Source organism: Pyrus communis, chromosome 1 (assembly GCF_041283825.1).
Source record: "Pyrus communis isolate YQ-2024b chromosome 1, ASM4128382v1, whole genome shotgun sequence".
NCBI lineage: Eukaryota > Viridiplantae > Streptophyta > Magnoliopsida > Rosales > Rosaceae > Pyrus > Pyrus communis.
Genome location: NC_142565.1, coordinates 10,108,766 through 10,251,262, shown reverse-complemented (window position 1 = coordinate 10,251,262; position 142,497 = coordinate 10,108,766). Strand labels below are relative to the sequence as shown.

Sequence of the window (142,497 nt, the reverse complement as noted above, 5' to 3'; positions counted from 1 at the left end):
AATTCCAAAAAAGTTATCATGCACTCTTCAATTTGCAATTCCTCCTTTATATTTTTGCAAAGGTGGACCACATGATAACGCTTTTAGAGCACTAATAACAACTTCTAAAATCTACAATGGTCCCTAACAATACACATTCAGAACTTTACAAGATTATCCTATCCTTGTTTCAGGTTTGTGGAGGATTCAGGGAGAGACATTGGCTGGGGTTCCACAAAGCTGAAGAAAATTGGATTTGAGTACAAATTTGATGCCAAGGTGATATTAGATGACACTTTAAAGTGGGCCCAAAAGATGGGTGAGTTTGCTTCCAGCCAAAATACTGTTGTACCCAAGTAATGACCAATGACAATTAAATAACTTGCCTCTGATCAGTGATCAGTCAATTGCAGCAGTTAAGAAGTTCAAATTGTGATAATATTTACAGATTTTGCTACGATACTTAAATGTATTTAATATAATCTTTATCTCGAATGCAATTTTATTTTTTTAAATCAGCACTATTCCTCTTGGACCAAAGAATTTACAAATCAACGAGACTATAAGTGGAAAGAAGAAAAAGAAAGACAAAGAGACACAGAAATGCTACCTCACGCGTTACTTCTACCTAGGCAGAGGAAAGCTATTTTAATAAACCTCATCTTCTCCTCTGCAAGTTTTTTTGGGGTTTTTTTCCTTCTCATGTGGAAAGGGAAAAAGTAAACATTTTAAGCCAAATATTCTGGGGGAAATTCCAAATCATCAATTGAGAAATCAAAATCCCCAATTGGTGAATTGGTAACTGAAGTTGGAGCTGAGATTATCTCCGTGAGACCAGATTCTGAAGTCTGCACATCATGCGCTAGTCCGAAACTGCTCATATGGCACGGTGACACCGCCAAGTAGTCCGACTCAAACGTTGCAGATGGAGATCCAAATATTGGAGCATACCCATCGACCAAATTGTTCTCCATCATTGTTGAGCAGAAAATATGGTCCCCAACATTTTCGGATTCAATCGGAGTGGAAGGGAAGGAGAAGGGTGAAAATATATCATCCTCTCTAGCGTCCAAATGTTCAGTTTTAACTCTAAGCCCTGCTCTTCCAAAACTGAACGACATCTCTGGTGAAAATTGTTTCGCTTTTTTTACTTCTAGGGTTTTATTTTGGTTGCCTTTTAACCCTTGCTTAACCCTAGCCAACGGAGAGGCTTTGTTACAAGTATGGACTCCCCTGTAGGTTAGCACGAAGGTTGTTGGATCTGCATCTGATTTCTGAACTTGCTTGGTAGCTACGCAACCCTGTGTTCCACGATGTGTGCATCTGTAGTAGCCTCTGCAATGCAAGAAAACAAAAACCCTCTTTATAAATTAATTTATTCTCTCAGTAAATGTTACATGTACCGCAAATTTTCATTGAAAGTGATATTTTAGATGGTATTTTCTTGATTAAATATCAAGAATCCAAATTTGGGCCAAAGTACAAACAGCTGTTTTGTGGTCCGTACATGATTTTGGTAATATATACGTCGTTGCAGGTAAGTTTTAGGCCGTCAATAGATCGGGTTTTGGACTTGGATCAGTGACCAGGCCAAGACACATTTAAGCTAAAAGGAGCTGTACTGCTAGACGCTTTAGAATTTTATAGGCAAAAAACAGAACCAGTACTTGTATACAGACCAACTGGCAAAAAAATTTGAAGGACGCTTTTAGCAGCCACATATATTCACATTTGGATAAGTTCTAACTTCAATGTACTTTTACTTCCTTTATATATGCAATTGTAGAAATAAAAATGCCAAAAGAAAAGAAAAAATTATCATCTTCTATAATTAGTGGATATAATTCTTAAGCAAAAAAGAAGAAAAAGAAAAAGGTGTTTGATGTCAAGGAATTTTCACGTCCTGCATATGTTTCAGGACACACATGAGCAGCCTGATGATTGACTGATGACATAAAGCAAAAGGGTTATCCCTCTATGAGCAAATAGATACTTGACTGATGGACATCCAGCCACATCATGCTTTTATTTTTTTATATTCTTGTTATCTTCTTCAATTAGAGCAGTATAACCGTGCTTTTACACTTAATTTTAAATTTAAGTCCTCATAGATTAGATCAAATTAGAACATCGGTCAAATAAAGAAATAGTAATTCGCACTTCAAAAAGTAAAAGTTCTCACCTTGGATGATTAGCTCCGAGGATATTCTTTTGGCCATATTTTCTCCAACTATAGCCATCATCAAGACTCCCATCTAACCCTGTTCCAGAGGAAACCTTCACTTCCTCAGTCCAGCTGGGCATTGTTTTCCTGCAGCACAAAAAAATCCCAACAATTTGATCAATATCCAATTTCAACAATCGAATTGAACTGATAAAAAAACTACCCCTTCAACGAAATTAAACCAGATAAAAAAATTACGTCTTCTTGAAGACATTTTTGTGCTTGCAATCCTGGTTAGAGATCTCACTCAGTGGGCTACTATTGCCAAATGAAGTTGGTGATTCCAACATAGTTTTACGAGCTGTGATGTGTTTGGATTCTCCATCAGATCCATCCCCACTACCTGTGAGCAGTGAGAGTGCCTTCTCATATGAAAACAGTATCTTTGAAATCAGAAAATCTCTTGTTTCTTCTGAGGAGGAATGGTGGAGGTGGCTCATGAGCTGCTCAGCCAGCTCCTTCCCTTGCGTTAGCTCACTGGTTAGACTCTCCTGCTCCCGCTCCATGCTCTTTCTCTTCTCCATTTGCAAAAATGTGAACCCAAAAAAACAAAAGTAATAATGCTTGAAGCACTAGAAACACCAAAGCTACCAAATGAGATTGATGGGTAGTTTGCTTAAGTAGATAGAGAGAGAAAGAGAGAGAGAGAGAGAGAGAGAGAGAGAGGGAGAGAGGGAGAGAGGGAGAGAGGAAGAGAGAGAGCTGTGATGTGATATTATGGAGAGAAGGGAAATGTTGTGTGTGAATTTCTTAGTGAAAGTGTGAGGAAGAAGGGGTGGATATAAGGGGATGGAAAAGAGAAGGAAAAGAGACAGATTTGACCGAAGAAAACCAAATTAATTTGATTCTCTTTTGCCTTAAGCAAATAAGACTAGTTTTCTGGTTATGATCAATTTGTTGGGGTAGTGATGGCGAAATAGTAATTTTGAAAAGAAATGTGTATGAAAAGTCTTCCTGACCAATTCAACCCCAATGAAATTCCATTAGACTCACATACTCTCTCTCTCTCTCAAAACTATAGTCGTAACCAGTGAGAAGCAACGCGGAAGAAGGTTTGAAGATTCTTGGTCCTATCCTCTAGGGTTTAATTCAACACGCCCCCCTTTGCGCCTAACGTGGGCAATTTTTATTGGGTGATATTAGAGCGTTTTAGCAAAAATCCAACAAAATATTGCTCCAAGAGACTCCATAAATGGCTCTTTAAACTAACATTGTGAATAATCGCTCTCTAAACTTATAGAGAAGAAGATAGATTTTCGCATTTGCGAACTATTACAGAATTATTAAAAATTTAAAACTCTCCAACTATTCAATTATTTCTCTCCTCTTAAAACTCTCTTAAGGAGCTAATAAAATATTAAAGATTTATTAAAATACAGAATATTGTTCGAGATGTTAATTTAAAAGGGTCTTTTGATATGAGTCCAAAGTAATTAAAAATTGGACCTATTTCAAAAGTAAAAAGTCACTAAAAATTAGACCTATTTCAAAAGGTGGCCTATAAAATTGGATCTATTTCAAATTTTCTCTAATTTTTTTTAAATTAACTAGCTAAAATAGATTTTTGATCATGTTCACTAGCTAATTTAGAGAAACGCTTGGAGATGCTAATGGGTCATATGGATATTCTGTTTATGTTAGAATGTGAGCATTTAAGTCAAGACTAATTGTCACTATAAGTAGAAATGTCCATTGTCTTTCAAGAAATTACGGTTCAACTTTTTGAATATTGTTATTGACGTTCCAAAACATCCTACACTGCTTTATTATAAAGCACAAACAAACAAATTCACTCAAAGAATGCATAACAATTTTTTGAGAGTGCTAATAACAACTAATGTGATTGGAAGCCGCTTTGGATAGAAACATATATTCCATTTTGGTTCTTCGTTTTTTTATTATAAAAGGCTCCAATTATAATGCCTTGGTTTTTGTTCATTGATTGGCATAATTACTCATGGCGTTTTCATCAAATATATGTATACATATTTTTCGAAATGGTGTACTAAGATGCTAATAAGCTAGCTTGGTCAGATGAATTTTATTTGCGCTTAAACAACTTTTGTCATTCAATGCTCTCAACATATATATTTATTATTTGGAGTTACGCTCTCAACATAGTTAATACTTGAATTGCCAATAATTTTCGTTCATTTTAGGGGAAAGAAAAAAAAAACTAAAAATGACGTATAGTAGTACGTAGTGTGAAAAGCTTTTGCTTACGTTGATGTGTTGATAAATATAAAACCCATGTGTGCTTGAAGCTTTATTTTTCTAACACTCCTACATATTAATTGAATATTACACATATAATATCTTATCATCTTCAACCCTTCAACTAGCTAGTTCCAAGATGTATATTGTAATATACATTATAAATATCATATTATCATCTATCAGTTCTTGTTTCTAGAGTTATCTATCTGTTTTCACACCTAATTACTGGTGTTCTTTTTCTAATGATGATGTGAAATTCTTGTTTGCAACCATATTTTCAAACATTAATTTTATTATGACCTAGCACACAAGGACGTGCGTATATTACATGTACAGAGCCTTTGTTCAAAAGGGATCTCCATTTTTTGGGTAAACTGGGGACTAGTCGTGAATATGTGATGCCAATTATATGTCGAACTTCAACGATCTAAACCGTCTTTTTTTTTTAAATCTTCATTTATAAATTATACTTGCAAAAAATCAATTCAAGCCAAAGTCGTTTACTTGTTTGGCTGTCACAATAAAATTTCAATATTTCTTACAACATAGCATTCGTTAATTTCTTTGAACTCAATTAGATGTCTTAAACATTTTTTATTTAGAAATATTTTGCAATGATGATTTCTGAAGCCCAACTTGAAAAATAAACAGTTTGAATCTTTGAAGTTCTTTGAGGAGTAGGTCCCATAACTAGTTTCTATTTTTACAAAAAAGTTTCTTTTAATTCAACCCTTTCATCTAGAAGATTAAATGCACATCACATCGCAACTTATCTATTCTATTAAGAAAACCCTCGTTGTCAACTTTTTTTCCTTTTTTTTTTTTTTCTTATTTTGCCCCTACTTTTGATACACACTATTGACAAAATAACAATTATATCTTTATTTTTCCTATTTTACCCTCTTTTTTTTTTTTTAGAAAATGACAATCATATACTTATTTTTTTCAATTTTACTCTCACTTTTGATACACGATATTTATATAAGGAGGACAAAATAATAATTATGTAATATTAAGAAAAAATAATGCCCTTATTAAGATATTTCATAATCATTGTCTCGTACTCTTTTTAAAAATTTAAAAAACTAATCACACTTCTTAATCAAAAACAAAAAAGAAAATGAAATTGTTCACATACAAAATATGTGCTCATCTTCTAGTATTATATAAGGCAAAGATTCATCGAAAAGATTGATTAACTAAAGTGAATCGGCAACATATACCATATTTTTTTATGGATCAAATCGTCAAGTTCAAGAATGTCATTTTGTAACCCAAAATATAAACTTCTGGATATTATGAGCTTCGATTTTTTTAACTATTTTCTCTCTGCTACCGTGCTACGTACCATTCTTTCTTTAAATCATTACATGCTAAAACCTCTTAATCTTATATCAAGGGATAAAATGTTTTTAGCTTTGCCTCCTACTTTCGTAACATTGCTAACAATAGATATGACCTTTTGTTTAACAGAAGGGTGTGAAACTTATCTCTTACGCCACATTTTATCTCACACACTAAAAAAAAAAAAAAAAAAAAAAAAAAAAAAAAAAAAACTATTAAACAACTGAAAATATTTGAGAGACCAAATTGAGTGAAAATCACAACCTTTCAATCAATTTAGATTTGAATGATAGTTGGTTTTCTTGAAGTTTTGTACTTTTGTTTGAGAGCGTAACGTGCACACTCCCTTTTTATAAAAGTATCAGTTAAGAACATATTGACATGTTTAATCATCATATTTTGAGCCATTTACCCTTTTTATAATTTTTTTTTTTTATAATTCTAAGAATATAATTTGCCTTGCTAGTTGTCAGAGTAATTTGTCCTTTTGCTGATTTTTCTTTGTGTTTTTTGTTCTTTTCCACGTACTTGCAAAACACGAAGAAAGTCAAATGTTTTTAAGTTTAAGATAAAGCTGCGGGATTTAAATTTAAACTCAAGACATAGGATAATTAATGGATACGATGTTATATTTCTAAGTTTAGTTTTCACCCATCAGTTTCGAATTAAAACTTTCCTTACCCCTTTATAATAAATTAGAAGAAAAAATTTACATGACATATTCAATTAAGTCGCTAATTCATTAAAGAGACAATATAGATAGGTAAAGAGTAATGCTAGATAAAATTTTAAAAACTAAAGGATATAGAAGTTGATCATTAATTTATTACTTAAACATTGATAAACATGCTTATTTTTATTGACGACATATCATTTAATTTGTAAATTTAATTTTTCTAGCATTACCCATAATTAAAACAAGAAAGAATATATATAGGTTTTTTGGGGAAAATTTTTTAAACTAATATGTGGGTGGAAGAGCATTTGTCCGAAACTAAAATTTTCTTTTATTCTTTTGATGATAAGCATGTGCTGATTGCTTCTATTAATTGTTCATTTAGCTTGCAATTTGCGAATCGCAAAGCTTAAGATACTAACATTAATGCAACTGTTTTTATTCTTTAACACCTGTAGTTGCAATAGTTCAATGCAGTATTCCTGTCAGTAACTTCTTGTTGCTCGCAACCTTCTTTACTAAACAAAATTAGGAAAGGGTTAAAATGAACACAAGATATCGGTGCGTGAATAAATGATTTTAATTACGTGAGTTACACGCTTTTGATTTGGTTTATTCCATCAAAATATATATCAACATCACAACTCAAGTATAATTATCATGACGAAGTCTTCAAGAACTTTATTAAGATTGTGAGAATCTTTGAATCTACTATCAAAAAACATGTTAGAACAAACACTGGCTACCAAACCAAAACGAACTCATTTCAATTTACATTTGCTTTCTCGGTATTTAATTGATCACATGCATACAAATTTAAGCATCCTTTTTCTTAGCTTTCCGTCCCTGTCAGTATTAAAGAGACCACAAAACTTATAAATTTCCAAGAACCTGCCAAGTCTTTGTGCAGAAACGGAAGAATAGTGAAATAAAACATGAATTTATTGGGGCCCTTCTAATGTTCTATTTTTCTTGTTCCGAAATGGCCCCAGTTCTTTTCGCGTTGGTTGTTTCATTGTGAGCTCAAGTTTTTTTTATTTTTATTTTTCCCTTTTTTTAAAGAAATTAATAGACATGATGGAATCACATTGATTATAATATATGTGCTTCTCTCTATGAATCATGCACTTCAAATTAGGTTAAAATAAAATATCGTTTGTATATTAAAAATAAAATCTTTTATAGGTTTTTTTGGGTCGAGGATAGTTTGTGGGATTGAATTATTGAACCAAGTCAAAAGCGGTGAGAACCCGACATATTCCCAGTGGACATGCCATCCTTCCCACTCGGTTTCAAAGGACTGAGTCAGAGTGTTCAAGGGGTTCGTCCTACCTCTTTCATTTATAGGAGATTCAAAGTAATCAAATCCATTGATTCGATCTTCAATTATCTTTCCTTGCTTGATGGAACAATGCCTTTCAATTATCAAATGAAATGGGATCAACCAACTAGATTCATTATTTCTCCATACTGTCAATTGTCTTTGGGAGCAAATGGGATGAGTGGTTATTAGATCGGGCAATGGGTTATTAAAGGACTATCCACCTTACGAGTGCAACTTCTTAGTCACCCAAAGTTTGATTAGCAGAATAAAAACCTTGCAACAGTAGTCCAATGTCATCTAGCAACTTATACACTTTCACTTGCCCAAATCTAGTAGGAAAATGCACTTATTTTTTTATGGGTTGACTAACATGCTCTTTTTAAGTGTTTAGTTGTCGTGAATAAACTTGATATATGTTTAATTTTGTGAGTCATTATTTAGTTGGTCTACTCATTAATTATTCACATCAGTTTATTTTTATTTTATTTTATTAAATTGTGACAAATATCCCTTTATTTATATGATTATCTTTTACTTAATTTTAGGATTAAATATACAAATTGAATATTGTTTCTCCTTATCTCAATTTTTTCTTCTACCACATCACATGTGTGACATCCCACATCGCTCAGGGGAGTGATCCTTAAATGTATATTCTCATCCCTACCTAGCATGAGGCCTTTTGGGAGCTCACTGGCTTCGGGTTCCGTAGGAACTCCGAAGTTAAGCGAGAAGGGGGCTAGAGCAATCCCATGATGGGTGACCCACTGAGAAGTTGCTTGTGAGTTCCCAAAAACAAAACCGTGAGGGCGTGGTCGTCGGGGCCCAAAGCGGACAATATCATGCTACGGTGGTGGAGCGGACCCGAAAAGTGATCCGTCCCGGGTCGGGATGTGACAATTTGGTATCAGAGCCTAACCCTGGCCGTGGTGTGCCGACGAGGACGTCGGGCCCCTAAAGGGGGTGGATTGTGACATCCCACATCGCCCAGGGGAGTGATCCTTAAATGTATATTCTCATCCCTACCTAGCACGAGGCCTTTTGGGAGCTCACTGGCTTCGGGTTCCGTAGGAACTCTGAAGTTAAGCGAGAAGGGGGCTAGAGCAATCCCATGATGGGTGACCCAATGGGAAGTTGCTCGTGAGTTCCCAAAAACAAAACCGTGAGGGCATGGTCGGGGCCCAAAGCGGACAATATCGTGCTACGGTGGTGGAGCGGGCCCGGGAAGTGATCCGCCCCAGGTTGGGATGTGACAAAATGTCTGTGTAATCTATGTTGTAGGTATGGACTTATAAATGTATGGAAGATGAAATCTCTTTGAAATATTTTTATGGATGATAGATACATTAAGTTTTATTTATTTTCATATATACCCATATTACATGTTAAATGTATTTATCAACATATGGCATAGGTATCATATATGATGACATAAATTTTCTTTTAACTATTTTTCATTGAAAGAGATTATATTTTCATATTCTTAGGTTCTATTATCGCCACATGCGAATTTGAATTATATTATTGTTAACTCATTGTGAGGCTAAGCTCACCCGCTTCTCTTGGTATAGATAATATTATTTGTTCAAAAACAAATTCAAATTAAAAATTCAAGTAAAGTTGCATAAAATTAAGAAATTTAATTAAAACTTAAAAATAGAAAAACTACACTAAATCCAATAACAGCTCAAAATTTTGAACCTAAATCAAAGTATCCCTAACTTCGTTGTACCATCCTTCTAAAGTAAATACGGCGGGCATTCCTTGCTACATATAAAATAGATTGACAAAGTCATGTTGTGCTTTAACAAAAAAAACTCCTCTAATCTAATCAAAGAGCAACACACTAATTGCCGCTTAGTACTATGGTCTAGTGGTATTCCTCTTCACTTGTAAGTGAGAGGTCTTATGTTTGATTCTCGTCAAAGAAAAATTTGAACCATATTATTACTAACCAATTGTGAGTCCAAGTCCATCCCCTTTCCTTAGTATAAATAATATCGTTTGTTAAAAAAAAAAAAAAATACAACACACTAATTGAATAAAAATTTCTGCAAAGGAATAGTTTCGGAAGAATAATGCTATTTCGTAATTACTCCTTAATTTTAAAATTTATTAATTATTAACTTAATAATTGTCTTATCTCTGTCTCAATTATATATGCTATTGAAAGTGTTCATTTTGCATGGATCATGCATGAGCATGGATGTTAGCATGGATGCATTGATTCCAGTTAGCAACAAAGGAGGAAATTAGCGTGCAAATCTTCTCCACCCTAGCTATTCCCTAGTTGCTCCCTTGTTGTCAAAAGAGCAATTATGGGTATATGTTACTTTATCCTCCTTTCTTGACTTTAAGGACCAAGGGTGGCGTGTGTAATGTGCTTTGAACTTCTTAACATAATACAGAAAATACAAAAAGAAACTCTTCAATTTACAACATGGTATCAGAGCAGTGTCTTTGTTTAGTATGTCTCTACATATCCTTGTATGTTTTTTTAGCCAACACAAATGGCGGAAGAAGGTTTGGTAAACCAAGGGGCATAAAGCTCACTTGCTTCTCCTCCTTCAATCTCGAGGGTGATGTCAACCCTAATCAAAGGTTGTGTTCAGTTGTACTAAATGAGCTCAACTATCTCCCTTGATCAAGAGCAGTCACTTTGGCTCTTAGTGGAAGGACCAAACTCGGCTTCATCAATGGGGTTGTTCAAGCTTCAGAAGCCACCTCTTCAAACTACGACACATGACTGTGCAAAGACCAATTGGTCATGTCATGGCTACTCAACTCAATGGAGAGAAAAATTGCAGAAATCTTCAGTTATTCAGATCATCTCAACCCCTATGGGAGAAAGTGACGGACGTGTATGGAAATCAGCACAACACAGCTAAAATATTCCAGCTCAAAAGAGATGTTGCAACTCTTCAACAAGAATCCAAGTCCTTCGTGCAACACCTTAGTGATCTCATTGGTATGTGGAACGAGCTAGATGTCTATCGTCCTCAGACTACAAATGTTGATGTGTTATTAAAAAAGGCCGAGGAAGATAAAATCTTCCAACTTCTTGCTAGCTAGAATGAAAAAATATGAAGACCTCATAAGCCATGTTTTGATGAGTTCTGAGCTTCCCTCATTCTCCAACGTATGTGTTACCATCCAGCGTGAAGAATTCATAAGGGGTGTCATGAACCATCCAATGTGATAGAAAGGCAACCATGCAAGAGTCTCGAGCCTACTCGTCACGCCACAAGTTTGGTGAGACAAGGGTTTCTAAAGAAAACAGCTAGGTTTGAAATGTGAGCATTGCATTGGGACTGGTCACATTGGATTGGCCACACCAAGGATAGATGTTGGATACTCCATCAGAATTGAAACCAAAGTTCAACAAGGATAGCAAGGGAAATCCCAAGTTTTTTCAAGGCTTTTCATATAGAACAAACCATGCAGCAAGTGCAGCATCTTCATCAAATAACAACCAATTGGATTTCGTTTCTAATCCAGTTACGTTGTTGAATAATTTTGCTGCTAACCTTTCAAGAAAGAGAGGGAATCTTGAATATGAGGAAGCAACAGAAGTGGGAGCTGAGAACACATTGCCTTACTTAGCAAATTTGCTGGATTTCTGGCTAAGGAAGTAAACCATGGAGACACTGCAGATATACTTAATGCCTTCTCAAATGCTCTAAGTACAAGTTTTATACATGATTGCTGGATTATTGGTTATGGTGCCACTACTCACATGACAAATAAAATTCAAAGCCTGAGTGATTTTAAAAATATGTCATCTAAAGTTTCTGTTGCCAATGGGAAAAGAGTCTCTGTCATGGGAAGTGGGAAGATCAATTTAGTCTCAAAACAAGAATGCACAACTCTTTATTTTCCTTCATTTCCATTTCAACTCATGTCCATAGAAAAAATGACTCAAACTTTAAATTGTCTTGCAATTTTCTCACCTTATAACTTGATATTTCAGGACATAGCCACCAAGAAGAAGATTGGTGAAGGTATCTTTACTACTTGTCAAAGGATTTCCAACCATCAAGAAGACTACATGCTAGTTCAAATAAACCTCAAGATCCACACTTATGACATCAACGTCTAGCCCACCCATCTGATCCCATTTTGCTGAAGTTGTTTCCTAGTTTGTGTCAATCCCATATCAAGTGTGACATATGTCATTTCTTCAAATTTGCTAGGTTACCTTTTAGTTCCTTTTTGTCTATAGATAGTAAGCCTTTTGAATTTGTGCATTAAGATGCTTGGGGTCGCATTTTGAGTCCTTTGTTGGCTATAAGTACTTTGTAACGTTTGTTGATGATCTTACAAGAATGACTTGGTTGTATCTTTCGAAGTCTAAAAGTGAAGTTGTCAATATGTTTAAAGACTTTTACAATCTTGTCATCACCCAATTTGGTTCCAAAATTTAAACTCTAAGATCGGATAATGGCATCGAATACAAGTCTAACACCATGTCACAATACTTGAGCACAAATGACATTCTTCATCAAACTAATTGTGTTGGCACACCACAACAAAATGGGTGGCCAAGAGGAAAAATAAAGAGTTACTCGAGAAAACTCATGCACTTATGATTCAAATGAACATTCCAAAGCGTTTTTGGTCTCAAGGTATGCTAACTACGGTATACCTATCAATCGACTCTCTAGTCGAGTGTTAGAATTCATATCCCTTTATGAAGTACTCAAAAATTGTCTCATTGACTTGTCTCATTTAAGGGTATTTGGGTGTGTGTTTTCCCATGTACGAAGCCTACGCCATGATAAATTGAATCTTAGGGTAGTTAAGTGCATTTTCATGGGATATTTCTCCACTCAACGATGATACAAGTGTTTTAATCCTATTACTAACAAAATGTTTGTGTCAATAAATGTAAAGTTCGAGGAGGATAGTCCTTACTTCACGCAGGATAATAATTCATCTCAAGATGAGCTATTAGGTGATCTCTTTTCGCTGCCAAACCCTAGCCATGATAAGCATGTATGTCACCATGAAGCACAGTCACTTACTCACTCAGTCCTATCTATCTAGAGATTAAACCAATTAAACAGGAGGCCACATCATAATCGTATGATCACCATATTCGTTCTCTTGCGACATCACCAGACATTGTTACTACGTCTAAACCACATTCTCACATGAGACGTAATTTTTCTAAAATTAAAGACTTACTGCCAAACTAAATAACTACGTTACGTTTGCAGCTTGTCATCTTCTCTCAAATATTTTAGCTTATCATAAATGTTCACCCTCATATGCAGCATTTCTTGGTGAGATCTCTGAGTATCGAGAGCCAAATACTTTTCAAAAGGCCATTCTTCATTCAGAATGGCAAACAGTTATGGCAGAAGAGCTGCGTGTAGTAAACGACAACAACACTTGGAGTATTGTCACTCTTCCATAAGGCAAGAAGACTGTATGCAGCTGTTGGATTTACAAAATAAATTCAACTCTGATGGCTCTATCGAGATACACAAGACCAGATTGGTGGTTAGGGATTTCATTCAAACCTTTGGGGTGGACTATAAAGAAACTATCGCTCCAATGGCAAAGATGAATACAGTCAAAGTTCTTCTTTCTGTCGTCGTGAATTAAGGTTGGTCATTATTCCAAAGGGTAAACTACGGTTTAACCTCCTGAACTCTTTTTTTTGGTAAATTAACCCCCTAAACTATTTAAAATCAATCAATTAACCCCTTGCATTAAATTTCGTCCACCATTCCATCAAATGCAAGGGAAAATTAGTCATTTCATTATCAGTTCTTACTTGTCAATGGTAACCACTATTAAAATTATGACACATGGACACAAAATAATGTGTAAAACATATAGCATAATAAGAAAACATAAAAAATAAAAAAAACCAAACGTTTATATAACGAACCATTTCACATTGTCATTACACATTATTTTGTGTCCATGTGTCATTATTTTATTCGTGGTTATAGTTGACAAGTAAAAATTGATGATGGAAAACTAGTTTGCTCTTGAATTTGACAAAATAGTGGATGAAATTCTATCGACAAAGGGTTAATTGGCTAGTTTCAAATAGTTTAGGGGGTCAATTTCAACTGGGCTAATCGTTTAAGGGGTCAAATGGCAGTTTATTACCCTATTCTAAATGGATGTAAAAAAATGTGTTCCTTCATGGAGAACTTGAAGAGGAGGTGTATATACAATTACCTCCAGGTCACTCTCAATCATCCATTGAAGGCTTGGTTTGTAAGTTGCACAAGGCGATTTATGGCTTGAAACAATCTACTTGTGCTTGGTACTCAAAATTAAGTTCAGTCTTGGAAATGGTGGGTTTTACAAGAAGCAATGCCGACTCCTAACTGTTTGTTTGTATTGGCTCAGTGGGTAAACTTGTGGTTTTGATTTATGTTGACGATCGTATTATCACTAGTGATAATATGGATGAGATTACTTCACTTAAAAGGGATCTTCATAGGCAGTTTGCTATCAATGATCTGGGCAAGTTAAAATATTTTCTTGACATTGAGATGGCAACCTCTTCTAAGGGTTTGTTTCTAAATCAACGCAAATATGTGTTAGATCTCCTAAACGAGTCAGAAATGCTTGACAGTAACCAGCTTCTACTCTTTTGGATTGCAAGTTCAAGGTTGATATGGAAGGTGACTTGCTTTCCAATGTTAGCTATTATCAAAAGTTAGTAGGCAAATTGATTTACCTTACTATTACTAGACCTAATATCACACATTGTGAGTTTAGTGAGTCAGTGAGTCAATTCATGCATTCACCCACTGTCAAACATATGCATGCTGTCAAACGAAAACTGCGATACATCAACGGCTCTGTAGGACATGGAATTCTCATGCAAAATCATGTTTCCACAACCATTCAAGGTTACACTGATGCTGATTGGGCAGGCAACGCCCTTGATCGAAAGTCAACCACATGTTACTGCACATTTGTGAGAGGGAATCTAGTCACTTGAAGAATAAAAAATAGAATGTTATTGCTTGATCAAATGCTAAGGCTAAGGGCTGGTTTGGTATTGCTGTACTTTGAAAAAAAGCTGCTTCTGCTGTGCTGTGAGAATAAGCAGCTGTGAAATAAAGCAGCAGAGTGTTTGGTAAACTTTTTTGTAAAAGTGCTTTTGAAAAAAAAAAGCAGTATTAAAGTGTTTGGTAAACTTTTATGTAAAACAGATGTGAAAAAAAGCCGGTTTTTCAAAGCTAGGTTTTGCAGCTTCTTGTTTTTGGCTTTTTTTCATCCAAAACTGTGAAAAAAAACTGAAGCTGAGTGTTTACCAAACACAAAAACAGCTCCCAGCTTTTTTTGATAGCAGCTTTTTTCAGAATCACCTCAGTACCAAACCAGGTCTAAATACAGAGCTATGCCATAAACGGCTTGTGAACTCATATGGCTTAAAAGTCTTCTTTGTGATTTGGAAATATCCGATTGTACACCCATGTCTCTTATGTGCAACAACCAAGTTGCGATGCACATCATCTCCAATCCTGTCTTCCATGAACGCACTAAACATATTGAAGTTGATTGTCATTATGTTTGAGCCCAAGTCCAATCTAAGGTTATTCAAACAATGTTTACTCACAGTTATGGTCAACTGACGGACTTGTTTACCAAGGCATTGGCCTGTGCTCAATTTTATCGGTTTGCATTGATGCATGCATGGATGTTTGCATGGATGCATCGATTCCAGTTAGCAGCAAAGGAGGAAATAAATGTGCAAATCTTCTCTACCCTAGATGTCCCCTAGTTGCACCCTTCTTGTCAAATAAGCAATTACGGTGTATCTTACTTTATCCTCTTTTCTTGACTTTAAGGACCAAGGGTGATGTGTGCGTGTGCTGCATGCTCCCTTATGTTGCTGTATGTAATGGTGATATGCACTTCTTAACATAACACAGAAAATACAAAAAGAAACCCTTCAATTTACAACATGTACCTATATTATCTTCATTTGCATTTCATGTGTCAGAGACTATAAATCAAGGAAGTACTTTCCAACTAGATATTATTGTTTCTATTTTTACAAAATTAGATTACATATGCTTAACTAATAATGTAAATCTGATCATTTCATATTTTATTTTTCTCTTGTAGGCATTTTAGTTTTCATTAAATAGTGAATAATTGAAGTCAATTGATGCTAATTAGGTTTAATACATTTAAAAACCCAAAACATTTCATTAGCATTTAAGTCAGTTGATGGAATTTCAGACAGGTGAACACCTTGGGGCCTGTGAGTTGTGTCACGTATTGGTGATCTTGGATTAATTAGTTAATATCCACTTTTGCTTCAATTTTTATTGTTTGAATCAAATGAAAATTCTTGAAAAAAAAAAAAAATCAAATGAAAATTCTTGAAAAAAAAAAAAATCAAATGAAAATTCTTGAAAAAAAAAATCAAATGAAAATGTAATTCAAAGTTCTAGAGGGTCGGTAAATCAATAGTATATATAAATGCAAGATTTTCCTCTAGTCACCAATTATAAAAGACCAGTACAGATTTGTTGCTAAAAAGTCAACAAACTTGGTTACATCAAGCACCATCGTCAATACACTAAACAAAAGTTCAAACTACAATCTCTTTGACTACAAATTTGCACGACAGACTAACCTTAGGTCTACACAATCCCTTTAACTACAAAGTTGGGTGCGTTACTGATTTCTTGATCTCACGACTACGGTCGAGGAAGGAACACATCTCGGTCTTCGGGTTCTAGATATTGAAGACAAGGCTACAAGTTTTACGAAGTTCAATATCAAATTCGACTTTCAATATGCTGTTTATCCAAATTGAAGATGTGTTGATGGAAAAACAAAATAAAAATCTCAAGATTGTTGAGAAGTTTCACGTAAAGCGAGAGTTTGCACATGACTTCACTCGTTGCCATTGCCTTTGTATTTATTAGGGGTGGAAAAAATTCCCGAAAATCCTGAACCGAACCGAAAAAAATCCCGATCCCAAACCAAAAATTTCCCAAACCAAAATTCCCGAAATTTTCGGGATGCTATCCCGAACCGATCCCAAAATTTTGGTATGGGATTCGGGATTGACTTCTCGATATTTCGGGAATCCCATACCGAACCGAAAATATATAATATTAATTATTATACATATATATATATATTATTCTTTTATAATTGATGCTAGAAGTTTCTAATTCATACTCTGCAACCTGGAATGCCCTACACCTTGCATATTTTTCATGTTCTGTTTGATATACATGTGAATTTTAATATTGCTACTGCCATGACTGATGATTTCAGAAGGCTTGATTGTTTTGTCTCTCAACAGATTGCAAAAAGGGGTTAATTAATTTGAATTTTGACTATGATAAAAACAGTCAGGCATTGTGACATCCCACATCGCCCAGGAGAGTGATCCTTAAATGTATATTCCTATCCTTACTTAGCACGAGGCCTTTTGGGAACTCATTGGCTTCGGGTTCCGTAGGAACTCCGAAGTTAAACGAGAAGGGGGCTAGAGCAATCCTATGATGGGTGACCCACTGGGAGGTTGCTCGTGAGTTCCCAAAAATAAAACCGTGAGGGAATGGTAAGCCCAAAGCGGACAATATCGTGCTATGGTGGTGGAGCGGGCCAGGGAAGTGATCCGCCCCGGGCCGGGATGTAACAGGCATGCCAGTGTTCAATTAAATGGTAGTGTGAATGAAATGAAATTCCTAGTTCATGAATGTGTTCTTGAATTATATATTTGAAGAACAATTCATAATTTCATATTACAATTTGGGATTCCCGATTTGTCCCAAAATCCCGAAAATATTTTGGGATTCCCGAAAATTTGGTTTGGAATTGGTCTTCAAATTCCCGTCCCAAAAAATTTCGATTTGAGATTCAGAATACTAGTTTCGGTATGGTATTCCATACCGAACCACCTCTAATATTTATAAAGACGAGTACGCGACTGATAAGCTCTGAAATTCCACCACGCTACTAAAACTCTTCCACCGTTCAAGCTTCGGTCAAATCCTGATCTCTTTAGTGCAATCTGTATGCATGAACTAACAAACAATGCTCATCCAATCCAATCACCAATCCACGTGCATCCCTATACCTAATCAGAACATAGACATTTGACCAAACTGTCTTTCATCCCAATCGCTTCACTTCCACGCATGCATGGAATTCCACCCTTATCTCACTTGCTGAATACTTCTTCATCTGATACCTCATGCATATCTCAATATTCCCTCGTTATTCAAATCAATTAGGATTTAGATAAATATTAGGTTTAAATAATTTAATATATTACTAAAAAAAAAAATATCATGATTAAAATCACAATATAATGTTTCAATAATAATTAATAATCATCTCAACCACTTTGTCATTCAACGCTCTAAAATTCTGTTTATTCAACGACCTCGATTACTCAAACCGATAATGTAAAATCGGATCTAAACAATAACATATTACAGACAAACAAACTCTCAATTGAGTTTTCCTTTACAAGTAAAAAAGTGGTAGTTTCATCTTCAGAGGAATAATATTTCCAAATAAGTTATTGGGGTTAGCTTAAGTGACAGGGAGGTATGAGCATGTGGAAAGTTGTTTATATGAGAAAGTTAAGGATGTTTATAGAAATTTAAATGGAGTTGGGCTATTTTTTTCATTGTCAATTGAATTAATTTTGGAGTGGCACCTCAACTTTTTTTATGATATCAAAACAAATTAATTTAGAAGTTCTTCAAATCACCCGATATGTTTTTGATTGAAGTGCTAGGATGCGTGAGAGATGTGTAGAAGCATCCCACATTCAAAAGTTACAAAACGAAAAGTTACGAAACCTTGCATAACTTTATAAAGAGTTGAGCTACTTTCCAATTATTAATAGATTCCTAATTGGAATCTAATGTGTATTTAAACTAACTTAAGTAATAGATTAAATTAAACCAAATTATACTTGAAAGTGCATGTAACCAATAAATCATGCTAGACCTAATTAAACAACTAAAGGATAGATTGAATTGAACGGATTAAAGACTAAAATTAACAAGAAAAGAAAAAGACCAATAAATAAAATAAACACATGACACACATGTTTGAGAAACAATGAAGCCCAATGTTGTGAATCCACCTATGACAATCATACTTTCTTTTTCTAAAGGCAACTACTATCCAATTGGCATGCTAATGTTAAGGGTTGTTCTATCTAATGTATGAATTAATCCATGACAATGTTCACAAAACTAGTATTGAGACTAGCCTAGGCAGTTTTGGGTGGGGCCATCAACAAAACACATATGCCTAACAAGAGTTGGCTATATGCTCATCCAGGCGTTTGAGAGACATGCCTGAGGCATTGTCGAACCACTAATTGGATGTTTGAATTAAAAATAAAAAAATCCTAGACCAAAAACGACGTCGTTTTGGGCAGTGGCTAAGCCACATGAGGGCGAGGAGTGGCGACCGCCACTTCCTTCGCCGGAAAAACAAGGCTGGAGCGCTGGCCAGCCCCTCCCCTCCTGCTGTTGCTCTTTGTCTCCTTCGGTGTTGTCTGGTTCTGCTTTGCGCGCAGCAGAGCCGCGTTTAATTTTTTTTCAAAACACCCAGGCCAAAAACTTCAATGACTCCACCGTCTACAACTCAGGTCCAACGCCTGCATTGTATGAAACTCCACTGCTTGCATCATCTGCAACTCAGGTCCAAGGGCGGCACAACAATCGATCCAGCCAAATCATGAAAACCTCGCTGTCGATCTGCGCATTCTGCATTTTCCTTCATGAATCGATCGACAAGTCTTTCAGGTTCTGGTTGGGGTTCAACCAGGTTGTGCCTAGTTCCTGAATTCGAAGGAAGAAAAGAAAAAAAAAAAAAGTAAAGAGGAGAAAACTAAAACCCTCTGGAAATAAAAAGCAAGAGAAAAAAAAAAAAGGAAAAGAAAAGGTTGAGAGAGAATTTAAAAAATGATAAAATAATATTTAGATTTTAAAAATAATTTAGTTCGTGACTTAGTCCATCACTGCATCAAAGGTTCCATTATTCTTATACCAATTAGTCCATGCTAAGCCGGTCCAATCCAAGATAGTCTGGTGTAACAAACGCACCCTAAATTTATAATCCTAACCCTAATAAATTATTTAATACAAATTTTGAGGCCATTGAGTTGGATGAAATATTGGCTAATCTTCCTGCAGACCCTGGACATAGACGTCGAATGCTTGATTATCCACCTAATTATCATGAAGCAATTCATAGACACTATCTCCAAAATGATCTTTGCCAACCTAGAGACCACATCATGCCAAGAAAAGTTAGTGACAAAAGATGTTTTATCATCAGTTGGTTTGATAAGTTTAAGTGGTTGGAGTATAGTATATCAAAAAATGTTGCATTTTGCTGTTATTGCTATCTTTTCAAATGTGATTTCGATCAAATGGGTAGCACTGGAAGTGATGTCTTCACTGAGAAAGGGTTTACAAATTGGAAGAAAGGACCCCAAAATCTTTGAGTCTACGAGGGAGGTGTTGGAAGTCTTCATAATAAAGTTGTACCACAAGCTATATGGTAGTGTATAAGCTTCTTACATTGGCTTTGGTGTTACCAGTTGCAATCGCTTCGGTGGCGAGAGCTTTTTCTACTATGAAGATTATGAAAACACCATTGCGTATAAAAATGGGAGATCAATAGTTGAGTGATAGCATGCTTGTTTACATTGAGAGAGATATATTTGCTTTTATTGATAATGAGCCTATTATGCGACATTTTCATGATATGAAACATCGCCGACAACAATTGTAATTTGTTTGTATTGATAAATTATGGAAGACATTACTATATAAAAGGATTTGGTTGTTGCTATTCTTTTGAACCTTGCAATCTTTTAACTTCGCCCCTCCCCCCATCTATTCCTAGCTTCGCCATTGGATTTAGGCAGGCTTTTTATAAAGCTCAAACTCGTCTTTCTCACAATATCACTTCGCGAAGGCATGAATGATCTTTAAGATCATTATGGTGGTTGCTTGAGGTTTAAACCTTGGATTATAATTTAATTAGGGTTGGTTTTTACTATTATTTGAAATAAAGTGAACTACCAGTTTAGTCATTACATTATTACCTAAGTGAAAATTAGGTTCTTAAACAATTTTTTTTTTCTTCTAAAAAATCAGCTCTTAAACTAATAAGAAATTGCTAATTACCTCTCTAATATTAGATTCAAAGCCATTATATCAATTTTTTGTCAAATTTAAGGAGAAATTAGGTTCTCATCCCTCTTTGTTCTATTGCATTGATTAAAAACTTATTTCTTTTTAATTTTTTATAAAGGTCCCTAGCTTTTAATGAATGTCATTATTTTAGTTATACATTATTTACATATTAACTGACACACCCCGACCTAAATCGAGGCATACTGACCGTCACGTGAGGGTGATATAGCCATGTATGCAGTGCGGAAGTGATAATGATACGAATATGAGGGTAATTAAAAACCAAACTAGCTAATTTACACTAGGTAAGTAAATAAGTGTGAGTGAAGATGTTTAAAGCACGGATACACATCATCAGTGCATAGATAACCTAAGTGCAGTCCAGCAAGCAAAGTTTTAATTATACAAGATGTAAAGGAACCCTACATTGTTTGGAGTCTATCAAAACCACCGTAGAGTCCTCGTGAGCCATCAACATGAACGTCTAACTAAAACCTGGAGAGGTGCAAAACAGAAAACATGAGTGGGCAAAAACAAAGCTTTTAAAAACCATTTCTCTTTTCAAAAGTAATAACCTCTCACCGTAAAACCCGTATAATTTCCCAGAAAATAGTAATACATATGTATTTATGGAAATCAAGCTTGAAAGTAACGAAAACCCGGTATATGCCATGTCATTATCTCAGTAGTAAATATGTAAGCCAGGTGATATAAATCAATGTAAAAGTGATATGGCAACCGGAGTCACCTAATGTGACATGTACGACACTAAACCTGCACACGAGTCAAAACCACCTAATGTGGTATGTACGACAGGCTGGGTGTAAATAAGTACACTCAAGTGAAGGCTGTGCGACGAATCCCAAGTCACTTACGAGTCAGAACCACCTAATGTGGTCTGTACAACAAGCTGGCACCTGACTTGGATCCAAGCTGAGCGTACGGTGCAAGAGGTGAACGATCACGTGAAGGCTAGGCCCTGGCCACAGACAGAGCACTAACATCGGGGTGCAGGACAATGAGCTCTATGTGCATCAACTCATAATCAACTACCATGCAATCATACCGTCAATATATACTCACCTAAGCTTACCTGGGCCTCTGCAGCATCATGTAATATTATGCAAAACTATACTAATGCATATGCTAAAATGTAAAGCAAACATGACATGGCATTTTAAACGAAATTCTATTTAAAATAGTTTCTGGGAAACACACACACACACACACACACACACACACACACACACACATATATATATATAGAAAACCAAAAGCCCACTCACTGGTATGTAGCAAGGTCGTAACCCCCGAGTCTTGCATGGCTGCGCTCGTCCTCCGAAAACATCTCACCTGACGCCGTTAGTATATTCCGTCAAAGTTGACGGAATATTCTTTGTGGCTACTGCCAATTTTCAACTGCAGCTACTTTCCGTGGGTTCACCTGAATGCCCTGAGCTGATATTACATGCCCCAAAAATGCCACTTGATCTAACCAAAACTAGCATTTGCTGAACTTAGCATATAATTGGTGCTCCCTCAATTTCTTTAAAACCAAAATGAGACGTCAAGTATACTCTGTGTGACATCCCGTCCCGGGATTATTAAAACGTACGTGCGAAATGACCATTTTGCCCCTGGTTTGTTTCCGTCATGTTGTTTGGTTGTTTTGTGTGGTGTTGGCATGTGTTGGGCCACACACACACACACACACACACTCCCTCTCCCTCTGTCTCTGTCGCGTGTCTCTATCTCTCCCTTCTTTCTTCTTCTTCCTTCTGTAAACGTACGGACAAACACACAATCACACCAAAACGTCACAGATCGAAGGAACCAGGACCACATTTGAGCTCGTGAGGCTCGTGCGAGTGCAGCTATACCATTTTCAGGTAAGAAATCCGTCGTTTTCACGTCGATTCGACGATGTCCGTTTTGAGTATTGTTCATGCAAATTTAATCTAGCTTGTTTTTGGGATTTTTAAGCTCATAGATGTCTTAGTGAGGTCCCAAGGAGCTTAGAAGTACTTCGTTGGACAATTTTGGACGTCGGGATAGCTTGGTTCGAAGTTGGCCGATTTTGGACAGTTTGCACAGGTAAAATCGTGTGGTTTTTGGCCTTTAAAAGTAGTTTGAATGTGTTCTACTAGTCCTAAGCTTCATTTTGGTTCAAGAAACGTGAAAAATGGCTGAAAAACGAGTGAGAAAACATGATTTGAAATTTTTCCAGTTTTCCGGCGCCGGAGCCTCGCCGGAGGTTCGCTGGAGAAGGTGACGGAATATTCCGTCAAGTCTGACGGAATATTCCTGACGCCGTTAACGGAATCTGTCAAAACTGACGGAATATTCCTAACGGCGTCAGTTGACGCCGTCCGTGTGCACCGCACGTGCCTGCGCGTGGCCGGCGCGTGTGGTCGTGCCTTGGCCAGCGCGTGGGGGCGCGTGCGGCGGAGGAAATTTTTTCTAAAAATATGGTTGTGATCCTGAGGTTGTGTAGAGCACGTTGGTATATTCAATTGTCCATTTTGAGCAATGTATGAGAAGTTATTACGAAAGTTAGGTTATGTGCTTTAAAGTTAACGTTTTTATAGCTATTTCGCATATAGGTGACACGTACCCCGAGGACGAGCGTGCACACGCGAAGCAGGGGGGCTACGACCCTTCCACATACCAGTGAGTGGGCTTTTGGTTTTCCGTATATACCTATATACTATATTTTCCCAGAAATTGAATAAATGTTTATTAGTTTATGCCATGCATTACATTATCGTTATTCGTGCATCGTTGATTACGTTATTAGTTGCATATATATGTACATATGCATATTGGGTGCTGTGGACGCACAGGTAAGTGCCAGGTAAATGGTATTCATATTTACATTCAGCAGTAGTTTGAGATGCTTAGAGAGCTCATAACCTGCACCCCCGGTGTTAGTGCTCCCGCCCAGAGTAGGGCACAGTCCTTCACGTGATGTTCACCTCCCGCACCACACGCTCAGCTTGGATCCAAGTTAGGTGCACAGTCCTGTCGTACAGACCACTTTAGGTGGTTCCGACTCGTAGGTGACCCGCGATTATTCGCACAGCCTTCACGTGATCGTAGCACTAGAGCGTACATATATGTATTACACCCAGGCCTGTCGTACAGACCACTTTAGGTGGTTCCGACTCGTGGGCAGGTTCAGTTATTGAGTATGAGATTTGAGCTCTATATGCAGCCGTACAGGTCACGTTAGGTGACTCCGGCTGCCAGATTACATATGATTGATATGATTTATACCTGAGCACTTGCATTTCATTATGAGGTTCCGACATGGCATATTATTGAGCATGATTGGCATACCCTTGAGCATGTTTGGCATATCTATACATACGTATATATGTTATTTTCTGGGAAGTATACAGGTTTTACGGCGAGGGGTTAGAAAGTATTTTTACGAATGGTTTTCGAAAGATTTGTTTTTGCCCACTCACGCTTTTGTTTTGCGCCCCTCCAGGTTCTAGTTGAGTAGCAGTTCCGGTGGTTTCCCAGATGGCTTTTCCGGCACTTCTGACAGACACCTATCAGTGTAGGGTCACCTTCGGGTGTACTTTATCGTATCTTTTCTTTTGGACTGCTGTAGACTTGCTCTGAATTTGTGACTCACACGCTAGCACTTGTATTAGTACCTTGTATGCTAGTTAGTTTTTAATTATTCGTATTTTATATTACTACTTTATTAGCTTCCGCACGTGCACATGGCTACGTCACCTTCGTGTGACGGCCAGCACGCCCTGATCTCGGTCGGGGTGTGTCACTCTGCCTTAGACTTAGAATACACCAAAATATCGTCAATAAAGACAATAACGAACCTGTTAAGGTATGGCTTGAATACCCGATTCTTCAGGTCCATAAAAGTTGCGGGTACATTCGTTAACCTGAATGGCATCACTAGAAATTCATATTAACCATATCGAATCCTAAAAGTTGTTTTAGGTACATCTTCACTTCTGATCTTTAATTGATAATACCCAGATCTCAAATCAATCTTAGAAAACACGCAAGCACCTCGCAAGCTGGTCAAATAAATCATCTATTCGTGGCAATGGATAACGATTTTTAATCGTTACCCGATTCAGCTATCGATAATCGATACACAGCCTCAAGGTCCCGTCTTTCTTTCGTACAAATAAAACTGGAGCTCCCCAAGGTGAAATACTATTCTGAATGAAACCCTTATCAACCAATTCCTATAACTGAGTTTTCAATTCCCTCAACTCCGCGAGAGCCATTCAATAATAAGTTAAGGAAATAGGATCCGTACCTAGGAGTAAATCAATAGTGAATTCCACTTCTCTATCTAGTGGTGATCTAGGTAAGTCATCCGGAAAAACATCAGGGAAATGCCTAACTACCCGTACATCCTCCACACGGGTAGGCGTATCCTTATTCAATACCACATGAGCCAAATATGCCTGACAACCTTTCCTTAATAACCTTTTAGCCCTCACGACAGAGATAATGCCTTGCCTTAGTCTACTACATACACCCACAAATGTAACCATAGGCAAGCCCAGTTGATGAAAAGTGACTGTCTTCTCATAACAATCCATTTTGGCACGATCGTAATGTAACCAATCCATGCCAAGAATAACATCAAAATCAACGATTTCTAATGGAACAAGATTAACTGGCATAAGGACGTCCTCCACTAGAACATGACATCCTTGATATACCCAGCTAACATAACACGTCTCACCTCTAGGCATTGAAAACTCTAACTTATAACCGAGAAATGTGGGGTAAGGTTGCGTCGTCTGAGTAAACGTATGAGAAATAACAGAACGTGTGGCACCATAATCAATTAATACTCTAGCAAAATGGCAAGGATATTTAACGTACCCATAATCAAATCGGGGTTCTTCTAAGCATCCTACAAGGTGATATGATGAACACGGCCCTAAGGCTGTTGTTGTCCTCCACGACCCATGTTACCTTAATTTCCACATCTTTGCGTTTCACGTCCTTAACCAGGCTGATTAGGCTGCCTCGATGATCATGCACTGCTAGAAGCAACTCAACGTTCTAGGACTGCCCTCCGGGATACCACTGTGATCCACCAACTGAATATGTTGGATATAGCGCATAACCTCTTAGATACTGAGTGTAACCACTCTGCTGATATGGATCATGTGGTTACTGATACTGTCTTCCAAAATATAGAACTATATCACCCTGATTATGATATGCTCCACCATAACTCGTCTGGGTATAACCACTAGGCCCTGGAATCTGCTGAATAGGAACTGGTGGTGGCAAGGCAGATGGCTGGGGTTTTTGCTGGCTCTGTGGGCACTGGAGAGCCCGATGTCCCATTTGTCCACAAACAAAACATCCACCTCTGTTGCCTTATCTACAATCCCCAAAATGCCTATTATTACATTTGCGACACAGTGAGGCACCTGTACAGCTATAATCTCTCTGTCTCTGGAACCGGGAACCTCATAAAAATTGGTCGCCTCTCCGCTGGGCAGTAAAACTTCAACCCCTACTAGAAAAACTAAAACTAGTATCATTTCTCTTAAAACTTTGAGTCTTGCGAGGTCACTAAGATGACTGGCTTTTATCCTTATTATTATTTTTATTCTGATTATTATATTTTTCTTCCTCTTGTTCACTATCATTGGGCATATTTTCAGAATCCTCAACTCATAGTAGAATCTCAGAAAACTCCTGATATGTATAGTAGGGAGTCGTGGTCGCCATAGAACGCCACTTCTTTTGAGCACCCCACTTGAATCGTCGAAGCATTTTAGCAGGATTCTCAGCAATCTCCATACAATAACGAGATAAATCAATGAACTTTCTAAAGTACTTATTAGCTGACATTTTTCCTTGCTTTAGTTGCGAGAATTCTTGCCTCATACGATCTAAATACTCTAGGGGTACAAATCTCTTCTAGAATAATCGCTTAAAAACCTCCCAATCTGCAGCTTTTTCCGGTGACAACTGAAAAGATTCTTGCCTCCACCAAGATGTAGCCTCTTTACCCAAAAACCAAGTAGTCGTCTCGACCCATCTATCCTCAGGGAAATTCCCATGTTGCTACATCACTCGATAGGTTTTCTCGACATGGTTAAGCCACTACTCGGCTTCCTCTGGTCCCTCATTACCCACGAAATTATTCAACTTTAAGTTATATATAGTCTCTAAGGGGGTTCTCTGGGGAGGACGAAGTGAGGAGTGAATGGCATTAGTAATAGCCTCCTTAAGTTGGGTAATATCCAGAAAATTAGACTCAGAAGAGGTACGTGGCTCTTTACAAGGCGACATGGTTCTGACAAAAGACCTCAAAATGATTAGAATACTTACAAAATATGTAGGACTGCCAAACCTAGGCTCTGATACCAAACTGACACACCCTGACCTTAATTGAGGTATGTTGGCCGTCACGTGAGGGTGACGTAGCCATATGCGCAGTGCGAAAGTGATAATGATACGAATATGTGGGTAATTAAAAACCAAACTAGCTAATTTACACTAGGTAAGTAAATAAGTGCGAGTGAAGATGTTTAAAGCACAGATACACATCATTAGAGCATAGATAACCTAAGTGCAGTCCAGCAAGCAAAGTGTTAATTATACAGGATGTGAATGAACCCTACATTGTTTGGAGTCCGTCAGAACCGTCGTAAAGTCCTCGTGAGCCACCAACACGAACGTCTAACTAGAACCTGGAGGGGCGTAAAACAGAAAATGTGAGTGGGCAAAAACAAAGCTTTTTAAAAACAATTTCTCTTTCCAAAAGTAATAACCCCTCACCATAAAACCCGTATAATTTCCCAGAAAATAATAATACATATGTATTTATAGAAATCAAGCTTGAGAGTAACAAAAACCAGGTATATACCATGTCACTATCTCAACAGTAATATGTAAGCCAGGTGATATAAATCAATGTAAAAGTGATATGCCAGTCGGAGTCACCTAATGTGACCTGTACGGCTGAACTTATTGCTCATCAATCCAGCCGGACTCACCTAATGTGACCTATACGGCACTAAACTTTCACACGAGCAGGAACCACCTAATGTGGTCTGTATGACAGGCTGGGTGTAAATAAGTACGCTCAAGTGCTACGATCACGTGAAGGCTGTGCGACGAATCGCAAGTCATCTATGAGTCGAAACCACCTAATGTGGTCTGTATGATAGGCTTGCAGTTGACTTGGATCCAAGCTGAGCGTGCGGTGCGGAAGGTGAACGATCACGTGAAGGCTAGGCCTTGGCCACTGGCAGAGCACTAACACTGGGGTATAGGACAATGAGCTTTACGTGCATCAACTCATAATCAACTACCATGCAACCATACCGTCAATATATATTCACCTGAGCTTACCTGAGCCTCTGCAATATCATGCAATATTATGCAAAGCTATACTAATGCATATGCTAAAATGTAAAGCAAACATGACATGGAATTTTAAATGAAATTCTCTTTAAAACAGTTTCTGGGAAATGCATATATAGAAAACCAAAAGCCCACTCACTGGTATGTAGCAGGGTCGTAACCCCCAAGTTTTGTCTGGCTGTGCTCGTCCTCCGGAAACGTCTCACCTGACGCCGTTAGTATATTCTGTCAAAGTTGATGGAATATTCCTTGTCTTCTCCGGTGGCTTTGCCGGAATCCAATGTCGGTCGCCGTTGCGTCACTGGTTTCTCTTAAAGGTCCTAAAACCGACAAGAAACAGTCGGAAAATAGCTCGACACAACTGGCCAAACTTGAAACTCAACAAACCCGAGTATTTCGACGTTCTAACTGCTCCAAAATTAGCCTAGGATCCTTATAGAATCGTTTAGGACCCTTTTTGAACCTTAAAATACTGTGAAATACCCATAATCATGTCGGAGTAACAGGGTACCTCATCGGAGCTTATGGTTCTTCACAATTCAGACGTCCTTTCTATGAACAAATGGTATGGTTAAACTTGCAGGCTTGCAAGGAACTCGAAGGTCGTCCTTAGAAGTTCGATCTGTGAGGTTTTGGTTCAGTTTGAGTGTGATATCTTCGGTTGTATGGACAAAGAAGAAAATTCGAGAAAAATGGTGAATGTGGGTTACGTACGTGTGTGTGTGTGCATGTGTGTGGTCACGGTTTGGCCACTTTAAAATGGCCTTAAGCCCTAATTGGGCTATGGGATTTAGGGCCTAGCTAAGTAGTCCAAATAGAATTAAAACTAACCCAATCTCACCTATTCATCCATAACGTCTTCGTTACGAATCCAATTCGGCCCTAACTCACGTCAACACACTCGTGACGTCGAGTACAATTGATCACCTTAGTGGAAAAATAATTTAAAACTATATACATACATCCACGTCACTAAGCCTCGAGGGTATAATTGTCATTTTCATGCATTTGAGGATAAAATATATAATTATTCAGGACGGGTCCTCACATTAACATAATTAAATTTTATTTCCAAAATATATTCATTTAAGAAACATTACATTTGGTATATTTATATTTATGGTTAAACTTTCTATCATATGTTTCTATTTTTAGTTTATATCATTTTTAATTGGTAACCCTTTTTTAATTTTTACTAATTTTCTTTTTAGTTTTAATTTGTACCCATATATATCACATCCCGACCCGGGGCAGATCACTTCCCGGGCCCACTCCACTACCGTAGCACGATATTGTCCGCTTTGGGCTTACCATTCCCTCACGGTTTTGTTTTTGGGAACTCACGAGCAACTTCCCAGTGGGTCACCCATCATGGGATTGCTCTAGCCCCCTTCTCGCTTAACTTCGGAGTTCCTACGAAACTCGAAGCCAGTGAGCTCCCAAAAGGCCTCGTGCTAGGTAGGGATGGGAATATACATATAAGGATCACTCCCCTGGGCGATGTGGGATGTCACAATCCACCCCCCTTAGGGGCCCGACGTCCTCGTCGGCACACACGCGACCAGGGTTAGGCTCTGATACCAAATTGTCACATCCCGGCCCGGGGCGGATCACTTCCCGGGCCCACTCCACTACCGTAGCACGATATTGTCCGCTTTGGGCTTACCATTCCCTCACGGTTTTGTTTTTGGGAACTCACGAGCAACTTCCCAGTGGGTCACCCATCATGGGATTGCTCTAGCCCCCTTCTCGCTTAACTACGGAGTTCCTACGAAACTCGAAGCCAGTGAGCTCCCAAAAGGCCTCGTGCTAGGTAGGGATGGGAATATACATATAAGGATCACTCCCCTGGGCGATGTGGGATTGTGATCGCCCAGGGGAGTGATCCTTAAATGTATATTCCCATCCTTACCTAGCACGAGGCCTTTTGGGAGTTCACTGGTTTCCCACATCGCCCAGGGGAGTGATCTTTATATGTATATTCCCATCCCTACCTAGCACGAGGCCTTTTGGGAGCTCACTGGCTTTGGGTTCCGTAGGAACTCCAAAGTTAAGCGAGAAGGGGGCTAGAACAATCCCATGATGGGTGACCCACTGGGAAGTTGCTCGTGAGTTCCCAAAAACAAAACCGTGAGGGAATGGTAAGCCCAAAGCGGACAATATCGTGCTACGGTAGTGGAGCGGGCCCGGGAAGTGGTCTGCCCCGGGTCGGGATGTGACAATTTGGTATCAGAGCTTAACCCTGGTCGTGGTGTACCGACGAGGACGTCGGGCCCCTAAGGGGGGTGGATTGTGACATCCCACATCGCCCAGGGGAGTGATCCTAATATGTATATTCCCATCCTTACCTAGCACGAGGCCTTTTGGGAGCTCACTGGCTTCGGGTTCCGTAGGAACTCCGAAGTTAAGCGAGAAGAGGGCTAGAGCAATCCCATGATGGGTGACCCACTGGGAAGTTGCTCGTGAGTTCCCAAAAAGCCTCGTGCTAGGTAGAGATGGGAATATACATATAAGGATCACTCCCCTGGACGATGTGGGATGTCACAATATATTAATTTCATTTTGTGCCCATATTTTTAAAAATTTTACTTATACTCAAAATTTATTTATAATGTACCCATTTTTCTTTATAAACGTATCACTTTGTTATATGTAAAATGTAACAAATTATTTATTTATTATTATTATTTTTTATTTGATGTAAAATGTACCCATTTTTCAATGTAAAATCTATTTAATTTTTATTTATAATGTATACATATTTTATATTCATTTTTTTTAACGCTATGGGTACATTCGTTTCACATTTATTATTTCAAAGTTATATTGTTACTTTTTTTTTATCTATTTATTCAATCAAAATTTTTGAGTATTTTCTTTTTTATTGTAATCGTTTTTAATTTATATGCAGTATAATATGGGATTTTAAACCCCATAACATTTCAAGTAATTAATATCAATGTCACACCCCAAATTCGAGAATAAGTATAATAATTGAATTAGGGCATGAAGAGTAACTAAAATTTTTTTTTTTTACTATTACAACAAAGGTATAATGGAATCAGAGCCATCTAAAAGTTCACTTAAACCTGTTTATTTAAAACATCATGAATTTAAAGAGTTCAACTCTTACAACATACTCTTAAGATACTAAAACACTTTATTCTAAGTACAACTAGGAAACAAGCACACACATGATATGGCTATCCATTTAGAGACAGGTCATCCTCAAATTCCTCCATGCTCCCATGTTGCCAAAGAACCTTTACCAAAGGAATAGTTTTGGTACGTATAATCTGTTCCTTGTGATCGAATATTTGAATAGGTTTGTCCTCAAATGACAATTGATCATCCAGGTTTAATTCTCCCCAATCCAAGATGATCAATTATCATTTAAGGACATACCTATTCAAATATTGGATCACAAGGAACAGATTCTACATACCAAAACTATTCCTTTGGTAAAGGTTCTTTGGTAACATGGGAGCATGGAGGAATTTGAGGATGACCTATCTCTAAATGGATAGCCATATCATGTGTGTGCTTGTTTCCTAGTTGTACTTAGAATAAAGTGTTTTAGTATCTTAAGAGTATGTTGTAAGAGTTGAACTCTTTAAACTCATGATGTTTTAAATAAACAGGTTTAAGTGAACTTTTAGATGGCTCTGGTTCCATCATACCTTTGTTGTAATAGTAAATTATTTTTTTTAGTTACTCTTCATACCCTAATTCGATTATTATCCTTATTCTCGAATTTGGGGTGTGACAATTTGGTATCAGAGCCTAACCTTGGCCGTGATGTGCTGACGAGGACGTCGGGCCCCTAAAGGGGGTGGATTGTAACATCCCACATCGCCCAGGGGTGTGGATCCTATAAGCCTTATATGTATATTCCCATCTCTACCTAGCACGAGGCCTTTTGGGATCTCACTGGCTTCGGAGTCCATTGGAACTCCGAAGTTAAGCGAGTAGCGCGCGAGAGCAATCCCATGATTGGTGGGAAGTTCTTGTGTGAGTTCCTAGAAACAAAACCGTAAGGGCGTGGTTGGGGCCCAAAGCGGACAATATCGTGCTACGGTGGAGTTGAGCCCGGGATGTGGTGGGAGCTCGGGTCGGGATGTGACAATCAAACATATGAAAATACATATTAATAGCAATAATGAGATGTACAAAATCAAGGGACCGGATCTTAACTCTCCCCAAATTTAATTCACATGACTTGATGGATACACATTGGAGGGTACATAGGTAGTTTTTCATAGTTTAAGGACTTATATTTTTGAAGAAATAGTGTGTGGACTTAATTTTGGAGGTGAATTAGTCGCAAACTACTCAACTTTAAGGGCTTATAGGCAAGAAAATGATGACATTACTCTCTAAAATGTGTCATGTGACTTAAGTTGACAAAATAGCTTTGAATATAATATTAGAGATTAATTTAGCAATTTTTAATGAATATAAAGACTTATTTAACAAAAAAAAAATTCAAGAACCTAACTTTCACTGAGGTGATAATTCAGGGACTAAATCGACAATTTACCCTTTGATTTATATGTTTATTTTTTGAGAAAAATCATGTCAACCAAGTAAGACTAGCTCGATATTGGTCATCCTCACTAATTTATCTACTCTTTTAATCCTAGTTACAATAGACCTAATTGATTGATCATACTCGTAGATTTGTTTAAGTATCTAGATGAAAAAATCCTAAGGATGATCAGTCATTAGAAATTCGAATCTAGAATAAATTAACCACAAAGATTAAGAATATAACACGACATATAATCGAATAACAATTAACAAAGTACTTCGCAAATATTTATGTCATGGCATCATCATAAACCTTAGAAAATAACTTGGTTACACATAAAAATAAAAATAAAAGAAAAATAGAACCAATGATCATAGCAAGGTACGTCCCTAAGCTCTTCTTCACGAATTGTGTAGATGGTGTGTTATGATGGTATGTGATTATGTGGGGGATATGATAGAGAGCTTAGAACACCATATTTATACTCGAGTCAAAACACTAAAAGTTATTGTAGAAATTCTCGTAAAACAATTCAAATTCCGCAACAACTAATGACACAAATTAAATCCTTCTTGGCTTAGGAAACACATAGACACATCATGCCTAATTTGGGGTCGATTCAGCTACTGGAAAATTCTGGAAAATAAAGAACTTGTAGCTCTATGTCTTAGCTTTTTAAACGTATATTTCACGTCACTAGAAAAAATTGGGGAAGCTTTCGAATCTTCCCCCACAGCTGCACAGTTCTGACGTGAATTCAACATCTGTCAGATAAACTTTCAAGACTGTGAATGGCTCCATGAAAAATTATGAAATTTGGACACCACAATCTTCAACCTCTTAGCCTCCTTCTCCAATTGGCCTCGCATAAAAATTTCTCCATAAAGTCAATTTATCAAGAAAAGCATTATGAGTGCACATATTAGTTGAAATTAAAAAGAAAAGTAATAAAACTCTTTTAAAATCAATTCCTTAGCCAAACATAAAAATAATTGGTATGAAAATATAAAAAGTAATGCACCTATCACAACTCCGAATCAGATTGTGGTCAGAAAGTGGTGAGTACCTAATTGAGATGTGTCGTATCATCATACGACTCATATGAAACTTTGCTTTTTGGACCTATAAGACACCACAAAATCCAAAATTACATTGAAGATTACTAGATGAAAGACCCCATTGACACAGTCGAGCAAGCAGCTGCTACACCAACTCGCATTCATGTTGCATGTTCGGTTGTGGCTTTAATTGCAAATTCCACGTACAACCCTAGTCTCCCCGATCTTTAATGAATGAGTACTACTACTCTTTGATAAAAGAATCGTGTTCGTTATTGATGCTCATGATTCTCACAGAAATGAAGTGCATGCATTTTCCGTTCATCCCCCATCGCCCGTTTTGCGTACATGTTTCAAGTATTTGTAGACTAATCGCTTCTTGTATACATTTATTGTATGTAAGAACGTTAGCAATAAAGATTGGGCAAAAATAGTACTGCACAAGTTATTCTTGCTTTGTATTTATCAAATGTCAAGATGAATGAATTGTGATATAAACATATGAAAATTTTACGAAATCTTAGAGTATTGAATGTTTCATCACTTAAATCAACTCTAACGATTATAGCATTATAGCATCGCCCATAAACATGACTAGAGATATACTTTCAAATGGATTTTTCCTTTTTTTTTTTTTTTTTTTTTTTGGTTGGGAATGAGGGTTGTTGGAGAATTTAAACTTCGAAATTGCATGGATATATATATATATATATATATATGTGTGTGTGTGTGTATATGTATATATACGTACATATACTGAATGAAACCCTAAAATTCAGCGAGGGGAAGATCGAGGCCAGTCATCTGTTCACAAAGGAGAACAAGACAAAGCTGTATAGGCCAAACAGTAAATGCCAAGTAAAAGCTCAAAGATCTTTCATTGATCATTCTCCAATGTTGTCTTTGTCTTTGCAGTACTTGAGAGAGAGAGAGAGAGAGAGAGAGAGCGGGTAAGTGGTCTCAATTCAATAATTTAGCAGGACAGGTGAGCTACAACTACCTCACCTTGTGACACACGTAGATAGGACTTAAAATGGAAAAATAAAGAAAAAAACTAAAGAAAACAAATAAAGGGAAAATTAATTTTTCTTTAGCCTAACCTAATTACTGCCTAGCTACTGAGAAGGGGAAAAATAATCATCAGGAATTGTATCGGTTATTGGTCGTCGTAAGCTCCGTTCTTCTTCTACTCGCAAATACTTCTCCATGTCTCATCAACCAGAACCTCTCTATTTCTTCTGCTTTCCGACCTGGAATCCTCCCAGCTATAAGAGCCCACCTGAGCGATATACAAGTCTAGTTAGAACCCATTCTACAAAATCACTTTTATATATATATATATATATATATATATATATATATATATATATATTGCACTAGCTAAGACCGAAATAAGAGAAAACCATTGCATGATTCTTGCACTTTGCACATTCTAATAATAAGAGAAGTACATATGGTTCTTAATCTCTCATATAAAATTGGTTGAAAGGTACTTCGGTCCATTTTGTTGAAAAACGCTCAAAGTTCAAATCTTCTCTCACCAATAAAATATAAAATTACATAACAATATTTTTAAATTGCTGCTAAACCCAATTGTTTTACAGAGTTATTTCGAAAGCCAACTTAAGCCCGGAGGGGTATTCACCTATCCTGACCCATGATGATTTTCCACACACTCTTAATTAAATTGGTGGTTGGATTGGCAATCAACCATGTTCCATGTTAGTGCCCCTCTCTCTAACCGTGGAGGGAGATCACCCCCTAACCAAGATCTCTCCCTCCCGTTAGGGCTCTTTTGCAAAATCTGCGAAAGAGTAGGTTTCTAACTTCTAAAGCATTTTCCTTAGCATATGGATATAAGGGAGCAAATTTTTTAACTTTTGTCAACCAGGAAGTAGGTTCGAATTGATGACCTCTAAATATTGAGAAGAAAAAAAAATCACTAAACGGATATTTAGATGACACTCGTAAACTATTATATGGTGAAAAAAAATAATAATAATAAATATGATGGTGGTGGTTGAGGTGGAAGTACTTAGGTTTCAAAAATTCTTAAATGTGAAGGCTGCAGTCATCACAATCACAATCTCAATCACCTGGTCGACCCGATCATGATATTTCACTCATGATCTGGCCCGGTCGAATGCTCTGCTTCTCACCTTTAGAATAAAGGATCATATATCTTTTTTGCCTAAAAGGGCGAAAAGGAAAAAGACCAGTCTTTTTTTATGGTGAAAGTCAGAAAGAGGAAAAAATGGCACATTTGCAATTACCTGTCTCCGACGAGCTTATACATTCTGCAAATGAGATCTTCTTCTTGTTCAGTCATGTTTATGAACTCCCACTCAATGCTGCTCACCTCTGAAAATTACATGCAACAAACAGAAATAGAGACTTTAAATATTGGAAACAACCAATGCTGCATCAATTAAAGTGGTGTAGCATGGTAACAAATTAGTAGAAAGAAGCAAATAAATAAACCTAAAGTTTGCTTCTTTTTTACATTTTTTTCAAATGAAAAATCAGCCAAAGAAAGAGTGAAATTTGAGCAAAAAGAAGAAATGAAGAAAACCCATTAAAGATTGAACAAAAAGATGAGAACCCAGTAAATTATTTTGGGGAAAGAGAAAGGGTTGGATGGTTTGCCTTCAGAGCGAGAAGTGCTAGTCTTGGCTTGTTTTCTGCGGCGTCTGTCCATGGCTTCTTTCTTCTTTTTCTTTTTTTTTTCAAAAGTTGGTGGTAGTGAATTTGAGAGAATCTTAGACTGAACAGAGGGAGAGGAACCCAAGTAAAATTTGATGAGGGATAAAACTAACAGGAAGAATGGGATTAATAGTTTTCTGAAAGGGATTTCAGGAAAAACAGATTGCTGGGTTTTTAAGGAGGTTTTTTTTTTTTTTTTTTTAATTTTTTTAATTTTTACTGAGAGAAGAGCGTGGATGCCTTGGAGAAGAAAGCAATGGAAATATGGAATGGCAGGTCCTACCGAACAAACAAAATAAAATTCTGTTGACTTGTAGTTGTCCCTGTAGACAATTGTAGTTATCCCTGTAGACATCTTTACAAGGTCAAAGACTCAAAGGGTTGTTGAATCCACACTTGTTAATTTACATCAATACCCTTTAAATTGTGTATGTAAATTTGTTTTATCATGTGGAATTTGGGGTTTCTATTGTATTTTGCCAGAGGGTTTGCGATGGTTACACTTGTACAAGGTGAAGTGTTACACTCCCAAGCTAACTAGTGCTGCATAATTCCCTAGGTCGAAACATGAGTGGCCAGATAATTGGTACATAATCACCATTACTAATTAACTAACAAGATGTTAATCCTTCAGGTATTAGTTAGTAGTTAGTACTATGGATAACATTAATTAACACATAATTCGATGTGTTCTTGACAAGACAACTAGTTCTTGATATTGACTGACACACGAAATACCTACAAGCACAAAGAGACTACTTGCTAGAAAAGCCTATATCAAAGAGAAATTGTGCTCCCTCGGTTTGTATTTTGTTTCGGTGGATTTGGATCTCATCCAGATTTAAATTGTGGAAATTTTATGGATTCTTACATTTTAATTATTTATCGTATATCATATAGTCGAAAATTATTTTAAATTTTTTAATTTAAAATTAAACATAAATAGTACTTAACGAAAACTAATCTTATAATGTACGATGAATGATAATAATGTGAAAATTCTTAAAATTCTTACAAAAAGGATAAGGAGAGGATCCTCATCCTGATTTGGTGATTGGTCACATGATGTGTCGTAGTTTGTTTCTTCTTACTTTACATTCATATGTTGTTGAATCTGTATTTTGTTTTGGTATTTTTGGTCAATAAGTACATATATGGTGAGGTTTCTTGGATGTCACTGCAAGTGAATGTTTTAATTTTGTGTTTGTGTTATTGGCTACTTCTGAACCTGTTTTGTTGTTCTCAGTAGTTTTGTTGATGGTGTTGAGCGCATAATTCATGTTGGTACTAACACTAACTGTTTCTTCTGCAATTTCTTTTAGGAGTCGGTGTAGTTTGTCTTCAGATAGTGTTATCCAGTTAGCTATGTTCTGGGTTTTGTATGCATAATCTCTCAAGTGTCAATTTGCCAAGTGATTGAATTTGTAGTCAGGAATAGAGTTAAGTTGACTTTAGAGTGCCGACTAAGTCTAGTTGTAATCTTTGAAATTTTTATTATTTTTAATGTTTTAATAAAATTACTATCGTTTCGCTTAAAAGAAAATTCCTAACATTGGTGTGTGTGGATCATAATATTTTTTATCTCATTCATCATGTAATCAACTACATAATAAGTAAATAAAATACAAAGTTGTACAGTGACATTTATGAAAGTGTTAAACTTTCAACGAGACGTAGTCCACAACTAATAGCATCGATATTGTCCTCTTTTAATACCCATACAATCAATGGCTGTGAAGTTCTTATACAAAATGCTTTAATACAATTAAAACTAAAACTGCTTTATATAAATTGTAATTTGTTTTGTAACGACGGATGTGAGATTTTTAACTTTATTAAACAAAATTTCTCCTACAACAGCCATGCAATTTGGATGGACTGTTTAAATCCAATTTGTTTGTGTAAATACTCTTTCTTTGTTTCTTTTTCCTTTTTTCTTCCGGATGTTAATCTGTCAAATGTCTGTAGTGTTGTAATCATTTTTTTATGAGTATTGATCCTTATGTTCCGTTTTTTTAAGATTCGGAGAGGATATGTAGTCAAAAGAGGAAAAGGATTCTCGCCACATCTTTTTTTTTTGGGGATTCCGAAAATCTTGTAATTGTGACTGTTCATCGTATATTGTATGGTGAGAAATCATTTGAAATTTAAAATTTAAAATTAAATATAAATAGTAACTAATAAAAATTAATCGCACGATATACGATGAACAGTCACGATCACCAAATTCCCGAAATCCTTAAAAAAAAAAGATCCAACGAGGATCATTTTCCGTCAAAAGAGGGGGTTGTTGGCTACTTTTTAGTTAAAAACTTATAATCCACTTTGTTTTTTATGATCGAAAGAATCCACTTTGTTTGTAATGCTTTTTTGAGTTGTTGATTTTTTATTTTTCGCACCACCTTTTCCAGAAACTGCATTAAAAATAATATAATTTGACATCTTTAAAATAGGAAATTATTATTAGTATTTTAAAATTTTTATTTGCATTCTAAATTTTCTATAATTAGAAAGAAAAATAGATCTATGAGAAATGTAGAATGAGATTTTTGAGGTGCTAATAACAATTTTATTAAGATATTAGAAAACTATATTTTAATCCCTAAATAAGATGAAGTTTAGAAAAATGTCTTATACGAGATTAAAAATTGATTTTAGTTCCTAGACTTTATTTAATGCCAACATATGTATTCAATGTCTCTCTTTTTTATTGGATAATTTTATGAAAATATAAATTTTAATTCTCATTATAGTAAGTATCTTATATAAGAAAATATTTTCGTAGAGATTTTTTGATACACTTATATTTTTGCATATTTTCTTCTATGTTACTAATTCATTACAATATATTTAGGTATGAACATTTCAGTACACTAAGTTAGTATAATATGATTAGGTACAGACATTTCGGTACACTAGTTTAGTATAATATATTTAGGTACCGACATTTCAATACACTAGTTTAGTATCATATAGTTAGGTACAGAATTTTCGGTACACTTATGTTTTGCATATTTCTTATGTGCCACTAGTTCACTATAATATATTTAGGTACAGACATTTCGATACATTAATTTAGTAAAATATATTAGGATAAATATGAGTTTACTAACCTCAAGTTTTGTGGTTTTCAACATTTGGTACATAAAGTCTTTTTCGTCTCAAAGTCATACCTAAAGTGTTAATTTTGGGACAGTCTCATACATCCGTTAGTCTGATTGTTAAGTCTTCCGTTAACTGCTAATGGGGCGCTCATGTGAACAATAACTGAACGTCACACATCATTAGGGATCCATGTGGAAATTAAAAAAAAAAAAAAAAACTACAAAATTAAAAAAACTTAAAAAAAGAAACTGATCAAAACCCTTATCATTTTCCCGCAGTTTCTCGTTAACCAAACACTCCAATTCTCTCAAAGTTTCCTTCGATACAAATATTTTCCGTTTCTTTTGTTTTAGTTTGCAAGAATGATGTCGTATTAGGAGGATCAGGACAACGATGAAGGTGTCTTTGATCTCAGCACCAGCACCGGAGACCTGGGAGACAACGACCATACCAACGGAGACGATGTCTTTTCGATGCAACCCAACTCCCAGGAAACGATGGAGTTCCATTCACTGAAGGAGGAGCCTATGACTCCGACCCATAACAATAGTTGTAAGCTCACCCCATCGGAATGCTCCCGGTCACAATGCAAATGCCCATGTCTGTACAGGTATCCGTCTCTGGCCCGACTCGACGATCCTCCACCAAGGACCGCCATACGAAAGTTGAGGGCCGTGACCGACGGATTTGAATACCCGCTACTTGCGCTGCCAGGATCTTCCAGCTGACGCGGGAACTCGACCACAAGTCCGACGGACAAACCGTCCGTTGGCTGCTCGAACACGCCGAGCAACCCATCATTGAAGCCACAGGTGCGGGTCCTGGTGAGGGTTGCGAGGTCGCGAGGGCCGAATCGATCTCCGCCCACCCATTGCCAGTGGCAGTGAGATGAAGGACGACGATTCTGAGGTCCGGAAACCTCTGCTGAGGGTTACGAAGTCGCGAGGGTAAGGGTTGCTGGGGATCTGAGATTTGTGGGAGAGAAGAGAAAGAAAGATGGCAGCGAAGAGAAAAAGGGATGGTAGTGGAGAGAAAAAATGGACGCCAAACTCGCCAACCCAGATCCCAACCAGATCTGCAGAAGAACTAGTTGCAGAAGAGAGGGGATGGGGAAGAAGAAGCAATTATCCCCACCTTTTTCTATTTTTTTTAATTTTTAATGTGTTTTTAATTTATTAACTTTTTTTAAGTTTTTTTAATTTTTTTAGTTTTTCTTTTTAATTTCCACGTAGACCGTTAATGAAACGTGGCGTCCAGTTATTGTCTACATGAGCGCCACATCATTAGTTAACGGAAGAATTAACAGTCAGACTAACCAACGTATGAGATTTTCCCAAAATTAACACTTTAGGTATGACTCTGGGACGAAAAAAATTTCATGTAAGTGTTGAAAACCACAAAACTTGAGGGTAATAAACTAAGATTTACCCAATATATTATGATACAAACGTTTAGGTACACTAATTAGAAGAAGTTAAATAAAATTAATGAATTAAAATGTGTATAATAATAAATTTAAAATTTAATGTAATGACATTAAATAAGATATCTATTAAATATTAAAATAAAAATATAATATAAATTTAAATTAAGTACACATTAAAAAATTAAAATCAATATACAGTCTAACATCCGATTTTTATTAAATTTTACTTTTCTTAAAAGTTAAAGTTCAAAAACCCCTTAAAATATATTATTAAAAGTAGTTTTGCTTATTCTCTACTTTTTCACTCGGTGTTTAGTCACTTACCCTTTTAGGCTTCTTTCTTCCTGCTACAGTTAACACATTGGGAGGAAAAAAAAATGCATGAATCATGAGAAAACATTCAGAGGAGTAAATCCAAAAAAAATTTGTCTTTCTTGTTTGTTCTATTTGGTGAAGCCCATCACTTTCAAGAATTAACCATACAAAATTATGAATTTAATCAACGAGATTTGATTCTGAACGCTGGTCATCATACCAGTCCAAAAGGAAAAAAAAAATCTAAAGTGTATCCAGTAAACTGCAAAATGCATGGTTGCTTTCACCCTTCATATCGAACTTTATTTGAAGGCACTTAGATTTTACCAAAAAGCTGAAATTTGTTAGAGAAGTTGATAAAAAGATAAACTCTAAGGTTTGTGCATGACTTTGTAAACTTTACACATTAGTAGGACGTAGACAATACACAAAACTATATATTCCAAAATATCTTAATTAAAGTTGAAGGTTAGCCTATACCTAGAGAAGGAGAAGATTCTTGCATGGATGAATGTTTGGTAGGACAATTAGAAAGGTCAAAAAAAGGAGAGGAAAAAGATTGACTTTTAAGATTATGTCTTATTCTTTCGAATTTATGCTGGGTCTTTGTACAAAGAAAAACATAGATATAAAACCTTTGTGGTTGGCCTTAAAAAAGGGCTCCCTATAAATCACGTTTGACAGCTTTTGAAAAGCTTAGTTTAATAACTTAATTTCTCAGCCTTTTGAAGTTAATAAAGTTCTTGAAGTAGGTTTCTTGATGCATTTTCATGTTCTTGATTCGAGCTCAGATCTTGGTGTTTGTTTCTGAGCCTAGCTAACTGACACCAACATGGATTTTCATCTCATCACAACTTCATACATAAATTAATGGATAACTCCAGAAGTAAATCATTGAAAAATACGGTTGGATTGCAGAGTAAAAGATAAGTACCAGAATGCCAAATGCAAGTGCGCAATTGGCAATATATGATAAAAACAAAAGTGCACAAAAGAACATCTCTCTTCCCTAAACTTGATTTGTGAAAGCAAAAATTATTGGTTATATGAAGTACAGGTTATGGATGTTTAAACCATTAGGTCTTAATTTTTGTATGTTTAAGCAAATATCTAACCGTTAGGTCTTAATTTTTGTATGTTTAAAAAAAGATCTAATGGTTAAAGAAACATTCAAGAGCGTCACTAAACCCTTGTGAAAGATATGCAAGGTGATATTCCCTAAATTTCAATACTCCTGTAATCAAACAATAATATAATCCTACGATATCACACCATTATATTGTTGACAGTTTTCTCCAAATTTTTGACAATTATATTTACAGCTTTCATCACACTCGATCTAAAAAGTTATGTGTGTAAGAACATAGATTCATTCCAAAGAAGAATTAATCTCTATATAAGTTATTTGTATAGGATCTATGTAAAAATTAACGGACGAAAACAAAAATAAAACTAAAATTTATCTTATATGCTGTGTCTTGTTTTAAATTGTTGGATCATTGTAATAGTAAAAATGGAGCAAAGAGCGCAAAAATTTATAGACGTTAAATGTAGAAGCTCGGATTCAATATTTTCCTTCAAGGAGAATTTATAATTTTAGAGTAGTGCTATTTACACACTCATTTTTACTTTTCACGTATCCTTCTTAATTTTTTGTCATTTGAATCGAATTAATTGAAAAAGATCAATAAAAAAAATTAACAAAAACGTATGAAAAGTAAAAATAAGAGTGTTAATAACACTATTCTAATTGAATGGGCAGTGTTTGAGAATACTTTGGTTGTGTTGTGTGCAGCCTGACAACCACATCCATTATTTAGTTTGATACATAGATCGAGTACAAGAGAATGTCGGATTCTCTATGTGTCAAGTTGAATTACATAATTGATTTATAGGACCCAATTAATCAGCCAATGCGTTGATTGATACGATCCGAAATATAATATCAGTACCATCGGGTTGATATACTAACGTTGTGTGTACAACTAAAAAATTAGTTTTGACTTTGGCTTTTGGGCAAGCAGAACGGTGGATGGAAAAGAGGGAATGCATGTTTTGCTCTAGCCTCGAGGAATATATATCTGTCATTGTTGTAAGGCCTGCAAATAGTGGACCTGGTCACTTGTAGAATGAAAACCACTGGTTCGGAATATTTTCCTTTTTCCTTTTTTTTTTTCCTCACATCCATTCTTTATATAAGATGCTTTCCGTTGGCGTAGTTTGGCTCGACCGATCCAAGTCATAACGTGTGAGTCTCACATTCAATCAGAGTACAACAACAATGAAAGCTATAATGTGGAACTTGCTCATCATGATTTGTATCATGTTAATAAACTACACTAATAGTTCTTAGATAATTAAAATATAAATCAAAGTTAAAATCTGAATGTGATTCGGCGAAAAGTGCTTAATTATAGAGAATAGAGATAGAATTGTACTAAAAATATTAGTGATAGGGAAATACATTTTATGGCATTAACCTCCTGCAACAAACGACCAATTGCACCACAACCTAGCAGCCGGGGGCTGTAGGATTCAAGAGGGAAAACAAAATTGTGTTTATTAGGGATAGAAATTAGAAGCTATCTAGTTCCTTAATTTAGTAATAAAGAAAATTATTGATTGCCTATTAAGGAAGAATTGTTGTATTGTGACAGAAAAGGGAATATAAATGAATAAATGAATATGTTGACTCATAGTTTTGTGCACATACGGACAAGCCAAATGCTTGGACATAAAGAAATCTAACAAACCATATAATCACTTAGCCTATTGGACTTATGCGGTGGATATGTATTGATTTTTGTTGATGTGGTGGATAGTTTTATGCACATATGAATATGATCATACTTTTTTAGATACTGAGGTACACCCTCTTGAAGTTGTATTGATCCTTTTTGGTTGGATTTTGAATGCAATTTCGATTGATAAGTACAAACATAACTCTTATTATTAATTTTAAATATAGATTTAGAAATATAGCCACCCGAGACTTTATCGAGAGTCCCTTCGAGCTATGTTCAAACCCACCTCAGGATCTCTCGAGCACAACTTCTCTCACAATCAAAACTTCTGTTTATTTCTGGCTTTGAGATCAAATAAAACAAAACAGAATCATTGTAGATAAATAAACATGAACGTCCAGAATGAGAAAAAGAATGTCGAGAAATTATTTCCAATACCCCTTGGTCCATGCATTTATTGTCTCGTCATGACTATGGAAACTATGGATTGGTTAGGCAAAACTAGAGAGCTATATGAATGCCGACACAGAAAAAAATTCGATCATAACTTGCATATCCATGTTTTTGCCTATCTTCTCATCTTTCAAAGGAAATATACATGATAAAAAACCAGTCACAATCATCGATCAGAAGAGAACATGAGGTGGACCAGTTCATGGCTTTATTAATAGAGGATTTGGTCGTTTTGTTAGGCCATAGAATTCAAGGCTTACCAGCTTGAATCATGGAAGTTCATGCCAACCAGCAGTGACATATATTGAAGAAGCTAGCAACTTTGCATTTATATATGGTGGGAGCTTAGCTATGATTCAATATATGAACACAGATAATTATTTGAGGACAAAATCAGTCAAAATACATTATTGTGTTATCCTGTTGCAGTATCTTACCTAGATCTAAGAAAATCATATGAAATTGGATTTTTGTCAATTGTGTCTTACTTGTTTATGTTACACAAATTTAAGATTACAAGTTCACAGATGTGACCTAACACCCGAAAAGTGTTACAAATTCATTTTCTCTTCTACTCGCTCACACACCCTTATGCTTACAATACGCGACAAAGAAAAAGTCAAGAAAATACAAGGAGAGGATCTAGATCCCAAATTGCGTTGATGTCCTAACCCCCGGAAAAACCAAAATATCCATTGCTCTCCTATCCTGTGACAAGGAACGGAATGCACGTTGCTACCTTTTTAGCATCCTCTCAAAAAGTAGGTTGCCATCAGGCAGCATCATAAGCGAGAAGGAGTGAATCATAATACGCACTCTTTTGTCAAGAACAAAATAGTTATCTGGTGTCTCAGAGTGCAAATGCATGAAAACCAAATTTAGCTTATCTCCAAATGCTAAATATGTTGATTGCCCCAATGCAGGATTGCCTGCCAATCAATATGAAAGATTTTTTCGGCTGCTGGTACATAAAGTGTCATAATATAAGTAGATGGATACTTAAAAAAAAAAAAAAAAAAATTCAATCACTTGTATTATGACATTGTGATATTTCTAGTACACTGAAAAATCTCTCCATTAATAACTAAAATTTGCAGCCACAACCTTTCATCAAGGCCACCCCAAGCCCAATGCGGGCAGGGCGATCGTCTGGGGTCCAAAAAAATTAGGGGCACCAAAATTATTAGTGTGGCAGATTTATATGCGCTTTCATAAGAGTATAAATTTATAAAATTTGGTTTAATGAAAAGAAATTTAACTAGAATCAGTGATTTTGTTGTTTGAAATTAATGAGGAGGTCTTGGACTCAAAACACTATGTGTGCTTATTTAAATTCCAATTTTTGCAAATTTCTTTTCAAAACAGTATTTATAAAATTTGGCTAAATGATTGGAAGTTTAATTAGAAGCAATGATTTTTGTGTTTAAAATTAACGAGAGGTCCTAAGTTCGAAACGTTATGTACATGTTTATTTTTTCAATTTTTACGAATTTTTGTTTGGTTGTTAATTTATTTTTAATTACTAGCTAGTAATTATGTGGGTTACTATTTTTAAACATTTGTTCCAATTCAAGTCTAATTTTCAACAAAGGGTAATGTGTAGACTAAATTTTTAGACCAAATTTGCAAATTATATGACGTGTCATCAAAAGGTTTAATTTGGTGCCCATTCATTACTTATACATATCCTTAAAGACTCAAAAATATAATTATTTTTTTAGTCTTATATTGACGAGGTTAGTAAATAAGAAGAAACACCTCATGATTTATATTAAAACACTTTAAAGGTTCATATGGAAGACAAAACTCATAATGTGGTCCTTAAAATTTCGTTTTTATTTATTTTAATCAAGGGAATTGATGAAAATGCCCTAGAGACAAGGATTTTGACTTCTATCGACCATCGTCTAGAGGAATGTATGACTTATTCTTTTGGCGTATTTGTGTAATACTCGTTGGTACGAACGCATAGGCGAAAGCCGTTCGCGAGTTCAGATTATAACGGTATAGTTACGGACATTTGAAGTTGTTTCACTAAACTATAGATTTAAAGGAAAATAAACACCCACTTGTGGGAAAGAGACCCAATTAGATTTAAGTAGGTTTAAGGGGACCAATCAGATTAAAGGAACTAAGGACCAATCATAATTTGAGAAAAAAGGACATCAGCCAATCAAAAAAGGAAAGCCCAGCCTTCCCGTTGCATGTGCACTCGTGCACCAACACGACTCCATTTCGGCAATTTAGGCCTTTCTTCCCGTCGAACCACCATCATCCACCACCTGTAACCTTTTCCACAACCACTCCTCTACCATTTCCACCCAAGATTGAAGGGTTTTAGGTCCCATTTCGTGTAGGACTCCACCGAAGCACCGAAGGTGCTCAACGGTAATTCCTCCATTTCGGCGAGTTCCACCACCTAAAACTACCCATAATCAACTTCCCTTGGACCCAGGAACAAGGCCCAACCAGTGGTAGAGACGTTGGAACACCGAGGAAGGAGAATCGAAGTTTACCCATTTTAGGGTTCCGGTGGGTTTGAGTGAAATTGGAGCCTTTCCCAGCCAAATTGGACTTGGTCACAAGTATAAAATTTGCTCTACTCCTTGAGATCTTTATTTTTGTAAAATTTGAGAATTTTTGGAGATAGTTGAATTTTCTGACGAATCGGGGCGGCCGACCGCAGTGTTCGGCGGGGCGTGACGGCGGCGCGTGAGCCGAGTCACCCCCTGACCTTTCTAACATAAGTTTGACACTCCAATTCCATAGGTGAAGTCCGATTGATGAAATCTCATCGTTCGAGCATAGTTTTGATAAAGACCTCTACTTGAACATTATGTGAATTGACGATCCGACCGTTGGATCGTCACCAAAATTTAATATGTTATAGTATGTAATATTTGAGGATATTAGAAACTCACATATTGGGAATTTGATGTACGGATCTTCCCAAATTGGATTTGTAAGTGCGTAAAATAAAACGTTGACCGTCACTTGAATTGGCATTTAGCGGAGATCCAACCGCTGGATCATAATGAAACTTTAGTATGAGGTTTTAGAAGAAAAATGTGGATCTTTGGAAGTTACGGATGAAAAATCCAAGATGCATATCTTTCGGATTGAGTTACATAGGGTTGCGGACCTTACCGTTAATCTTTGATCGACGGTTGATTTTTGGTCAATGAATCTCAAATCTTTCTAGAACGTCATTGGGATGTGTTTTATATAAGTTATGTGTTCTATTGATAAGAGTTCTGAGACGTGACTGAATAATTGTTCTAGGTGAGGATCGTTCGTGACATCTCGACATTAGCGTGGACCTTAGGTGAGTGGGTCTTTTCCTTTTATTGTATGTATATCATTGATAGTTCCACAAAACGCTTGTAAATTGATTTATGCATTTTATGTCATGTCATATATATATTTGTATATTCTAAAATACTATGATATGGTTGAGTTTTAGATTGCATTATGGCATAACCATATGCATATTACCTACATATAATTGTTGTGAATGCCTTGAAGTGCTAAGGTGAACGTGGGACGTATAGGTAAGTTCAGGTGAGTTTATAGTATTATTTGAAATGATTAAGTTAGGGCATGACTATATTAGTGTTTTGGACAACTTCGACATTGTCGTACAGGTTGCCTTAGACAACTCCGACTCAGGTGTTATCTTGGATTGATTTGTGAGTACTACAAGTTGCATTAGGCAACTCCGACTCAAGTGTTATCTTGGTTTGATTTATGAGTCATACAGGTTGCGTTAGGCAACTCCGACTCGTGGGTTGCCATAGATTGATGAGCACTTGATTTATATTGTTGTTGCCGATATATAGTGATTTGGAATATTCTTGGATTTACTATTGATTTACATTTGATTTCATACTTATATGTAGTATGATTTCCTGGAACCTATACATGTATTACAGTGAGGGATTATATCGTTTAAAAGATCTTTATTAAAGCTTTATATTCTGGCCCACTCACTCTTGTTATCATCCCTCCAGGTTCTAGTAGCAGAGTTTTCGTATCGACGAGGATTCGTGGCAAGTCTTAGTATTGAAGATTACCTTCGACAGTATGATTTTCAATCCACTTTACTGTAATTTACTGATGCTCTGACGTCACGTGTGAAATGGGGCCATTCCCGCTCACAGCGCACTCTCGTGTTTAGGCACTTTTAGGTTTAAATTTATTTACATATTCCACATCACCACACTTTATGGCTTCGTCACCTTCAGGTGTCGGCCAACACATCTCAATTCGAAGTCCTAGTGGACAATCCAGATCGGGATGTGTCAGTTTGGTATCAAAGCATAAGTTGGGCAGTATTGCGTTCATCACACACGTGACGTAAGCATTCTTGATTCTTGAACCTGATTTCCGAATCTTACCACCTCGTCCAATACAAAAAATGTGTTAGTTTTCCTAAGTTTGGGCAATTTTGTCGACTTGTCGACGTTTTAGAAGATCATTTTGGTGAATGCCTCTAAATTATAAGGGAAGAATTTCCCTGCCAAGGAAAGAGGTAGATTTAGGATAAGTTGATGGCCCTGAAGCAGGGCTATTATATTGATAGTTGTGTATCTCAGGGGGAGAATTTCCTATCAATTCCACTACTATCTAGTCATTTTTCCAATCTTTTCGAGTTAGGAAACCATTGATAGTATTGATTCCTTGGCAGTACCCGTTAATGTTTCACTTACTATAATCTTTATGAAGTTTTAGTTTTCGTCGAAATTTTCAGAAAAGTCCGAGTGACAATGTAATACTATAGGGGTAGCACTCGACGAAAGAGTGTCTTAGGATAATCACTTTTGGTGCCTGATAGCACAAATTTTTCCAAACACGCTAGTGATCATTCCGGATCTTCAAGGGGAAGATGGACTTCTGTTTAGGTCCATTCTAAAGTAGATTACTCGAAAATTCTATTTTTCGACTTTAGAACACTCCAACCAATACTAATTTTCCACGTTACTTTTGGTGCTATACCCATAATTTTGATGAGTATTGGCACGGGAGTAAGAATTGTTATATCTACGGTCAGTAAAAATCTTCGAAGTAGTAAGTATTTTCCTTAGAATTGTGGAACCAGTTCTTTACCAATAGAATGACTAACAGTTACTGCTGGAGCCTAAGAAACTAAATTTAGGAAAGTTAGGGGCAAACTCTGTATTTAGATAGTAAACTCACGGTTTGTTAACCACATTACCTATTTAGACAATCAAAACTTCTTCAATTGACAACCCTTGATCACTTCCACAGGTAGATAGTAGAATCGAAAGACGAGATGATATCTCTATTGGAGTGATTTGAGTGTCGAGAAAATTGTGAAGACTTTTTAATTCGTGTTATAAAGTTGGTTAGTAGTATAACACGTTTTGAGGATGTTTACCTTTGGCATCCATTCTCAAATTTTTACTTGGGAATCCAACAAATGCGAGAAGTAGAATACACCGTTGATCCACCTTAGTAATATCACATTTATTCTCCCTATTTCTTATCGAACAACTCTTATATCAGTTTTCCTTATGACTTTTCGAACAAGTCCTACTTCATTGAAATAACTTAGTTATTAAACACTTTATCTTGGAAATCTTAAACTTAACCGCGAAGGTGAAAGACTAAGCTTTAGGATCGTGCCTAGATTTTAGAAACTCCCTCGGATGACAATTCTCAGTGAGAATGTGTCTAGAACCTTTACCAACCTTCGATTTCTCAAATACATTTTCAGTTGAGATAAGCTAAGATTTCTGATAGTGATGATGGAAGAACTAAATCAACTTCTACGATTGCCCTATCGTGTATTATCCTAATTGTGCTAATGTATTACTATTTAATGCAGCAAAATACTTATGTATACTTGAACATTTTCGGCTTGTCCTATCCTACCTCAGTTGGAGTTCACAGGTATTATTTTGAGGTTACTTGCAAGATATCAAGAAATGGTTTGAATAGTTGTAATTACTTCTTGTATATGAAGGGAGTTGGAAAGTATCAATATACACTTTCAATACAAGGTATCTTGTACATGTGTAAATGATGATGAGGCTTCGATGTTTATAGATAGACTTGATAGGTCAATCCATTTTTATTGTTCTAAAGGGACTACATTTTTTATCACTTAGTAAAAGTCCTCATTCATGAAATTGTCAGATTTCTAGGGCATTTAGACCAACGTATATTCTGATGGGGATTCCATATTCACCTATTTGTGCTAGAAGGTATTCTAGTCAATTTTGGGTCCGTGTCTACCCTACTACACTTTGTATTATTTTTTAAACAAGCAAATCGTCTAGAGGAGTTGCTAGTACTTTGACATTTAGTCGTGAACATTAAATTCTCAATCACCCAACAAATACTCTACTAAACGAATCTTCACCGTTGGTGATTGAATGTTCCAGAAGCTACCGTTGTAGCGAGATGTTGTACATTAATTTCAATTTCTTGGTATTCTAGATTTGTTGGACGTATTTGACTTTTAAATTCTTGATTGTTTTTATTGGTGTAGTTTTGCAAAATTCGAGGGAAAATTCGATATGAACTTGCTCACTATAGTGTTATGAACTGCATTGCTGGGTTATGTGGTGTGTATGTCGCTACTATATATCACCGTGACATATGTTTCATTTCCAAGTCTTGGGAAGCTTTCTTGAGGGTCGTATGTATTAAGCTTTCTCACCTATCGCATTTCACCCTCAGGCTAATGGTTAGTCTGAACAAACTATCTGGACATTGAAGGACATGTTGCTTTTGAATATTTTATAGTTTTAGCCAGTCATGGCAAGCACTTACCTTGGTTAGAGTTATGTGTAGCTACGGTTACATTTCTGGTTTGGCTATGGTATTGTCTGAGCCTTAGTAAAGAGATTTTACGCAATGAACATGTTTGAAAAATGAGTATTGTGAACAGGTATTTGGATGATCGAGATTATGATATAGAAAAATTATGATTATTGTTAATGTTACCCGTGAGGCTAGTGCGTGAGCATGATTGAGACTTGGATCAACAATGTATGTATATTTCCCAATGAGGGACAAGATGGTAATATTGCACCCTCGGAAATTTGTTACTTGCTTATTGAGACAACAGTAAGTTGTTGGTATTGCGGGCTGCAGACCCTAATATCAATGACTTATTCGTTGGGTTCATTAAGCAAATAGACAAGTAAGTCATCCTATGTTAGTATTTGTATTTACTTATTTAGTTAGTTATTTATTGTCTGGGCTTGACCCAAAGATACTACATGTTCATTTTCGGGGTATGTAACGCAACGAGTGCGTAGTTGAAAAATAGTCTATGTTTAGTTTTAATTTTAGTACAATAACTTTATGTTATTATATACGTATATAGACCTTTTCCTATCTTCTAGAGTACATTATGTTTAGCAAATGATTTCAAAATTTTGGGGATGAAATTTTTTTAAGGTGGGTAAATTGTGACAACCCGTCCTTAAAATTTCGTTTTTATTTATTTTAATCGATGGAATTGACAAAAATGCCCTAGAGGCAAGGATTTTGATTTTTGTTGACCATCGTCTAGAAGAACGTATGATTTATTCTTTTGGCGTATTTGTGTAATACTCGTTGGTACGAACATATAGGCAAAAGCCGTTTGCGAGTCCGGATTATAGCGGTATAGTTACAGACATTTGAAGTTGTTCCACTAAATTATAGATTTAAAGGAAAATAAATTCCCACTTGTGGGAAAGAGGCCCAATTAGATTTAAGTAGGTTTAAGGGGACCAATCAGATTAAAGGAACAAAGGACCAATCATAATTTGAGAAAAAAGGGCAGGAGCCAATCAAAAAGGGAAAGCCTAGCCTTCCCGTTGCCTGTGCACTCGTGCACCAACCCGACTCCATTCCAGCAATTTAGGCCATTCTTCCCGTTGAACCACCATCATCTACCACCTGTAACCTCTTCCACAACCACTCCTCTACCATTTCCACCCAAGATTGAAGGGTTTTAGGTCCCATTTCGTGTAGGACTCCACCGGAGCACCAGAGGTGCTCAACGGCAATTCCTCCATTCCGGGAGTTCCACCACCTAAAACTACCCTTAAGCTTCCCTTGGACCCAGGAACAAGACCCAACCAGTGGTAGAGACGTTGGAACACCGAGGAAGGAGAATCGAAGTTCACCCATTTTAGGGTTCTGGTGGGTTTGAGTGAAATTGGAGCCTTTCCCGGCCAAATTGGACTTGGTCACAGGTATAAAATTTTCTCTACTCATTGAGATCTTCATTTTTGTAAAATTTGAGAATTTTTGGAGATAGTTGAATTTTTCGGCGAATCGGGACGGCTGACCGCCGTGTGCGGCAGTGCATGACGGCAACGCTTGAGCCGAGTCACCCCCTGACCTTTCTAAGCTAAGTTTGACACCTCAATTCCATAGGTGAAGTCCGATTGATGAAATCTCATCGTTCGAGCATAGTTTTGATAAAGACCGCTACTTGAACATTATGTGAATTGACGATCCGACCATTGGATCGTCACCAAACTTTAATTCGTTATAATATGTAATATTTGAGGACATTAGAAACTTATAGATTGGGAATCTAATGTACGGATCTTCCCGAATTAGATTTGTAAGTGCGTAAAATAAAACGTTGACCGCCACTTGAATTGGCATTTAGCGGAGATCCAACCGTTGGATCGTAATGAAACTTTAGTATGAGGTTTTAGAAACAAAATGTGGATCTTTGGAAATTACGGATCAGAAATCCGAGATGCGGATCTTTTGGATTGAGTTACGTAGGGTTGTGGACCCTACCGTTGATCTTTGATCGACGGTTGACTTTTGGTCAATGAGTCTCAAATCATTATAGAACGTCATTGGAATGTGTTTTATGTAAGTTATGTGTTCTACTGAGAAGAGTTCTGAGACATGACTGAATAATAATTCTAGGTGAGGATAATTCAGTGATGTATATCGTAGCGCGGACCTCAGGTGAATGGGTCTTTTTCCTTTTATCGTATGTATATCATTGATAGTTCCACAAAACGCTTTTAAATTGATTTATGCATTTTATGCCATGTCATATATATATTTGTATATTCTAAAATACTATGATATGGTTGAGTTTTAGATTGCATTATGGCATAACCATATGCATATTACCTACACATAATTGTTGTGAATGCTTTGAAGTGCTAAGGTGAACGCGGGACGTACAGGTAAGTTCATGTGAGTTTATAGTATTATTTGAAATGATTGAGTTAAGGCATGACTATATTAGTGTTTTGGGCAACTCTGACACTGTTGTACAAGTTGCAATGATAGGCAACTCCAACATTGTCGTACAGGTTGCCTATGGGTCATACAGGTTGCATTAGGCAACTCTGACTCAGGTGTTATCTTGGATTAATTTATGAGTCGTACAGGTTGCATTAGGCAACTCCGACTCAGGTGTTATCATGGATTGATTTATGAGTCGTAAAGGTTGCGTTAGGCAACTCCGACTCGTGGGTTACCATAGATTGATGAGTACATGATTATATTGTAGTTGCTGATATGTAGTGATTTGGAATATTCTTGGATTTACTATTGATTTACATTTGATTTCATACTTATATGTAGTATGATTTCCTGGAACCTATACAGGTATTACAGTGAAGGATTATATCATTTAAAAGGTCTTTATTAAAGCTTTATATTCTGGCCCACTCACTCTTGTTTTTATCCCTCTAGGTTCTAGTAGCAGAGTTTTCGTATTGATGAGGATTCGTGGCAAGTTTTGGTATTGAAGATTACCTTTAACGGTATGATTTTCAATCCACTCTACTGTACTTTACTTATGATCTGACGTCACCAGTGAAATGAGGTCATTCCCACTCGCAGCGCACTTTCGTGTTAGGTTTAAATTTATTCACATATTCTACATCACCACACTTTATGGATTCATTACCTTCCAGGTGTCGGCCAACACATCTTAATTCGGAGTCCTAGTGGACAATCCGGGTCGGGATGTGTCACATAATTTATCTACTTGTAAGCCTAAAGTTTTTTTGTTTCCTTCTCTCGATACAAAACAAATTAGTTTTTTCGTGTTTCTAAATTACTGAGTTTGAAGTTTTTTTTAAATATAATTTTATCGATGTCTTACGTGTAAAAATAAATAATTTTTTTTATATAAAGTGAGCACACATTTTTTTGGCGTCGTCCCAAGCCTCAAAAATCTGTAGACCAACGCTGCCTTTCATTGTCCAGCACCAAAAACCCTTCTTCTTTTATTTTTTGGGCTTACCAATATCTAATAAACTTGATTCTTGGACGTACAGAAAGAACAAAGAATCGTCCAAAAAAGAGAAAATAAATAAATAAGATGACATTGTCTAATAAGCTTTTATATTTCGGAATTTTTTTATTATTAGGGCAAACATATAATGATCCAGATTTAACGACTAAAAATCTCAGAATATAAAGTACCGTGAAGTATAATAGAATTTTTTAGATAAGATGTTGAATAACACAAGCTATCCTCTTTGCCCAAAAATCTACCCGCCAAAAACCCCGGAGTATAAGATACGTGTAGCATAATAGAATTTTCGAATAAGATGTTCAACCATACACAAGCTACCCAGAGTTGTCGAATGTCGATTCCAACCTTCCCATTTCAAAGTTATTTACCAAATGAATTCAAATTGTATAGCTCTAAGAACATGAAATAGGATTTCCGGTCTGCAGTACCAAAACATGCAAGCTCACTGCCAAACTAGGCTATAAAAACAGGCAGAATAATGTGGCGTAGAAAGAAATAAACCAGGGACAAATTCTGGAAAATGATTTTCTTTTGAGCCAGTCCATGAATCCAGCTGATTACTTACAGAGCAAGCAACAAATATGTGTTTGTAATTGACAGAAAATTAACAAGATCGGGATTGATCGATTGACAGATAAGTAACTAGAAGGTTATGAATTCACCCCTTCCTAAATATTCACATTTCAAGATCCGCAACCGGGATGGAAATCACCGAAAGAAAAAGAAGAGATGAAGACTCATAAAAATCATATGGCCAAAGATGTCATAGCACTTACAAATCCAAGTGCAAGAATGTGACGATTAGCAACACGGGATAAGAACGCGGCTGCGTGAACACTAACCTGGCACAGGAACTGCCCCTCCGGAACTTAAACAGATGACATTGTGAACTCACTGCCGCAATGGGATAGAGGGATATAAGGCAGGCAAGTTGAGTACACACTAAAACAGCATCAACCCTGGCATCAACTCTAAGCATCCATCGAGACAGTACAATAAAACATGAACGAATTTGCTAATCATCAATGTTCAATCGAAACTCTACCTTATCCCGCTAAGCCACACTTAACGCTGCGGACTTTGCAGATGCAGAACCGATCTCGCACATTATTAAAGTTTTCATCCCGACTTAATAACTTCAAACTAACTTAAGCACCCCTCAAACCGCTCAAGGTAGAGAAAACAAACAAGTGATTATCCAACAATCTCATACCTATATATGATCAATCGATTTGACGACAAAAAATAATGCAGGATTAATCGAAACAAACTTAAAAACAATGAGCTAAGATATACCAAATCAAATCATAACAAGTTTCCCATCAGGAGGGAAAAAAAAAAAAAAAAAAAGAACATAAGTCTAACAAATTCCAATCCTAAAACTTTGAAGATGGTGCAGACGTGTGTCAGTTAAGTAATGTGCTTGCATCTTTGCACCCAAGTTCGACTCTCCCTCCGCGTAATAATAGTTTAGAATATTGATTTATAAGAAAATAATAGCAAAAACTTTGCTATGGATAATTGGAGGATGTCTTCTCTTTCTAGACTTTGGATCGTCTTTATAGGTTAACTTAAATCACACTCAGAATCCCAAAACGATGAATGATCGAACCCGACAATTGCAATAATACGTCTATCATTGAAATCTGACATCGGAATCCAGAATCACAGGCAGTTGGTATACAGGTGATTACAGAAAATGCTGACTGTTTTTAAAATTGTTACTATCAGTGAGTATGGAGTCGGTTACTGTTGTCACACTCTCACCAGATCCTCCCCTTCCCTCCAATCCGACGAGCCAACTCAAAATCCTTCTTCACTGAGGATACAAAAATAAATGAAACAGGTTTGTTAACAATTATATTGTACAATAATGGTACAAACCATCAAAGACTAACTGACACTTGAAGTATAAGATGAAACAGTTAGCTGAAACGCAGAAAGAGTTGACATGTTTTAGGACAATCATAATTTCTTAACAGACGGTTAATCCAAGGACACAGAAAATGTAGTAATGCATCTAAGGACAACCCTTTTGAGTTCGTCGAAATCCTCTACCCACAATTTAAGTTCCTCTAGTACCAAAGATTTATTGGATTGGATATAATCTATATTTTTGAAAAGCAAACAGAATAATCTAAAAGATGCAATTTTTTTCATGGTTTAGGTGTTATCTTATCTCACTACAAGCATCTCAGTCACAGCTTGTAAATTTACATAGCATTAGGGAGAAATAACAATTAATTAAGCAGATATTGGATCTCAAGTTTACTTACTAAGAGTGACTCACTTTGCATGAATTGCACAGAGGTTGGAATCTTCAAACAACTGAATTACATACTCCTCTGCTGCCTGCAAAAGAACAAACTACCAATTTGTCTCAAATAATTCATAGTACCTACTTCAATTTACTGAAATTTAGAGGATTTCTATATTATGGTTAGATGGTGTGTGTGGTTTGGGATAATAAGACAGTTCCTGCATCCAAATCCAACCAGTTTGTTCAATAGGCTTTATTTGTTGAGTTGATTGGGTAATGAGGTAGAAGTTAGAACAGTAGTGGTGGTAATGGGAAAATCATCATGGATCTTGGTTTGGCACAGCAGTGCCATTGTTTAATCAAAGCATACACGAAGCATCCAATGCACTTCCACAGATGATGATGAGGATACCTATGGCATTGGCATCACTCATCCAAGTTTCCAACCGACATATTTGAACAGATGGATAAGCAAAGATTACACTCCAACTCTCTGAAATTGGAATGCACAAATTCACTAGTTTATCAAACAGATTGAAAATGACGTGGAGGAAGAAAATTAGCATTTGCATGGTTAATCTGTTACATACCACTAAATTCACTTGCCATATTTATCCACCTCTTGAATTGCTAGTAAAGCATCAGGCGTCCAACGCTTAGGCTCTCTAGACACAGAGTTGGTGATCTCTCTTACCTACAAGGAACAAAAAGATTGTCAACATTGTGTGATCAAACTTCAATAGCACAACTAGTGCAAAAAACCAAATAAATATTATCACCGTACGCAAATCAAGCAAAAACAAAGCATATTCTTTTTCAAAATTCAATGCTAGTCTAATTAACAAAAGCTTACTTAACCCTGAGATTGCAAAGATGTAAAGGTCAACTTGTTTATACAATACGAAATGAGTAAATCAACTCGACATCAATAAATTGGAAGTGCAATTTTGAGTTTCCATGCCACCAAAAAAAAAAAAATTCTTGATTGTGAGAACAGAAAATTCCAACACTAGCAATAACAATACCCAGCTTTTTGATTTCTGTTTGTTGACATCCTTCAGTGCGCGCCCACATGTTTCTGAGTGCACATGAATTTGTGGGTGCAACTCTGTTTTTGATTTCTTTCCTCTTCTGTTGTAATGACAGTTGGATGTTTTATATACATCTTACACACACACACATGCAATAAACTAAAGACACATGCAATAAACTAAAGCTGGCGTGCTTGCTGCCCATGCTGCAACACATCAGAGCACATGAGGTCTGCTGTCAAGGAATATTGCAGCCACGTGCATTATTCCTTCTGTCCAGGTTGTATCCCAATTGTGCAGTTGATGGAGCAGATTCCTTAACACGCCCCCGCAAGACGGTGGCACCATCGGAGACACCGATCTTGGAACGAAGGAGATGGAAACGTGGACGTGGCAAGGATTTGGTTAGAGCGTCTGCAAGCTGATCAGTAGTGGAGACATGAGAGACTTGAAGAAGACCACGAGTGACACGATCCCGTACAAACTGAAAATCAATATCGATATGCTTCATACGGGAATGGAGAACCGGATTAGCACAATAGAACATGGCTCCAATGTTATCACAAGAAACAGCCGGTGTTGTGGGGAGAGAAATGCCAAGTTCACGCAGTAAGGACTGAATCCATATGAGTTCAGCAGTGGTGGCAGCAATGGCCCGATATTCGGCTTCGGTAGAGGAGCGAGAGACAGACCGCTGCTTTCGGGAGCTCCAAGAGATGAGATTGCCACCAAGATAGACAACATAGCCAGTCGTAGATTTGCGATCATCACGATCACCAGCCCAGTCAGCATCGGAAAAGGCATAGAGACGATGAGAGGGGCGACGACAAAGATGAAGGCCAAAGGAAAGGGTACCCTTCAAGTAGCGGAGAAGACGCTTGAGTGCCTGCCAGTGAGTCTCGGAAGGAGAATGCATGAATTGAGAGAGCTTATTGACTGTGAAGGAGATGTCAGGGCGTGTAAGGATGAGGTATTGAAGTCCACCAACAAGACGACGGTAGGGAGTGGGATCCGTTGGGGAGGAGCCATCATGGAGCATGAGTGAGTGAGTGGTGGAGAGAGGCGTACTGACAGCCTTTGCACCATCCATCTTGGCATTGACAAGAAGATCATGAATGTACTTGTGCTGAGAGAGAAATAGGCCAGTGGCTGTGGGAAGGACTTCAACACCAAGAAAGTAATGTAAGGAGCCCAGGTCTTTGACGGAGAACCGAGTTGCCAACAGGTGAATGAACTTTGCTATAAGTGAGGAATCGTTTCCTGTAATAAGAAGATCATCAACATAAACCAAAAAATAAATTACAGCAGTCCCTTTTTTCAAGAGAAAGAGTGAGGCATCAGAGATGGCATTGACAAAGCCATGGGAGAGCAGAAATGAGTGTAATTCCTTGTACCATGCCCGGGGAGCCTGTTTGAGGCCATAGAGGGCTTTCCTCAATTTACACACATGAGATGGATGATTAGAGTCAACAAAACCAGGTGGTTGGACCATATAGACATTTTCACGGAGTGTGCCATGAAGGAAAGCATTGTTGACGTCCAACTGACGAATTGGCCACTCATGAGTCACGGCAAGATGCAAAACAATGCGTATGGTAGTAGGTTTGATCACCGGACTGAAAGTATCTGAAAAATCAACACCAGGACGTTGGTGAAAACCCTTGGCAACTAAGCGTGCCTTGTACCTGTCAATAGTGCCATCAGGATGCCGTTTGATACGAAACACCCACTTACAACCAATAAGATTTTGAGAGGGAAGGGAAGGAACGAGCTCCCATGTACCATTGCGAATTAACGCATTGAACTCATTGGACATTGCTTGTCGCCAAAGGGGATCCTTGACAGCCTGAGAGACACATGTCGGTTCAACTGAGGAGAGAATGGGATGTTTAGTAGCAGTCATAGCATACCGAGGATTGGGTTTGTGGATACCGGCTTTGGCACGGGTGATCATGGAATGATCGGGGAGCACAGGAGGTACGGGGGGGTTGGGGGAGGTTGGGTTAGAGGATGGAAAGGTGACAACAGTCCTATGAGGGTTTCTAGTGTATGTACGAACGGAGTTGTTGGGAGGAGGTGGCTGGACGTGATCAGTTTGGGTTGGAGAATGTGGTGGGGTGAATATAGGTGCGGTAGAGGTAGGGACCAATGCTTGGCGATTGGGTGACGGTAAGAGAGAAGGGATAGCAGCAGCAATAGGGATCGGGGCAGCGGATGGTGACGGTTCTGAGACAGGGGCAGATTCTGATGATGATGATGATGTGACGTGTGGTGGCAGCGAAGAAGAAACAACCGACTCAACAGGCCTGGTGGGTAAGTGGACAGGAACATGAGTAACTGGAGAAAGAGAAGAGACCCAAGTGTGAGAGTTATCAACCGTGACATGGGGAGTGGAGGAAGGGAGGTTAGCAAGAGGAAAAGTGGACTCATCGAATTGAACATGCCGAGAGATAAAAAGTTTGTGGGAGGAAAGATCAAGACACTGAAACGCACTTTGATTAGATGAGTAACCAAGGAAGAGACATGGGCGGGAACGAGGGAGTAATTTATTGGAATTGTAAGGACGTAACCAAGGAAAACACAAGCACCCAAATGTACGAAGACGGGAGTAGTTGGGTTGTTCATCAAATAGTTGAGTGAATGGGGAGAGATTATTAAGAATCGGAGTGGGCATACGGTTGATAAGATAGGTAGCTGTTTTAAAGGCATAAGACCAATAGGTGAGAGGTAAAGAAGCTTGATGAAGAAGTGTGAGACCAGTTTCAACAATATGACGATGTCGTCGTTCGGCGACTCCATTGTGTTGAGGAGTGTGAGGTGGTGTAAGAAGATGGGTGATGCCATTGGATGAGAGAAAATGTTGGAGTTTGATAAATTCGCCCACACCATCAGTGTATAATCTAGTGATTTTTCTTTTGAAGTAATTTTCAACAAGGGCTTTGAAGGTGACAAAGGTGGAAAACACATCAGATTTCTTTTTGAGAGGGTAGAGCCATATATATTTTGTAAAATGATCAACAAAGATAACATAGTAAGAAAAACCATCAATTGAAGAGTATGGAGCAGGGCCCCAAACATCACTATAAATGAGGTCTAATGCACCATGACTGGTGAGAGACGAAGTTCCAAACGGGAGACGATGGCTTTTATTACATAGACATGAATGACAAACAGACTTGAACAACTTGGAAGACACATTAATGGAAGACATACGAAGGACTTGTTGGAGAGTTTGATGGCTGGGGTGACCAAGACGACGATGCCAGAGGTTGGGAGAGACCACCACACCCACCATAGCTTGTGGTTGATGAAATGATTTAGGAGACCACTCGTACACATCATCCTTATTCGGGCCTCGAAGAAGAACCGCCCCCGTGTTCAGATCCTTGACATGAAAGAAATCAGGAAAAAGTTCAATAGAGGTATTATTTTGTTTATTAAATTTAGAGATAGAAATAATGTATTTTTTTCATAGAAGGAACACATAGAACGTTTGATAAGCTGAAAGATTGGGAAGATGAGGAGGGTAAAGTGGTTGAACCGACATGTGTGATACCCAAACCTGAACCATTACCAATAATTATTTCATCAGGACCATCATATATGGCTGCACCAGAGAGAGTGTTGACATTGGAGGTAACATGGTGAGAGGCACCAGAATCAAGCAACCATGTTGGAGAAGAGGTGGATCGGCCATGGGTGGTAGGATTGGCCACGAGCGGACTGGAAGGTCCAGATTGGAGTTGAGGGCAGCGTTTGGCACTATGACCTTGAGTGCCACACCATTGACAGAAACCACGATAACCTGTGTTGTTCATGTTGGTAGAGCGGCGACCATTGTCGGTGAAGGATTGTTGGATGGGCTTGTAGGAACCACGAGAATTGGTGGCAATGGAAGATGTGTGGGGGTGCTCAAAGGAACTACGAGAAGGATTGCGAGAGAGAAAGGACCCACGGTTGGAGTTGGAGTTGTGAGAGCGGAAACCACGATTTGAGGTGTGGAAGCGAGATGTCTGAGTGACATTGGCAGTGATCACTGGGGGTACAACAATGGTATCATCACGCTTGAGAGCAGCTTCATGTTCAACCAGTTTGTCATGCAGGTTTTCAAAAGAGATTGAGGTGTCGCGGGAGCGAACTACCGCAGCAATTTCCTTGAAGTCCGAGCCAACACCATTAAGAATGTAGAGGAGGAGATCATCATCAGAGAGGGGGACATCAATAATGGCAAGCTCGTCTGCAATAATGCGGACTTCTTGTAGATACTCAGAGACAGGCTTGTTCTCAAGACGCAGGAGAGTAAGGCGTTCTTTGAGACCAAGAACGCGGGCACGGGCTTTGCTAGCAAAGAGATGAAGAAGCTTGTCCCAAGCCTCCTTGGATGTCTTGGCAGAGGCAATAAGGGAGATGACCTGCGGGGAGACGGAAGCAAGAATCGCATGAAAGAGGAGTTGATCTTGCCGAATCCAAAAGGTGCGAAGCACGGTTTGAGTGGTTGATGGGCAGAGATGAGAACCATCCACATAACCCATGAGATCGTAGCCGTAAAGAAGGGCGTTGAACTGAGCACGCCAGGATGGGTAATTGGTGGGTGTGAGTTTCACAGGTAATTAGGCTGTAGCGTTTATGGTGATCAAGGTGGGAGTAGTGGAGTTGAGGTCTGGTAGAGGGTTGGTTGTAGCGGCGTCAGTGGCCATGGATGAAGACAGGAAAGAGAGGGATCAGAAAAAAAATTGCTCGTTGGAGTTTTTGGGCTCGTGATACCATATACAAAAGATATATTTTCTTTCCTCTTCTGTTGTAATGACAGTTAGATGTTTTATATACATCTTACACACACACACATGCAATAAACTAAAGACACATGCAATAAACTAAAGCTGGCGTGCTTGCTGCCCATGCTGCAACACATCAGAGCACATGAGGTCTGCTGTGCAACACATCAGAGCACATGAGGTCTGCTGTCAAGGAATATTGCAGCCACGTGCATTATTCCTTCTGTCCAGGTTGTATCCCAATTGTGCAGTTGATGGAGCAGATTCCTTAACAATCCGTTTGTATAACAAACAGGGAGATAAGAACTCACAGTCCTGATGAATGGAGCAGCTGGGATAATCATCTTAACTGTCTTCTGGAGGCCACGAATCTCCCGAAGAGCAACTGTTCCAGGCCTGTAACGCCGCTTCTTCCGCTACGTTCCTGGACCTATAGGCATAACAACTATAATCATTCAAAATCATCTTACTTCCACCATCATCATCACCACCACCACCAATGAAGAAAACTTATTTACCTGTCGGATTCGCCTCGGGCCTCCTCGTTCCTCCAGAAGAAGATTCCTTCAGTTTATTGAAACAAAAAAAGGTAAAAAAAACACATTAGGATTTAGGAATGTCAGATTTGAAGATATGAATTTTCTTCACCAGATTGCAGATGAGTGACAAGTTTAATGGTTTCCTACAATTTCCAAGAAATTGAACAACGCAACAAAATAACGACAAGGTTAAAGCTCCGTTTGGCTAATAAGAAAATTACGCAAAAAAAAAAAAAAAAAAAAAAAAAAAAAAAAAACTAATAACTTTCCAAATAAAATTTCCCCCAATTCCCCTCCTCACGTTCCCGCATTTTCTCGGGAACCAAACACAGGACAAGCAAAATCCGAAACTAATGAGAAATTGAAGTGCGATAAAGAGAGAGAGTACCGGTTGATTTCCAGGTGAGGCCGTCGAGCTTCCTCCTGCAGCTGAAGACAGAGAAAATTAGGGTTTTTTAAGACGCAAAAATCACAATCCTCAGAAAAATACACATACATCCATTTTTAGAGAGAGAGAGATACCAGCTTGCGCTGGAGTAGATTTCTTCACTTTTCTTCCGGCGGTGTGTTTGATTCTCGCCATTGAAGTTCGAGAGAGAAGGAGGAGGAGGAGCTTCTTCGCTGCTGTGGGAAGCGACGTCGTTTGGTTTTGCTGGTTGTTTCAAACTGTTACAGATTCGGTGAGCCGTCGTGGGTCTCCGACCACTAATTTCAGTTACTTAAATTTAAAGTGAAAAACTCCCGCTCAACACTCTGTCGTTTCGTAGCCGGTGAGAAATAAAACGGCGCCGGACAAACTATTTGGGGAGCACTAATTTAAGAGGAAAAATATATTTTGCCAACTCGGCAAAATCGTCTCCAACGGGTAACATTTATGGCGCATTTATGTAACGGTAATGAAAATAGGAGGAATTGAATTGAGGAGGAGTTAGAATGAGGAGAAGTCAGAATCGGGTTCATGTTGAAGCTGTTTACTTAAATATTCTGGAATTGGAATAGAATTCCATAAAAGTGTTTACTAATTTAGCAGAATTGGAATATAAGCTGATTACTAAAATGTCCTTGTCCCAAATCAAATATTTTATATACTTTGATGGGTTTATAAAGAATAGTCTTGGAAATAAAAAAAGTAAGTGAGGGCATAAAGGGAACAAAAGTGTCATTCCGATTGCCCAAACAAGCAGGAATTGGATTACCACCTATATCTAGGGAATCCAATTCCACCAATATAAGGAATTGAATTCCAAAATTTGTGTGGGCCCCACTGCTTTTTTGATTCCTCTGTGTTTAGTAAACATTGGAGTACTCCGTAATTGGAATTCAATTCCACATTTTCATTCCGATTACGGATACGTAAACATGTCCTTAGAGGTTGTAAGAAACGACATGAAATGAAATAAGCACGTTAATCAATACTTAAATAATAATTCAAGCATCAACATCCACATCATTTAGTTTAAAAATTTGATCTTCCTCTTCACCCAAAAAATATATATATATATATATATATTCGTCTCCCTAGCATTACTGTTTTTCGAATGCGACAACGACAAGTTTTTTTAAGGTTGACATAGAACGGATCGACTTTTATGGTTTGTTTACGTAACCATAATTAAAAGAGGAGTGGTAAGCTTATATCGGTATAAATTTTTGAGTCATGGGGTTATTAATTTATTAATGTTGTAACACGTACATTTATTAATTAAATATTATATTAGAAGTCTAATGAGTGTGTAGTTTATCCATCCATATTATAACATGTGAATTAGTAAAATTATGTTGACGGTTGTTCAAAATCTTTTAGTCTCACGCAAGACTTATCTGAATTTACAGTCTGAATTGCTAACATTTGATTAACATTAACTGATTTCTTTTTGCAAAGTACCAAGGACTTGTTTGGTGACAATTATTTAATTGAAATGGACAATTCACTAGATTCATTTTGTATTGATTGAAGTGGCGGATCCAGGAAATAATATTATGAGATTCAATAAGAATAGCGTGTGTAGGGCGCAAATTTTTTTTTTTTACTAGAAATAGTATGCATATCGCCATTTCATCTAGTTTTGGTAGGCTTAAAGTCATTTGGAAAGGCATATTGCACACCTGTTAATGTATGCAAGGGGCAGCACTTAAGGTATCCATGGACATTCACCGAGTCTTGGTAGGCCTGAAGTTAGTTGGAGGGCATGTATGAAACCAACTCTAATCTTCAAAAGGGCAACACCGAAGGTATCCATGAACATTTACCGAAGTTCGGAGGGTCAGCACCTGAGGTATTAATAGACGTTCATCGAAGTTCGAGAGGTCAGCTAACGCCCCATTGCCCCTCAATGCAACCGCCACTAATTGACTGAAAGAATAACTCCGAAATATTGTATTAGTTGAAGGTAAAAGTAAATTAGGCAGTAAGTAAACGCATCCCTTCCAATAAAGATTGAAAATAATAAGCTTAGTTCATGACTATTCCATCTTCTAATCAAACACACATATACACTCCAAAAGCCCTAGAGAGAGAATTTATATAGTAAGTCCAAAGAAAACTAATTTTAGGATTTGAATTTAAGCAGTAAAAAGTAAAAAACAAGAGGGCAACTTATGGAAAACTATTTTATCCAACTCATGACACTGAATCATCTTCATATAAAATGTAGCCTCCAAAACTTCTTGTATCACACTAACAGGAGCATAGCTAAGAGTATGGCTCTGAAGAATCCTTGATTGCTTGCTGTCGAAGGAATGAGCTTTAAGATACGTCTCTAGGGCTGCGATGGTCTGGGGGATGCCGGAGGCTTGAAATCCGGATACTGCAACCATTAAAAAGCATGAAAGAAAGCAAGATTTGGTAAGTTCTTGCACAAACTAATTAATCGTGAGGGTGATGATATATATACATTGTACACACACAAAATTCGAGCAGAAAGTAAAGTGAGGATTTACATAAGGGAATGGGGAAAGTGGTTTCGAAATCCCGGGAAGTGATTCTGCTTTAACTTCTGGTTTTGGTACTGAATTTGGTTCCTGTGTGGCTTCTGCAGCTGCTTCTACTTTTGGTTCGACCACAGCTTCTGCTTTCTGTACGGTATCACTAGCAGCAGTAGACTCTGGAGTTGGTTCTGCAGGTGCAGGAAGAACCTTGCTAACAGTTACTGGCAGAAAAGCTGTCCCGATTTGCTGAAATTCAAGGCGGTCGAGGTTAAAATAACTAGTCTGATGTAGCGATGTGGGAATCCGTTCAAAATGCTTTAACACATTTGTAGTCTTATACCTTTATGTCATCGACGAGGTCCTTTGGGGCAACCTTCGTGGTCAAGAACTTATCAACTTCTTGTAGAGTTTCTTTTCGATCCTGTCATAAAAAGTTACTTAGGTTACGTGAATGAAGTTAAATGCTAATCCATGGGTTGAGAATGGAGCAAGTTTTCAAGGCCGCGAAGATTAAGAATGTTTATGATGAGTAGACCTCCATATTTATGACGAGTTAGACATGTTTCACAGGAATAACGAAGAGGGAAAATGCCATAATATAACCGTATGCTATTAACTTTTGGCCACTGCGCATTATTTAAGGGACGAACGATATTAACCCTGATAAACATTCCATCAAAATAACTACTTTGAAGTATAAAAAAGAATGTGAGACACACCTCGGCAAAAAGGAGTTTCGTGCTCACAAACTGAACTAGTGCAACCGAGCCTAAAAACTGGAGGATTGTTTCTACCTGAAAATATAGAGTGCAACAGTCAGTTCGAAAGATCTACAAGAAGGATACATGTTACACCAAAAGGAAAACAAAAGATAGATCACAATGCAACGGACTTTACCTCAGTATAAGCCAAGAAACCCAATCCGGTTGCTGCAGCAACCCCAAGGGAAATAGACAAGGCACCCGATCCCTCCTGTACATAAGTACCACATAGCTCTTTAAGAACCGTCCTAAAATCAAAAATCTTCGAAGAGAATCATAAACGAGAGAATCAATCACCGAAAACTGATAATTAACAGATTTCCACCGTAGTACACACCAACAGCTTTCTTATCCCATCTTGAAGAATTATGAATTATGGTAGCGAGATGTACTAAACTTTTGGTCTATGACTTCCACCCATGTTCACTAACCTTGCCATTCATCCATCTAACATTTCTACTAAACTTTGTAGACTATCCAACGTCTTATATTTGTGTTCAATACATAAACAGCAATATAACATCCCTCTTGAAATGTACGAACCAAATAGCACTCTATCGTTCAACAAGAAAATAGTTTTTCACATGTGAATAATAATCAACAAATGAAAGTGAAGAAAATTACTCCAACTGCACCACTAAGAGCATCTGCTAAATTTCCAAAATCAAGACTCGGTGCTTTCGGTGGTGGTGTCCAAGGAAGACCGCTGTTCTGCAAAATGATAATCCACGTCAAGTATTAAAGCTCGGCAAGACTTTTATGGAAACAAAGACTAGCCGTGGAAGGAGAAATGGGACTAACCACCCATCCTCGTGGTCCTTCCGCACCATCTTTAATAGCATAAGCAGCTTTGAACCCATTTACAGCGACTAATTCTGCAACCAGCTCAGAGTTCCCATCAAATCTGGCTTCCATCAGAAAGTTTGCAGGATTAGCTTCACATGTTGGCTTTTGGAATAACACAAATCCAGTCCCATATTACCAGGTTTGTCACAAAATCACAAGCATTGTGGAAAATGAATGTCAAGGACAGGACTTTAAATGGGAATCCACTTTACAGTAAACTATAAATGGAAATTGCAACAAGCTTATTTTCCTGTCTCATTTATCTTCTATATGAAGGTACTCAATTAAGCTTGCTTCCGCCCCTTTCACAGCACCGATTACAAGCATTGTCTTCTATATTTTTGAACTAACATATCACAATTTGTATGAAATTATATGAAAACCAACGTCTTTGAAGTATTAACTGAGTTCTATCGTGTGGATTATCTACTCCATTGTTTCTTCTCCAAACTAAATGGTAATGTGAATTGAAATTTTCTTTCGCCGTGGAAATAGTGATCCCTACATAAACCAATTGCACAATGTACACACTCTAACGTGATCTCAATTCTACGCACTTGATAGCAGCTCGTGATTATCAACAACTGCTTCGAAATAAGCTCAGAAAGTGACGACTCATTATTCATAAAACAATGAGGAAATGAAAACTAAAGAATTGGGTTAACAATTTACTTATCTAGGATGAACAATGTGGTATTTTCTGGCTCCTTGAACTTCAAAGAAAGCTTCTTCAAGAACCCCGGCTTATCTTCACGTTTGTAAACAATGGACACCGCCTTCTTCCCCAAACCCTTGACATCCGGAGTACCAACCTGCCTAAACTCCGCGGGAGGTCTTATATCAAGCAACTGAGCATTGGCATCCTCACCCAATTTTGCATAAGCACTTCTTGCAGAGTCAACACCAAACGGCTTAGGAGGCTTCAGAACCTGAGACAGAACCAATGGAACCGCCAAAACCGCAAAACCACCGGCTATAACTGCAGGATTATCTGTCACAAAACTGATAACATTGTCAAGAATCCCACCACCTACTTCCAAGTCTCCACCTCCACCACTCACAGACTGCCCCAATGCTTCCTCATATGTCAAAGCCTTGGCAAACCCGGCATTGAAAACCGAAGATAAGAGCAGCAAACCGCCATGGAAACTCCGTGATGAAGACTCTTGTGAAGCTCTCAAACTTGTGGGATTTGAGAATTTGGGAACGGAAATGGAGGGCAGTGATGGGATTTTTTTTCTGTCACCAAGAAGTGATCTTATGGGGGTCAAGCTTGCTGCATGGAGGGCCTCCATGGCATAATTCCAGAGGGGGATTCTAGTGAGAGAAACAGAGAAAAAGACTTTTTTGGGGCTCTCAGAATATTGATGGAAAAACCTGAGCCACAATGAGAGGATTGAAGTTTTTTGTGCAGGATTTTTTTGTTTCTTCCAAGGATGCTGCAGGGCTTTACAAGCCTTAGCTTCAGGGGTTGCAATTTGGCCGGTGCCTTTTGGGTGCAGGGTGGCGCCGACGTGTCATGCAGGATGAGAGGTTGCCCATTGAGGGATTGACACGTGGCGAGTATGGATTGCGAGGTTGTTGATCTCTTTATGTTGTTTGATTGCTGGGATGATGACTTGGGGTTGCAATGAATGTGTGGCTGAGAAAAGAGTCGGTAGAAGTACTGAGAAACTTTGCGGGTGCAGTACAGACTACAGTACATGGTGGCCGTTGGAGGATTCCGAACAACTTTCATACAACTTAGACGGAACTGTAGTGGCATTGAAAAAATTGAAGTATTTATTGATTTGCCCTTCAAATTTGTATACAGCTGCCAATTTTTCTCTTGAACTGTGATTTTAGCCGATTACCTATAACCTTTTATAATTGACTAATTTCTCCCATTGAACTTTATCTTTAACCGACAATCCCGTAAATTTTTATAAATAGCTAATTTCTCCCACAACGTTAAGTTTTAAAAATTTCATCTAATTTTCATTCATTTAATCCATCTAATTTTCCATTCTTTTTGCCCCATACACTTGTTATGTGTTGCTTGTTCGACCAAAATGGATGGAAAATTAGATGAAATTTTTTAAAATCTAGCATTAGGAGGAGAATTGCCTATTTATAAAAGTTTAGAGAGATAATCGGCTAAAATTAAAGTTCAAGAGAAAAATCCGCTAATTATAAAAGTTTAGGAAGATGGTTAAAATTAAAGTTCACCTCTATACAAGTTTGGAGAGCAAATCAACAAATAAACCAAAATTAAAACACATGACAAGTTTGGCAATCGGTTTTAACTTCCAACACTTTAAATTAAAAGTGAAAATCACTATCCTTTTGATCTATAAACTTAAATCATCCAACCAACCAACCAATGGCGCCAAAAAAGAAAGGAAAAAACCAAGCTCGATCTATTAGATGTAGCTTCTAAAATATTCGGGCGGTTCGGTTTGGTTCATGGAATGAACATTTTTTATTTTTCTTTCAAATATCGCCACCGCGTTCCCTCCCCGTCCCGTCATATATATATCAAAAAAAGTTCCCATGACCTTCGAAGAACGAAACATAAATGATAGATCGAATTCTTGAAATGTGTTATATTTCTTGAGATGTAGGACCCGTTATAGACGAATTCTTCAAATTATTGTCACCCCTAACAAAAACTTTGTTAGAATGAGCACATGCTCAAATTGAAAAAAAAATTGGTTGCAGGTAGAAGATCAAATGAGGACTGGTTTACAGAAGATCGAAAAAGAAATCCAGACCTTGCCCAATTTCCCATATCGAGATGCCGCATCCCCAGTAGCGACCTACCTCTAGCCGCACGGAAATTGACATCGGTGACGGATAGAACACGGCGTGGTAGTTATTTTCATCGTCGGAGTAATAGAACAAATGTTCTGCACTGTTCTTTTCCCATTGCAACTGGGGCTTGTGCTTCTCCAACAAGGACAGGTAATCCCTTCCAGTGATAGCACCACCACCCGGACCTGCATTTTCGATAACATTAAAGCACTCTCCCTAAGTTGAGGAACTGCTAGAGAATTCATTCACGTTCAAGATATAAAAAAAAACTCCAAGAGATGTCCTCGTAAATGAATTAACAAGGATTTGGAAAGTCGGAGACAATAACAGACAGATACTTGATAAACTACTCAAATGTACAATGTTAAGCTGATCGATCCAGACCGCGTAAAGTTGTCATACAAGAATTGGTAAGTTTATTTATTTACCTAAGTTCACTCCCCATGGGTTATAACGAACAAGAAATCATAAATCAGATAGAGATTTTCCAATGGCAATCAACAGCGAAAATTGTACAAATAGGAAGAACCAGAAAAATACCTCCTTTGAGGAGGAAATCATTGCCGTAGAAATTGATGCCAAGAAATATTCTGTGAGCTCGAGCACAATCTTCATCGGTACCAAGGAGCAGCCACAGGGTGGAATGAATCCACTTCAAAGGTGCATTGGGACCTGGATTATGGGGCCCAGAGAAATCATACGTCATAAGTGAGAACCCATCCACAGCATCATCCAAGCTCCGAAGATCTTTTGGTCCAAAATCATGCGGTTGGAGCTTCTCTGATTGTGGTGGACCTATAACATAGACTAATTGCAACCGTTGCTTATCATTCTTCTCTAAGCTCACACCATGTAGTGCATCTCCAAGCTCTTTAATAAACTGCAATGCCTGCACGGGCAGAACAACAAAGATCCAGAGATGTTATATAATTTGAGGAGAAGTATGGTATCACTTTCTAGAAAACAGCACCATTGAATGGCCACAAACTAAGTTCAATAGGAAACATCTACACCTCCGAACAATAATGACTTTCAGCAAACTTGGATTTAGGTATGAAGAAGGCAAGTGCTTGCTGTATTTGGTAACAAAGTGACTCCGATTCAAAGATTTCATAAGCAAGCTAATACAATTTTGTATATCCTTCTTCTTTGTATTGAGGCAAATATAATAAACAGTTGCTTCTCAAAATAGCAAATGACGTTCGAATTTGGAATATTGCAGTTACAGTTGTTCGAAGTCCTGACACTTCAAAATAGGTGAAAATTATATACTTAACTTGTGAAAGGTAGAAAAGTATTTTGAACAGACAACAAACAGAAGTTTTCCCAAATTCCGCATGAGAGTTAGTATTGTCATAATTTGCCTAGCTGGATCATGCAAAATTAGTACATTACCATATTCCGCATGCTTGGATCATGCAAAATTCTGAACGCTGCCCACCTTGACCAAGATTCCAGCACAATACCATCATATCCCATCTCCCTGATCAAAGAAAAAGCACCCCCCACAAAATTAGTACTTTATCTGCATTAGATTTATAATGACCAAAGTTTTCGTACAGAATGCATAAATCATTAAATAGTAAACAAGTCCAACAAGATCAGAAACCAAATGGGTAGATACATAATATCTTATTAGAACAAACAGACAAACAAACAAAAAGTAGTCAAGATCGGAGGCCTACTTGCACTCGTTCACTATAAGATTAATAGCTTTACTCCTCTGCTTCTTCTTTGTAAGCAGCTCTGCTGGAAATGCTTCCAGAACGACTCTAGGCAATACCTACATTATAGAGGTGTGCTACAGGTGAGACTACTATCAATCCAGATCAAAAGCGTGCCTCAACTGCATATAAAAGCACAGGAAATTTATCTACAACTTATCAAAAAGAATTTAAATTGTTTCTAAGTTGACAAAGTGTTGAAAAGACCTCTCATATTTTATTCCATGACTTCCCAGATTCGATTGTAAATATTTGATGTCACAGCTGTTCAATATTAATCAAATGCGAAAAGTAGTGAGAAGGGGATTAAAGAGTTCTTCTTCATACCCTAGCATCGCCTGCCATCCTAATCTCTGAGATCCATCCCGTATCAGCATTATGCCTACCTTCCAGAATTAAGCTATTGCCTTGGCTGTTGACAAAATGAGTGAAATACTGAAAACTTATCCACAAATAAAATAGCAGCATAATTCTTAATTATCACTTAATTTTCATAAATCTACATCTTACTTAATCTTAATAAATATTCCTACTACTTCTTGAGGTTGAAGGTCATAAATGAGAGCATCAATTACCATCCCCCCAACCCCCCACAACAAAAAAGTAATCATAACGGTAAGTTTGATTCGGCTCCAAATTTATTTAGCAGACAGTTATAATCTAGAGTTTTGAAAAAAGACACCTCAATGGTCACGTCTATAAGCAAATAACTAAGCAGAGTTTTGACAGTTACCATCTGCTTATTTGGGCAGTGATAACTCTTTAAAAACATGGTGCAAAACAGAACCCCAACTACTCATATCACTTTGTCCAACAACGAAAACAGGAAGCATACCTCTTTAAGTCATACCAAATTGGAGATAAATGAGTAAACTTGGAGTTGAACCTTTTTGCCATATCATAGCCCTTGGAATTCCTGTATAATTTGAAATATGAGGAGTTCACAAAAATTTCAAGCTAAGTAATGCAAATACGTCTAAATACGATTATATGAGCAACCAAGCTAAATAAATTACTAACCAAATACTTGGTTATTATACAACACCAAACTTTAAAACGAAAAACATTACATAATCATATTAGATCCACCAAGCTATGTTAAACCAAAAGACCAGCACTTTGTACCGAAGACTGACTAATGGACCGGTTCAGACTCCACTACATTCTTTACTATAATTCCGTTGCTATAATTCCGTTGCCAAATGAATCCCCCAAATTTTACATGTACTTCGATGCCAAGTCCTTTTTTTCTCATATTCGAAACATTAACTATAATTCTCGTTGTATTTCGTTCAAATCCAGACAGTGTATTAGAAACTAATACAATCCCATAGTTTATTTATATCCAAACAGATCGTAAGACATGACATACCATGGAGTAATGTAGGCCAATACAGGATATTCAAAGTGCCTCCTACTCGTATTTTCGGAAACCTTTCCATTTTCCTGAATTTTTTCAAAACACATCATCAATAAAAACACAGTAAGATCATAAAATTGGTATAAAACACTAAATTTTCTTATCATTTCGTGCATTTCGCTATAACTTCAATTTGTCTTAATTTCCCCGCATTTTCCCGGCAACCAAACAGGCCAAATGCAGAACACAATAAATAATCTGGTTAAAGAATCAGTATGGAGGGTACTTGCAGTGAGGATCTCTTGGAAATTCACATCACGCTTCACGATTCCTCGCTCGTGGACGGGGTAGGAATCCGCCAGGTTCGCCGTCGGAGCATATTTGATGCGGTACGCGAGCACGCCGGTCGCTACAGCGACGCAGAAGAAGAGAAATGCGGTGATTGTGTGCTTCCGGATTGCGCTGCAGAACTGGTCCGGCGGTTCGACTCGATCGTAGCCGCGTTTCGCACTCGGGGCGACTCGGCGCTCTCTTTTCTTGGCCATTTTTATGTCGAAAGGCGGGGAATGTTTAACGGACTTTTACAGACAAACGAGAAAGATTGACGTTAAATGACATGTCGTTGTTCATGCGGTCGTGTAGGTTCAAGAAAACGTCATGTCGTTGGATTTTAATTCCTCCCCGTTAGTGGCTTGTATTTCAAGTTTGAGTTAATTGAAATTTTGATCCCTTCAATAGATTAGTCACTCAGTACTACGGTCTAATGTTATTTTTCTTCACTTAAAAGTGAGTGGTCTTATGTTCGAATCTCATAAATGACAAATTCGATACAAATTAGGTTGTCTATTGTGTGATTTAATCGAACTATTCCCCTTAATGTAAAATATAAAAAATAAAAATAAAATAAAAAAAGTTGGATTCAGTTTGGTACTCAACTTCTTTTCATCCCAAGTTGATATTTGATCTTGTAAAATGTGTGAGGATGATAGTTATGTAAGTTATTAAATTAGGCGATATTAGTGGTACGAAAATTAATTTTAGGCATTAAATTTAAGGAAAATTAATAAAAATAACTTGAAAACTTTGAGTTTTAACGAAAACAACAAAATAAAGGGTAAAGTGAATAGTACTAGGATTGACTTTTTAGTGTAAAAATATGGCTTTTCGTTAAATTGAACAGTACCGGGTACTTTTCGTTAAAGTTCCCATAAATTTAAGAAAATGCTTTCCGCACCCTTATCCATGTTAAAACATTCGAGAACCTTCTCTAATCTCTATTACCCTCTTTGTGACAAACCTAACAATCCTCTATCTTTGTCACAACTGATCGTAATACCAAGCACACACTTAGCTTATGTCATGTCAGATATTATGACATATCCCGATCTCGATATCCTCCAAAGATCAGAATGGACACGTGCTGGCCAACACCCAAAAATGATGAAGCTATTTTAACATGCGTGCAAGTTATGAAGAAAGAACTAACGTAAATAAAATAAGTGAATTTAAATATAAGGAAAATGTGTGGATGCAGGAACGTGTTTAGAGTATACAACTAATTAAGAAAAGTGTGAAAGGAATATTACGAAATAAATGAGATTACAAAGAAAATAGAAAATGGGTCCTACACCGAGAGGGCTGGAAGATACCGATGCTGAAATGCCCTGACATCGGGATTTTACGCCTCAATTCTAAATCCTAAAGGGGACGCAAAACAAAAAGATGAGTGGATCAAAGTTTATAATAATAATATATAATAAAACATAATTATTTAAAATAATAAGATAATATTACAATATCTAAAATAGTAATTTTCAAAGGTATCTTTTGGATTCGTAGTTCCATAAAGTGTCCGTCATAATTTCGAAATTGATTCCACTTGTACTTACGCGTTCGTAACGTCGAGCACTACAAGGATATACTAACATAATGAGTCATACATCGCACGATAAGATGGTCAACGAAAATCAACATCCTCGCCTCTAAGGGCATTTTTGTAGATTCACACTTTTAAAATTAAGGATGGATTATTACACATTACAAAATATTTTGACAAAAACAAGTTGTTCTCACATATCATTGCTAAATTACTCTCAGCCAAAAGTATGTCATCTACATAAAGCATGAGGATAACAAAGTTTCTTCCTCTGAATTTAAGATATATACACTCATCTAGCAGATTTTTTGTAAAACCATAAGACTATATCACTTGATCGACTTCAATGCCATTGCCTTGAAGCTTGTTTCAAACTATAAATTGATTTTTTTCAATTTATAGACCAACTTTCCTATCCTTCTTGCACAAAACACTCAAGTTGATTCATGTAAATTCTCCAACCAAATCACCATTAAAAACGCAACATTCACATCCATTGGATGTAAAAGCAAATTAAAGTGAGCAACAAGTGCCATAATGACTCTAAAAGAATCACTTGTTGAGACAAGTGAGAATGTCTCGTTGTAGTCTTTTCCTTCCTTTTGAGTGAACCCATTTGCAACCAAACAAGCTTTATATCTCTCTATCTCACGATCTGCCTTTCTTTTAGTTTCACAAACCCACTTACAACCAATTGGTTTACATCTTGCATGCAATTCAACTAGCTCCCACACTCCATTATCACTTATAGATTGCAATTCAGACTTCATTGTCTTCAACCAATCTTCATTATTTGAGTCCATTTGATCATGCGTTTGAGTCTATTCCTCATCAAGGTTCTAAAAGGTGCCAGGCTCTAGTTAGGCGGCGGGTAAGGGCTTAGGCGCCTAGGCGTATATCTACTTATATTTAAAGTAATACATAATTGTATTGGGATATATCAATTCCAAAATATAGTGACGTATATGTTATAAAATAATAGAACATATTGAAAACATAGGAGCAAGCATATAATGAATGTTCATCCAAGCATTCAACAAATCTCTTACAATTTCTAGAAAAAATAAAATGCAAAATGAAAGTTATTTATTGTTTGTCTAAATGAGAGTCGCGACCTAGACGGGTGCCTAGGTAAGTCTAGGGGTGCCTAGGCAAGTCTATGCACCCATTCTTAATTTTCAAACACCTAGGGTGAGGTGGCTAGGCCGGCATAACACCTAGGCGACTTTAGGCGGAGATTTTTAGAATAGCGTTCTTCCTTGTTCCTTGCAATGCAAGTAACAGTTTCTATGGTGAGGTTCTTGTTGACAATGACACGATTGTTGTTTTCTTCTGTTGATTCAAAATCATCTTCTAAGAACCTTGGGTTTCCAATCTCAATGAATCCAGTAGTGTGATTTGGGCAGTAAAACTTGAAACCATTGGTTCTCTCATGTACTCATCATACTTCGTGCCATTTCAATTAAAATTCGATTTCTTCTCTCTGAAACATCATTTTGTTGTGGTGTATCAAGATTGGTGTATTGGGCAATGATACCTTCTTGTCTAGAAAACGATGCAAAATGATCCTAAATTCCTACCACTTTCAGTGTATCTGCCATAGTATTCTCCCCTTATCAGACATCACCACTTTAATTTTCAAATCCAATTTCTTTTCAACTTTAGCTTTGTAAATCTTGAATGCATAATCATATTAGATCGACCAAGCTATGTTGGACCAAAAGACCAGCACTTTCTACCAAGAAACACCAATGAACTTGTTCAAACTCTACTGCATTCTTTACTGTGATTCCGAGTGCGTCCGGTTACCAAATAAATCCTCAAATCTTACATATTTCATTCCAAGTTCTTTGCTCTCATATTTGAAATGTTAACTGACATTCTCATGTATAGTGGTACCTATCTAAACAGTGAGTTAGATAATGGAATTTGAACGCCTAACTTTTAATTTTTAAGAGAAAATTACACATATCATGGAGGAAAGGCCAATACAGGATATGCAAAGTGCCTGCCACTTGAATTTTCTGAAACCCTAGCATTGTCGTGAATTTATCAAAACACATTATCAATAAAAACACTACAAGATCATAAACTTTTCTGTTTGGCAAATGAGAAAATTGTAAAATACACAATAAAAATTTATCATCTGTGCATTCCCAACTAATAAAAGCTACTGAATATAAGTCGAATACCAAAAGTAGGGTTGGTTGAGAAAATTGTTCTTCATATCAAGCATCTATTGCCATTTTAACCTTTGAGATCCGCCACTTAGTATTACAGTCTAGTAGTATTCCTCTTCACTTGTAAATGAGAGGTCTTAAGTTCTGTTGATGCACAAAATCGATGAGACTTTGGAACAAATGTAAAGTGTTGAGTTTGTGACATTCCCATGGTTACTCCAGTCACCTATTGAGGATGAAATGTAAAGAGATAGAGAAAGGGAAGCAAACACAAGATGTATGTGGTTCACCTTAAGTTTGGCTACATCCACGGGGTAGAGCAGTCCTCATTAATAATGAAGGGTTTACACAATATATAGGTTCAAGCATAATCATCATTAGTGGGTTCTGATGACGAGTTTATGTACAATAATGGCATTAGTTATTAATTGTAGGAGAATGGTCTTCTTTTAAAGTTGAGGAGAGTCTTCATCTTTTGTCCGCGGTCGATGTGGGATTCTAGGAGTTTTTTTTCTGATGTTGACACGTGTCGTGTTGTGATTGGTCTCCTGGGTGGAGGGAAACTCTTGTACTTCTGCAAGGGTGCCTTAGCATGAGCCCCCTCAATGGGTCCTTGAAGGTATGAAGTTGACTGATGCTTTGTAGTTTCAGGATTGGTCAAGTATGGTACAAACAACCACTCAGTACTACGGTCTGGTGATATTCCTCTTTACTTGGAAGTGAGAGGTTTTAAGTTTGAATCTTGTGGATGACGAATTTAATACCAAATTAGGCTGCTCATTGTGTGGCTTTGCCGAACTCCTCCTCCCCTTAGTGTAAAAATATACTCCAAAAAAAAAAAAAAAAGGTATGGTACAAACAAGTTCGATTTTCTCCAAAGGCGAATTTAAACCACTTTATTGCTAAACCATTGTGAGGCTAAGCCCACCTGCCCCCCCCCCCCCCCCTTTCCTTAATGTAGATAATGTCGTTTGTTCTTTAAAAAAAAAATAAAAAAATAAAAAATAAAACCACCTTAGCTTTATGCCCACCTTACAGAGTTAATTAAGCAGTTCCCTTCGCTGGTGACAAAAAGAATGAAATACTGGATAATCATCCAGATATAAATTAGTTACTCAAGAAAGTAGCACTTGCCCTTATCATCATATAATTATCGACAGTATGTTGATAAACACTAGGATTGTTCATGATTTAATTTTGCCTATAAGTATCCTACCAGACGTGTCAAAATGTTCGCTCCTAAAATTTCCCACAGACCTTATACGTAGGCTAAAAATTTACATGAACATGAATTTAATAATTTCAAGTGTGCCACTACTAATTGCCGCTATAGTAGACGGTGTTTGTGTGTGTGTGATGGAAATGGCGATAATTTTGCTAGAAAGCTTGAATTTGAGAAATATTGTTTGTGTGTCCCCTTCTTTCCACTTGCTCTATGCATAGTGCTCCATCAAACCCTAGCCGTCACTTCTCCTCATCAAAATATATTCATATGAAGTCTACTACCAAGAATGCCTCACAATCACATAATTTTCACCACACAAACAGTTTGCCCATAATCACACTTTAACCCATAAGGCTACAACCCAAATATGATCAACTCCCACTTAAAACAAGGGTAATGCTATTCACACACTTCATTTTACTTTCTATACATCCTTGTTAATTTTTGTCCATTAATCTTCTTCCATTCACACAATCCAACGGTCAAAATTTGAAAGGAGTGTGTGAGAAAATGCATGTGTGGACATAGCAATCCGAACAAATGAATCATTTAACATTTTCAGATGAACCATTTAGACCCAATTTTTGTCATATTTTCAGTTCAAACAAATGAATCATTTAACATTTTCAGATGAATCAAAAAAATAATAAACACACATTTATTGGTCAATTGGTATGTAAATTCTTATGCACGGTACGACTACGAGGTCGTCAAATGCATAGATGGAGGATAGTAGGTAGGTAATGGTGGATCCAAGATTTTAAACTCGCGGGGCGCGGGGGGGGGGGGGGGGGGGGGGGGGTGGTTCCCAATTATAAACGTTAAAAAATTTATAGACAAAAATAACATTGAAAATTTAAATATAATACATTTCATTCAAAAATCATATGCAAAGCAATATTACAAATTATAAAATTATAATTCCAGCGTCCATTACGAGGTTTCATAAGTTACTAGGGAGTACCTAAGTTATTGATTATCTAATATGAACCACTAAATTTAAAACACCGGTCAATTAAAACTCTCCCCAAACTCCCACTATCTTTCTAACCAAACACACCATTTTTCTCTTTTACTAGTTTCCAAACATTCACCTTCTCTCTCACTAAGAACAAAGTTGTCATACCTCCACCAACCGCCTCCCTCCCCATTTTCCCGAAGCCATGGCAGCTTCACCCCCAAATTTCACCAACCCATTACAAATCATATCCATCTTACTAACATTATAAAGGAAATTTCACCCATAAGAAAAATTACTAAGATGGTTGAAATAATTTGGGAAAATTTGGGCTTGTGTACTGCCCCCACCAAACGACAGAGAAAGGTTGGAGGAGAAGTGGCTGGCACCGACGGATGAGACCATGGCAAAAGCAAGGAGGAGACAAGCAGGAAGGGTTCCTATTTTCTTTCTTCTTCGTGTGCGGTCATCTTCTCCGAGAAGAAGACAGACACTGCAACTTGCAACCTACAACCTGCACAAACCTCATGCTCGAGTACGAGGAGTCCCCGGAAAATTTATAGCAGGGATTTAGGATCGCTAACGGATCCTAGGACCTCCCAAGTCCCTATGTGGATCCGCCCATGTAGGTAGGGTTTCATGTTCTCGACCCAAAAAAGGGTAGGGTTTCCTGTTGAAGTACAATCCGAACATAACAAAATAATAATTAGTCCAAGTAGATATTATATTTATCCTCTTCACTTGTTTTGAGGTGAATAGATGGATGGTGAAGTAATCGATCCAAGCAGGTAGGGAAACACCAGCAAAAATAATAATAATCTAAGCAGATAATACAATCCGAATGAAACAAAGAGATAATGAGGTGGAGAGATACAATTGGTCCTTTTATTCTTATGTAATCCTCCACTAATAGTTCTTGCTCTTGTTAGTCAATTCATTAACTATAGTTAGCCGGTCTGAACTTTCAAGTGAAGCTTAGGGGTGAGATGCGGCACAAAGTGCAAGCTTCTAAACATGTCATTTGGCATTGACGAAGAGGTGTGTAACAGCAAAGGATTCAAGAGGATTTGGAAGCTGGCTATGAGATGATATGTGATAAGGGAATCTAATAATAGTCTTTTGGGTGAAGATCTAAGAATCATGTTTTCAAACCTTTGTGATTGGATGAAGAAACTTACAACTTCAAAATATTGGATGAAGAAACATCTAACTTTTATATTCGTTTGTTGATTTAGTGTTGAATATGTATGGGGAGGATGAGGAATAATAAATATATTTTTTTTATGGTAGGAGATCGCGACCTAATAATGCAGAAAACCACTGCTTTATTATTCTTCAGTTCTCAGCTTATGGTGATTGATCATTTGCATTGGCTCTTAAGAGCCACTTTTTCGGAGACCTTCGTGGGAATCCCTGAGGATCTCTTGTTATGCCACTCATATCAAGTGCAGCAAAAGTCCAACCCTTCATGGGAATCACTGAGAATCTCTTGTTCTGCCACACATTTCAAGTCAGCGCATGTCCCAATCCCACATTGCTCCATAGTCTATGTACAACTTCATCTCTTTTCTATCGCATGAAGAATTATTGTATGTGCCGATTATATTTAATATGTTTCTCATAACATGTAGGATATGTGTCCTCCACGCGTTCTGTTCAAGAAAAATTATATATAATCGGCACATACAATATTACACATCTACAATACTACAACCTATAAATATGCATGCCGTAGCTCAAAATTCATAAAGACAAGAAGTATTTGCAGGGCACTTTATACATTAAGCTTCAAGGCACTGGTTGTTCCCTCCCTTTCAAGGGCTTCCGGCTTTTGCCATCTCAACGTCTCTACCATGATACTGAGAGATAGTCGGAGGCCATTGTCGGGGTATGGAACAAGACGTGCCTTGCTTCCACATATGGTCCGTTGTTGCTTGATCCGACTGTGGACAGACTCCGTCACGAGATCTTGCATCCACTTGACAATAATTTGTCAAACGGTCGAAGTCTCTAGGGAGAGTGAACAGCAGTTCCTGCTTTCATGTAAGAGCTTCTCAATTCCCACTCTCCAATAATTATACTTCTTCAGTCGCTGCCCATTGGTCTTTTATCTTTTACCAAAATTTCTTAAGCTGTAAGCATGTTTCCTTAAGATCGATGGAAAAATAGTAAAAAATATAAAAGAAAACTTGAGATGTATAGGACCTTATGGTTCATACCAGACGTTCTTTGTTGCATAAACTCTTTAGAACATCTGCACTATATTTTCAGCATTGACGACATGCATGCTGAAGTAACTAATACTGTTAGAAAAGTTACCAATTAGGCAACGTATGACTGCACCTAATTGAGCGAATTTTGGAAGGTAATAGTACTAAATTGGTGAAATTAAAAGTAAAGAGGAGAAAGTTACATGGCACGAAAAGGCCCTTTAATCTATGTTTGTTCTTGTATTATTGGTGAGTAAATGCAGTTTTCAAAGAAACATTGTATTCAAATCATGTTTAATTTTGTAAAGCTATAAGACAGTCGTTGATCAAACAAAATGCTCCAATTTATATAATTGTTGTTTTTGAACAATTTGAGAGAAACCAGCACGTTAGTGTACAATAGTACAAACGATGGCGCACAATTTGGTACAAAATATCGTTAGGATATATATGATAGGGAGAACCTCTGATTTAAAAGTGGCTCAATTTTCGTTTTAGCTGTTTTCTAGTCCTTGAACTTTCATTCCAATTTTGATTTTTTCTACTGTAATTCTCCAACCTATTTCGTCTCTATTTAGCAGTACATTTCTGTACACCAATTGGAGGAAGTTAATTATTTTGAAGGGCTTGAAATCAAGTGTTTTGAGGATGTGTAATTTTGACGTCAAAAGGAGAGAGGGGGTGGCCGAAAGCGAGCTAGGGTCTAGAAAGGAGAGTGTGAGCGGCTCACAAGAAAAATAAACCTTAACTACGAATTTAGATCCTCTGAATCTCTGTGTACAGCGCAAATGGACAAAAGAATCCGGACCATCAATACTATTAATACCATATAGGGATTTGATATAATTGGATGGATTTCATTGACAGGGTTAACACCTTTTATATATACAATGTGATATCGAGCAACAAAGTTTTAGAGTATAAGTAAAGGAATTACAGACGTAGAAGAATAAAAAAAACTCGCCAAAGCTGAAGTTGAAGGAAGCTAAGGTTCTATTATAAAATCAATTGGCAATATGAGAAGTAACTCAATCTCTTATAAGACTTTACATAATGTTTATACTGTTACTGATGTGAGACTATTTTACCTTCACATCCTCACCCACTCCTCATGTATGGCGAATTTTCAAGTAAAAAAATGTGGACAATACGAATTGGGTGACGTAAAGCAGTGTGACTGTTCAGCTTCACATGTGGGCCAACCTACTCTAGTACTCGTGGGATACCCTTGAAAGATGAGTTTGCTTCTTTCTCGAATTTGGTTTCTTTCTACTCGTCGGAGCTGTAATTTTGAGCCATAGCTTATCGAAGTTGTAGGTCATCATCGTCCGATGCCCGTCCTCGCACACAGGATCTGTATCTCACTAGGCTTCATGATTAGTATTGGGGTTCATGCTGTACCCAAAAAAAAAAGATATTGGGGTCCATGTTCATTTGTTACCCTCAACAATTAATTAATGGATGCTCCATAGTCGGTGACTCGATGATGATATTGTTGAGATGAATCTTATACGATGACGAGAAATTTTATATGAGCTTATAAGTAAGTTGTGTTATTCTTTACATTGTCAATTGGTTTTATGTAAAACCTCAACTTCATGGTATCAAAGCAAGTTATCCAATGTATGAAGTCCAATGGTCACTCGTACTCGATGTCAGTCCAATTGTGTCGTCCTCGTATCTGGCTTGAAAATATGTATTTGGCTTGAAAATTCCTCACACGTGACGAGGCACCCATATTGATGAGAGAAGAGACATTGTATAAGCTTATAAGTAAGTTGGGTTACTCTCCATATTGCCAATTAGCAACAATACTACTTTACTAATAAAACTAAAATGGAAACTAATCAAATTAATTGGTTTCACTAATTGATTTAGGTTATTATAGAAATTTACATTTTGCAAAGGGGTCATTTGATCGTCGACCATAATAATATTCCTGCAACACAGAGATTGTGAACGGGCATCATTAAACTCCTTAAATCCATCTGGAATAGGGACGAGTTTGATGCATTTCATCACGTTGTTCTTTTTTTGGAAATGTATCTTGAGACTGGTATAAACTTCAACAATACTATTCACCGCAGAAAACAATATTCATACGAAAATCACTATTCACGCTGAAAGTCGCCTATCTGAACTGCTCTTCCAGTCCTACGTCATATTGAGATGTAAATTTCTGTGCATGTGTCCGCTACGAGGTGCAACTAAATATGTAGAATGCACAGGTGAAAAAGGAATGGGTTAAGGGTTTCATCCTTGACGAGTGGCCTCCAAATGAAACAAAAAGATAAGTCATTTAAGTAGATTGTACTTTATACTCGTCACTTGTCTTGAAGTGAATAGATGGATCTGGTGAGGTAATCGATTTAAGCAGGTAGGGAAACACCAAAAAAATTACCAATAATCTAAAGAGATGGTACGAATATTCGAATTCAACAAGAGAATGAGGTGGATAGATACAATTGGTCATTAATTTTATTCTTGTGAAAGCCTCCACTAATAGTTCTTGCTCTTATTAATCAATTAACTAACTATATATTAAGCTGGTCTGAACTTTGAAGTGAGCCTTAGGGGTGAGATGCGGCATAAGAGAAATGTTAAAGAGATTCAAAGTGAGATTCTTTATGGACTCTTTACCATCTTATATTTTTAACACAATGTTTTATAATGTGCGCACAGAAATTCACGATAAACTGTGAGACACTATTCTAAAATCCATTGCCTGGCACTGCCTAGTGTCACTTATGAAGAAAGTTGGGTTCCATCATAAAACCAATTGGCTGAAACAGTTGAGGTTCTTCTATAAAACCAATTAGCAATATGAGGAGTAGTCTAACCTCTTATAAGCCCCTTGCAAGGTTTCTCCTTTCACCAATGTGAGACTCTTTTATCGTCACATTCTCACACGCTGCTTCATGTGTGGTAAGTTTTCAAGCCAAACACGTGGACAACACAAATTAGATGATGTAAAGCACGTGTGGCCATTGAGCTTTTCACGTGGATCAAACTGTTCTGATTATATGAAAAAAGTTGGGTTTCACACACGTACATGCTGGTCGATCCAGATCTCTCTCCCCTCTTTCAAATTTCAGTCCTCTATTTCCCCTTTATTTCCATACCCTAACCCTAAAATTCAAATTATCCTATGGCGACCAAAGAAGCCTCCGTGGTCGTCGTGACCGAGGTGGTTGAGAATCCTCCTCGTGAGCCGGTTACCACCAATACCGCGGATGACAAACTGGTGGCAAAGGCCGGCAAGGCCAAGAAGCCTAAGGTGAAAAAGGCACCCGCTCCGAGGAAGCCTAGAAGTGCTCCGGTTCACCCTCCGTACGAAGAGATGGTTAAGGACGCGATTGTGACATTGAAGGAAATGATTGGTTCGAGCCTGTACGCGATCACTAAGTTCATCGGGGACAAACACAAGCAGATGCTGCCCAACTTCAAGAAGCTTTTGCTCTTCCATTTGAAGAAGCTTGTGAGTTCTAATAAGATCGTCAAGGTCAAAAACTCCTTCAAGCTCTCGCATGTGAGGTCCTCGGCGCCGAAGCTTGCTTCTCCGGTGAAGAATAAGCTGATGGCTGCCGCTAAACTGAAGGCAAAAGTTGTTGTGCGAAGCCTAAGGGAGGGAAAAAGCCAGCTGCCAAAGCTCAGGCCAAGCCTAAGGCGAAATCGAAGGCAAAACCCGCAACTAAGCCAAAAGCTACTGCTCTGACGCCCAAAGCTACTGCTCCAACAAAGCCTAAGCCTGCTGCTAAGCCTAAAGCCCACACTACCAAGCCGAAAGATGTTGCTGCTAAGCCCAAGATGGTTGCTCCGAAGCCGAAGCTAATTGATTTTATGGTGGAACTTCAACTTCTTCATGGTAGCAGAGTAGATTATCTCACGGGTGAAGTCAAATGATCACACGTGTTCCACGTCACCCGTTGTGCTATCCATGTGTTAAGCTAAAAAATTCACCACACGCGAGAGAGTGTGTTGAGAATGAATTCCACATTGATGAGAGAAAGGACCTTGCATGGACTTCTGAGTAAGTTGGGCTACTTCCCATATTGCTAATTTTTTTTTGGAACATAACTCAACCTCTTATAAATCCATGCAAGGTCCTTGTTCCATCAATGCGGGACTCATTCTCAATAGCCTAGGTCATATCTAGACGCTAGGCAATTGACCACCGTCTCGATTAATCCCTAAATAAATTAATTAATTTTTTAATTAATCATGCTTGTTTGTAAATTGTAAGGCATGTTTGTTTTATATTTAAAATTAAATTATCGGAGTTAAAACAAAAAAAAAAATTGTTTTCAAAAAACAAACTTACATAGTACACACTTTCAAGGCATATAAAAATAAAATAAAATAAATATTGTAAATAGTATTTGCTCTTACTCTTCCTCGTCTTAAAAAAGTGAACTTGCACAGAGACAATTCATATTCAGTGAATAGAAAGCAATTTTACAGTTCTTGTCCTTGCCTTCTTAAAACGGGTGGAGATATTCTAACCAACATAATAACAACACCAATTCTGACTCACATCACATATAGCAATTAACACACGTAAAGTGTCAAAACTCCACCAACTAAATTGTTTGCCACTTTTATAATGGCATACAAAAAGTGTTTTAACTGGGTTCAACCAGGTTAGAACTCCGGCCGGATCCAATAGCAATCATTCTGACTGAACCGGCCCGTTCAAAAAGCATTACGTAAGAGGATCAACCTTATCCAAAAGAATCCAAAAATCCAAATACTTTCCCAATTTCCAATTGCAAATATGAAAGCTCCCCAATATTCTAATGACTGCCATTTCTTCACAGCCAAACTACCTTGGCTTTCCTCATTAACTACCAAACCTCCATGGACAAACTAGCTCCATTTCACCATCTCTCCACACCTTTCCTCCAAAACCCGACAATCTTCAACCCCCCAAGAACCCAAAAAGCTCCAGGCTTTACCGTACTGGATGACTTGGGTCAGGTCAAAACTCTGAATTTAGTGAAAGCAATGCATGCCCAGATGATAAAATTGTCTAACAAGAGTAACATGGATGCCAAGGGAAATAATTTGGTCACATATTACTTGGAATTTGGTGATTGTAGGTCTGCTGCAATGGCTTTGTTTGCCAGTTCTGCACAAAACTATCACTCATGGAGTTCTTGCCTGCATGAACTTAGAAGATTGGGGGGGGACCCACAAATTCTTGAGCTTTTTTGTGAGTTTCATGGAGGTGGAGTGATGTTGGATAGCAAAGTTGTTTGTGTTGTTTTGGAAATCTGTGCAAGTTTGAAGAAGTTGTGGCTTGGGGTGGAAATTCATGGGTATTTGATCAAAAGGGGTTTTGAATTTGATGTGTATTTGAAGTGTGCATTGATCAATTTTTATGGGAGTTGTTGGGGCATAGAAAGTGCCAACCAAATGTTTGATGAAATGCCTGAGAAGGAAGACATGTTGTGGAATGAGGTGATCAAGCTCAACTTGAAGAATGGGAGATGGGTGAAGGCATTGGAATTGTTCAGAAGTATGCAGTTTTCACGTGCTGAAGCAAACAGTTCTACAATTGTCAAAGAACTACAAGCTTGTGGAAAAGTTAGAGCTCTCAATGCAGGAAAGCAGATTCATGGGTATGTTTTAAGATGGGCATTGGATTCAGATTTGTCAATATGCAATTCACTTATTAGCATGTATTCAAGAAATGACAGATTAGAATCAGCTAGGAAAGTTTTTAATTCAATGAAAGATCGTAACTTATCGACATGGAACTCGATTATTTCTTCTTATGCTTCACTTGGTTGGTTGAATGATGCTTGGATTCTTTTCCATGAAATGGAATTGTCTTATGTGAAGCCAGACATTGTGACTTGGAATTGCCTTTTGTCAGGACATTTTAACCATGGTTCATATGAAGCTGTCCTGGTGGTTTTGCAGCGAATGCAAAAAGCGGGCTTTAAGCCAAATTCAAGCTCTATCACTAGTGTTCTTCAGGCGGTTACTGAGTTATGTGTCTTGAAACATGGGAAAGAAGTTCATGGTTTTGTGATAAGAAATGGGCTTGATGAGTATGATGTTTACGTAGGAACTTCGTTGGTAGACATGTATGTGAAGAATGATTGTTTGTCCAGTGCTCAAAATGTTTTTGATAATATGAAGAACAAGAACATTTTTGCTTGGAATTCATTGATCTCAGGGTATTCCTTCAAGGGTATTTTCAAAGATGCTGAAAGACTATTACATAACATGAGTCAGGAAGGAATCAAGCCCGACTTAGTTACATGGAATGGTCTGGTTTCGGGGTATGCAATGAGGGGCCACCATAAGGAAGCTTTGGCTGTGATTCATCGGATTAAAATTTCAGGGTTAACTCCTAATGTGGTTTCATGGACTGCTCTTATATCAGGCTGCTCAAACAATGAGAATTACGCAGGCTCACTCAAGTTTTTCATCCAAATGCAAAAAGAAGGCATCAGGGCAAACTCTGCCACCATATCCATCCTACTTAAAGCTTGTGCAGGCCTATCATTGTTGCACAAGGGTGAAGAGATACATTGTCTCAGTATACGAAAAGGTTTTGTTGAGGATGTATATGTAGCCACAGGACTTATCGACATGTACTGTAAGGCAGGTGAATTCAGAAGTGCCCATGAGGTTTTTAGGAAGACTAAGAACAAGACCTTAGCTTCTTGGAACTGCATGATTATGGGGTTTGCCATTTATGGCTTTGGGAAAGAGGCTATTTCTCTTTTCGAAGAAATGCGAGGAGTAGGTGTGCAGCCAGATGCTATAACCTTTACAGCTCTGCTCTCTGGTTGCAAGAACTCGATCTTAGTTGATGAAGGATGGAACTTGTTTGATAGTATGACAACCGATTATAACATATCTCCGACAATTGAGCATTTCTCTTGCATGGTAGATCTTCTCGGGAGAGCTAGTTATCTTGACGAAGCTTGGGATTTTATACAAACGATGCCATTGAAGCCGGATGCAACTATATGGGGTGCTTTCCTCACATCCTGTCGAATCCACAAAAACTTGAGGTTTGCAGAGATTGCAGCAAAGAATCTCTTTGAGTTGGAACCTCATAATCCAGCCAATTATGTCTTGATGATGAACTTATATTCAATGTCAAATAGATGGGAGGATGTAGAGCGTCTTAAAGATTTGATGAAGAATGCCGGGGTGAAAAATGGGCCTGTGTGGAGCTGGATACAAATTGATCAGACAATTCATATGTTCTCTGCCGAAGGGAAACCTCATACCGATGCAGGAGAAATATATTTTGAACTGTATCATCTGGTTCATGAGATGAAGAAATTCGGGTATGAGCCTGACGTTAGCTGTGTACATCAGAATATTGACGAGGAGGAGAAGAAGAAGGTGCTGCTAAGTCACACAGAGAAACTGGCCATTACTTACGGACTGATGAATACGAAAATTGGAGAACCTATCAGGGTGATTAAGAACACACGAGTTTGTTCCGATTGCCATACAGCAGCAAAATACATGTCGTTAGCACGTAAACGCGAGATTTTACTCAAGGATGGTGTCCGGTTTCACCGTTTTAGGGAAGGAGAGTGTACCTGCAATGACTGCTGGTGAGGAAGATCAAGGCAGATGGGGTGAGAACTTCGCCCAAATTGGTCAAGTTTTTGGTGAATGCTCCGTACAATGCACAGAACTCTGCGAGGATTGCTGAAGCCGGTTTTTCAAGTGCCGGCCGGTTAAGATTAATAGAACTTGGGTTACTAGGAAAGCCCCCGAGATGTACATGTTCTTAAGTTTTTACAGAGATATCATAAGAAAGAATAGGCCATTTTTATTGAAGTTTCGACATATTATCCAACAAGAAGAAAAAACGGAAGTAACGCGATTACAATAACTTATTAAGAATGCAAATACATAAAGTATATACACACAAACAACAACGGAACAGCGGCTCGACGCCCTGAATCCTCCCTGTACTACGAGATGAAAACCCCAATTCCATAGATACCATCTCTTTCCAAGACAAATATTTACAGATCAGAGTCGTACTACCATCGGTATCACCATGCACGAAACCCAGGAACAATAAAACTCACAGTTGCTTTCCCTTTCCCTTCATGGAGAGCTTATAAAAACCGAGAAAGCTCGTCCTTGAAAAACAAATACGAGAAACCCCATCATCGTTACCAGAGTGAGAAGAGACGATGCGAGACCAATTGGAAAGAGAGTAGGAAGGATGTTCATCAGTCGGAAATGCTAAAAGCAGCAATGTTCCCAAAGCTTCTGTGAATGGGAGGAAAGTTCGTACTATCTCTACACAGCATCTGAGACAAAAAAACCACATGGTTGGTATAGCTATAGTCCATCGTACTCCTGTACCATCCCCCAAATCCACTATTGATTGATAGGTTCGGTTCGGTCCTGGACAGCCATCCTCTCTGAGACATCAGCCAAAGACTTGAGGTTGCACCGGATCAGAGCCTCAACAAAGTAGCATGTCTCATCCTTGGTATTCCCATCAGGCACATCCACTACAAAGGATTCAATAACGAGTGTCCCCGGTCTTCCTTCAATAACCTCACGGTGGACGGTAATAATTGAAGCGTAGTTCTGCAAATCCAAAGAACATATAGAAATGAGGTTGGGAAAGCATTCTCGTACCACATAATAATACCGAAGTGCAAACAATATGATCCAAATATTAACGAAAAAAATAGAAAACTAAATTGAGCATGATAAATTAACAAAATATACATATTTCGTGCATGTGATGGCCAGATCCTGGCAGCGTCATCTGCCTAAAACAAAATTCCAACAAACTAAAAGCCAGACAAAAATTGCCATTATCAATATTACATGTTCTAAGATTAAGTCTTGAGACAAGTCGATAATATTGCTAAGGGCAATCACCAAGGAACAATATCTGCAGGCACATGTTACATGCATTCCTCATACCATGCATATGTAGCATGTGAGATAATTCGATGGGACCTAGACATACACATGGCCCAATCCACGACCGAGTGCCTATGGCTATCACAAACAAGCAGATATTGCTAGCAGTCAAACACAAACTCTATCCACTCTATCTATAAATAGAAAGCAAAACAAATCAATTATTTGCAACACGATTTGGAAAATTAAGATATTAAAAGGAAAAAACATTGTCAAAAGCATTGAAATCCAAGCTAAACGGTCACTCGTGATGTATTCACAGACAGGGAACCCTAAAATATATGCTGGTGATTAAAGAGCAGTCACAAATTAACATATAAGAAACCCTCAGGCACGCAGATGGAACAGTCCCAAACTAGAAATCAATACAGTAGTTTTTTTTACTTTCTTTTTTTTTTTTTTTACTTTTACGGCCATGTGTACCGGAAGTTTTACTTGGGTTAACCTGAAACTAACACAGCCATCTATGGTGATGGCACCAGTTATTTGTGAAGTGTGGAATTGTGGAATGTGCCGCATACGCGTGGCATTAAAACACAAGGGCTACAAAGCACCAGACACAAGGGTACTTCCTGTTTGACAATCAGCTGGAGAAAAGCAAGAACACGCCAGTAGGCAAAAAGAAAAAGAAAGCTTCTTACCCTTAGCCTATGATCACCGCCAACAATCCTGATGCCAAGAATGTGCTCATCATCATCAAGAAGCTCCAGCCTCTCAGTGCTTGTCGTTGCAGGAAGACCAGATTTAACATTCACTTCTCTAAGGCTCCCAATGCCAAGGTCCCCCTTCATGGTGCACCGACTAACAAACGGCTTGTACTTCTGGGGTTGATCAAATCTCCTCACCAATGACCAGACCTGATAAAATACACCAACTTGATCACACTATTAAATCAACATCTTATCAAAAACAAAACAACAGTGAACCCATAAGGAAAGCGTCAAACTTCCACTAGATATTTGCCATTAAAAAACTAACAATTTGTTTGGCTACCAAGAAAGTGCAAAAAAACAGGAAGCATTTTCTTTGCGTGCAAGCTAAATTAAAGAAAAAAATGGCAAAAGAAAAAGAAACACCCTTCAAATTTTCATAGTTCTTTTACATTATCTTACAATTTTTCAACAACCAAATGGATTATACCTAATAAAATAAGTACAACAAACTGAAATTAAGCCCAACCGTACAAAATTCAATTTTACTAAATCATCATATATATAAACCTGATTACTGCACAAATCACCATCCTCAACACCAAAATTACTTTTAGCAACCATAAAGTAGGTGAAAATAACAAACAAACTCGAATATTACAAAGACCAAAAAGCTAATAACAATTTCTCAACACGTATCCGACCCAATTGAACAAAGTAATAAAAACCCCCGAAGAAATAACATAAGAAAGAACCCAGAAACACTTCCCATCGTCCCCAATTTCCCAGATCTCCAAAACCCAAAAAAAGTCAAACCCACTAAAAAAAATCCAATCTTTAACAAAAAGTTAAACAAATCAACACCACCCAAATCAAAAGAACCACAATTCAGAGCTCGGTCAGACGGTTCAGAGAGAGATAAGGAGAGAGGGAAAGAGCGAGAGGCTTACGAGATGCACAGGGGCTTTGATGTGCCTGACCAGAGCCGAAGTGCACTGGTTCTCTCTGGGCTCGTGCCTGTGGTGCCTCCTTATGTACTCCGCCTCCACCGAGTCGCCGCCGCCGATGCTCATTTTCGGATAAAGTTTTGTTCCCTTTCAATCTCACAATCCCTCACACCGTTTCCTTCTTTTTCTCTACAAACAAATGAGGAAGAAGGCAATACAAGACGGACGCTTCCACACAGAGAGAGAGAGAGAGAGAGAGATGCTTTTCTTTATTTCTTGAAGAGAGAGAGAGAGAGAGAGAGAGAGAGAAGGAGGACGAGAGACAGGCTTTCGGTGTGAAAAGAGGCGAGCCTTAGCTAGCTTGGCGGGTTATCAAAAAACCTATGAGAGGAGGAGGAGAGTCCACTCTTCCCCACCGACAATTTAATTTTTTAATTCCAAAATTTATCCCCAAAGCCTTCACTTTTTCCATTGGGTCCATTTATACTAATTTACAAATAATAAGATTATTACAATTAATTTATTTAACTTATATGTACATTTATAAAATATGTGTACACTTACAAAATAAAATAAAATAATATGTGTACACGTAACATTTTATGTGAATATAAACTTAGATGTCTTGTCATATCATTATTAGACACTACACTTTCAATGTAATTAGGACACATCAATTACTTTGTGTACTATAAAAGCGATATTCAAATTCGGGTTGGAGAATTTTAGCCCATTTAACCGAAAACGAGCTTCCTTCGGCCCCATTTGTTGTCCTGTATTAAAAAAGTGCTTTATGCCTTTGTACAGTTTATCTGCATTTTTTTTTTTTTACCAGTAAAATAATAGGAAATATTTTCCCACAAAATTTTGTCTAGGGTGGCACAGTGGTGATGAATTGTGTGGTGACAGACCACTATGTGGGTTGGTTTGTGGGGTGGTCAAGTGGGGATGCCATTCATTGGGTAAGCTTTATGGGTTTAGTAGGTACGGATTCTGCTGGCTTTGTTTTATTAGCCACTTTGTAAGTGGATGATTTTTAAAGTCAAGATTTGAAGGAGTGGGGTTGGGGATGATGCCCACTTGCCTGCGTTAGAGCATCTTTAACGCAAGCCGAATGAGATTTGTTTTGTTACTTTAATAAATAAATAAAATGCAATAAAAAAAACTCAGGCATCTCCGTCCAAATCAATGTCAAAATGTCTCAGTTAGTACTAATGGTAAGAAAAACAGCCGTAATATTTTCTAAACAAAAATTCAAATATGATGAGACAAAACATGAATTATCAGCCCTCATTCTTGCTGTCAAAATTGCTATCAAAATATTTTCTAATAAAAAATAATAGTTATCTATGAACCAGATTTTTTTTTTTTTTTTTTTTTTTAAGCAATGAAGAGTGCCTTATTTTGGAAGCGAGGGGTGCGAGGGTTTTTTGGAAAGTTAAAATGGGTGTATTAAGATATTTTCTCATTTAAAAAGTAAATGTTGGGTGATTTCAGTATATGGGGTGTAGTTAATAATTTGTGAGATGTCTTAAAACAACTATTTGACATATCGGATAGAGCGCAAAACTTTAAAAGTTGTTAAAGTGACAAAGTGTCGCATGGGCTATCAAATTTATATTTTATATTTAAAAATTTTGACATTTCATTTGAAGATACTCTAATAAACTAGCTAAATACCTGGCTATCATAACTTTTTAAACAGTAACTAACTAAATTTAGCTAGGAGGAGAGAGAAATTGCATAAGAAACTAATTTTTTCAGTTTGGTTGGATTTTATAACATGAATCGGTTTGTTTGCCGACCCTTAGCTGAGTTACTCTTGTTTTTAAGGAATAGTATAAACTTACGAGCTTACATAGAAATTCCAACTCTCGAATTGGACCAAAATTTCAACATTTAAATTTAAAATCTAAATAAAAAACTTGTGTCGATTAATCGATAATGACAAACATTTTACACAATTAATTGACCAACCAAAAGGGGAGTTATGCTAACTGCGTCAGCATTCGAATCAAAGATTGAATTAGAAAATAAATGAATATAATCTTCGTTCCCCACCAACATCGAAGGATAATATCAATGAGTTGGAATAAAGATAAGGAATAATGATTAGAGTAGTAGTCCAATCCCTCAAGTCATGGAATTACTATCATCTAGGGTTTTACCCTCTGAGTTTACTGTTTACCTACAAATGGAATGTGATGAATACAAGCGTGAACCTTTTGAAATCCTTCCATGGCAACAGAGCCATCTCCCTTGGTCATATTCCCAGCTAGTGGTCCAAGTTGTGTTGCATCATTTTTAATGGAAAGGACTAAAGGTCTAAAAGCTAAAAAATAATCTGATTTATCAAAAAAATATCTTCAACAGATGGTTAGGGTACAATTCTGTAGAGCCTACCATGATATTATTTGACCAAAAAGGCATGCCAAATGTAAGCCCATCTTAGCCTCTTATTTCGAATCCAACTCCTCAATTGCAATTATTAATTCAAATTCAACGGCTATATTTGAAAAATTTGACATTAGTTTAACTAAATTAACTAATAAATTTAAAGTATAAACCAAACTAATAGATTATTGAGATGGTTATGTTTGGCCCATTCGGTTGAAGATGACACTTGAGCATGGTCTGACTCTGTTTCATTAAAAAATATTTTTATTGCAGGGTTATAATTCTAAACGGGACTATATTTAGCATTTTCGGTTGAAGTGGCTTTTGCTTTTGTTTGTGTTATGTTTGCCACTTGCTTTCGAGTTCTTCACACTTTCCATGTGAAATCCACACAAGACAAGAGCGCTGACACCGTTTGGTACTAAGAAACAAAAGCCAAGTGGCCAGTTTCTGTTTTTTATTTTTTTCCTTTTCTGGTCCATCATTTGTCATTTTCTACTTTTTTTAAAACCTAATATTTTTTTTTTCTCTGCTCACTTTCAGACTTATTCTCTCATTATTAAACCAAAAATAAAAAATATATTATTCTCTTATTTATGCAAAGCTATTTAGGACCCTACCTCCAATTGCAACTTTGTTCTTCTTTGTGAATATTACTTTGGTCGACATTAACAAACTAAAATGCCCCCTATCATTAGGTTAGGACCTTCTTCCCCAGAATCCTCACTTCTCTCCTATCTATATGTAATCTCTTTTTTCTTTTTCTACAACTTTCTTTTATACTAAAAGCAGAAAATTTTGGGCTAATTACCATAATAGGCCGTTAAAATAGTATAGTATTGAACTGGTTACAACACTTGTTTATGTTTCTTTATTGTAAGTGATGAAAAATGTCACTAGATAAAATACTGGTGACATCTACATAATTAACTTTTGATGTTATATTTGACTATATGGATGTATAATTTACATTGTTCACACACAAAAAAAAGATATATAATTTACATATGTTAGACTTTAGATATTTAATCTTGTTTTTTTAAAAAAAAGAAAACAAAGACTTTAGACTTATTATGTAATTTACATTTATCTGTTTACGAGTTAAGATCGGAGGCACACGTTTTTTGACACCCATTATGCAGTGGGTGCTACAAAGTGTTGTGTACTGAAATATAGATATTTCGGATCGTTAAAATATATTACGAAGTGGACGCAACAAAATGTGTGTCTGTGTGTCCCCCTATTATAACTTCATATAAAACAGTACTCATTTGTATTCTTGGACCGTTTTGTTTTGTCACTTTGTGTGCTCAATGTATTAATCCAAAGGTATAAGCTTGTAAGAGGACTCACAAGCTAGATTTTGTTTAGTGACATTTTTCTTTCTACATTTAGGAACTAAAACTTGAAAACTCTTTCAAAGTTTAAATACATATTTTTCTCTAAGAGGAGATTTGAAGTTTCAATTTTCTTGAACGGTAGGAATCCAAATTGAATGTCTCGTGGATAGGGTTTGAGTGACTACCCGCCAACTTGCACAGAGCACTTTACTTTACATGCAAGAAAAAGAGAAGGTTTGGTAAGTCTTCACGTGTTGTGTGCATATGTATATTTAGAACTAGAACAGTTGCGCTGCTTGAGCATATACGGTGAATCTCAATGATACCGCAAACTAAAGAAGAAAAAAAATGATAGTCCAATTTCTTGAACACAAGTCTTAAGGCGGGTCTATTTTTGGGAGATTATCTTACTTATATTTGACAGTTTGCATACGACACTAGAGACAATTAGATTGTGCTAGTTTTAATAGATAGGATTGAAATAGAAAAATCTTACGTACGTGTGAATATGATTGCATAGTCGATTGGTCTGAATACAACGCACCTCTGAATACGTATCCTATAATAATGAGGCGTTAATAATAATGTTTTTTTCTTACTTTCTTTTGAGGTCTTTGTCGCAACTGGTTGACTCGGTCACTCAGATTCGACCTAATCTTTGTTTCTCTTCAAGAAAGCAATTTCACAAAATTTATATTAAAAAGCCATAAAGATACTTCGTACTTCCGAACAAAATTTAAAACAGAAAAGTGATCAAGATAAAGCAATTTTATTCATAGTTAAGGATGGTCACTGTGAACGTCTTGGTAAATGTCCCGGCATGTATTTTTCTTTCTTCTTCATTTTTTCTCAGAGTAGGTAAAGTGACTCCAGACCCAACCAAAAGATGGGGAGGTAAACTGTTTTTGGCCTTCATTTTTTAAATCTCATTTCTTTTTCAAATGTATTTAACCAATTACTTGTTCTTAATAAATAATTTATTTTGATACAACTATATATTTATCTTAAGAGATGGATAATTAATGACAAACTATCTTGAGGGAAGAGAATTGAATATGGGCACGCATGAGTTTTTAAAAATAATTTTGATGGAATCGAACTATAAAGGTGACACGCCTGACCCCGATATCCTTCAAGTACCAGGGTAGGCACGTGCTGGCCGACACTCGAAGGTGACGAAGCCATACTAACATGCATGAGAACTATGAAGAAAGAACAAACATAAATAAAACTTGTAAATTTAACTATAATGAATATGCAATTAGGGAACGTGTTCAGAGTATACAACTAATCCAGAACATTGTAAAAGGAATAATATAAAGATGTACGGACAAGGGAGTGGGTCCTACACCGAGAGGACTCGAAGATGCCGATGTGGGAGTGCCTTGACGCCGGGATTGTACGCCTCGATTATAAGTCCTGAGGGGGCGCAAAACAAAACATGAGTGGACCAAGTTTATATATATAGTAATACTAAAACAGTTATTCATCAACGTACTAACACCTAAAGTTTATGAAAACTCAATAGCATAATATGTAGTAGGTTTTCCAAAAACCCTAGCATGCCATAAAACTTTCTTAAAACATATATCATATATAGGGTGCATAATAGCATCATAAAGGCATATGTATATATAAATCTTCATTCACCTGAAGGCACTTCATCACCCGCCTGTAGGCATATATAATTCTTCATTCGCCCAAAGGCCCTTCGTCACGCACCAGTAACAATCACCATGCGCCCGTAAGCATATATAAATTTCATTCGCCCGTAGGCCCCTACATCACTCGACCGAAGCCATATATAGATATCATCGTAGGCCCCTACATCACCCGACCGAAGCCATGTATAGATATCATTTGCCTGTAGGCCCCTACATTACCCCGACCGAAGCCATATATAGATATCATTCGCTTGTAGGCATATATATAAGCATAGAAAATCATAAACATAATATTTATAAAATATATGTATATACCTCAACGGAGCTCAATAGCTCAAACATCATATGTTTAATCATATTCATAAATGTCTCAATAAATATAAGTCCAGTAAAACATGATATTTCATAAAGCGTAAATCCAATTTACTCATAAACGTTTCATAAAACATAGTTATAAGATCATGTTTTTCGTGTATGCATTTCTAGTAATAAAAATAAGCATTTTGGATGGGGTCCACTCACTTTACTCCATTGTTGAAGAGCAAGTGCAAACAAGAGAAGTCGGAAACACCACTAACAAACGCACCTAAGCACATAAACTATACTATAACAATTGAATTTGGGAAAACGAATATCATAAACGGAAGGACGTCAAAAAAACTTAAGAGGACCTCGGGTGTCCCCATGCACCGCCGCACGCGTTGAGTTGGGTGGCCAGATAGTTGGCCGGAAAAGTCGTCGGCACCACGACGAATGGTGGCAGAGCACAATACCTCCAGTGAAGGCGCATGTACTCCACGCGCTAGCTGGAAACTAGGATCCGGTTGGTCGACTCGGATCCGGTTCAGTTCTGGGTTCTGGGTTGCAAGGTTGGGCCTAGGTAATGGGTTAGGCCTAGGTTAAAGAGTTGGGCCCGGTTTCTAGGTTTGGGCCCGGAGGTTTTGGGCTGGATTCGAAGCCATTATACGTGCTAAGGTTTTCCCTTGACGTGAAAACTTTACCGGACGACTGAAGCTTTGCGTAACAAAAGTACCGCCGAGTAACTTTCGTCGGGCAAAAACTTCTGAAGAAACCAAAACGTTGTTGCGTAAAGATTATTTGCCCAACGGCCTGTCGTTTGTTGGGCAAAACTTCGTCATAGAAATGGTATTTTCTGGTATTTCATTTCCTTGACATTAATTGAGACGGCAACGGAACTTCTTTGAAAGTTTGAATTGGAACTTTAATTAATAGCTTGGTTTGAAATGATCAAAGGAGAAATTATGACGAATATCGGTCATTAATGTTGAAAAATCCAATGGTTTTTGTTCGTTCTTTGACTTGTATAGAGAATAGAGACTTGTTAGCGGATATATATCCAGTTTACATTTTGGATAAACCTCTTGATAATATCAGATATTCAGCGTCGCTTTAGGGTATTGGTTAATGAACAAAAAGGAAAAGAGCCAATAGCTTACGAAGAGAACTGAACAAGGACACACTGTTATAGAAAATCTATCTATCTATTCTATTCTATCAAGAGAACCGTCCTTGTCAACGTTTTTCCCTTTTTTTTCCCTATTTTGCTCTCACTTTTGATACACATTATTGACAAAAGGAGGGTAAAATAGTAATTTTGTACATTTTGACAAAATAACAATCATATTCCTATTTTTTTTTCTTATTTTACCCTCTTTTTTTTTAGAAAATGACAATCATATACTTATTTTTCCAATTTTATCCTCACTTTTGATGCACAATATTTACATAAGGAAGATAAAACAATAATTATGTAATATTAAAAAAAATATGCACTTATTAAGAGAAAATTATTCACATACACAAAGTGTGTGTTCTCTACTAAGTGAAAAATTATGATAAGTTTCATGAAGCTAATCTGAAATAAATACAACAAATAATCCTACAGTATTTGGACCACCACCACTCCATTTAACCTAACCTAACTTTAATGGAATATATAACTAAATTAATAAATGGGGCCAAAGTTGAACGTAACGTCAAGGCGTGCATGTGAGGACCGACGTGTCGTATTAGGGTTGGGTCGCATGCAAAGTTGCTGTCAATTATTATATACGCACACAGTCACACTACCACAAAATAGCAAACCCTAATGTCTGGAAGAGAAAGCTTTTCTTCTTCTTTTTTTCCTTTCCGTTTTTCTCTTCAAAGAGTAGTTTTCACAGTTTCAGGTACATATTAATAGCTTTGCTTTCCAAGGAGATCGGATATTTTTGAGAGAGTTGGTTCTTTCTTGCTACTTAATTTTGGGCTGTTGTTAATTTGTTGGCTAGTCGCTGCATGCTAGTCGTGGATAAGGTTTTTGGGGTGGGGGGGGGGGGGGGGGGGGTGGGGTGTGGGGGACGGAGTTTGAATTACGTAAATTAAAACACCACCAAAAGTAGAAGAATATGCATTTAGAATCTGAAGATCAAACCAAAAGCATCTCGCAATCTCATCATCTTGTTTTTATCGACGTTTCCACATCCCACCTTGTTTCTTTGACCCTCCTTCGTACACAAAAAGAAGGAAATATTAAAAACAATTCGAGGAGATATTCAAGCTAACTTGGGATATTATATGTGCGTTGAATTGGCATGCTTATTAACTACATTAAAGGAGAGGATATGAGTTTAGCCTCATAATATGCTAACAATAATATGATTCAAACTCATTTTTGACGAGAAATGAACCTAAATAAAAAAAAGGAATACTACCGTAGTACAAAGTGGCAAAAAAAAAAAAGATTTATTATTTATTTATTTTTTTTGTATGAAAGATATCAATATATTGAAGCAAGGAGAAATACAAGCAGAGGTCACACTACGACTCCCAGTCCCACAACGGAGAGAAAAGTGTTACCTAATCACACAAAGAGTATCAAAGAACCTAGAAAGAAGAGGCAAACACCACCAAAATACCCTAAAGGCATACCAAAAAAATGAGGGGAGAAGAGGAAACACCCCCTTCAAAAATTTAAAAACTAAAGGATAAGGTATTCTCTCAAGAGAGGGACCATCACCAGCGAGGAAGGACACATAGTTGAAATCACCTCAATTTATCCGTATGTACTAAGTTAAAACTTTATACTCAACTGTAGTTTGGAGGAAAGCCGGTGAACCGTGAATCAAGCAACCTCTCTACCTTGAATTCATAACTTGCACAATGAGTTGCATCGACATCTTTGCCCGTGAGTCAACTACCAATCACAACACAATACACCATCTGAGCAATTATCCAACACTCGTAGTTTAAAAATTGGACATAATCAAGTTGACTTAAAATTATGTAATTTTTCTTCTGAATCCAAGTTCGAATTTTCATTTCTATAGTTTAACAACGCTTGAACGACAAAAATGACGAGAGTGGGTTGAGTGAATTTCCCACAATACCCAAATATAGTCCACAAATTTTTTTGATCGGGCTTCCCAAATGGATCCCTATCCAACACAATCTTTTGGGTCTGGCAAGAAGTTAGAGCCCAAGTAGAACCCAACAAAATGGGCTCTAGTCCAAATATTGAGGCCGAAAACAGGTAAAACCGACTTTGTTTTGGTTGTGAGATGGGCTTCTGTTAAACCTCGGTGGGCTTTACAAGGATGGAAAAATATATGGAGTGTCCACGTCGCGCCACTGGAATTTGGAGGGGAAACAGGGTGAAGCACAGTATACCAGCGGTGGACGAAATGTGTAAGCCGCCGGGACTGGGTGCTGCATGCAGCCGCACAGTTGTCCCTGCGATATACATTGTTCCTCAACGGTTTGTTTGTACGTGGGAGCTGGGACAAAACTTATCAAGAGAAATGTTAAAGAGATTCTCTTAGAAGAGACCCCATGTATTTTATACCATCTCATATTTTGAGTATAATTTTTTATTATTATCCCTTGATTTAAAAATACTAATTACATTTATGAAAAGTAAATAATTTAATAAATAATAATTTAATTTGACATATCAGGTGGAGAATAGAATTTAAAAAAAAAAATCAATATGTCACATAAGATTATCTCCAAAGGAAATGTCGAAAATGCCACATAGACGTATGACAGTAACAAATGACGTACTATTTACTCCAACCGAGATGTCAAAGATGACATGGAAAATCAGACTAAGTTGACATGGACAAAGAGATGTCAAATTTGAAGCTGCCTTCAAATTTTGATTTTTGTTATTTCTAAAGGCATTCCACTTGCCTTATCTTAAATGCTAGCATATTTAAGTATTATTTTATTTTTTTTGACTAATAACAACCCAACTTTTATTATTTTTGTTCACAAAAAACATAAATGAAGCAATAAATTTTGACAACCAGGTGGAAGGAAAATATTAACAATATGTTAAATTGCCAAGTTGGCCATCAAATTTAAATTTGATGTTTTGAATTTAACAGCTCATTTGGAGATGCTCTAAGCCTTCAAATTTAAATTTTACGTTTAAAATTTGATATCTTCTTTAAAGATAGTCTAAGGTGACAGAGAGTCTGTAAAAAATCTCAAAGTCTCCTTAGCATTTCTCTTTTTATGAAAATGAGTAACTTACAATCTTCTTATACTCGCAATGCTTCTCCCAAATCCGAATCCTCTTTGTGAGGATTTCAGGGATTCGTGAGTCGTGTTCGTTCATCGTACATCATATGGTTAGAAATTATTTTAAATTGAACACAAACAATACCTGATGAAAACTTACCGCATAATGTACGATAAATGGACACGATTTACGAATACCCAATATCTTCACAAAGAGGAACCAGATTCACTTCTCCCAACTCCCAGGTGAAAAAGGAATCTATGGGTCTAAATTGATAAAAATACCCCTAATTACTAAACACATTGTTCTTGTTTTCTTGGCTTCACAAATTTTTTTTTTTTTTAAAAGCAGAAAAATATGGTAGACAATGTCATGGTTTGTATCATATTTTATAATCACATTTTAGAGTTTTCATATAAAAGAGACATGAAATTGATTATAACTTATGTGCATTTTGTAGGGGCTTTGCATTAGTATAGGTTAGTGTTCACAAAAATGCATTTGTTTAGATAGGACGGAGCCATAACTTTGTCACAATGGAAGTACGATAAGCTTCAAACCTCACGACCTTCAATTAACATGCCTAATTTCTTTGGGGCTATTTCGTTTTTAATTTGTAGTTTTTTATTTTCACTTTTAAAAAATAAAATTAAAATGAGAAATCTTGTTTAGTAATTATTTTTAATTTTTAACTTTCAAAAAACAAAAGAACTGAAAATTAAAAGTAGGTACCAAATAAGATTTTTATTTTTAAATTTCAAAAATGTAAAAACCAAAAATTGAAAACAAAAGACGAAATAATTTTCAAGCGGTTCTTTAATTTTTTTCCTTCAACTTTGATGCTCTTAAATGCATTCTATCAAATATTTTAAGATATTAAATACTGTGGTCAAAACTGAACGTTGAACAAGATTGGTGAAAGTCAAAGCCGAGCCATTGAGGTGACCTCTTTATTATTATTATTTTTAGCTAATGGTCATCTACCACTGTATTAAAAATAAATGTTATCTTTGTACCATGACAATGATTCAAACTTCGTCTGTTAATTAATCTAAAATTTAATTTAATAAATTTATTGTTTGACAAAAAAAAAAAAAAAAAAAAAAATTCCCATAGCTTCGCCACTGTGTTTAGAAGTAAAACTTATTGAGAAAAAAGTTCTGGAAACCCCAACTCTTAGAGGGAGCATGAACGAACATGAAAAAAAAAAGAAAAGAAAAAAGAATCAAGGGTATTTTGGACCATAAAAAAGTTGGTTCGAAGGTGTCAGCTTCTGAATTCCACAATTCCACGTGAACAGATTCTTCATGGCTGTTTCTGTAACAGGGCCAGCCCAGATCTCGCGCAGAGCGACCGTCTAGAGCCTAAAAAAATTTGAAGCACCAAAATTATTACGATGGTATATTTAGACATGTTTTCACAAGAGTATAAACTTATAAAATTTGGTTTGATGATAAAGAAAACTGGAAGTGGTGGTTTTGTCATTTGAAAATAATGAAGAGGTCTTGGGTTCAAAACATTAATTGTGCTTATTTACTTTTCAATTTTTACAAATTTCTTTTCATAAGAGTATAAATTTATAAAATTTGGTTAAATGATCAAAAAGTTTAATTAGAAGCAATGGTTTTTGTTGTAAAGTTAACAAGATTTTCTAAGTTCGAAATGCTATATGCTTGTTTATTCTTTTCAATTTTTACGAATATCTGTTTGGTTATTAATTTATTTTTAGTTACTAGCTAGTAGCTATGACACGTCCCAACCTAAATCAAGGCGTGACTAGCCCAGGCGGGATGTGACAAGCTATGTTGGTTACTATTTTTAAATATTCGTTTGAAATTCAAGTCTAATTTTCTACAAAGAGTAATACATAGACCAAATTCTTAGAGCAAATTTGCAAATTATATGACGTATCATCAAAATATTTAATTTAGTGCACATTTATTACTTCTACATATTAATTAAAGACTCGAAAACATTATTATTTTTTGAGTCTCATATTGAAAAGGTTGGTAAATAAGAAAAAACATCTCACGATTTATACAAAAACACTTTAACAGTTCAGATGGAAAACAAAACTCATCGTCTATCTACATGTAAGCTCGGAGTTTTTTTGTTTCCTTCTCTGGATATAAAATAAATTAGCCTTTATGTGTTTCTAAATTATTGTGTTTGAACTGCTTTTCTAAGTATAATTTTATCGATATCTTACATATGAAAATAAATATTTTTCTTATATGAAGTTAGGGCACATTTTTTGGTATTGCCCGGACCTAAAAAATCTCCGGACCGCCCTACCCTAAACACATTAAAACCGGAACCTCCAATTATAGTAAAAGCCAGATCTTAATCTCTCTCTGCAGAAACATTAAGAACCCACAAGGAAGAACAAGTCCACATTCAAATTCAAGGGCAACATGAAAAAATTTAGTCCCAAAAACCCGATTATTTATAATATTGTCCCAGTCCAGATTCCGTTTTGATATACAGTACTGCACTTCTTCACTGCAGAAAATTTTCAGGTATTTCCAGTTGGCTGGCTGAAAACATATGGCGATCCTCCTCCATTGTTAGAGCTTCTTTCAGTCCTCTATCTCCCTCACAATGTGGATGCTATGGAGGACATTTGAAGGCTAGGGTTAACTGTTTGAGGTAATTAATCTCTAATCTTTTCTGGGTTCTTCTACATTTTGTTAATTATAAGTGCATTGGCTTCATTCCTCCCCACATTTTTCAAGGAGAACAAAAAAAAAAAGAGGGAGGGGGGGGGGGAGGAAAAACCCTTTTTCTTTTAGTACATAAAGAATTTTGGGAACCCTTTTCTTTTCATTACATAAAGAGTGTTCGGGACCTTCGTTTTCTTTGTTTGGATTTTCCTCCGCTAGGGTTTTTTCCGGCAAGGTTTTAACGAGGCTACTCTATCTTCGATTCTGTAATCTCTTTTCGAAGAATGACCTTTTTCATTTTTCTTGACTTCTTGTTAAATTGGCTACTTTTGTTCGATTTTATTACATTAACCAGAAACATGTCTTTCAAAAATCGTTATATTTGAGATGATCGGATGTTTGTTATGACCGAGAACTGTTGTTTTGTAAAGACATCATTTTAATTAGTGTCAAATCATTTGTCTCACATCGATCGTTGATTAATCTGAGAAAAATTATGATGACTCTAGCTAGTTCTAGTAATTTGTGATTTATTAACTAATTAGAGTTTTGAGTCTATGAGCTTGTTTTTAATAACACTGTCGGCTCTAAGCTTCTGTTAATTAACTAATTAATTACGATAATATAGAGAGGAAAAGTAGTTAGAAGATATGTCCTAGAATTCCAAACGCAAAACAAAGATTTACAAGTTTGTTTTGGCTGAAGATGTTAAGGGGAAAAGTGATTAGAAAAATAATTGAGGTGCGATTCCTAAACAGATCAGAGCATGGCGGATGGGTTAAAGCTAGGTTTTGGTGATAATCTGTCAATCGGGTGAGCCAAGGTAAAACCATTGAAATCAACATCCGATTGAAGTACCAAAAACCGTTTTTGGTTCCAAGTACAAACTACAAAGACAGACATCATGGTTGTTGTGTTTTGGTTTCATCTCCATAAAGTGAGGACACGTGAGATTTGCAGAACTTACTAGATGTTCAACAATGGTTCGTTTGGTCGAGGGGTTTAAGAAATGAGAAAGTAAAAGTTCGTTTGATAATCATTTCGTCTTTTTGTTATATTTTGTGTTAGCAAGAGTTTGATAAAAAAAAATATATAGGATAAATGAGGAATTAGGATAAATTAAGAATGAAGAAGAGCACATGAAGAATGGTAAGAGAGTTATAGAAGAATGCATGTTCAATAAAAGACAATGAAAACCAAAAAGCGGTGTTTTTTTTTTTTACTTTTGAGATTTTGTTTTTATTTTTTTCTTTGTTATTTTTATTCCTCTCTCTCTACTCTCTTCATCCTTTTTTTTTTGTCTCATATATTCCATCGTGTTTCAAGCATAAAAAAATAAAAAATTAAAAAACGCAATGGTTGCCAAACAAACTTTAAATTTTTTGGATTTGAACAAAACAAACCGTGTATGTGGTGGCAAGAACAATAAAAGTAATAGTAATAAAACCTATTTGACTATTTTGAATCTTGAGTTAGCGTTTTATAGGAAATTTTGAAAATAATAGTAATCTCGAAATTAGTGTTTTATAGGGAATTTTAATCAGAATCTAAATTTTTGGGCATGTTAGAGACTGAATTTTAAAAGGAATTGGCTCCTCAATGGATGGGGAGGAGTTCATCCTCAAGATGGTTTGTAACATATTCACGGAACTTAGAATTTATGATCCTCAAGATGCTCGTTCGTTAACGTTTTCCGAAATAATTTTTTGTTTTTAGATACAAAAACGGGTAAAAAATGTGTTTGACAAACTGTTTTCTAAAAATAAATTCAGAAAAAGAAAAATGCAGAAACCAATATTTAGCTTAAATTTTGTAGAACATCAAATTGATGTTTCTCTATTTTTCAAGGACATTTTTCAAAATAATAGAAAAGAAAATATTTATACATTATAAAAAAAAAATTATTTCATAAAAGATAAAATCATGTATGTCACCATCACTGTAGCCACCACAACCACAACATTGTACACCGTCTCACCATCATCACCACTGCCACCACCATCTTTGTCATTACCACCTCCCACCACCATCACAGCCACCACCATATCCTACACCGCCATCACCCTTGCCACCATGGGCACCACCACCTTCATTGTCACACTATTTCCACAACCAACACTACCACCGTTGTCTCACCATGGCCACCACCACATGCACCTCTGCTGCCACCACCACCACCAGATGATCCACCGCCATCATTCTCGCCACCATGGCCATGACCACCTCCATCATCTTATCGTTGCGGCCACCAGCACCACCCTCCACCATCATCACCACATCTTCACCTCATTACCCTTACCATGGCCATGGCCATCACCACCTCCCCCATCTCCACCCTATTGCCCTCACTACTACCGCCACTCCAACCATCATTGCTGCCACCACCGCACCACTGCTACCATACACGAATTTATATTTATTTTGACATTTTAGATATTAGTGCCATACACGTTTTCTATGGTTTTTTTTTTTTTTTCAGCAATCATTCTCGAATTAAATTATGTGTATTCTCAAATCATAGAAAGAAAGAAAAAAATTGTCGTTTTCGTTTTTATAAAACAGTTCTTCAAAAATTGTTTTACAAGACGTTACCGGGCCGTTATTTGCTCCAATGCAATCTCATTTTAGGCATAAAAAAGTTGCATGGTTTTTCCCGATATTATTGTCCCTAGGCATGTGGTTTTTACCTTAATTATATGCTTATTTGGTCCAACTTATAATACATATGCTGCGTTCGATGTTTACAATAACATCATACTTAAAATGCTAAACATATACAATTTATGGATTTATTATGTTCCTCGAATTTCACTGTCTTTTTTGTCAAGATTAAAGCTACATTTTGTCCAAGTAGCAAGTCAAATGACTTCAAAACCCTTACCATAAAATGCATTATTCGAAGACTGGGAATTATCCTTGTGCACAAAAACGTAATTCCGCAGTGTATCCGTTGTTAACGAGGAGTTGGAGCTGATTAGTGTGTGATTATAAAAGTCCATTACCATATGCAGATTTGCTTTCAAGAACTCAGCCAAAAAATAAAAAAAAATTCTGAGTTCTGAACCCTCAAAGCTTCTTATGCGATAGAGTTGCACATTGTTGGTTAACAGGAAGTTTGAATATTTTTCAGGAAAATTCTTCATTACTTGCGTTTTTGGTGCAATCATGCCATGCAGTTCACTAGTTATTGCTACCTCTCCGGCTTCCGCCACGACGGTAGACGTTTTCCAAGAGCACAACGGTCTCCGCCGGTCCAACTCCAACCAAGACCTTCACCGTCGTGCTACTATGCGGAGGTCTTATTCGGACAACCATCTTTGTTACCGCATCAGTCGTATCCACGCAGCAGCAACAGAACCAAAACTAAAGAACAGCCGTTCGGGGATTTTCTCGTTTCAGTTTTCGAGTTCCATTCTCCCAAACTCGGTGAGATCATTCTCGTTTGATCCAGACACGAGTAATCATACAAGCATAAAGGCGAAGGACATGAGTAAGGAGACTTCTGGGGAGAGCGCCAGTGAGGAGGAGAGCAAAAGAGCCAATTGGGTGGAGCGACTTGTGGAAATCAGAAGTAAATGGAGGGATAGGCAGAAAAAGGACGATGCGGATGAAGACAGCGTCTGTGAAGCGGGTGAAAATGGTGATTGTGAATGTGGCAGAGATGAGGGTGGTTGTGCGGTGGATTATACTGCAGAAGACGATGGGGGAGAAACCAGTCCTGAAATTTTCCGGAGGTTTTTGGTTCGAGTTCCATGGTCTGATACCAAGCTGTTTTCGAAGCTATCCTTCTTGTGCAACTTGGCCTATGCGATGCCACAAATCAAGGTATGTGTTTGTTCAGCATAACGCACGAACTGAGTTTCGATATTTCAAGCACGATAAATAAATTCATACTTCTAATTCATGTGCAGGAAAATTATATAAAGAGATATTATGGCCTACGATTAGTAACAACTTCACTAAAGAAGAAGGCCGAAGATGAAATCAAAGCAAAACTAGATAACGACTCGAATCGTGTACCTGAAGCTGCCGAAGTAGCTAGTGAATCCAGTTCGGAGAAAGCTGTAGAAGCTGGGCACAAGCGTCCATGCCGTCCTGCTGTTGCTTACAATATTGCTGCCTCAGCTGCATCTTATGTGCGGTCACGCAATCAGGACAGCTTCTCACTCGGGCCCAAATCGCAGCAGGAGGGTGATGGCGAAAATTCACGAGAGGAAGGAGGGTACTCACCTCGAAGCTATAAGCCAGAGGTGGCAGTTTCCATGGCAGCGTCAACAATGACAGCAGTGGTTGCAGCAGGGGAAAAGGAGAAACAAGAAACAGCAAAGGACCTTCGGTCACTCCAGTCCTCACCTTGTGAATGGTTTGTCTGTGATGATTCCAGTACGTATACTCGTTGTTTCGTGATTCAGGTAAACTTTTACCCCTTCATCCCTCTGGATCTGTGTTTGATAATAGCTCTCCAACAGCCTTTCAAATCCAAATGTGGGATTAAATAGACAGATTTCATGTGGCAAAATCATTCTGATTTCTGAAAGAAAGAGATACCGAATAACATATTTGTAAATGCTTTGACATGCAAATTGTTCTTCCCTGCAGGGTTCCGACTCCCTCGCATCCTGGCAGGCAAACCTGTTCTTCGAACCTACCAAATTCGAGGTAAGCATAGATACAGATACCACCCTTGCTACTGTCTCAGAAGGAAGGAAAATGATTAGTCATAACATCTTCATATTCTTGTACAGGGGACAGATGTGCTTGTTCACAGAGGAATCTATGAAGCAGCGAAGGGAATGTACGAGCGATTTATTCCAGAAATAACTGAACACTTGAATAGACATGGTGAGCGAGCGAAGCTTCAGTTTACAGGCCACTCTCTTGGAGGAAGCCTTTCTCTCTTAGTCCACTTGATGCTGCTGAGTAGGAAGTGTGTAAAACCCTCTACTCTTCGGCCAGTTGTCACATTTGGCTCACCATTTGTGTTCTGTGGAGGCCAGAAAGTACTCGACAGACTAGGAGTGGATGAGGGTCAAATCCATTCCGTGATGATGCATAGAGATATCGTCCCTAGAGCCTTCTCCTGCAACTACCCTAACTATGTGGCCACACTTCTCAAGCGTTTAAATTCATTTCGGTCACACCCTTTTCTAATAAAAAATGTAAGTATCACCATCATTAAATCATACAATCACAAATTATGGGTTACGGCTTTAAACTCATCTGCAACTTACCACTTTAACCTCGGAGAATATTATTCGTGCGCAGAAGGCTTTAACTATGCAGTAAAATGTTATATGAAAACCTATAACTTGATATCGATAACTTATCTACTGAACTTTTACTTGGGGCAAGTTTTCTAATTCACTTCTTATTGTATGTTTCAATGCAGAAAATATTATATTCTCCGATGGGCAAACTATTTATTCTCCAACCTGATGAGAAGGAATCTCCTCCACACCCTCTACTTCCTCCGGGGAGCGCCCTCTATGCTTTGGACAAGACCCAACGTGGATTCCTTTCAAGTGTCCTTACGACTTTCTTGAACTCTCCACATCCATTAGAAACCCTAAGTGATCCTACAGCTTATGGTTCAGACGGTACAATTCTAAGAGACCATGACTCAAGCAACTATCTAAAGGCTGTGAATGAAGTCCTAAGGAAACACACAAGGACAGCTGTTCGGAAAGTGAGAAAAGAAAAGAATCTATTGTGGCCGCTACTTACTTCACCATCTCCACACTCCTGGAACCACGAAAGTAATCTGGAGAGCAGCGGGTTGGCAACTAAGGAGATACTCACAGGAGTTTAAAACCATTGTTTTGTGTGTGGTGCATATAGAGGATGTTCATAAGAAAATAAGTAGAGGACTTAGTTCATTCTCTCTGTTTCGTGTACATCTCTTACATCCTAACCGTCTCTGTATCTATGAACTCATCCTTGACTCGCCCTGAATAAAATGTAAATTTTCCAGTCCCTGTAAAGGGTCAGTTAAAAGGGTACTACAACTGGGAGTACAGAATTGTAATTTTCTTTAATACTAAACAAGGAGGAGTAAATAAGCACAAGCATGAATTCCAACACCACCACCAAATCAAATAAAGCTGACTATTAATTCCAATTAGCAAAGGCGAGTAATAAAGTTTTCCACTAGCTTTGCCACAATTGTTATGCATTTCTAAATTTTATCATACAATGAAAAGTGAACTCTCACTTCAACACTTAAACAAAGGAGGTAGAGGCGAAGAATTAATGCTGCCACATGACTTCAAAGCAAAGAAAGCAATAAGTAGTAGCAGCTATTTACCCTCTGCAGCCATTCTTTTCCGTATCTCATGAGCTGTGTTGAATATGCCAAGTGTAGGCTTGTCACAGACAAAGCATTTCTTGTTCTTCGAATGATGCTGTGAATGAAAAGCATATGGTTAGAAAATACTTGAACGAAACACATGGAAACAGAAAGAGCCTGTTATACTTGATACACTTGATTCATAAATCAAAAACCATAACTGAATGTCGTAAAGTTACTGCAACAACGAGAATGCAGATGGACACGTTAAGAAAGAGAGGTCACCTTTAGTGCACAATGCTCACAGAAGTAATGATTGCACTTAGTTACTACAGGATCAACAAAAGGTTGCCTGCAGATGAAACATGCAAAGGGCAACCCACCATCATCTTCGTCGTCGTCATCTTCCTCAGTCTCGTCGACATCATCCTCACCCATAGCTAATTTTCTCTTCCTTGCTTTCTCTGCTTCATCCCACTCTTTTTCCATCTGCCAGCCCGACTTGTAGTCCCCACGATCGTGCATAAACTTGCAGGAATCTCCATACCCACAGTAACCAGTCTCTTTGTAATCCTTACAGATGTCTGGCTGATAATCAAATCTCGTGGAAGTCCTGATGTGAGCAGAAGCCCTGAGAGGCCCATGTGCACCTCCTGCTTTCTCACTGGCCACTGTTAGCTCTCTTCGGAACCCAGCCTTGTAATCAGTATATCCATGGATCCCTTTATACAACTTTTCATTGCCAGTACTTTTGCCCTTTCCCTTCAAAGCCTCCTCTGCCTGCTTGAGAACTCTCTCGCGAACTGCTCGTGCATCTCTAGAGAACTCAGTCTCAGTCTCCATAGTCGCTGTTGCTCTGCTATCATTTTCAACTTGGATTTCTTTTGAAGACTCAAACTCAAAGACTGCTCTGTCATCAGATACAAAGGTCTTGGAGGGTCCGGTAGAAAAAAACAGCTTGCCATCAGACTTTTGGGCTTTTCTTTGGTTTGATAAGGATGTCCCAGACTTTGAATCGTCCTCCTCGTCATCTTCATCAGTCCTTCGCTTTCTAATGTTCTGCCTCCTTGATGGCTTCCGGAAGAAGTTGCAAACTGTAAATGCAAAAAAGCTATGAACAGTGTATATAGCATATGCAACGTAAGCATATAAATAAAACTCATCAAGAACAAAAACTACCTTCTCCAGGCTCTTTATTTTCACCCGAATCCGCCATGTAGACGCAAGAAAAGAAATGCAGGCAACCAAAGGACTTAGAACAAAGTACAGTTCCAAGGCCTAGGTCAATTGCCGCTACTTGAGCCTATTGGAGCTGAGTGGCCAAACTAAGGATTTGAGAGGTAGCTCTGAATTCCTCGTTTTATGGCTGCCGCTGGAAAACAAAGTTCACTTTATAAATTAACCAAAAAAACCTCCAGAAAATAGAGAAAAGTCATAAGTTCATGCATGGAAATCAACCAACACTAATAAAAAGTGGAAAACAAAGTTCAACTCAAAAGAAAGTGGATCAACCAATACAAAGTGAAAATTTAAACTTTATCGAAGAAAACAAGAAAGAAATTTGAAGGTTTCACAATTCATTGCATCATGTGGTTTCTCAATACTAAATCAGTAAACCCTAACCATTTTGGTGAAAAAGTCCTGCAAAATTACTGTTTTTTTCCTGGGAAACATATGAAATAGAAGGGAAGACGCATGAATCCTTGAGCCCATTCCAAACCAAATATATATGTATATTGAAGATCCGTGTATTGAGTGGCAAATATGTGCCGATTTTGTTTTTGGCTTTTCCCAATACAGACCTGTTGAACATAGGATACTAAAGCTAACTGTTGAATACACATCAAGCTTGGCTTCTCTTTTAACTAATTGATCCTTTTCTTTCCTGCTAAAACCGAAAGGAGTTCATATAACTGGGTTTATGCGCTTTATAAACACAGTCTTAGTCTATATACCCTAATGCTGCGAATCCAGCTGACAAGAATCTAAAAGTCTCCCAAGTTAACATTTTGGTTTTGCCTTCTTCTTGCTTATGCATCCCTAGCTCCTAAATATCTCGCACTTTTTCGAGGTTCGAATAATCCCAATTATTAAGCTGACAAACATCTAAAAGTTTCCAAAGTTTCACAACCACTTGCTCTACCATAAGGAACATGAAAGATTTACTCTTAATCCTCCCAGAAATCATCCTTAATCCTCCCAAAGTAATTACCATAACCATTTTGCCGGTGGTAGCAAATGTTGAATTAATAACAACAGAAGTAAAAATATTTCAGTACATAGATGGAGATTTGAGTTTGTGGGGTATGAGATTTATGTTTAAGACAATAAACCCAGAATTTATTTGGAGTATAAATATGCAATTTGAAATTAATTAGAGGGACCCTAATCAAAATTTAAAACTTGATTAAACACTAAGAATTTGCTTCTGAATCGCATAACAAAGTTCAAACCTTTTGGGCGTGACGCTGCAGTCTCTGCCTGAAGCACCCAGAATTTGCTTTTGGAGTCCCCCACAGACAAGAAGGGGTTTGAAGAAGAAGAAGAAGGAAGAGAAAAATGGGTACCGCTCTGCTGACCTTGTAACTGGGCTGGGCTTTTTGGGGATGGACTATTTTGGTCACCATGGGCTTGCTGGACTCCTAGTTTTTTGTCCTGTATTTTTGGATACGGCTTAGAAATTGGTATTTACACCCCAAAACTCTGAAAACTTTTCCCCAACTTCCTAATTTTACACTTTGCCTATTTGTATTAAAGGAAGGGCTTGATGTGCAGATTACCAGTTAATTATGTAATTCCCATAATTTATTTAAAACTTGCCCCAGGAAGGGTTTGATGTGCAGAGTACCAGTTAATTATGTAATTCCCATAATTTATTTAAAACTTGTGGGGGCAATGATCACCTCGAGTAAGGGCTGGTTTAGTATTGATGTGCTTTGAAAAAAAAACTATTTCTATTGTGCTATGAGAATAAGCTGATTTTTATTGCTTTACGTTTTCAGTTTTTTTCCCCCAAAGCTGTGAAAATAAGTTGTTTTTAAGTATTTATCAAATATCCTTTTGAGCTTAGTTTTTTTTTATATTCAATTTTTATAAAAGCACCTCAGTACCAAACCAATACTAATTCAGTAACGCCAATACTAATTCAGTAACGCAATCGGTATAGCTTTCATCTTTATTATGTAATCCAAATATTTATTTAAAACTTATAGTCTATGGAGGCCAATCATCACCTCTAGTAATTTAGTAACGCCATCGGTATAGCTTCCGTCTTTTGGCAGAGGCTGACTGGGTTTGGTTAAGATATATCGCCGACCCCCATGGAAAAATGGAGGCTACGCTAGCCTTCATGTGAAATAAACACTAAGCCATATTTGATATGCATGTTGAGTTGTTTTTTTTATCTCTTTATTTGAAACGAAGGTAGGTTGGCATCTGCAAAGCAGGGATTTTTTTTTTTTTTTCTTTTATCTTTACTAGAAAAAGGGTAGTATTAGAAAATTATTATTGTTTTGAGATGAAAGATGGAGTTAGCGGTGATGAGCTTTTTGGATGTATATAGCAAAACACCCTCACTTTGGAGGCCATAGTCCAATTAAAACCACATCTGGATTGAAGCACACTAATTCCAAATCATTATAATGAAAATTAATGAAAATGATTTGAAAACTTTGAGTTTTAACAATAAAAATAAAATAAAAGGTAAAATGAATAGTATCAAGATTGACTTTTTAATGTAAAAATATGATTTTTCGTTAAAATGAATAGTATCGATAATTTTTCGTTAAAATTTCTGAAATATAACCTATCAAATCATATTTTATTTTATTTTAATTTCACTTATAATAAAAACTTTTTTTTTTCTGATTTTTTTTTTATATGCTCTCTCTCTCCTCCTCAGTCTGTCTCTCTCCTCCTCAATTTCTCTCTCCCTTCCTTCTCCAATAAAATTTCATTTGAAAAACCCCTCACAAATGCACCTCAACCTCCAATCCAAATTTTCTCCGTCTTTGAAAACAGAAAAAAATTAAAAAGACCTAATTTTGATCAAACCCTGAAAGCCTTATTCAATCTAATCCCTGCCTTTCTACCCACATTTTTTCTGGGGTTGCTTTTCTTTTCCTGCTTCGCCGAGCTTCTACTTCTTCCCCATTTTCTGATTGGCCGACACTACCAATAGTTGGTTTCCTCAGTTCCTCTAGGTCACCAAAATCCCATCTTTTTCTTACCAATCCCCCAATTCTCCCGTAGTTTTTCTAGGGTTTCATCCTTGTTCATCAGATTGGGGATTTGATATTTTATGCTTTGGTTTTTGTTTTTATACTGGGTAGGATTCTAATTTATGATCTTCCTTCCCTGAATACCAAATTGTTTAGTGTTTCTGCAGCACATGAAAAATTCCTATCTGGGTTGTATTCGTTTGTATTTTTTGGAGAAAGGGTTTACCTTTGAGCAAAGATTTTCATTTTTTGTGTTTTTGTAATTTAGTTGTTGCCATTGATTTTTGGGATTGGGAAAGAAGTTAGCTCTCTTTTTTCTCTGGTGGTTTTGGGATTTTTGGGTACAAGGAAGGGTTATTGTTTGGTGTGGAAGTGAAGGGAAAGCTTAGGCTTGCATGGGCGAACTTGAGGGGTGGGCAGAGCCACCAAGTGGGCTGTTGCCGAATGGCTTATTGCCCGATGAAGCTGCCTCGGTGATGCGAGTGCTCGACTCAGAGCGATGGTTGAAGGCGGAGGAGAGAACTGCAGAGCTTATTGCCTGCATTCAGCCCAATTCACCATCCGAAGAGCGCCGAAATGCTGTTGCCGATTATGTGCAGCGGCTCATCATGAAGTGCTTCCCCTGCCAGGTGGGACTTGCGTGTATACATAATATTTGTTTGTTTCAAAAACTGTTAACTACATTTTAGTTTCAATTTGTGCTGTAACAATTTTGCTGCAGTATTCTCATTTAGTTCTATAGGGTAGAAATCAGTCATGATTTGTGTTTGAAGAGTATGCGTAAGTTTAAGTACTTTAAGTTAGTATTGTTTGTATATTGTATATCTCAGATAATTTTGAGTTTCGAAAGACATAATGTGCGAAGGCCAATAAATTCTTTGGGATGAGGATTTTTTTGGAAGTTTAAGGTTCTAAAAGGAGAAGGGAGAAAGCACAAGTTGTAGCTTGAGCTTATGAGAACCAAGAGGTAGATGAATTATGTATGGCCAGAGTGGTGTGTAGAAGCTCACACCGTGTAAACTTTGGAGACTTTGGAAATGATATATAATGCCAGTGATTTTTTTCAGCATGTCATTCGTTGTGACAAAGTTGGGCCAATGGTCGTGGTTATGTTTATGAAAAAGTTTTTGTTAACTTGTTCTACTGGTGCATAAGTATTTCTGTTTCATATGATTGATGCATTTATTTTTGTTTATAAATATGCGCAGGTGTTCACTTTTGGGTCTGTACCCCTCAAGACTTATTTGCCTGATGGAGATATTGACCTGACAGCCTTCAGTAAGAGTCCAAATATGAAGGACACATGGGCCCATCAAGTTCGTGATATGCTTCAGAATGAGGAGAAGAACGAGAACGCTGAATTCCGCGTGAAAGAGGTTCAGTACATTCAGGCAGAAGTAAGTTCCTCCTAGCATCACTAATACTTTTACCTTTTTAATTATCTTTGCAATGTTCGTTAATTTTTGTTCTTTATTGTTATTATGTTTGACTCCTTTTATATCTTGTATTTGCTTTTTTGATACTAGATTTAACCTTAGTACTTATTTTTGTACTACAGGTTAAGATAATCAAGTGCCTTGTGGAAAACATTGTTGTAGACATATCATTCAATCAGCTCGGGGGCTTGTGCACCCTTTGTTTCCTTGAGGAGGTAAATGGTTCGTTTGATGACCTTGTTAACATGTGTATACTTTTGCAGTCAATAGCATTTGTATGCTTTGACTAATTGTATTGTCTACTTCTGCAGGTTGATCATTTGATAAATCAGAATCATTTGTTCAAGCGCAGTATCATACTGATAAAGGCCTGGTGTTATTATGAGAGCCGAATACTGGGTGCTCATCATGGACTTATCTCAACTTACGCATTGGAAACTTTGGTTTTATACATATTTCATGTTTTCAACAACTCTTTTTCTGGACCACTTGAGGTAATCTTGTTACCTTGGTTTATTTTGTTGGCATTATTCTTTGTGGATCCACTGAATGGTTTTCCTTGCTTGTGCAGGTCCTGTATCGTTTTCTGGAGTTTTTCAGTAAATTTGACTGGGATAATTTTTGTGTTAGCCTATGGGGTCCTGTACCCATTGGTTCACTTCCAGATGTATCTGGTACTGATTTTTTGCTTAAAATTCGTAGTAAACTTTTGACCTTCAACCCAATTTTCTCATTTTTTTTCGTTTCTGGGTTAATTTGTGATTGTTCATGTCGCAGCGGAACCTCCTCGAAAAGATGGTGGAGAGTTACTACTGAGCAAATTGTTTCTTGATGCCTGTAGCTCAGTGTATGCCGTCTTCCCTGGTGGTCAAGAAAATCAGGGCCAACCTTTTGTTTCCAAACATTTTAACGTTATTGACCCTTTGCGAATCAACAACAACCTGGGACGTAGTGTTAGTAAAGGTATGTTGTTCCAAAATATATGTTTTTGGATAGCTTTTTCTAATGGATTTACTTATGTTTCTAAAGTTATTATTTTGTAATTAGCCAACATCTTATTGGGCTGTGGTATGAGAAATAAATTGTTTACTCATTGGTCACGCTCATTACAAGTGTGTCAAATAGTTTATTTTCAAGGTGTTTCCTATTTGGGAGATAACTATGTGTCTTACAAATTGAAAAACGTTGGAGTTCAAATAATTAAGAACCTGATTTAGATTCCTCTTTACTGGAAGTAGAACAGAAGATGATGAAACCATGATTTTTCTGTTGGCTTTTTTGTATGTGCCGCTAACCTCCCAATAGGTTCCACTTTTTGTCACTGAAAATGTACAATGTGCCTTGTCGCTTTTGTGTTTATGCCTCTTTTATATCTGATAAATGATAACTGTCCATTTACATTTGCAAAAGATTTGGAGGTATAAATCATTCAACTCCAGTGCAACCTTTGGAAAATGAAAACATATAGCTGAAAACAGCTGTGTGGAACTTGGATGATAATATGTGGAAGACAACAATATGCAATTTTTACTTCGAAATAGCCTCATTCAAATAGAAGAAACATGTCTTATATTTAAGAGAGTGGGGTTATTGCATGGGAGACCGAAAGAATCCTTTTTTTTGTTTGCACACAACTATACATATGTACTTCATTTGTCTTTCCTGCCTGTAAGGTGTAACTTTGTGGCTTGATTGTCTATCCGTTCAAATTGTTGGTTGCTGGAATCATATATGTCTATGTATATTTCCAGGTAATTTCTTTAGGATACGCAGTGCATTTGCGTTTGGGGCTAAAAGGCTGGCCAGATTGCTGGATTGTGCGAAAGAGGATCTATTTTCCGAAGTAAATCAGTTTTTTCTAAACACTTGGGACAGACATGGGAGTGGTCATCGACCTGATGCACCGCGAAATGATTTGAGGCACTTGAGACCTTCAAATCCAGACCAATTACATGGATCTGAGAATCTTAGGAATATTTCAAGCAACCGAAAAAAGGAAAGTTCCTCTGGTCAGGATACTCAAGGTGAGAGAATGCATGGCTCCATTAATGTTCCTTCCCAGCATGCTAGTTATCCTTTAGAAAGCACATCCAGTAACAGTAGCGTGTCTACAGTAACTCATCCTCAAACTCAAAGGATTCATGGGAACACAAACCTCACTAGATCCTCTGATATGATTAGAAAGGAAACGAATTCCGACCTGGGTGCACACATTGATAAAGGTCAGAGAAGTGCTAAACCTGATAACTTGGTGAATGACTTACGAGGGAGGGTTCTATTTGCAAGGACACACTCTAGTCCTGAGCTTACTGATACATATGGTGAAGTTTCCACTCAAAGTAGGCGCAAAGCCCCAGAGAGTGGGAAAGGCCAAACTTCAGCAAGGTTAGATAATAGCAGGAGGAAAAACTTGGATTCTGATAGTATGACAAGCCACAGAAATAGATCAACTGATGATCCTTCATCTACTAGATCCATCTCATCCCGCCAAAGCCTTGATGCTGCTGTTGATTCAAATAACTACCTTGATGAGTCAGGCATGAGTGTCGTTGCTGACGATTATGCTTCTGTTTCGGGGACACAAGGGATGCACCAGGAGGAGCAAGATCTTGTTAACATGATGGCATCTTCTGCAGCTCATGGTTTTAATGGGCAGGTTCATCTTCCACTCAATTTGGCTTCTGGTCACCTACCGCTTCCAGTCCCACATTCCATTCTTGCTTCTATGGGATATGCTCAGAGAAATATGGGTGGAATGGTTCCTACGAATTTCCCCTTGATGGAGACTCCTTGGGGCACAAATATGCAAGTTCCCCAAGGTGTTGTTCCGCCGTCACTGGCCCCTTATTTCCCTGGCATGGGGTTGACCTCAAATCCCGAAGATTCAGTGGAACCTGGTAATGAAAATTTTGGATCTGTGGAAATGAACTCAGAGGAAACGGAGCATGATTTCTGGCATCAGCAAGAGAGGGGATCTACTGGTGGGTTTGATCTTGATAATGGAAGTTATGAAATGCTTCAGGAAGATGATAAGCAACAGTCAACCTCAGCTGGTTATAACTTTCATCCATCATCTCGCGTAGGCACCTCAGGAAATTCTGTGCGAGCTCAACTGAAGTCTACCAAAGAAAATCAAGAGTCAACAAGAGGGGAAGAGCATGTGGATAATTTTCAGTACCAAGATAAAAGAGGTAATGAGGTTTACTTTGATGATCGAAGTGTGAGTTCTAGGTCTGCCACGCATGCAAGTTCAGTGAGAAGTAAAACCTCCTCTGAGAGTTCTTGGGAAGGGTCATCCAAGGTCTCAAAGTCAACAAGGGAAAAACGTGGTAGGCGAAGTGCTCTTTCAGCAGTGCCATCTGCTGCATATGGGAGAGGTAAGAGTGTGTCCGAACATTCATCTACCCAGGCAGATGATGACAACAGAGATTGGAATTCCTCACCTACAGCTTTAGGTGCCGAAATGGTAGAAAGAAGCACAGGACCTCAACCTGTTGCACCCTTCCATTTTCCAGGGCATCAAATGGCCGGTTTTGAACAAACTCAGACGAGTGGATCAGATTCAATGGTACCTTTTGCTCCATTGCTCTTAGGTCCTGGCTCACGACAGAGAGCTACAAATGATTCTGGAATGTTTACATTTTATCCTACGGGGCCTCCAGTTCCATTTGTTACAATGCTTCCTTTTAATTATTTCTCGTCAGAAACAGGAACTTCAGATGTATCAACAAGCCAATTTAGCAGAGAAGAGGGACCAGATAATAGTGATTCTGGTCAAAATTTTGATTCGTCTGAGGGAGCTGATCAGCCTGAGGTGTTAAGTACTTCTAGCTCTATGGGAAGGGCTGCTCCTATTGAGCCATCAGAGCATAAGTCTGACATTCTTCACAGTGACTTCCCTAGACATTTGCAGAATTTGCGAGACGGACGGTTTTACCAAACTTCTCGGCACCCTTCACCTGTGGTTATTCCTTCACCAGTTACGGTGCCCCCTGGTTACTTACAAGGAAGATTTCCTTGGGATGGTCCTGGGAGACCTCTTTCAGCCAACATGAATCTCCACACTCAGCTTATGGGTTATGGACCTAGAATGGTTCCTGTTGCTCCTCTTCAGTCTGTTCCTAACAGGCCTGCCGGTGTTTACCAACGCTATGCGGAGGAGATTCCAAGATATCGTGCTGGGACTGGTACATACCTGCCAAATCCCGTAAGATAATATAAACTTGTTCCTTTATTAATGATTATTTTAGATTTCTTTTTAGTTAAGCATGTTGCATCTACCAATCTTGTTTGTTGGGCCATGTGGTTTCTAGAAAGTTAAGTCTTTGGTTAAACATGATATAGAATCTGTTTTCCCTAGATTTATTATAACTGAGAACCTGCCGTCGGATTATTTCTCTTACCTCCTTTAATTACTTTAGAAGGTTTCTGTACGGGACCGGCCTTCAAATACAAGAAGGGGGAATTACAATTATGATAGAAATGACCACCATGGTGACAGAGAAGGGAACTGGAATGCCAATTCAAAGTCACGAGCTTCTGGGCGCAACCACAGTCGCAGTCAAGCTGAAAAGCCAAATTCCAGAGTAGACCGTTTGGCAGCCAGTGAGAGCCGAGCTGAAAGGTCATGGAGTTCACATAGGCAGGACTCATTCCCATCATATCAAACTCAAAATGGTCCTATCCGCACAAACACTACACAGAGTGGTTCGACCAGTGTTGCACATGGCATGTATCCGGTACCAACCATGAACCCCGGTGGGGGATCTTCAAATGGACCTTCCATGCCACCTGTTGTCATGCTTTATCCTTATGATCATAATGCTGGCTACGGGCCACCTGCAGAACAACTTGAGTTTGGTTCTCTTGGACCAGTGGGATTCTCAGGTTTGAATGAAGCACAGCTAAATGAAGGGAGCCGGATGAGTGGGGTATTTGAGGAACAAAGGTTTCATGGTGACTCTACTCAACGATCTTCACCTGATCAGCCTTCTTCACCCCACCTCCAAAGGTAGTTGGTTCAAGATTATCCCTTTTTCTGTTTGGGGAAGGAGGTTGTTCAGGGTACCATGGCAGTGTCTCGTGGCCAACTTTTCTGAAGATTTTATTTGGAGCGATTTCCTTTTCATTTTGTTATTCTCGACCTATCACTTCACTGGGATTGTATTGTGATGCTTTCCATTATCTTTACAGGGGAGTTTGATCATTTTACCAGATTAGTGGCCCAGGGGGAATTATGAGATGAAAGATGAGGAGTTTCCGCCTTTAGCATTAACCGAACAGTGAGGGGAATGATGACGGTGGAAACTACAATGATAGTCCCTCCCAGCACCAAGCGTTCCCTGCTCTTGCCCCATTCTTAGGAGGGGAAGGAATTAGACTATTTCATTCCATGATTCTTGGTATCTTCTTGATCACATCATGCCTGCTTTGAGTTCTTATGTACACTAGATAGTAATTTACTTACTCTGTTTTCGTCAAGAACAAGATCGGTGGTAACATGATGGTGATGTGATGGTGAGGAGGCGGGACTCTGCGGCTTTAATGTCCGTTTTAGGGTTAGGCACGTTGTAACTCTACTGAAGTAGAAAACTTGGGTTTAGGTTCAGAGTTTAGGATTTTACTGTTAGGAAACTGTTCTACCAGGAATCTCATGCACACAATGTATTAGGGTTTTTGGATAAGAATATGTGTACCATTTCTCTTTGATGTACTCTCTAAGATTTTCTACAGTGTAGCAATAACACCACCATAGTTGAAATTGAAACATTTTCGGTTTCGCTGACAGTTCTTTCGTTCCTTTTCATTTTTCTGATCCAGCAGATGTGCATTTAGATTCATTTCATGTTCAAGGTAGATGATTTATGTCATGCTTGAGAAATTTGTTTAGCTTCTCAGAACACAAATAGGCGGGCAACACGAACTGGTGTTCCGAGAACCTAGAAAACATTCTCCATGCTTAGACATCGAAGCATTGCAAGTTATAGACCCAAATCCTAAACCGTGAAATGGGTAGGGTTTCGGTCCAAAGCTTATTGGGCTCTGAATTTTGAACCTGAAGATGGCGCTTCCAAAATGAGACATTTAATTCTAGGTTACTGCTCATCCACATGTTTTATTTTCTCACTCGACTTATAATTAAAATATTAATGACCAATTAACGAAACGTTGTGAAAAAAACAGACAGGTGAAATCGACGATATAATTGTGTTTACAACGAGGGAATGTGTATATAGATGAAATGTCTATGGATTAGAATTTGTTTAGGCCCTTAATCCCATTTTTTCAGTAGGTTGTTTTGGTTCCTGTAACATGGATCATTTCAAACCCGGCTTTTCATGAATATTAAACCCATCCACAATAATTTGTGTTTAATAGTGTTGCCAGTGTCAGAATAACTTGTATTAAATCAACACGTAAAATATCAGAAATCTCTTCGATTTGAGGTTAGTTTTTTCCGATGTTAACTAGTAATCGAAACAATCAAATCAACTAAGCTGTGCTACATGAGCTACTTGGAACGCAATCCAGGGACATTCTTAAGCCCCATCTTCCCGAGAACAAGCTTGGGAATGGCGGGAGGGTTGTCCAGCCCCATGCTTCGGCTAAATTCGTTAGCAAGCTCCACGAGCCTATGCTTATCGCGCCCCACTTTCTTGTTCGAATTGTAATACCCAAGCCACGCTTGGTATGCTGCTTCTTTGTTCTTCATCTCCACCTTGGACAGTGCTCGTTCCACCTGTTAGACACACTTCCAATATTAAAACATCAAACTATATGCATATGCTTCAAGGGATTACCCAACAAAATGCTTCAAGGAAAACCGGGAAGAAACAAGTGACGGAGATAAAGAGGGAGAGGAAACCCACCTTCTTCGTAGTATCTGGATCAACTGAAGGTACAGAAGCCTTGGTTATTGGCAAATCCTTAATACTGGACACGAAGAAGTCCTCCCAAGGAGCCAGTAACAATATTCCTTGCCCCACTTTGCCTTTACGACCAGTTCTTCCAAGTCGATGTATATACTGTTGTCTATCAGCTGGCACGCCCACCTATGTTTGCAACAAAGGGGAGAGTGTCAACAATAAGAGGACTATAGGTTCAAATCTACAGCAGCTGAAGTTGCGAAAGAATGTACTGAAGCTGTTTATGATGCTTAAACAAGGTAAAGCAACTTTGGTAAAAGATTTTGAAAGCCATGGAACTCGGGAAACTGAAAGCCACAATTTAAATATTGCATGCTGAATATATGGCAAAGGAACTTCTAGTTAAGTCCTGCATATTGCCTGTATGACTAGGGAAACATCTGGATAATCAACGCCGCGTGCAGATACATCAGAAGTCACAAGGATAAGACCCTTTGATTTCCGGAATTCATCAGAAACCCTGGTTCTATAACTCTGTGGCTTTCTAGAATGGATCTCTCTGACATTCAAGTTCAGCTCGCCAAGAAGGTCCGCAACCAGTCGTGTGACCATGGCGGTAGTGCAGAATACAAGGACCTGTGCATAATACAAGAATCACGTGCTACATAAGATAGCAATAAAGGTGATGCAGCTCACATATGTTATATAAAATCGCAATGATTGTGGGCAACATAAACCATGCTTCCTAAGAAATATATCTATGGTATTAAATAGATATTAACAAAACACCTGAAAGCATGGTGCATGAATTGAACAAGCCAAGGTTTTGGGGTAATACAATGCCTACCTTATAGTCAACGTCATCTGCAATATGCTTTTTAAGAAGACTATATACTATGGAAAAATGGCTGTCCAATGGAGCGACCAAATGCGCCTGTGCAACCTGAAATCATACATACAAAATTCAAACATAGATATTAATCATCAAATTGTCAAAATTATATGTCATATCAATACGTCTACACACACACGTCATAAAAGAACCAACCTGTGCATGTGTCTCTTCACTGCCTTCTTCAACCGTATTGATATATTCATGATCTCTTTTCAAAGCAATATGACAGATTTGACGGACCTACAATCAGGAAGAAACCGCTGTTCATGTACAATATTTAAATGTGTGGTTTTTCACATTTTCCAAAAAAAAAAAAAAAACACATTACCACAAAAATAAGTAGTGAAAGAAACCTCTTCAGGAACAGTGGCGGAAAACAAAAGTGTCTGCCGTTGTTTGGGAACAGCTGATATAATCCTTTCAATATCTTTACGGAATCCCATATCCAGTAAATGATCAGCTTCATCAAGTATAAGGACTTTGACACCCATCAGCTTAGTTGCAAAACCTGCGGTATTCTCAATGTGATCTTTGAGCCTTCCAGGTGTAGCGACAAGAATCTGGATGTTTTTAGTGTGTTACATCGCATATAAACAGGCCTATTAAACATGTCTCAAATTATGTTGATAGGCATTTTCTTCTTTGTCCTTAGTTGGCACCGGTACTAAAGCATACACAAAGTAAGAGCCAGTTTCAAGTAGATGGAATCTAATGGTCTACATGTGAACCTTCACTCCCCATTAAACCTTAAGTCAACTTTATAAAAGCCTATCAACTAGCTTGATTCAGCCGTTCACCCATTAGACTAGCTCATGAAATTCTAGTGCTATGTCAATGCATGATAAATCATTAGCTCAGTTTATATTTAGCTGGTGAAGCTAATGAAACAGGACGATGCAGTAAATGACAAAGCTCTCCAGCAATGATGAAAACCTTACCTGGCAAGGGTTGGCATGGATGCGTTTTTGTTCTAGAGCAAGTCGTGTACCACCTATCACAACTTGGACACCAATAGAAGGATGATATTTCAACAACTTATTGGCTTCTGTAGCAGCTTGACTGGCCAACTCCCGGGTTGGGCATATAACAAGTACAAAAATTGGGGGTCGCTTATTATCATGGGTGATAGGAGGTGAATTTACAACAGCTTCAATTGATGGAAGCTGAAACAAAGAAACTCAATGTCAAGTAAGATGAAAAATCTCCTGTAACTGCATAAATGGAGAATACAGATGGAATGCCTCAAATAAACCAAAAGCAGCATGGAATTTATCATAAATGTTGCATCTTTTTTTAATACGAGAACATTACGCATAGAGAAACAAATGAAATATCTTACCAAGAACGCCACAGTTTTTCCAGTGCCCGTTTTAGCCTTGGCCAGGACATCCTTGCCTACAAAACACAACTAAGTAGAATAAGCACTTCCATTTCATGGACACGAATGGAGATCGATCAAATTTTAGAAGGAAAAACAAAAACAGACATCCTTAAGAGGACATAGTAGTTACTTGATCTTATTTATATTATGGCAATCCTGATTAAACAAAGTTTCTGTTTCTTTCAGTGTCCTCGTGATGAGGAATTGGTTACAACAAGATGGCACCCCGTATCCTAAAGTCAGTGCATGATTCGTAAAGAAATAAACCTTTCAGTATTACTGGAAGAGTAGCTTCTTGTACTACAGTCATCTTTTCATATCCTGCATCCTTGATTCCTTTCAAGGACAGCGGAGAGACGGAACATTGATCAAACCTGCAAACATTCAAAATAAGTTAAACAAGAAACTTGTCAACAATCCATTATGAAAAATGTTGATGTTAAACATACCGTGATTCACTCAAATAAGAATCGGAGCTTCCAGCTGAACTTTTCGGCAGAACCCTTTTGCTTGCCTCATCATCCGAACCACGAAACAAAGAAGCTGCATTTTTTTCTCTTAATACTCCAAAACCATCATCATCAGAAGCAGCAGTATCACTCTCTCCCTCACTAAGAAAATCCCCAATAACACTTAACTGTTTTACCTCCTCCTCTTCAGTATCATCCATTACACGCAATTCTTTACCCGAATCTCTTCCACCTCTATTCCTGGTAAATGATTCTGCTTTCACCGTTGAACTCGAAATCCCTTTCGAAAATGATTTCGAATCCCCACGATTGTTTCTACGGGGAAATCTGCCTTCCTGGTCGTCATCAATCTGAAATTGGTTATCAAACCGCTTGCTTGCCCCTGCATTTCTCGAGAAGTCATTTTGGGCCGGAAATCTTCGCCTACTCGAATCTCCAAAATCGCCATTCGAATTCGAATTCCCACGATTGTTTCTGGGTGGAAATGATCTCTCTTTCCAATCACCCTCGGAATCATTATCGAACCTCTTACTCATCCCCGGATTTCTCGAAAACGAGGACTGATTCGGGGACCGAACCTCTCGCCTTCTCGAGTCACCAAAATCTCCAGAGTCACTATCTCTCCTGCTCCTCTTTATCGGATAAGACTCCCCATCGGTCCCCCTCTCTCTAACCGTCCCCCTACAGCCCTCCGATTCGCCGCGCGAGTCACTCTTTAACTCGCTGACCCAGTCACTGAGCTCAGCCTCGTCCTCAATCAGACTCTTCGAAGCTCCACCCGCCCTTCTCTCGTATCCACGTGGCACCTCGGACCCGGACCCTGTCCTGGATCCCCGGAACGCCCGAGTGGAGAATGCCCGCTCAGTCTGCAGCGAACGGCGAAACCCTAGGTACCTGAGCCTTACGGGGAAGACCCGCGACAAAATGGGTACAGCCCGAGAGGAGGAACAGGAAGGCGCGAATTTCATGGGCGAGAAACGGGCCGCCGGAAGAGAGGCGCTGAGGAGTCGGAGTTGGGGTACAAGTCTGACGGGCATGAAAGTGGGTTTGTGTGGTGGAGAGGTGCGAGGAGTCCCCAGAAATGGGGATTTAGGGTTTAGGGTTTTACGAAATGTGAGCGTTCGTTTTTATAGTTCTCAGAGAGGATGGTGTGTGGGTTCCAAAGCCTTCGACACCGTTTCAGCTGATTTGCAGTGTGTATGAACCCACAGCAGAGCATCCGGTGATCTTTTCTCTTTTGGGCCTAATTGGGTCATGGGCCAGCTGCCCTTTTTGAGACAAAGCATTTCATATTATCATAAATTAAAAATTAAACTATTTGCTCACAAAAAATAACATATACGAACTAGTTCTAAATCTAATAATATTTAAGGGATGTATTTTTTATAGAGTTTATCATTATTCAAAAAGGTACCAATTAGGGATAAAACATAATTAGGAGCGGAGATATATGGCGGGGACAATCGTTCCCCTACTAAAAATGACAACTAGTATAGAGAAATATTAGAAGAAATTATAAAATCGTTGATTAATGTGTGTCTCATAACGATTAACTCAGCTTGTTTCAAAATTACTATGGTTTGCTCTCTTTTCTTGTGCTAGAGTGGTTAAAAAATTACCAAGAATAGACAAACGTCACAAAAGTGTGAAGAAAGATGAAATATCGAAGTGGTACTTCCTTCCCTCCAATAATCTCTTGATGGGTTTGAACAACCTTGGGACCCCGAATATTTGGGTAAAACACACCAAAACAGTTCATCCACGATGTGTACGAGTTGGTTTTTTTTTTTTTTTTTTTTAATTTACTTTTATTTTTGGATTGAAGACTCATCTAAACTTATTTCCATGCCCAAGCTAGTTAATCAATTCGCTTATAATTTATGTATTGTACATGTACGTATATATTTTAATTTATTTGAAAAAAAAATTCCGCTTTGTAACGGAATTTTATGTCACAGTGAGTTGTGCATTCCTATTTTAGTTTGAGTCTTCCTAATTTAATCCGAGTCTTATTAGGAAATAATTATAATTTTTTAAAACATATTAGAAATTTGTTATAAATTTAAGAAAATTTTAGGAAAAATTAGAATGTTTGATCGATTATAAATTTATAGGAAATATTAGAATTTTTTTTATATATTATAACGTTTTAGGAAATATAAAAAATATATATATCATAAATTTGTAGGAAATATTAAAAACTTCTACAAAATATTGAAATTTTTAGAAATTGTTTACAATTTTTTTTCCATAGATGTCGTCATCGCTCCCTGTCCGATGAGAATTGTTTACAATACCCGAAATACCCTGTCCGATGAGAATTGTTTACGACCCCCGAAATATGTGTGCGGACACCAGAAGTCAACATGCGGTTGACTGGCAAGATGGGAGTCGTCATTCGCATGAGGTGCCCGATGAAAGCCTCCAAATGGAAAAATATATCACTTGAGGTGAAGGGGGCAACGATGACTAAGTGTGTTTTTTTTCAGTTTTATTATTTTTAATAATTTTACTTATTTAATGTATTTTTAAACCAACACTTGCTCTTTTATTTTTATTTTTATTTTTCCGGAACTCTTCGAGATCGACCTGGAAGAGTCAGGCATGTCCGACTACACAACCTAGTTGTGGACTTAGCAATTCAAGGAGTGGGTGCACGTACTGTGTAGGCATTACAGAACTTTTGAAGCTTTGACCCATCCACCCCAAGAATTTGAGCATATAATGGACGAGTGGCACTGGCTCTGTCGTTATTTTCAGAACTTATAATTTTTTTTATATTGTAATATCTTTTGAGATTAATATAAGAAAAATTAATTAATTTACACTATATTATATATTATCTTAAAACAATTAAAACAGTTTAGCTGACGAAAGAAGTCGTCGAACAAGTATTTAATATTTTTTTTTATAAAGCTTAGCCAACGAAAATTTCGTCGGCCTATATAAATTTTATTATTTATTTTCATAAAATACCACTTTGCTTTATAAAATTATTTGATCCGGCATGTTAGGTTGGTCAAGCAAAGTTGGTCAACTCATTTTTACTAGACGAATGTTTCGTTGGAATATTTGCCCGACAATTTCTTTTTTTTTCATTGGGTAAAACTTTGTGCAATGAGCTTTATGCGACGAATTTTGCCCGATGAAATTTTATCAGGCGCCATACAGTTGGGTAGCGAAATTTTATCTTGCCCGACCAAATTAGAGCCGTTGTTAGATTTATGCGGTTTAGATTTGGTAGGTAGATGGATCGAGTTCATATATTTGTTGGTCGGCCATATAGAAATGTTGGCAATTTGTAAGTTGATGAGAGGTGCATGGCCCCGGTATGCTTATGAGTACTTGAGCGAAAATAAAGATCAGAATTTACCTGAGAAAGCTGATTTCCAGGTAACCATCATTCAAACTCACATGGTTTTAGACCAAACTGCCTTACGTACGTATCTTAGGATGCTTTTCATTTAAAAGTTTGAGACTAAGCCGACAACCCTAGCTCTTAACTCACATACGTGTTTAGTTGTAGAACACTTATTCAATTGTGTTCACTCTAACTCGAATCTCATTTTTTGATGAGTTTGGGTGCATGTGGTGTGATTTATCTCTGAGTAAACGAGGAGTTTATATAGTTTAGAGTTTTGTATTTTTAAGGGCTAGTTTGAAAATATTTCAAAAAAAACGTTTATATATGCCCATATAAGCACTTTTCGTATAAACGTTCTTATCAATAGATGCACATTGAAAATTTTGAAAATATTTTAAAATTTATCAAATATTTCGATGTACATCTAATTAATAAGAACATACAAAATTTTGATGTTTCTTCTATAATGCTCTTTCCGGTACTTTTTTTACATATGAGCACCTTTAACACTTTATAGTAACCGTTATTAGCTAGATATGCTTTTGATTACCTTAAAGCGGTTTTTGCTATGTTCTAAAAACACTTCCAAATAAAACATGTCTAATAATATGTATGGATTAATAACACTATATAATGGTGTTACAGTGATACTATGTGATGGTATACATAAAAATAACTTATCCATATTAAAAAGGGATGCTATATATATTATTGGAACTCTAAAAACTTAGTTTACATGTGTATTTTTCTTTTTAAGTATAGAAAATTTGGAGTGCAATATGAGTTTTTTAGAGTTCTAATAACAACTACTTTAAAAATAACTCTTCATGATTTTTCTCTCTTTTTCTAGTGTAATTTTGTGAATCAAAATTCCTCATCTTTCTTCTCTCTTTTTGGTGTTAAGGTTAAGCTTGAATGATCGAAGTTCTCTGAGCCTGAGCTAACCCTAGCATCAATTATTATGTCAGGATCCATAAGGGTAAATAAATTTGCATGATAAAACCTAGTTATATTGATATTGGCAAATACCAAGCAAATAATTTTGCTTCATCTAATCTAATTGAAGACTTAACGAGAAAATTAACTATAATTGTGAGAAAAAGAAAACAAGCCAACGGGGTTTTGCAGTAACTCATGAGTTTTACTTTTTCATATATAAATTGTTGTTGATGATGTTTATTAGTATTATTAGTAGGTGTTGGAGTAGCCTTTCTCGAGTTGGGATCCAGAAATCTACATACGACCAAACTGGCAAAGTCGTCTTCTACCATGATCTACTTCACTATGATTGTATACAAACTACAAAGGTGGTCCTGTGTCGATCGATCGTCTCATTTGAAGAATAATATCTTGAAACATTTTTACATATTACAATGGAAAATCAGCCTGATGGGATATGAGATTTTTTCCATGGTTGGACCACACTGATATAATTGGCCCCTTCTTAAAAAAATTACAAAGAAAATTCTCGTCAAATTTATAAACTGTACATATCAAAACTTATTCTAGGTATATTGAAAAAAAGAAACAATTTATTCTATATATATATAAAACGAAATACAAGGATGATTATACTTATGTCCTAAGTTCACAAAAGCGTCTACTGCCATATGAGCTTCTTTAAAAGAGAAATGTTATTCTCTCAAAAGAGAAACTCTTTTTAGACTCTTTGTCGCCTCATGTTTTTTGTATAATTTTCATAACAACATTATAAAACATTGTGCCAAAACATAAGGTGACGAAGAGTTCATGAAGAATCTCACTTTAAGAGAGTCTCCTTAGCATTTATCTCTTTAAAAATATGTTAAAATTAGATATTATTAAGCACCATGCTGTGTAGTGCATGTGTATTCAGAAAAATGAGTGAAACACAAAACAAACAACTTGGATTTTCTTGCATGCATTATTACAAGCACTCTTGTCATTTTCTTATATCTTCTTTAATTATTAAGATGGTCACTTTTTTTTCTTATGGAGATCGATCGTCCATAAGTCCACACCGCAAATCTCATAATTTTTGTTCACTTCATGGCCACACTACCACGATATCTTTCTACTTTTGTTCTTTTCTTTGGAATGTATTTTATTTTAAGTTGTTTTTTCCGTTCAAATATATATAAATGTAGGTTTTGTGATATCTCTTAATCTGTCTACTGTCGGTTTGCTTGATCGGGTTTCTCTATGTGCATGGTTGGATACGGGTCCTCTCCGTGGTTGATGGTTCATTAATTAGCTAAGAATTGTGCAATTATTTGATTATTAATATGATGTACTTATATAGTATAGCATGTGTAGCTCTTTTTCCTTGTTTGGAGTTTTTCCATATAATTCTATAGCCACCTTTTGTGCATGCAGCACGTTGTATCGGGTTTGCTTATTGAAGTTCTTCTTTAACCCTCGTGAAAGAGTATATGAGTTTCTATGTGTTATTTGATTACTAGAATAGAACTAGAAGAACGACAACAATGAACCGCGGACTAGAAACAAGAATAATGCTAGGTACATCAAACTTACGCACTAAGTTTGTGCATTAAATGATGTTGCACCAGTCCAATTTGTGCTTTAATTCAAGTAATTTGATTAATGATTGCAATAAAAATTGATATGTTGTAGAATGTGTCACATCATTTAGTATACAATTTGATGTATGTAGCACCGCCCTTAAAACAAGTCTCTATTGTTTGGTTGAAAGTTGAATCAAGTATGAATTCTCTATTGTTTGGTTTAGAACTAGGGGTTTCTGGTCTCTGCTTCGATATTCAAGTTTGAGTTTCAAGTCTACAAATCCTTGTTCTAAAATTATGTGGCACACACAACTATCCTAGACATGCTAAACTCTTCAATCTAACATATAGTAACTTTCAAGAAATGTATAACATGTTACATGTGTGAGTAGTCTAATAACTTATTTAATGAGAGGTCGGATCATAAAAAATGATATGAAAACAAATTCTGACCTGTAACGTGTGTTTGATTTCGGTGATGATATCATGCCACATGTCTGTATCATATTGTTACATGTGCACTTCTGTTATTAGAAAAATGTAACTATAAATTGGAAATTAGAGAAGAATTTTTTTTTTTAGAGCAACCATAGCTGTTTCATTGATTAAAAGGACAAGCTTACAAAGAAAACAGCAAGGACATACAAAGAACCACAACAGGCTAATCACTAGAGCACTCTTCCAGAAGAAGGTCAATGATGAGATCCGGTGGCTCCGACCCATGACTTGACAACAGACTCCGAACAGGCTCGGCGAGCCAGACGATCGGCAATCTCATTAGCTTGGTGGCGCACAATGGATAAATAATGCTCCAGTGATCCCAACCAACATAAATTTTGGCGTCCTCCACAACGTGTCCAATAGGAGACATGTTTTTGGTACGCTCCTTTACGCTGTTGCAATTTGGAGTGAATCTCCTTCAATTGTTAAATTTTGAAAAACCCTTTCGACCGGCAAAGCTATTCCTTCCCTAGCTGCCGATGCTTCAATATGAGCGGAAGAGAAGACATGTTTGAACCTTCGAACTCCAGCAGCTACAACTCCAACACCTTCCACTTTATCCACCTCTCTTCAAGCCCCGTCGACATTTATTTTGAGTTTTCCCGGAGGAGGTTTGGTCCACTTGATCGATCCACTGATACCTCCACGGCTACTATCATATAATCAATTAAAGTTGGTGGTTCGAGAAGCCTTCAAGAAATCCTGCCACTAACTTATTGCTCTAAACGCAATATCACATCTGGTCGATCGCATTTTCCAATCCATACCAGTGAAGGTTGAAAAGACTTGTATCAAGTGATCACGATGCAACATTGGAAAAGGCGATTGAGGGCTGCTAAATTTTCTACCAATGGGTTGTTAGTGGATGTATTTTGGTACTCATAAAGGTGTGCCCTAGTATGCAATTCCTTCACCTTAGTTGTGATTAGCAAATCTTCACTCTACACATTTTGTAACTGAAGAGTTCATCTCTTAAATTCCAATTTAAAATGTATTTATGCAAAAAAATCAATCAAATGAGACTAGTTAGTAATCGATAATGTACAAATAGATTGATGGTTAGTAACAATTAAGATGCTCGTGATACAAATAGGCGACCAAACGATTTATAATTTGATTGATTTTTGTAGATTCAATCTTTAAATGGTGATTAAAATAATGAACGGTTTCAAAAATAACATGTGTACGATTATTCATTAATCATAATATGGTGAATAATTAAGGAGATGTACTTAGAGTAGTGCACCATCTCCTAAACCCTAAGAGTCTGCTTGCACAGTGATATGTTTACTTACCATAAATATGTATGCAAAGTTATGCAACATTTTCATTCCTCACATGTCATTTGTTTACTAACAAAGAACTGAAAAGTAAGTAGGTCTCACATTGAATTTAGTAATGTTATACTTAATTTCAACCAAATATCATTGGGAGAATATACAATAGGTCTATTACGGTAGGAATTTATCATCCTTACTCCTTATTATACATATATCATTGTATTAAAACAAAAAAAAAAACTATTTTTAGTATTTCAAGAATCTCATTCTACAATCCTTACAAATATATATTTTTTTCTCTAATTATAAAAAAATATGAAATTCAAAATAAAAATTTTAGAATTAAAATGCAATTCTCAAAAAATATAATACAAAATGAAGTTCGTGCAATCATGAAGAGCCCATGGCCCAAGCCCATCAACTCCTAAATACAATAAAGAAATGCTAGTAGTTTTATTATTTGCACTTTCTTGTTTTACATTTTCAGGTATTCTTCATCGTTGATATATTTTGTAATGATTCAAATAGTCTATTTTCTGATTAACCTTTTAAAAATTACATATGCAAAAACATTAACTAAACGTGAAATTGTTGAGTAATCTAATGGTTATTTAATAAATAGATAAAATATTTTTCTCACATTAATATTGAAATTTTGACAACGCTAATCTAATGGTTACACAATTTCTTATTTGATTGATTTTCTGCATAATTGATCTTTAAGATGATCAAGAAGTTAGACGATGCCGATCATCAAAAACATTACAAGATGATATGACTCGTTTGAAAATATTTTTAAAATGATTGAAATCGTTTTTAGAAAAAAATATTTGTAGGTTTCAAAAGTATTTGAAGTGCTTCTTACAAGTGTTTTTCCTAGAGGAAGCACAAGCGTTTTACTAAAAATTGGTTTAAAAAATACTTTCACCAAAACGCTTTCAATCATTGTAAAGCATTTATAAACAAGCCAATAAATAGCTTGATAATTTATATTTATTCATTTAAAAAATTTCTTTTTCAAGAAAATTTCACTTTCTCACGTAATTGAATTTTCCGGGAAAATTAAGTTTGAAAATAGAAAGCCCAAGTCAAGTCAAGTACATATTTTTCAAGAAAACATCATCTCAAACCCGGCGTGATTTTTGTTTCTTTACAATTGTCTCTCTCATGCTTCACCTTCCATTGATGCCATAGCTGTCTAGCAGCAACCTTTCAACTCCCAACTCCTCCTTCCTCCTGTTTTCTTCTTTTCCATGTAGATATAATGGAAGTAAATCTTAAACTAATACCAGCTAATTAAAAGCCGTAGTCCATAATTTGAGCTGCCAAATCTGTTTCTTTTGGTACATACTGAAGCTTTTTCTAGAGAGAGAGTGAGAGAGAGAGAGAGAGGGGTCTCAGTTGGATTTTTGCTGACTCTTGAGCTTGAAAAGGGGAACTGGGTTTTCTTAATTCGTCGAAACAACGTGTGTCTTTCTGTTTTCTGGGAGATTTTGGAACTGTGTTTTCTCAAATTTGTCGAAATAAAGTGTGTCTGCTCTGTTGTCTTGGAGATTCTTGTTCCTGGGATTTGAAGGTAATATATTTTATTTTATTGCTAGATCTTCACTTCTTTTTCGTTTTTTCTATTGATTCTTTTAGAACTATGTCTTTCTGTCTTTAATTTTTTAATGGTTAATTAAGTTGAATTCTTTGATTAAATTAGTTGATTGTAATGGTTAAGCTTGTATGTAGTGTAAAGGCAGCAACTTTGCTGAAATATTTGGACTTACTCAGATCTGACTGAACTTAATTGGTTTTGAAAATCTTTTTATTTCTGAGATCTTGAAGGATGAACCCTAATTTTCATATTTGCAATAATTTGTGAATTTTCTAGATTTTGTCAGTTATTAGGGTGTTAACATTCTTACATAATATTCAAGATTAGGCATTGTGTGGTAACAAAGCTGCAATTCTTTGCTACTCCAAAGAGTATGGCAAATACAGAAAATTCCAAGTAACCCTTAGATTCTCTTTTGTTGCTCAAAAGTGAAAACTCCAAATATTTCGGAAGGAACTTGTCTGGACTGGAATTACATCTATTCGTTATTTATGTTCTAGCGTCTTTGAATAGAGGAAGCTAAGCAATCATCATTTGTTATGGTAATGAGGCAATTGTTTTAGGTGTATGCTTGCTCTAAACGCGATTTGTTACATGTGCTTGTTGTGTATTTAAATCTCATACTGGCGAATTTTCCAGACCAAAGTAGATAGGGCATAACATAATGACTATTAAATTATACTGTTAATGCTTTTCTTTGAGCTCATTATGGTACATTAGATGAAAAATGAGAAGTACATCTTCGTTCGATATATTCCCGTAGAATCTTATAATCTAAATGCTTCAAAATTTGAAATACGTGTTGTTTACTGATAAAACAGATCTTGCTTCTGTGTTATTTTAGCGATGGGTTTATGTGTTTTCACCGTGAAATTTTCACGACTTATTTGGTCTAGTATTTGAGTGGATAGGTTTATGTTTTTTGTCATTCATCTTTCATTCCATGTAAGTGTAAAAGTATTGATATCAGCAAAGATGACCTTTGCGTGGAGGATACCAGGGCCATACTGAAGACATGTGGTCCACCTGCATTCAGATGAAATGAAGAACTCACAGGTGCCACTTCATTATTCTTCACATTGTTAGCATGTCATATCTTGTTGTTTGCACATTTCGCTTTTGACTAAAGAGAAAACTCCTATTTTTGGATTCACAGAGCACGCAAGAAAATCAATCATCAACTCAAGTTTTACATGATTCACAAGGTGACCAAGTGAAAAACCAAAGTAATGAGCCTCCTGCAACAGATTCAGCTTCAGTATCTAATTCAGGCAATGATAACAAGAAAGTATCACGCCAAGATATTGAACTTGTAAGGACATTTTTCGGCTATCTTTTCTTTTCTTTTCTACATTTTCTATTCTGTTCTTTACGTCTTACTTTGTTTCCTTTTCTGAATAATGTTTGTGAAAAAGCTTGACTAATCTGTTTCTCATCTGCGTGATGGTACATTGTGTACAACAAATGTTTTAGGTCCAGAATCTTATAGAGCGGTGTTTACAATTATATATGAATAGAGAAGAGGTAGTTAAAACCCTCTTGACTCGTGCAAGGATAGATCCTGGATTCACAACTTTGGGTAGGCAACTCGAAACCTATTTATGTTGAAGTATTTGTATTGTCAGTACTGCCATTACATTTACTTAAGTATTTATACTATAAATTCGATGAATTCTGAAATGAGAATCCTGATGTAGTTGTTTTCCATAGCTATTGTTGACAGTACGATCCTGAATTCTTCTCTTCTCGTATAGTGAGGAATTAATGAATAAAACATCTAATCTCGAAAAGCTACATGTTTATCTTATAATTTTGATCATGAGTTGGAAGAAAATGCTTACTCTTTTTTTTATTTGTTGATACAGTATGGCAGAAGTTGGAAGAAGAAAATGCCGACTTTTTCAGGGCCTATTACATAAGGCTAAAATTGAAAAAACAAATCCTCCTTTTCAATCATTTGCTGGAACATCACTATCATCTCTCGAAGTATAATCCCATGCCTCTGAAGGTTCCTTTGGCCCCTATACAAAATGGGATCCATCCTATGCCTGGTAAGTTTTTAGGTTGCAGTAACATGATGGTATAAACGCATGAATTAATTCTATTAGCTCTACTTTATCCTCATCTCTCTCGGTGGATTCATAGGGATCACAATTTGGTTCCTCAATGCTAACAGAGATATACTTCCGTCTTTAGAACTTTGGATGAACTCTCATTTGACTTTAAGAGTTCAAATGTTATTCTCAACAGTGATAATTAAAGAATTATTATTTCTGTAAGTTCTAAGGTGTTAAAGGATCTCTATATGCATGTCAGTTTGTGGCAATCTGTAGTATGACATATTTATGTGATAGTTTTCGTTAGTATTCATTGCCACTTGTTTGCAGTGCAGTTAACAACTTACCTATGGGATACCCTGTCCTTCAGCAACCTCCGATGCCAGCAGCAGGTCAACCCCATCTCGATTCCATGGGATGTGCAATATCCAACTGTCATGTAGTTAATGGGGTACCTGCACCTAGCAACTTTCATCCCATGCGGATGAATTCTGGGAATGAGTGAGAATTTGTCTTTTCCCTCATTCTCTCTTTGATTAGTCATGCAACATACCAATTAATTTGTTACCGAAACCTTAGAGACGCTTTTGTTCTTCTGTACCCCATTTCCCATTCTATTAGGAATTACATAGGTTTGAACATTTTCTTTTCCCTATGGAACTAATGTATTGGATGACATTCCCTTGTCTTGTGCACCTGTTTCCTGTTTCGGTCAATAAAAGTTTTCTAATGGCAGTTTTTTTTTGCTTTCCTATTCTTTTTGAAGTATTATGATGGACTGCAGTGGTGCTGATGTGGTTCCTGTCATTCCACCAAACAGTGCCATGTCATCCATGTCGGAGATGCCTGTAAGTCCTACATCAGTTGCATCGAGTGGTCACTTCCCGTTCTCTGCTTCAGAAATATCTGGAATGGGAGTAGACACAGCACTTGATACTCCATTTACATCTGATGTGGCAAGTTCTGTTGGATTGCAACTTGCACCTGATGGTGGAGCTGGAAATTCTCGGGATTCTCTCAGATCACTGGACCAAATTCCAATTCCGTGGAATCTCAGTTTATCAGATCTTACAGCAGATTTATCAAACTTGGGAGGTAATTTATAGTTTTGAGTAATTTCTGCGCAATTATATGTCTAAATTTTGAGTTGATTTGAATCACTTATAGCAGTTATCAAGTGTTATTCTTCTTTTCGACTGTTATGGCCATAAAGCATTTGAGCTACCTTTTACTAGTATAGAGCATTTCCGTTGTAATAGGAATCTTTGTCAGATTTTCTATACATAAGTAGAGTTGTGTCTGTTGTTACAATTTCCATCCAGACACACTGGAGTTATCTCCAAAATATTGCAGAAAAGCATGCATGCTAAGTCCCAATATCTGGTACAAGCTTTTCATTACTTCCTCCAAAATCGAAACAAATTTTTGAGCATTTCCTTTTCCTAATAGCTTTTAAGATAGCAACAGTCTTCTGAATGAATCACATGAGTAGGCACATATGGTAAAATGTTGGATGCAAGTATGAACAGAGCAATAGAGCTGCTTTTGCATAATATCACATGGTTTCGTAATTGCACTGCCTTGATTTTCTGTGCAGATTTAGGAGCCTTAGGAAACTACCCCGGTTCACCCTTTCTGCCGTCTGATTCTGAAATTTTACTCGATTCTCCAGAGCAAGAGGATATAGGTAACTGGAGTTGCATCAGTTATTCTACCTTTTTATTTTATATATAGTTTTTACAAAATAATATTGATCGGGCGGGTTCAAATATAACTTACTTGCTTTTCCTTGCATCAGTGGAGGAGTTCTTTGTTGATTCTGTACCCGGACCGCCATGCTCTCAGTCAGATGAGGAGAAACCCTAGACAAAGGTGAGGAAAGTCCCCTTTTTTCACTTTAAATTGTTAGGGAAGGACAATAAATTTAGTAGGCATTTCAGGATTTTATCGTTAACAGAACTGAATATTTCTGGTTAGCTAGTTTGATCTGTATTAGCAGACGGATAGGAAACTTGGTACATCACTCGCTAGTCTAGCATTGTAATTTTCATTTCCCCAAAAAACTTAATTATCCGAGAACGTTCAGTACTGTAATTTGGATAAACCGGCATGATCATCGCCATTTTTACTCGTAATCATCTGCCTCTTCCCCAATTCTGCGTATCTTGCTATTTTTCTGTCATGGGAGCTTAATAGGATCCCAAGGAAAGTTGACCAATTCCATTTCTTGTCATGTTAATTGCAGCAAATAAATTGCCACATATTTGAGCTATTTATATTATCCGCAAATTGATGAAGTTAAACCAGTCTTTTCGAATATAATTTTGGGCCGTTTGGTAACCATTACAGATTTCAATTTAATGGGAAGGCAAAGCCGAACTCATGGTCAGTTGAGCCCTTGTGCATGACTTTCCGGATGCAGGATTTATACCAAGATTCTTTTTGTTCAAGTAATATTCTAATCTAGTCTAACTTACGGAAGGATGTTTCGAACTTGAGGGAGATTTTATTTGAACTCGTAACTTTTTTCGCTAAAATGGAGGTCCTCGAACTTGACTAGCTTAATCCTGACTTACTTTTCCACCCACTTCCGTGGTCTAGGGAACAACTATCCAAACACCCCCTTTAACAAGCAAGCTAAGCACCTCGGGGTGAGGTGCGAAGCTTCCACTCCTTTCTTGGTCTACTTCGGTTACAATTTGATCTACGGTGCAATCAGACCTGCTTTCCTCTCTTGCGTGGCAAGAGCTCATTTGCCAAGTTCGAACTTCTGCTTTATCGTCAATGACGGCTCTCTTCGATGCCAGCAACCGCATTTAATCCTTTTCGCGCTTAATTCAATTTCCTTACATTATAGTTGTACTTTTTCTTTAAGTTCTCCAATTGAAACCGTAGTTATTCTTGAACCAACTTGCAGAAGTGCTTCTAAATTGCTAATTGACTAATTAATTCTAAAAAGACCGTATTTGGATATTAATTAAGGGAAAAGCTCTGGTATTGTTCGTTTGAATGAAGAACCACATTTTTATACTAAAAAGTCAATCATAATACTATTCACTTTACCTTTTATTTTGTTTTTATCATTAAAACTCAAAATTTTCAAATCATTTTTATTAATTTTCCTGTTAAATTAAATCAGTGCACAAGGAAGACCTATTCAAATTTCAACTTATTAAGTAATGGACCTTTCTACGTATGTGGACAACCATGTTGTATTCACGTATGATAAAAAGTCTTTATATTCACACTACGTACTTTTTCTTATCCACAAGTAGCCTCCTTTTCTGTTTTTTGGTTTTGTTTTGAGACGATGGTTGGTGGGATCAAAACGTTAATCTTTTCTTAATCCTTCAATTTTCTCAAGTCATCAATGATCTCTCAATCCTTAAATTTTAATTTTTTTCGACAATCGGAGATACCATTTGAGCGGTGTTTAATAAAACACAAACATTGTATTCTCATTCAACGAAATTTCTTGACGAATCGAAGAAATCAGTAGAGAAGATATAAATGACTTGTGGTGCAATACTTTCTTGATTAAGCTCCCCTAACAGATAAGATAGCTTAGTCGAGATAGTTAGCTCTAAAGTATATGTCGTGAGGCCACTTAGTATTACGGTCTGATAAAATTCATTTTCACTTGAAAATAAAAGGTTTTAGGTTTGAATTTTGTGGATAGCGAATTTGATATCAAATTAGGCTATCTATTGTGTGACTTAATCGAACTCCCCCTTAATGTCAAAATACCGATATACTAAAAAAAAAAAAAAAAGTACACGTCGTGAGAGTATTAGTATGGATGGAAAAACAAAACTTCATAAATGCAACAAGTTTTTGCACTATGGGCTATGACATTGATGGGGTTGTGGATTTATTGAGACGTGAAGCGAGGGGATGAGGTTACATTGAATTTCCATATGAAGTGATTGAAGAGGCATTTATTTGGGGGTCCCTCCCTTTGTGTGAAGGACAAGAGTCGTTTTTGTCGTGCTTGGGATGGTGCCAATGACCAAACATGATAATGCACAATTAGGTCATGTCTATGTTACTTAAGAGTTGTTGAATTATAATTAGGGAGTTTTAACGAAATATTTCCGGTACTGTTTACTTTTAACAAAAAA

General features: G+C 37.2%; 12 protein-coding genes, 1 long non-coding RNA gene and 2 pseudogenes across 30 annotated transcripts in view; 6 read left to right on the top strand and 9 right to left on the bottom strand.

The window, feature by feature from the left end:
• Positions 1-497, top strand: part of LOC137721293 (NADPH HC-toxin reductase 1) — a 3,211-nt gene extending 2,714 nt beyond the window's left edge. Inside the window, exon 5 of the mRNA XM_068460398.2 lies at positions 174-497. Coding sequence (XP_068316499.2) covers positions 174-339 — 166 coding nt within the window. The 3' untranslated portion in view covers positions 340-497. The remainder of the gene's footprint in view (positions 1-173) is intronic.
• LOC137721292 (putative WRKY transcription factor 46) lies at positions 464-3,206 on the bottom strand. The gene is made up of 3 exons (XM_068460397.2): positions 2,402-3,206; positions 2,162-2,290; positions 464-1,314 (listed from the first exon to the last, which is right to left on the bottom strand). Exons 1-3 carry the CDS (start codon positions 2,725-2,727, stop codon positions 708-710), a joined length of 1,062 nt encoding a protein of 353 aa, XP_068316498.2. The 5' UTR covers positions 2,728-3,206; the 3' UTR covers positions 464-707.
• A 19,018-nt stretch (positions 3,207-22,224) lies between these two features.
• Positions 22,225-27,251, bottom strand: LOC148699119 (uncharacterized; annotated as a pseudogene).
• Positions 27,252-34,865: 7,614 nt separating this feature from the next.
• Positions 34,866-36,846, bottom strand: LOC137721403 (transcription factor CPC-like). Its single transcript, XM_068460497.2, has 3 exons — positions 36,564-36,846; positions 36,191-36,278; positions 34,866-35,196 (listed from the first exon to the last, which is right to left on the bottom strand). Exons 1-3 carry the CDS (start codon positions 36,613-36,615, stop codon positions 35,058-35,060), a joined length of 279 nt encoding a protein of 92 aa, XP_068316598.1. The 5' UTR covers positions 36,616-36,846; the 3' UTR covers positions 34,866-35,057.
• Positions 36,847-56,412: 19,566 nt separating this feature from the next.
• LOC137719788 (uncharacterized) lies at positions 56,413-64,317 on the bottom strand. Of its 2 annotated transcripts, XR_015964145.1 has the most exons (6): positions 64,058-64,317; positions 63,515-63,964; positions 63,308-63,426; positions 57,781-57,884; positions 57,207-57,282; positions 56,413-56,749 (listed from the first exon to the last, which is right to left on the bottom strand). It is a non-coding gene; the product is annotated as an uncharacterized LOC137719788 (long non-coding RNA). The 2 variants fall into 2 exon arrangements; XR_015964146.1 differs by lacking the exons at positions 63,308-63,426; positions 63,515-63,964; positions 64,058-64,317 and adding an exon at positions 58,216-58,302 and having other exon boundaries at positions 56,550-56,749.
• A 1,627-nt stretch (positions 64,318-65,944) lies between these two features.
• LOC137719786 (rhodanese-like domain-containing protein 4, chloroplastic) lies at positions 65,945-69,671 on the bottom strand. The gene is made up of 8 exons (XM_088696722.1): positions 68,743-69,671; positions 68,026-68,128; positions 67,849-67,935; positions 67,361-67,435; positions 67,183-67,257; positions 66,804-66,884; positions 66,476-66,709; positions 65,945-66,342 (listed from the first exon to the last, which is right to left on the bottom strand). The coding sequence occupies exons 1-8, from the start codon at positions 69,363-69,365 to the stop codon at positions 66,295-66,297; spliced, it is 1,326 nt and encodes a 441-aa protein (XP_088552848.1). The 5' UTR covers positions 69,366-69,671; the 3' UTR covers positions 65,945-66,294.
• Positions 69,672-70,628: 957 nt separating this feature from the next.
• On the bottom strand, positions 70,629-74,545 carry LOC148699118 (uncharacterized). Its single transcript, XM_088696726.1, has 8 exons — positions 74,238-74,545; positions 73,960-74,033; positions 73,423-73,503; positions 72,915-72,999; positions 72,549-72,646; positions 72,259-72,346; positions 71,404-71,752; positions 70,629-71,048 (listed from the first exon to the last, which is right to left on the bottom strand). The coding sequence occupies exons 1-8, from the start codon at positions 74,490-74,492 to the stop codon at positions 70,795-70,797; spliced, it is 1,284 nt and encodes a 427-aa protein (XP_088552852.1). The 5' UTR covers positions 74,493-74,545; the 3' UTR covers positions 70,629-70,794.
• Positions 74,546-85,474: 10,929 nt separating this feature from the next.
• LOC137719785 (uncharacterized) lies at positions 85,475-86,299 on the top strand (annotated as a pseudogene).
• A 746-nt stretch (positions 86,300-87,045) lies between these two features.
• On the top strand, positions 87,046-90,214 carry LOC137720135 (pentatricopeptide (PPR) repeat-containing protein). Its single transcript, XM_068459144.2, has one exon. It carries the CDS (start codon positions 87,254-87,256, stop codon positions 89,987-89,989), a length of 2,736 nt encoding a protein of 911 aa, XP_068315245.2. The 5' UTR covers positions 87,046-87,253; the 3' UTR covers positions 89,990-90,214.
• Positions 90,187-93,379, bottom strand: LOC137720136 (abscisic acid receptor PYL3). The gene is made up of 3 exons (XM_068459146.2): positions 92,931-93,379; positions 91,972-92,187; positions 90,187-90,985 (listed from the first exon to the last, which is right to left on the bottom strand). The coding sequence occupies exons 1-3, from the start codon at positions 93,051-93,053 to the stop codon at positions 90,770-90,772; spliced, it is 555 nt and encodes a 184-aa protein (XP_068315247.1). The 5' UTR covers positions 93,054-93,379; the 3' UTR covers positions 90,187-90,769.
• Positions 93,380-105,369: 11,990 nt separating this feature from the next.
• On the top strand, positions 105,370-111,535 carry LOC137719784 (phospholipase A1 PLIP1, chloroplastic-like). Of its 2 annotated transcripts, XM_088696715.1 has the most exons (6): positions 105,370-105,502; positions 108,647-109,341; positions 109,428-109,928; positions 110,116-110,175; positions 110,262-110,675; positions 110,906-111,535. In XM_088696715.1, the coding sequence occupies exons 2-6, from the start codon at positions 108,682-108,684 to the stop codon at positions 111,323-111,325; spliced, it is 2,055 nt and encodes a 684-aa protein (XP_088552841.1). In that variant the 5' UTR covers positions 105,370-105,502; positions 108,647-108,681; the 3' UTR covers positions 111,326-111,535. The 2 variants fall into 2 exon arrangements, with proteins under 2 accessions (XP_088552841.1, XP_088552843.1); XM_088696717.1 differs by lacking the exon at positions 105,370-105,502 and having other exon boundaries at positions 108,592-109,341.
• Positions 111,536-111,604: 69 nt separating this feature from the next.
• On the bottom strand, positions 111,605-114,375 carry LOC137720312 (zinc finger CCCH domain-containing protein 1). Its single transcript, XM_068459365.2, has 4 exons — positions 114,256-114,375; positions 112,982-113,174; positions 112,088-112,896; positions 111,605-111,917 (listed from the first exon to the last, which is right to left on the bottom strand). Exons 2-4 carry the CDS (start codon positions 113,016-113,018, stop codon positions 111,813-111,815), a joined length of 951 nt encoding a protein of 316 aa, XP_068315466.1. The 5' UTR covers positions 113,019-113,174; positions 114,256-114,375; the 3' UTR covers positions 111,605-111,812.
• Positions 114,376-115,728: 1,353 nt separating this feature from the next.
• LOC137720396 (uncharacterized) lies at positions 115,729-123,245 on the top strand. Of its 3 annotated transcripts, none has more exons than XM_068459464.2 (9): positions 115,729-116,651; positions 117,231-117,419; positions 117,581-117,673; positions 117,770-117,952; positions 118,030-118,132; positions 118,236-118,421; positions 119,210-121,665; positions 121,883-122,469; positions 122,652-123,245. In XM_068459464.2, exons 1-9 carry the CDS (start codon positions 116,418-116,420, stop codon positions 122,659-122,661), a joined length of 4,041 nt encoding a protein of 1,346 aa, XP_068315565.2. In that variant the 5' UTR covers positions 115,729-116,417; the 3' UTR covers positions 122,662-123,245. The 3 variants fall into 3 exon arrangements, with proteins under 3 accessions (XP_068315565.2, XP_068315564.2, XP_088552839.1); XM_068459463.2 differs by having other exon boundaries at positions 121,880-122,469; XM_088696713.1 differs by lacking the exon at positions 122,652-123,245 and having other exon boundaries at positions 121,880-122,612.
• Positions 123,246-123,845: 600 nt separating this feature from the next.
• LOC137719992 (DEAD-box ATP-dependent RNA helicase 31) lies at positions 123,846-128,286 on the bottom strand. The gene is made up of 10 exons (XM_068458980.2): positions 127,050-128,286; positions 126,868-126,974; positions 126,559-126,614; positions 126,158-126,382; positions 125,573-125,779; positions 125,373-125,459; positions 125,172-125,267; positions 124,745-124,960; positions 124,328-124,510; positions 123,846-124,197 (listed from the first exon to the last, which is right to left on the bottom strand). Exons 1-10 carry the CDS (start codon positions 128,105-128,107, stop codon positions 123,970-123,972), a joined length of 2,463 nt encoding a protein of 820 aa, XP_068315081.2. The 5' UTR covers positions 128,108-128,286; the 3' UTR covers positions 123,846-123,969.
• Positions 128,287-135,738: 7,452 nt separating this feature from the next.
• LOC137720529 (uncharacterized) lies at positions 135,739-140,530 on the top strand. Of its 14 annotated transcripts, none has more exons than XM_068459616.2 (9): positions 135,739-136,295; positions 137,320-137,375; positions 137,476-137,631; positions 137,793-137,898; positions 138,185-138,370; positions 138,712-138,877; positions 139,143-139,471; positions 139,974-140,063; positions 140,175-140,530. In XM_068459616.2, exons 2-9 carry the CDS (start codon positions 137,361-137,363, stop codon positions 140,240-140,242), a joined length of 1,116 nt encoding a protein of 371 aa, XP_068315717.2. In that variant the 5' UTR covers positions 135,739-136,295; positions 137,320-137,360; the 3' UTR covers positions 140,243-140,530. The 14 variants fall into 14 exon arrangements, with proteins under 14 accessions (XP_068315717.2, XP_088552830.1, XP_068315713.2 ...); XM_088696704.1 differs by having other exon boundaries at positions 135,810-136,295; positions 139,197-139,471; XM_068459612.2 differs by having other exon boundaries at positions 135,810-136,295; positions 137,290-137,375.
• The last annotated feature ends 1,967 nt before the right edge of the window (positions 140,531-142,497 follow it).

Excerpts from the sequence above, each read along its gene's own strand:
- LOC137721292 (XM_068460397.2), bottom strand. The coding sequence starts at position 2,727 with ATGGAGAAGAGAAAGAGCATGGAGCGGGAGCAGGAGAGTCTAACCAGT. Across the intron at positions 2,291-2,401 it reads AAAAATGTCTTCAAGAAGAC|GAAAACAATGCCCAGCTGGA; the intron begins GTAATTTTTTTA and ends TTTGTGCTGCAG. Across the intron at positions 1,315-2,161 it reads CTCGGAGCTAATCATCCAAG|AGGCTACTACAGATGCACAC; the intron begins GTGAGAACTTTT and ends CTTGCATTGCAG.
- LOC137721403 (XM_068460497.2), bottom strand. The coding sequence starts at position 36,615 with ATGGACAGACGCCGCAGAAAACAAGCCAAGACTAGCACTTCTCGCTCT. Across the intron at positions 36,279-36,563 it reads TAGCACTTCTCGCTCTGAAG|AGGTGAGCAGCATTGAGTGG; the intron begins GCAAACCATCCA and ends TGTAATTTTCAG. Across the intron at positions 35,197-36,190 it reads TATAAGCTCGTCGGAGACAG|GTGGGCTCTTATAGCTGGGA; the intron begins GTAATTGCAAAT and ends TATATCGCTCAG.
- LOC137719786 (XM_088696722.1), bottom strand. The coding sequence starts at position 69,365 with ATGGAGGCCCTCCATGCAGCAAGCTTGACCCCCATAAGATCACTTCTT. Across the intron at positions 67,936-68,025 it reads AAGGACCACGAGGATGGGTG|AACAGCGGTCTTCCTTGGAC; the intron begins GTTAGTCCCATT and ends ATCATTTTGCAG. Across the intron at positions 67,258-67,360 it reads GTTTCTTGGCTTATACTGAG|GTAGAAACAATCCTCCAGTT; the intron begins GTAAAGTCCGTT and ends CTATATTTTCAG.
- LOC148699118 (XM_088696726.1), bottom strand. The coding sequence starts at position 74,492 with ATGGCCAAGAAAAGAGAGCGCCGAGTCGCCCCGAGTGCGAAACGCGGC. Across the intron at positions 72,647-72,914 it reads GGATGGCAGGCGATGCTAGG|GTATTGCCTAGAGTCGTTCT; the intron begins GTATGAAGAAGA and ends TCTATAATGTAG. Across the intron at positions 71,049-71,403 it reads TGATTTCCTCCTCAAAGGAG|GTCCGGGTGGTGGTGCTATC; the intron begins GTATTTTTCTGG and ends TCGAAAATGCAG.
- LOC137720135 (XM_068459144.2), top strand. The coding sequence starts at position 87,254 with ATGGACAAACTAGCTCCATTTCACCATCTCTCCACACCTTTCCTCCAA.
- LOC137720136 (XM_068459146.2), bottom strand. The coding sequence starts at position 93,053 with ATGAGCATCGGCGGCGGCGACTCGGTGGAGGCGGAGTACATAAGGAGG. Across the intron at positions 92,188-92,930 it reads TCAAAGCCCCTGTGCATCTC|GTCTGGTCATTGGTGAGGAG; the intron begins GTAAGCCTCTCG and ends GTATTTTATCAG. Across the intron at positions 90,986-91,971 it reads GCGGTGATCATAGGCTAAGG|AACTACGCTTCAATTATTAC; the intron begins GTAAGAAGCTTT and ends TTGGATTTGCAG.
- LOC137719784 (XM_088696715.1), top strand. The coding sequence starts at position 108,682 with ATGCCATGCAGTTCACTAGTTATTGCTACCTCTCCGGCTTCCGCCACG. Across the intron at positions 109,342-109,427 it reads ATGCGATGCCACAAATCAAG|GAAAATTATATAAAGAGATA; the intron begins GTATGTGTTTGT and ends ATTCATGTGCAG. Across the intron at positions 109,929-110,115 it reads CTCGTTGTTTCGTGATTCAG|GGTTCCGACTCCCTCGCATC; the intron begins GTAAACTTTTAC and ends TCTTCCCTGCAG.
- LOC137720312 (XM_068459365.2), bottom strand. The coding sequence starts at position 113,018 with ATGGCGGATTCGGGTGAAAATAAAGAGCCTGGAGAAG. Across the intron at positions 112,897-112,981 it reads AAATAAAGAGCCTGGAGAAG|TTTGCAACTTCTTCCGGAAG; the intron begins GTAGTTTTTGTT and ends TTGCATTTACAG. Across the intron at positions 111,918-112,087 it reads GTGAGCATTGTGCACTAAAG|CATCATTCGAAGAACAAGAA; the intron begins GTGACCTCTCTT and ends TTTCATTCACAG.
- LOC137720396 (XM_068459463.2), top strand. The coding sequence starts at position 116,418 with ATGGGCGAACTTGAGGGGTGGGCAGAGCCACCAAGTGGGCTGTTGCCG. Across the intron at positions 118,133-118,235 it reads TTCACTTCCAGATGTATCTG|CGGAACCTCCTCGAAAAGAT; the intron begins GTACTGATTTTT and ends TTCATGTCGCAG. Across the intron at positions 121,666-121,879 it reads GTACATACCTGCCAAATCCC|AAGGTTTCTGTACGGGACCG; the intron begins GTAAGATAATAT and ends TAATTACTTTAG.
- LOC137719992 (XM_068458980.2), bottom strand. The coding sequence starts at position 128,107 with ATGCCCGTCAGACTTGTACCCCAACTCCGACTCCTCAGCGCCTCTCTT. Across the intron at positions 125,460-125,572 it reads CCGCCACTGTTCCTGAAGAG|GTCCGTCAAATCTGTCATAT; the intron begins GTTTCTTTCACT and ends TCCTGATTGTAG. Across the intron at positions 125,268-125,372 it reads GTGAAGAGACACATGCACAG|GTTGCACAGGCGCATTTGGT; the intron begins GTTGGTTCTTTT and ends GTATGATTTCAG.
- LOC137720529 (XM_068459616.2), top strand. Across the intron at positions 137,632-137,792 it reads CACGCCAAGATATTGAACTT|GTCCAGAATCTTATAGAGCG; the intron begins GTAAGGACATTT and ends CAAATGTTTTAG. Across the intron at positions 137,899-138,184 it reads TCCTGGATTCACAACTTTGG|TATGGCAGAAGTTGGAAGAA; the intron begins GTAGGCAACTCG and ends TTGTTGATACAG.